The 144,179-nt window shown below is 41.0% G+C and overlaps 1 protein-coding gene across 1 annotated transcript; it reads left to right on the top strand.

Annotated features, from left to right (window-relative positions):
- The first annotated feature begins 27,970 nt into the window (after positions 1-27,970).
- On the top strand, positions 27,971-117,799 carry fut8b (fucosyltransferase 8b (alpha (1,6) fucosyltransferase)). Its single transcript, XM_085247407.1, has 10 exons — positions 27,971-28,168; positions 74,488-75,086; positions 83,638-83,756; positions 84,738-84,900; positions 90,305-90,419; positions 96,771-97,008; positions 103,739-103,985; positions 112,000-112,176; positions 112,335-112,485; positions 116,049-117,799. Exons 2-10 carry the CDS (start codon positions 74,884-74,886, stop codon positions 116,385-116,387), a joined length of 1,752 nt encoding a protein of 583 aa, XP_085103533.1. The 5' UTR covers positions 27,971-28,168; positions 74,488-74,883; the 3' UTR covers positions 116,388-117,799.
- The last annotated feature ends 26,380 nt before the right edge of the window (positions 117,800-144,179 follow it).

Here is a 144,179-nt window from a genome sequence, read left to right as displayed (position 1 = left end):
GCGTGTCATCGCTGATCATGTTAATATATGCAGATGAGACTGTGCATATGAATCAAGTGTTTCCCCTTGGTGGAAGGTCTAAACACAGCTGACCAGGCATTCACCTTAACTGCTCCGTGACACCAGCTGCAAAATGTTGAATGAGAAGCAACTCGAAGGAGTAAACAAGTAGGCAGCCCTCAGAGGAGACAGAGAGTAGCTGTACATAGAAATACATAAAAACACATGAAAAAGAACAGGCTTCAAACACACACACAACAAAAGGGAACAGTCTGACGTGATTAGTGCATTTATTTCAAACGAAAAAAACAACAACCTCTCATTGACTCGTTGTGCTCATTCTGCTGAGAATCTCACTTCCTCAATAACTAAAGTCGTGTTGAAGCATGGCAGTAAAAGTAATTTAGGAGTCAAAAATTGGAGCTAAACTATTTATAGCTGAGGTGTGAGTAAACAGTATGCAAGTGCAGGTTACAATCACAACTTGAATACATCATTTTTATTTCCTCAGTATATCTCAGTGCCGCAGTTTAGTGTGTGTATTTACAACCCTTCGTCTCATGTCATATTTCACCAACGCAGCTTTTACCTAAAAATATGAGCATAATATAATCTCCTGGTGAAAAAAAAACAACAAAAAACCCCAAGATTTTACCTTTTATGCAGCACTGACTAAATCTCAGTAGGCATTCGTGTTTGTGTGAGAGTCGGAGGCCTTTAATGAGTGTGTCTGTGCAGAAGAGGATGTGTTAAAGTGAGTAGAACTATAAGTGTGTGTGTGTGTGTGTGTGTGTGTGTGTGTGTGTGTGTGTGTGTGTGTGTGTGTGTGTGTGTGTGTGTGTGTGTGTCAGAGGGAAAGATAGAGCAAGTGAAGGATTGCTTATTTTTTTTATTTTCTGTGAGAAAGTGCAGTTGTGGAGAAGTGTGCTTCTGTGTATGTGTGCAAAAGATAGAGAGACATGCTTTCAGGATTTTGTTTAGGGATTGTCACTGTGGATGTCAGTGCGTACGTGAGTGTGTGACAGAAAGAGGGATTACAGTATGTCTATGTGGGTGTATGTTTTTCTGTATGTGTCTGATTGTGAGAGAGTAAGAACAGTATGCATTCTTGTTTTTTTATGGGTCTCTAGAAATATATTGGCCTAAAATAAGTCTGTTTTCAGGATCTGACGCTCCTACTATGCTTGTGCATAAGCTGTGTATATTGGATGCATGCGACAGAGGATCCATAAACTGCCGGTCGCTGAGTTGGAGGCCTGCCCGGGAGCCTCTGCTTACCTTCTCTCAGGTGATTTAGGAATCTATCGATTTCATAGTCCTGCTTTGTTTTTCCGCTTTTTCATAAATAGCAGATCAAACTCGTGATCGCCCCTCTTTGTTTTGTTCTCTTTCTCCTGTGGGCTATTTTCGCTGACATTTCCACCACTATCCATGGTGCAGGGAAATCATTTCATTTTTCTGCACCTCTGCAGGCAATCCCAGGCAAAAACAGTGAGGATGATGACGAATATCCTGGGATCAATAAATAACGGTGCATAAGAAGTGTGTGATTAGCTCAGTATCATGGTGAAGTTAAAAGAAATAGTAAAACCACTACTGATGTTGTTAATGCAGTGGAATTAAATTCATAACTTTTTAAATAATACCAGGTTTAAGTGCTCAATTCAACCAAATTACAGGAAAAGGGTTGTCTTGGTTACCTGTAATGGTAAGATGAAGTGATGTGAAAATGGCTCTGATTTAGGTATCCACCTCCGGTGGAGGTGGGTGAGTTTTTTGTGGTGTTCATAGTATTAAGACATCAACAGCACTGCCTCACTGTGTCGCGTAACTGAAATCTCTAAGACAAATATCTCAACAGTTGAAAAATAAGATTAATATGACATTAATCAAAGTGCATGGGTGGTTTGGAGCACTTCTCAAAAGTTTGTGTGCACAGAGCTGCAAAATTTCACTGCTTTGCACTGTGACGAACACTCACAAGTTTGTCTGGAGCTTTCAGACAGCAGTAGGCTTTTCTATTTTTAGCATGTCTTTTAAGCTATGCAGAGAAAAAATTAATAGCATTAAATTACAGTCATAAAAGAAAGTTTTCAAATGTACACATTAATAACATGTAAGGGTGTACTTTCAAAAATACAGCCTTATTGTTTCTATAGGAATTCCAACTTTTAACCATCATCATGGACGGGTGGTGATCTGGTCTAAACAACCTGGGCAAATTCCAGTCATTAAGTCAACCATGAACTCCTTATACACCAAAGTATACAGTCCTCTGGAGTCAAACGTGAGCATTTAAAAGTTGGACAAAACTGAGTCATCCAATAGGACATTGATCTCAAGCACAGCAGCAAATCTACAGAATGGCTGAAAAAGAAAAGAATGACAGCGTGCTGCAAAGTGTTGCCGTCAGACTCCAGTCATGAACCCAACTGAAATGCTGTGGACTGAAGCAACGTTGTAAAGAAGAGTGGGCTAAAATCCCTCCACGACGATGGATGTGAGAAACTGATAAGATCATACAGAAACTTATTACTTCATGATAATGTTACTCATAGTGCTTCTACAAGCTATTCAATCATGGGCTGTACTTAGTTTTTCACAGGACTGCATGGAGTCCTGTGAAAAGTTTTTTTCAGAGGACTGTGTGTACTATCAACCTCATTCATCCATCCTGTGTCAAACGAAATGGGATGTTCAAATGACATCTCTGTCTTAAACAGACAGAGTAAAAGTGCCTAAATACAGCAGCCAATGGCGATGAAGCAATAAGGATTATGGGGAAAAGATAAACAACGTAAATGTTGACTGATGTTAACAAATGGAGTGGAGAGTTAGTCCAGACAGGGTAGTGATTATGTGCCTACATTAGCTGATTGTTTCATTCAGACTTCCAAATTGCTGGTTCATCCATCGCCTGTTTAGATACGGGCTGACTCGTCAGGTCAAGTCACATTCACGCATGTTTGTGGGGCTCAAATTTTAATCTTCTTAGCGCTTTTCAACGCCGCTCTTCTAATAGGCTCACGGTAATGCTCCGGGTCTTCCACCCCTGCACCCTCCTCCACATGTTTCCTGTTTATGTTGGAAATCTAATGCATTTATCGAGAGGCGGTTTGCTCGCGCCTGAATTCTTTTTGCTATTACAGATTTGTTAAGAATGGTGCCTTTTCCTTTAAATCTAAATGTTGAATCATTTGCTATAAAAGGTCAACCACTGTTCAATCATTTCCTTGGCTGAACAATGGCTGTGATAAAGTCAGTAATATTAATAACAAATAGTTTAATGATGATGATCATGAGGAAAAAATGGTGACAGTGTAATAATTATGATGTCATAGGAGAGGTACGAGCTTTTATGATGATGATAATGATGGTAGGAATTATCATTACGAGGCTGATATTAACGATGACAAATAAGGTGATGATGAGAGAGGTAATACGCTTTTTAAAAATAACTGCTTCAGATAGGAGTTATTTCGAGGAGTCAAATATTTGTCTTACTGATACAGGTTTATTTCTCACCTTGGTATTTTGGGGATTTGTTTCAAGCGTGACTGCAGAAAGGTGAAAAGAGAAAGTCTGCCTCCTTCTTTGATGTCTTTAAAGCTTTTAGGCATGTCAGTAGGGAACAGTGTGGACTGTCGTGGTCCAGGATGAGGATCTTGGTTGGACTGTCTTCTCTGTGTTCAGGTCAGGTTTGGTTCCTCGCTCCAGGCAGGGTCAGGCCTTGAATCCCACTAAACTCACCTGCTCTTCTTTAGCCGGCAATCATGGACCTGTTTCGATTACAGTATCTTGTTTCCTTGTGTATTAATCACGCAGTGTCTCTGTCGCCAGGTCCTCTTGGTCTTGAGCGAGAATTTATGACTGTTTGTTACTCACCTGGCCTCCCAACACTAGTCCCGTTTTTCTCACGAAAGCCTCTGGGATTGTGCCTCCCCTGCCTCACTCATTTCCAGACCTCAGAAAGGATATCAGAACGGGCAAGGAACTCAGAACCTACAAGCCTCTGCGACCCTCACATGACCACCCCACCCTTGGGAACTTGTCCCCCACCTCTCTAATTAAACTCACTTTTGCATTATCTCCAAACAAAGTGGTGGTTACTCTGGACAGTAACCACCAGCTTCTAAAAGCCTCTAACTAGCTGCTCTCCTCTCTTCTAGAAAGCTGTTTCCAGTGACAACCGCTCCCAGTGTCCCCCCCCCCCCTTAAATCCCAGTTAATGTAAATAAAAGCAGACCTGAAACTGTCAGTTCCTGTCTGCACCTCCATTTGAGTCAGAAACCCTCTTAATGGTCTAGCTAGCCCATTTTTACCTTTATATATTTCATATACATGAGGGTTTTCTTGCCCATATAACACATAATGCAATGGAGCACACATTTATAACCTCATTAGACTGTTCTGAGTGGGGAAAACAGTGTATATTTCTGACAGTAAGGCTGTAAACAAACCTCCTTGCTGATTTATGGGATGCGCCCTCTTGTGACACCAACATTATAGGAGCAACAGAGCTCCACTGAACTTCAATCAGTGATTTCTTGTGGTGCAATCAGATTAAACCCAGCAGATAACAGCACAACCCCGAAGTCATGAATTATCAGCTAGCTAGCAAGCTTGGTTCACAAGGGATCCACAGAGTGAATCCACACGGGTGTTTTTGAAACTTTTTTGTTTATGTGTTTGTTTGATTCACAACACATAAATGCCTATATACACTCTTAAGCCTGTCCAAGACTTTATTATTTATTACAGTTGCCAATTTAACATTTATATAATAGTTATGACCTTCAGTAATATTTTAATATTTCAATCTCTTTGTTCAAAGTCAAATGAATTAATATGCACAATATTGTCAGCCTCATCTTTTCCTTTTGCAGATACAGTGGATCCAGTCAAACATCACAATACAAAGGATTAAATGCTTTTTCAACATTTCAGAATTAAATTAAAATGTCAATAAAAGAAAGGCAATATATAGATGTTCTGCTACAGATTCCAACATGTTAGTCTAAGAAACCCGTCTTTTACCTAAAACTCTGCAAATGTCTGGCTAGGGAAGGAAGCAACGCTGTTCTATTTGCTAAGATGAACAGCAGACCTCTGGAGTCAGAGAGTCAATAAATATCTGAAAATGACTCGGTTCTGTAATGTGTGCTCCAGCATCATGGAAAGCGAGCTCTAACTTGTTATTGATGCAGCGAATGGCGTTCAGGTTAGGGTTGATCTTTCACGTAGGAGAGTGGCTGCACCATCACTTGCAAAACCAACAAGCCGTGCACATAACATTTATTCAGAGCTGCCCAGCATATCAAGCCTTTTTAACTCGACTGCACAGATAGCAGCCCCAGTCCAAATGCAAAGTTGCAGATTTCTCCCCTTTGTCGGCAGTTCTGATGTAGGCAATCGGCACGTGTTTGAGACTCAGTAATGTTTTGTGAGGCTCAGGTAAAATATGCAGATCCAGTGCTATGAATGCATTTCATGTATTCTTTTATTTTATATAGTTATCACAGCAAAAAAGCACTACTTGGTGGCATAACGAAAATTTAAAGTGGAATGGGATCTGAGATACAAAAAAGAATTCAACAGAGGCATGTAGACTATAGGAGGGGAAATCCCAGCAAATCCATGGTATCTGCTAATAAATCCATCCATCCTGTCCTGCTTATCCAACTCAGTCAATGCCAGCTGTCACAGTTCATGAAGTAGAGTACACCCTGGACACTTCATCAGTTGTTGCAGGGTTAACAAAGAGAGACAGAACCGTTTACGCTCATATTTGCAACTACGGCTGTTTTAGATTCACTAATTAACCTAACATGCATGTCTTTGGGAGGAAGCCAGAGTACCTGGAAAGCACACAGGCTTGCCACACAGAGGGACGTCAGCCAGGCTTAACCCAAGATCTTCATGCCGCCCTCGCTGCAAAAAAAACAACAACAACAAAAAAACCCGTGTAAATAAAAGACTAAAATTTCAATCTTCAAAACTGGAGCACAGACTTAGGCGGGCTGTTAGGGAAATTAACCGCCACTTGATTGAAGCAGAGTCTTCTAAGCATTGTTATCTGTGAAAATACTTTGAATTGTCTCAACGTGTTTTATTGTTTTCGGTAACTACCCCAAAACATTTTCACATTTGTATTTGAGCTCCAAAATATTGCGGGACTTGATTCTATAATTATTAGACGTCCATGCTTTGTCTTTATAATAATGATAACAAATTAGTTACTGCTGAGGAAGAGACTGGTGAGTGGATATAAATGATATAATGGCTAATATGATAATGATTGTGCTAATGATGAGAATGACATGACAAATGAAATGCTAAAGAGTAAAGACAGCAGCACTAATGAGGGCAAAATGAGAGGGAATAGAAGCTAGTGGCAGGTTTGCACCAACTAAGCCAACAAGTAAGCTCAGGCCTGTCTTCATATCAGGGGAAACAGCAGTGAAAAACTGCTCCCCATCGTGAAACAAACAATAAAGAGAGCTGGAAAGCAACCATAGCAACCATTTATCTCAATGTAATATCACTGGGTCCAAATTAGTTATAAAGCTTCAATTCATACTTGCATTTAGCTAATTTCCCACTGAATTATCATCCCCCTTTATCTCAAAAATGGCATCCCAATTTGTCTCTCTTTTTAGGGGATTCATTGGGATTTTGAAGCAGGCCCTATCCCTTGCGGATATGCATCTCCAAGAACACAGATGCTGTGTTGTTTGCTTTGCTGAGAGCCTCAAACTCCCCACAGATGCGCTCATTTCCCTGGGCAAAGGGAAATGACATGCCTCTGTGCAGAATTTGGACATATTCCCACTAATGATATAGAAATACTTGGCTAAGCAATTCTGCTGAGGACAGTTCCTGTCTCATTTGGGCAAGAGTCTTGTTTATATGTACGCAGCTCTACTCAGAACTGTGCTCTTATGTCACTTTGAAGTAACAGTGGTAATTAGGCTGCAGACTGAAAAAAAGGGCCGCGTGTTGTGTGATCCACCGAATGAAGTCTTAAGCGCATATGCAAAATGTGGGCAAGAAAAAACACGTCAAATTGGAAGAATAACTGTGCCCAGTGCAACCCATATGCCACTGATTGTGGTTTCTCCAATTGTCTTGTGTAATTATTTAGCAGGAGAACCGCAGAGATCCGCTGACCACAACCTTGCTCTGGGACACGCTGCCAGCAGAATAATAATAAAGCACAAGAAGAAAATTGAGGCCACTCTCTCCAGTCTCAGGTCTTTCATTCGACATGAGTCAGACAGCAGAATGTGTTTGTATCATTTTGTGAAACCTAAATTAAATCTAAGTAGATGAGAGCAGGCCCCCAATCCTCTGAGGACTTTGTTTCTGTGTGAAAGAAGGAAGCAGGAGCAGAATTTAATATGGCTGAAACTAGCATTTGTGTTGGCAGTGTTGATTGTATGAGAGAGTGGTTTAAAAAAAAAAAGCCAGGCCAAACTGAACCACTGGAATAAGCTCTGGGGATAAGTTGAAGGATTAAGGGGGGGAAAGGAAGACCGGGGCAACGGGAAAGAAGTTTCAAAAACGAGAGAAAGTGTCTACAGCAATGAGAGGGGGGGGGGGGGGGATGAAGATGAAGTGAGGCAGAGAGAAAAAATGAAACTGTCTAGAATGTGTTGAGACAGAGGATGAATGTTTGAGGCTATAGCTTTTAAAAACTCCAATAAAGTCAGCTGGCTCCTGGCTGCATTGGAAAATGGAAAAAGTAGGCTTTGAGTGGCGAGTCCAGGGGCCAGTGGAGCGAGGAGGGGCCCGGTGAGGCCAAGCAGCCGGGCAGCCTTCCTTTGTGAGCGAGAACTCATTTACAATGGTTAAGGCAGGGTGAGCTGCACTTAGATAGGCCAAAAAGAACTGCAGCTTTCATCTGCAGTCTTCAACAGAACTCCGATCCATCATGTGTTTGTAATGAAACACTAGATAGTTACAGCATTTGTTAATCATGTTCCTAAGACATGAATGCAGGAACACTTTGCACTGTGCCTTTGCCTTCCACTGCATGACTTATATCCAGCACAAAGCTTTGCTTTAAACCAGCATGGGGTGAAGTTGTGGAGGAAATGAGCCTGCTGGGCAATGATATGACTAAGAAGCTGCTCTGCTCACAGTAAACACCAACACCGTCTGGCCGGGCTGCAGTAATGACTGAAGAACCCTGCTGTGCCCTGACAGCCTGCTCCTCTCCACCTTCAATATTAATATCTTTTCTTAAAGTCAGGCAAAAAAAACCCCAAAACACATCTGGCAATATGTTTTTGTTGTTGACCACAAAAGGTGAAATCTTGTTTTTAAGTCGTTCCCACAAACATCTCTCGAAGAAATGGTTTTTGGAGGACTAAACGTATTTAGTTCTTTTTGGTAAATTGTTTCAGCTAAACAGAAAGAGTTGAGCTCACGAACAGATGATTTTATCAAAGTGAAAATGAACAACTGCAAACACCTCTAAAGCTTATTAATTAAAATCTTTACCCTGCACAAATTGAATCGTGAAAAGGACACTTTGTGTTTCAGCAAAGGAATTTGCTGTAACAACTTTTTGGCAGATAATGTCCTGATGCAATTATTGTGCTCAGCATCCCAAAGCTTTGTCATTGCTTTGATATTGCTCGTTTTGGTACCAATATGCCTGCACAAACAAAAGTAAAAAAATGCATGCGGTCTTTGTTTCTAGGGTCTTTAGGCATTTATTATATTACATTTGTAGCCAATTTATATTATAGTTAATCTTCTACATTTTGTAATATTTAATTATCATTTGTGTTCCCTGTCTGTGGTTGTCTGGTTTCCCTGAGAGACCAGAGTGAGCCTTGTTCTCCCCAGTTAGTCAGTTAGTCCTGCCAAGTTTGTACATCCTAAGTCTGGGTCTCTGTCTAAGTGTTGTGCTTCCTGTTTTACTTTGATAGTCTCTCGTCTTGTGTGCATTTTGTTCAGTTTTGCTTCCCTTGGTTTATTAGTTGGATTCTGTTCAGCCGTGTTCCCCGGGTATCTCCACTCTCCCCTCATCTCATGAGTGTATTTAAGTCTTCAGTTTCCATTTGTTAATTATCACATCATTGTCAATCCTCCCTTTGTGTTCTGTGTATAGCAGTGAAGCCGCCTTTTTGAGTTTATCATCAGTCTCCAGAGTCCTGCATTTGGGTCCACTCCCAGCATTGTGACAGTATCCTACATCATTACACCACTTCATGTTTTTAATATAGTCATTATAATATGAACATACTGGATTTAACCATCAGAACTTGTAACACTGGGGATTACATTCAGGTCAGCTCTGTTTTGCATTGTGTCACTGCTGCATCACTATCTATCGTCATGCTATTACTTTATACTCTTTTGTTGACTTTTATACTGGGTGCAGCATCGCCCAGAGGCTTTGCTGTGAAAGTGGTTCTGCCGTTCATGTATTCCTGAAAGGTATTAACCATCTGTGGTTTAATTCCAGTTCTTTAATGGGGTCTTCACTCTGAACAATGGCTGCTAGCACCAGGACACAAAAAACCGCAAGCAGCCAGAAACAGCTGGTCTCCATGGCCCTGACACGTTGCAGCATTTTTAAATACGTGCACATCAGCAGTGATGTAGCCTTCAGTGTAGCATTAGAGTCAACACATGTGGGCATGTTATGTGAAAGCTCTAACCACTTGATTAAAAAATATTGCTCAAAGAAAGCAGAATTGTTCAATGAAATTCAGTTGTTTTTATACAGCACAAAATCACAACAATCACCTCAAGGCTCTTTATATCGTTATATAAAACCCTACAATAATACAAGTTTTCAGCCTAATCTTAAAAGTAGAGAGGGTGTCTGCCTCCCAAATCTAAACTGGGAGCTGTTTTCACAGATGACAGGCTGAAGCCTCCACTTCTCATTCTACTTTTAAATATCCTAGTAACCACGAATAAGCCTGCAGTCTGAGAATAAAGTGCTCTGTCGGGGTCATATGGTATTAATTGTTAAGCTTTACATCTTTAAAATACAAAGTCGATCCACAACATTAGAAACATCGAGAGGTAAAGTGAATTTTTAGTATCCACTGGAAAATACTGCGAAGTGAAAACCAAAGGAGAGAAAAGGTTTTTTTGTGGACTCTGAATCAAAACCCAAAAAACACATTCAGTGTGTGGCTCGGAAAAAAAAGTCACTTGAATAAACCAAGGGTGAGCTGCAGCAGAGGTGACCACAGGTGAGGTTTAGTTCACTAAACAGGAGCAGGTTTCTGTCAAAGAGAAAGACTTATGTTGAGAATTTATTTTGCTTTTGAGGCAGCGAGAAGGCTGACTGGTCAGGAATTTTCCAAGAAGAAAACAGTAGAGGGTGGGCAGACCGGTGAGTGTCTGGAGGTAAGTGAATTCACAACTGCTCTTTCTGCAGGAGAGAATCAGCTCAGAATTTGAGAAGCTATTTGCACAGGAAGAGTCCTTCAGGTGACGCAGCAGGTTGCTGAGAGGCAGAGAGAAACACAAGGAGCTTTTAACCATCATAAGAGACGCTGATTACCACAACCACTTTCAACAACAAGCTTGAGCTGGTCCTTAAGTACTGGTGAGTGATGAACAAATGAGGAACAGGTGTCTCCACCAACAAGTGGGAAACCAGTAGGTGGAGTCCAGGGCAGAGCCTGTCTATCTCCATGTGAAAGCAGGGAAAAGGCAAAATCCCCAGACCATAACAGTTTAATGGAAAGTATGTTTCTGAAAACTGCTCAGTAATGACTTCAGGAACACAGCAAAACCCTTAAACTCCTATTCCAACCAAGGTTATGCAGCATACACTGGCAAAAGCCTCCACATGGGCTTCACCTTGCAACCAATAGGATCCAAGTGTCCACTGCCAGTGTCCTTGGACACCGCCTTAGGTGATTTATAAATGTCAATGGATTGTGACCTGGTCAACATAAGAATTTTCAATATATATATATATATATGTTTTTAGATATAAAAACGTGAAGGTATTGAGTATTAGATGACCAAAAAGCAGATGTATTTTCAGGATTTCATTCATCTTGCGGTCCGTCACTTTCATGTTGCAATTCATTACAGGGCCCCATCCACCTGTTAGGAAGCAGCTTTGTGCCTCAAATGTGTCGGGTATGTGCATAAAAAGCATTTGGCTATATTCAGAAGCAACTCCCTTGGGAGGAAAAGCATCCATTTTAGGGACAAGAACACAGTATTATCAAGGCCAAAAAGTATTTCCTGAAGGTATAATCAACGTTTGAATATATTTAGCAAAGAAGCAAACGTGTATTCTATTGCTCCACTTTTCCCCTACTTGGAAAGAGCTGAAAAGTTTGTAAGTGAAAACACAAGAGAGGTATTTCTCTGTCACAGCTGTCCAAATATTTCTTCCACGGTCTTGTCTTCTTGGCAACACGGCCTTCTCACCCTGATCTGCAAATATAGAGCAGGACAGGCTTCATTGGAGAAACTGCATTTCCTGGCAGTGCAGTGCAGACAAGAGTGAAAAGGTGCTGCATCCACAGAGAGGGCGTGAGTCAATGGATTTGTCTGAAATTAAGAGCCCGTGGCCAACGAGAGATGGGGCTCACCTCGACGTCATACATAAATCCCAACTGCTCTCATTATTAAGCGAATTCATCTTGTCAGAAGCCGAGACGTGGCTCAATTTAGGCTCCAGATTGCCATCCAGCTTTATTGAGTGGTGTCTCTCCCAAGTCAGAGGGAAGAGACGCCCTTGCCAAACAAAGTTGGGGTGATGACGTCCTCCGTCGACATCTTTACAACTTCATCTTTCACTGACTTTGCATACGCTTGCACTACGTGTTCTCACATTGTGCTGAGTCACAGTGATTTGGTACAAGGGGTTTGTTTTTTTTCTCTGTTAGGTTAGAACAGTGTGCATGTTTGTAAATGTGTGGGATTGCTCAAAATGTCAATTTGTAATGTGAGGTTTTGGTTTTGTTCTTTGCCACCGATGTGACCTATTTTATATCACTGTTGCTAACTTTCTCTGAAAGCACCGAAATCAAACTCAAAACACACACCTGTCTCTGTGTTGGTGTATTTCTGTGGGCGGTTTGTCATTATTTTGCAGTCTCTTTTACATAGCATAACAGTGGGAATGAAGCCCCAACTCCAGTCCTGCTGGTTAGCAGACTGAAGCCAGCATGGTCACTGTTGCATCCATGCTTGTCACTCTGGGTGTGTTATCATTAACAGAAGACAGATAGCAGAGAGGAAAGAAACAGGAGGCCACTCGACGATCGATGTGGCAGGTCTCTCTCTTTTCGTCTTTTGCCCTCTCATTGTCAGTCTGAAAGCGAAAGGACTGTTTTTCTTCGGCATCTTAGGGTTCGGTTTGTTTTAAGAGGGCTGAATGTTCTGTTTGATAAGCTGGGGGAATGAATTCCTGGTGAGTGGGTTAATCTTGGGTCTGTGTACTCCACAGGAAGAAAATCAATTGGGGTTTTACTTATTTATTTATTTTTAATCTGTGTTCACGCTCAGCTGGAAATTTGGTTAACTTGTGGAAATAAGGTGTGGAGTTTTTATCACAATGAATTTTGTAGCCAGGTTTGTAGGAATGGTTTCTGCCTGTCTAGTCTGGAGTGTGGAATGATGTAAAGGCATTTTAATGATATTTTCTGTACTGTGAGAGCAGATGGCATCTTTAAATTAGCCTGTGGATTTTTGTGTCTTGTAAACAAACAGTTATATGTAGTCAGTTTTTTCTCATCACAATACATCATGCTGTTTTTGTTTGTTTTAGGTTGGTAGATAATGTATGTTTCCTGGCACATCGTGTTGTTCATTAGACCATCGGTGTGGAGGAATGAGGACGTGTTTACTTTCAATTTCAAGTATATTGATTGTGATGTTGTTTGAGATATTAGCTGAACATGCAGCTTAAGCCTTACTAATAAGGTGTTTTTCCATAAAGCCATTGTGAAATCCATGAGTTTAACTCAGAATTAGACTCTGAAATAGGTCCAGGAGCTATTTCAAGATGTTATTCAACTCCTTGCCTATATGGCAAAAAGAAACTTCCAGGTAAATATGAAGCTTTTACTTTGTCACTTGGTAAAGTGAAGTATTTTCTTACTGCAGGGCATCAAATAAGCCAGTGGTCCTGCAGACAAATGGACTCGATGCCTTACCTTACAGGTTAGGCCAGTAATAAATACCCTGGCCTACCACTTGCAATATCAATCTAGCTACGAGCACATTCACATGAAAGGTGTGGCGTTGGCAATATATATGACCAGTCAAAGACAACAGGCAACAGAGCAGCTGATCTTAAAAAGGAAGATAAAAGATGATATTTGAAAAATATTAAGAGGTTAACGACACGAAACGGCAACACAGAGCGTAGATAAATCAGTGCTGAGTGTGTGAGAGCTCACAGTATTTAAAGCACTGTATGAATGTGTGTGGTCAAAAAGACTGTAAAAGAGCTACCATATTAATAAAGTCTAACCTATTTGAAGCCAGGAAAGAAAGCTGATTATGTAGGTTAACAAAACTCATAACATGACTAGTGAAGGATTTGATGATGATGTGGTTTCATTTAATGAGAATTAGAGAATTTTACGATTGCTATTCCGTGAAGTTAATGTTTATATGTCCGTTTTATTCCTTCAGCTTCAGCCACAGAGGTGTTTTACACAGTGAGAATAAAGAAATGGAAAAACTGAATTCAAATGTAGACTTAGCTCCTTTGTTTTAAGGTGCACAGGTACAAATAGGTGCTATATTTTAGGATCATATATGAATGCTTATAGAAAAATAACATTTTTGGAACTCGAAAGAATCAAGGAATAAAGTTGCATCTAAGAATCAGTATTTATTAATGATGCTTATCAGGGAAACAGTACATGTGCACAGAGCTACGAGGCAACTTCCAGGAAAGCTGACGTCATTTTCGGTAGAATTGATTGGTCAGTAGATGATGATTTCATACCTCAAACATAACCTACTTTAAATCAGCTTAGGTCTGCAGCGTAAGTTAGCATAGCAACATACCCTTTAGCCACACCAGAAGCTTGGTTTTTAATTTAACTGCAAACTGCGATCAAGTGAGTTGACAAACCTGAAAATCTCGAACAACAATTACGGCTTCTCTCTTGCTCTCACCTTAATGTTTTCTTTAACACCTTTTATGCAATATTACTATCATTTTTATTATCTCACTTCACCCGTCTCATCTTTTGTGGCGTGTGTGTACCATAAGCACAGGAATGTGTGACATATCTACATCAGATCAGGCATGGAAAAAGCCAAAGTCCACATTAGGAGATTTGGAGTGCTGATGGAGTAAATCACATGTTTGTTAGCCAGCATAATGTGGTTTATTTCACCCATCGTCAGTAACTTTTTTTTTTCTCCACTAAATAATTAACTGTTGTTAATTAATTTTGGTTAAATATGCATCTTCACAATATTAACTTTATAAAAAAAAAACACTATGTAAATTTTTAAATGTGACGCCAAGGGGTTCTTTACAAGCATGCATATGTAATGAGTTGGAAGCGAAAGTCCCGTCTCACTGCTGCCGTAACCTTGTGCATGATGGCACTCATGCAAAGCACAACTTCTTGCTATCTGTGAGATGGAAGATATGGCCAACATGGGAATGAGAACAGGCACTGTGTTTTTCATTTCTTATTTAGAGTTTGCTTCCTGTGGTTTCATGGTATTGGTATACTGTGAGGCCAAAAAAAGGCTGGTTTTGTGTTTTTTAAATGTGACATTTCTCTTTACAAAAGGTGGTAAATACTGTTAGAAACGTTGCCTGTATTTGAGCTGTATTAAGCAACAGATCATCATTTACCCTTTAAAAAATTTAAAAGCTATATATATTGTAGATTTTTCAATAGCATTGACAAAGTTAACAATATTTTTACTGCTGGTGAACAAGCTTTACTCTGCATAGTAATGTTAGAACCCTTGTCTAATTTCCAAAGAAAATATTGAATTTCTAGCACTGGAAAAGCAATTTTATCTAACAACGTGGCCACCTGCTTTGGCGTGATCGCCTGGTAGCAGGCACAGCAAACTCAAGCTGCTTTGAGCAATGTTCATCAACAAGATTGGTCCACAAGAGGCCACAGTCAAAAATGGTACTTAAAACCTGAGTGCATACCATAAAATGAGCCTGTCTACATGTAGAGGCAGCTTCTTGTTAAGTTTGATTTATAGAAATAGCATGAAATTTATGTTAAACCAACACCATGATCCGTGATGTAGACTGGCTTTTAACTTCCAAGGAAAGTAACTACACAACTGTGATAGATCCACCACTAATATGCCCAAAAAAGCAACAGGATAATCCTTAAATTAAATAAAATGAAATAGGCCATTGTATCATGTTGGTCACAATATTGGCAATATCCTTCTAGTATATTGCCAATATGTAGTACTGTGTGAAACGTTTTTAAAGTGGTGAGCAATAGTTCTCCAGGCTCTCTGAAGATCTTTCAAAGTTTCTTTGGGCATTGGCTGCTTTTTCACTTTTCCTTGTTTGGTGGTTAAGACATTAAATACTGACTTATAGCGGAATTGAATGAAGAATAAAAAAGGCACTTAACCTAAGGCACCAGTGGTTGTGTCCACACATACCAATCAATTTTGTTAGGAACATATTTTGGGTTGTATCTAAGGGCACTTTGTTAGCCTGTTGCTAAAACACAGTATTTCTTTAGTTTTATAAAGTATAAAATAGTATTTTTTTTATACCCGTTAGTAAACAAGATGATTTCCAAAGCAATACTTGCCAAAAACATGTCACATTTCAGCATGCCATGTCATGTGTCCTTATAAAAATTAATGTAAACTGGAGAAATAGAGAACAAAAGAAGTGTCAGGACCAAAAACCATCGACAGCAGATAAACATCTTTTCAAAATTGATGGAATTACAAGCATAGGAAAGTACCAGATTTTGATCCATTAAATACCATCTGGAGAGCATTTAATTGACAATGGCTTCATTTTTCAGCATGACAATAATCCTAAACACTGCCAATACAGTAAAAGCGTCCCTGGACAGAAAAACACAAAATGGAAAACCATCAGGCTGTCACATGTTGGCTGTGAAGCAGACAGGTGGGACACAAACCTGGACTCAGCAAACAGAAGGTGAATTTAAATCGCAGCTTTATTGCTGATAACAGATTGAATTAATTAATGATCAAACATGGCAAGTAGAAACTGGGTGGTTGGGAGATTAAGACTAGGAAAGGAACATATGGATGGACAAGTACACAACAAATGACGAAGACAAAACAAGGAATAGAAAGAGATGCAGACAATATATACACACACAGGAGGCGATAGGAAAGTGGAGACGCCCACACACCCCACACAGCAGGGGCAAATCAGGAGTAATGAGGCATGGGAAACAAAACTGAACATAATGCACAAGAAACCATAAACAAGCCACCATAATAAATCAGGAAGCATTAACACTGGGACAGAGACAAAAACACACAAACTTGACATAGACAAAAGGTAGACAAACATAAAGACAAGACTGACATGGGAGACGTAACACAAACGCAGACTAGACACAGAAAAATCTCGAATAACTACAAACTATAACTATCAATACTGAATATGAAAAAACACACAACCCGAACAAATGTAATTTTAGATCAACTCAAAACCGGTTCAAGTCAAACAGAGAATATAATATAACAGAAACTGGAAATCCAAAAGTGAAAACGTTGGGTCCAAAACCCAGGATCATGACACAGGCATGGATTGGTCTCCCTAGAGTTCAGATCTCAACATTGCTGAAGCACTGTGGACTCAGCTCGACAGAGAACAGAACGAAAGACAGCCAAGATTCAAAGAAGAGCTTGGATTGTACTTCAAGGGGCCTGGAGAATTATTGCTAAAGACTAAAAAAAGTTTTGCTAACACTGTTCAGGCTGAGTTGAAAAAGAAAAGTGGGAATACAAAATCTTGACTTTCATGCTGTACAACATCTTTTCTCGCCTTATATATCATACTTGTGTGTCAATAAATTGTGTAACCTATTTCCCATTTTCCTAGCAAAATATAAAGGTGGCTTCAGACTTTTACTCACTACTGTATGTCATTTCCGTATTTTCATAGCTGTGACGATCCCTGTACAAACTCAATTTGTTGGAGTCTTTTCTCTTTCTCGCACTGCATTTCAGAAAAAGTGACTTGTTGTTCAAGATCTATTAACTCCAAGTCCAACATGATCACCTCAGTTTCGGTTGTGATTTCAGAGCAATGCAGACGCACTGATGCACAAATATAAATGGGAATAAAACATCACCAAAATAAGCCAAAAAAGGAAGTTGTTTGGTTAATAACTGTCATTAATTCCCCTATTTTTCTCTCTGTAATTTACAGATATTATCACATTGTGATCTAATTACATCAGTCTTTTATTTATCTGTTGTGCTTCTTTTGTAGCGCTTTCACTCTCTCCACTTCATTTGGTGGGTTTGTGCCCATCTAGAAAGTTTATCAGACACTCAAAAGAAGTCTTTTTTTATTCATAACTCTCCTTAATTATTTCCCACCTTTTTTATAAAAAGCATTTAGCGTGACATGAAAATAAAATACATGCTCTCTCCTTCTGTGTGCTTTGGAATTCATTCATACGGTCTGCAAAGGCATTATACATTAAATGCTGATACCTGATACACACACACACACACACGATGCACACAACACACACTGTATCTCTCCAACCATTCACTGCCTGTGCATCTCCCATTTACAGCAAGAGATCTTCCAGATAACCCACTATCTCACAAATTAGAATAGTCACTCAGCCAGCTCCTCTTCAGCACATTCCTTAACCGCAGCAGATTTGTGACAGTCTCCACCACCAGGATTCAATTTAACTCTCCACTTGACATGCTGAGTATGAGATGGTGCTTTAGAACAATCTTTCTTGCGGAGGTGACAAGGATTTTCCACCGAGGCAAGTTTCACTGCTGACTATGGTGCATGATTTGGAAATGCCCTTATGTGCAGAGCTTGACCTTGCGTGCTTGTTTTACAATGCAGTCAAATGGGTGGCATTTTCAAACTGAGTGTAGCTACTGATGAGTTACATAGTTGCACAGCTTTACTCCCTCATTAAGTCTAAATGTCAGGCACTGCCACAGATGGAGTCATTTAACCTAGCTTGTGACAGTAAACACAGCTACTGCTATCAACCAAGAAGCGGTGCAGGTACAACAATTTGGGAGCAGATGTCAGCCTCCCTTTCAGTACAGCGCTCTTAAAATCACATATCATAAACCTTGAACCTTCTCAGCATAGTCGAATACACTGAAAGTTCTTGACCTCAGCGTGCTGTGAAGCAGTCTTTGCTCTGCGGTGCAAAAAAATGTGACTCAATGGCTTTTACGGGAAATAAAGGTATGAATCACACAAGAGAGATGGAATTAAAAATGCTGGGAAGGGTGCATTGAATATGAACAAATGCTGGGAACTCGCCAGACAGCAGAATTAATGAACCTTTAGGAATGAGTGGTAAAATAACTGACAGGCTAAACTTCAAATATACATTATATTGTGCACCTTATTGCTTTGAGGGCAAAGAAATGCTTTGTTTCCAGTTGAGGTTTTAGCCATTACCACTTGATACAATACACTTTTATGGTAGTTTTTATTATTTCATTTAAAACCTTAAAGTTGCTCATCAAAATTTACCCGACACAAACATGTTGTTTATTACCTTGTTTTTTCCTAGCAATGCATCCCAAAAGCTGGAGATATAAGTGATATAAAACAGACAATTAACAAATCCACACATTTGAGAAGCTGGAAGCAGCTTTTGATGCTCTTAAATTAATCTGTTATCAGAACTCTTGTTGTGTTGTTGTATTGTTCATTCCTAATCAGTTAATTGTTTTGGCACTATTTTCATCAGTGCTTTTATGTTCTAGCTCCACACCTTGTCAAACAAACACTGTCAATTCCAATGGTTAAATAATTTCCTTGTTTATTGTGTATGGTTAAAAGACTGGTTAATTAAGTGATTATTTTAACAATGCATTAAGCAGTTTGGTAAGTTTCCAAGCAAAGATGCCAGACATCCCCTAGTCTCAGTATGTAAGATATGAGCTTTATGCATATTAATATAGAGGAGCAAATTAAATCTGCAGGCAAGTTCAGGCTAAATTTACACTGTGTTATTTGCGCGTAACATGTCTGACTCTCCTCGTGTCATAACACATTCTCTCAGTTTGGCAGTCTGTTTAAGCTGCAAACATCCAGTCTTCTCCTCATATTATGTCTCAGTCACGCTAGAGTAAAAATAGGACGGCAATCTCTTTGCAACTATGAAAAATGAAAAAAACAAAAGACGGGTGGTTACATTGAATTTTTTGCACATTCAGCCACCAACTACAAGTCATTGCAGTGACCGGCTGGTCACATAGATGGCAAAATAGTCTGAAGGTTGCAAATTTTCGCCTAATTTATAAGCACGGACAGACTACTAACACACTACAGCCAGTCTGTACCGATCTGCAGTCCATGTATTCACAATGAGAGACTCGACTCAGCTGGTTGTTTTTTGCCTATATAACAGCGAGGATGCCAAGCACCTATGTCACTTTGCAGTTAAATTGCCATCCAGCAGCAACTATATGACTCATTGTGAAGGAATTTCTGAATTTCCATCTCAAATCTGAGCTTCTAGTTAGACTGTTTCATACATACTTCTGTGTATGTATGTTACAATAAATTTGCAACAAGCTTTGATAGATTTCATGATCTATCAGTTAACTGCTGAATTATCACAAGCGGACTGGATGAAAGTGGCAACTTGACCCCATTCGATCACCATTTTATCGCCATCTCTTGCAACAAAGTCTGTTTGAAGACAGAAGCTGACTGTGAGTGATCACAGACCTGTTCCCCATTCTTGAAGCAACCATTTCAAAAGCAATGAGATCACAGAGCATACTGCGCACAGTCACAGTAATTATGGTCATGACATGTCAGTGCTACTTTTTCTTTCTGCTGCCATCTGCTGATTCTCTTCCACCAACCCAACATCCACCTGTAGGCTCCACCGTAAAATGTTTTGTCGTTCCCATTTTTTATTCTCCCTGGTTTGGCTGTACAGACAAAAATGAACTAATTTAACAATAATAATAATAATAAATAACACATGATAGCATTTTTCTGTATTTATTATATAAATCTGTTCGTTTAAGTCAGATTTTTCATGTTTGATCTTTTTTTAAAAACTATCTTCATTATCTTTCTATCTTCATTCATTTATAAGCTGCCATCGATATGCCATCATTCCAACATGATTTAAAAAGATGATGACATTAATGACAGAGGTGACAGTAGAAACTGAGCTGCCTTATCACAGCACAGCTTCCTCTCAAGTGAGGAGGCTTCAGTGACACCTGCTGGTGTACTGACACAAGAGATCCCACAAGAGCGCTCCAGAGCTTTCTCAATTTGACCAGCAGAAAAGTGCCACATTATTTCTTTTGTGAGTTTAATCACCAGCTGTATTTACATACCCCAGGAGTAAGCACTGACGAGGTGACATTGAGCAGAAGCATAAACGCCTGAGAACCGAAGAATAAACAACGAATGTCACAGCTTATAATCCCGACACAGAGCTAAATACAATATTTAAATAAAATGACAAAAATCAAATGCCCATAATGTAGACATGTTGGATTTACTGAGAGGACAATGAATGAACTGACACTCATGAGAAATAAGACATGAGAAATTATGAGACATCGCCATCTAGTGTTTAAATTAAAATGATAATTTAAAGGTAAAATATTTATTTTCTTACCAGTTACTTGCTGCATTTTAAAGTAGTTTGTTCATTAAACTCCCCACAATTCCCTAACCTAATATACAAGATAAAAATCAGAAGATTTACTTTTATGAGCATGATGTTTGTTTTGTATCTTGTACATTTATAACCTGTGCAACATGTTAGTACCTGTGTCTTTATTTTTATTTTTCATTCAAGGTAGTATCATTTATTACCATATAATTACAAGAAATTATACAACCTGCATTAAGAATTTAAAGCAGCTTAGAAGGACTTAAATCTAGGACCTCCTGAGGACTTCCTGTTCATGTCAAGTTTAGTAGTCTACCAATAATATAATTTATTAAAATTTAAAAATGTGTCCTGTAGTTCATTTATTATTTGAGATATATTTATTTTCATTTTCCCCCAGGCTTATGTAACCCTTGTATTCAAGAGCTGGAATTTCATTTTTATGCACAAAACACTCAACCAATCTCAAATGACCTTACCTTTTGAATTAATAACTAAAATTGTCTTTTGTTGTAGCAAAAACTCAAAAAATTGCAAAATATTTGCTTTCAAAGAGAAGCCTAAACTCAAAGAAGGGGGAAAAAAATCAATGTAAGCAAACTGCCAAATGAAACTGTTGAAATTTTGCATTACCGTTGAATCTGTTTTACTAATAACCTGCTTTGTTTCCCTATTGTAAACTGCACTTTGAAAATTCTCAAACTAGTAAATTAGACAGCTCATTTAACTGTAGACCCCCAAGGATCATGCTGCATTTAATGCATTTATACCATGCAATGTGCCATGAAATTTTTTGACGAGCACAAAATGTACCTTGCTGCCCCAGGTGCAATGTGCTGCACAAAATAAATAAGGTGAAATGAAGTGATACAGCGTAAGAGGTGTATGAATAGCAGAGTAATTAATGATGCTTAGAGAAAAGCCCCTTTGTGACAGCGGGGAGTCCGGTGTGTGTGCAGTAAAAAAAACCATTTCATTAAATAAACTCTTTGGGTTTGTGTCTGACTTTATAATGTAAACTAATAAAAATAAACTTTACATATATTTTAAAAAGCCCAGCAGACCAACATCAGTTCTGTAAATCTTGTACATCGCAGCAATGCCCAACACGTTCAGTGTAAAGAGAATGCAACATCTCTAATGCTTGTCAAATTTATGACCTCGTTGAATGTATGCAGTATATAATGACATCGGCTAAACCTCACACAAATTGTTGTTAGTCAATAAAAATAATTATTCCATCTGCAGTAATTTATTTTTGGTACCGTGGCTCTGCTACACATGAAGAACGAGCACACCTCGCTGCCCATCCATGCACATAAATTAAAAGCCTAATAGAAATGAGCAGCAAGATGTGTCTGCATCACATAAAAGCAGCAATCAGTGACAACAGATATGACAGTAGTAGTTAGGTCTGACAGCACTATAAAGAGAAAATAGGGTTACATTTGGCTCCTAATACCTTTTGGGGTTAAGAGTCAAGCTAAAGTTTAAGTGTCCTGTATGAGATTTGGTAATTGGGTGTGTAGATTGATATCAGCTGATATATCCCGACTGGGCTGATTCTGCACTGACGTTTCTGAACAAGTGCTGGAAGTAACGGCGAACCAGCGATGGTCTTAATCTAGTTGAATCACCGTTATCATCATTTTAAAAACTGCTTAAACCTGTAAAAGTCACCATCAAGTTGTAAGAATCAATACCTGCGCTATCTGTAGATTAATGAGTGCAGTTATAGCATATTGTGCGTTAATGTTATCCTTTGTTCACCCATTTCCTATTACAACACTCTGAAAGCTGTGACAAAGCTCTTAGCGTAAATGTGACTTCTTCTTTTTTTAATAGACAAGGAATATTTTCATTCTCTCTACAATAAATCAAATGACAAGAAGTTCCAGCAAAACACAATATAAGCATTTCATCCTCATACAGTCCCAAAAGAGTTAAAACATTAGTGTGTTACACGCAGGCAGAGCTGCACTCATAAACATCTGAGTGTCAATACAGCGCCTAATTAGCAGCGGTGGAAAATGAAAGCAGGCGGAGGCTCACGCTGCACACATCAGTAAATCAATCAGTATGAATCTGCTCAGTTTGCATAAATGTAAACAAACGCTTCTTCTTCTTTTTTTTTCATCTAAATCAATCAGTTCCCCACCTATGAAAAACAAATGTTATTATGCTCATTAAACCATCATTCACCCATGAAATATATAAGGGGTTCTCCCTTTAACCTTAACACTGGAGTTTTGGGCCCTTGCCCCCACTACCATCCTTTACTATTCCAGGGCACTGAGTAGGTATTTCAGTATTAATTAATTATGTCCTTCGGCTGAATGTCCCAGCAAATAAAAATACTCAGGGGAGCAAAAGTTATGCAATCTTAATGAGCAAGCAATTTGAATCTTAAGAACTGCTGTCTCTAACAGAATCAGCATTACAGCTATCATCAATATCAGCTCCAGATCCATATCTGTACTCTTTATGTGTGCCCAGGATCACCATTCCCAACATCTTTATTAGTTTTTTTTTAATGCTGATGTCCGTTTTTTCATTTTCTTCTGTTTTAAGTTGGGACAGGTGCTTTTTCTTCTTTCAAATTTCAAATGTGTTGCTCCTGTACTCTGATTACCCCATTTTTAAATATAAATACACATATCACAGATATTTCCGTGACACCTAAGCTCAATCTTCAGCAAACCTTCCTATGAAGTTGACGTCATTAAAAGCAGGCTAGACACTCCACACAGGTAAACAAGTCATAATAACGTTTTTGTTAGAGATGAAAATGTATTCTCTGCCAACATTTGATGCTGGAGGAGTTTTATCAGTTTTCACTTCACTCCATTTACAATTATTAAAACTTTTGACTTGTAATTTCCTGCAACTCAACCCTTTGTTATACAATAAATTCTTCTTGTTTTAAATACAGTACAGTGTTAGATCCTTAGAGGCCTCAGTCAGCTTAAACATTTCCTACTATGTTTACATTTGGTAAGTGCTCACTTACCAGCAGGTTACTCAGTAGCTTAGTTGCTATTTTAAGTAAAGCCAAACAAGGGAAGTCTCTCACTTTTGCAATTGTTTAGCGATGCCGGTAACATACAGAAGTGTCATCATCTATAGGCACTGCAAGTGTCTATTAGTTGTAATGTAACTCTGTAACTCTATAGGGCAGGGTTTCAAATTATCCCGTGCCTCTTTACCAGTGCCTTTAGGAACACTATTGAAATTAATAACATTAAAAACAACTTTTATTTCCAAGTTTCCCATGTGATATAAACCCAGGTGGGATCATTTTCTAAATCCAAGGAATGGAAGTCATAATATATTTTCTAATATATTATATCTGATGCTATTACTCCAAGTGTTCTGCATTGGAACAATTCCCAACTCTCTGCACGTGAATTGCACTGTGTAGATGTTTACACTCACAATATCTTGTTTCATTAATCATGTCACTTGGGGGAAAGAGGGTGTTACCATCCCCAATGCCCTCATCAAAAACAAAGCTCTCCAGACAGAAGTGAAGCAGGTGTTTTCTATTCATGTCATGAATATGAGCTCTTTGACTGTTCACCACCAGGACACCCATTAAATATCCAATATGTCATCATTAAAATGTTGTAAATGTCACCCATTCATAAAAATGTTTTGTTGCACCGAATACATTTTGGAAAGTGTCACGGCAGTGCTTCTCTTCCAAAGTGTTACAAATTCATATGATAATGATATTCTAATGATACTCTAATGAGCTTTTAATTAGTCTGCTCCATTTTGTTTCTGTTTTGTAGTATCAGATGGATTTCATGGCCTGAAGAATGATGCGTGCCAAGCCTGCATAAAGATTTTTTTTTTTTAATCCAATAACTTTTAATTTCATGTGTTGTAAACATAAGGCAGCACTTGTGCTTTATTTCCCACTGCTGCCTTCAAACTCAGGTTTTACCTTTAGGTGATCAGAGCTCATGTGTTTTACTATAGGAACTCTGTATCTCAATCTGAAAAGGTCAGCACACACCGAAAGAAAGAAGAAAAAAAGGTCAGGAGGGATCGACCTGCCTTTGGTCTGTAGAACGGTGCTGAATATGGCATCAACAGCCCTCTGTTGCTGGAGGTAGGGTGAGTGTGTGCGTGTTTTTGATATACTCATAGTATGTTATGGGGCATTCAAATGTTATCATTGTGGTGACCATTCTCCTCTTTTTCAATAACAACAAATAAATATATAAATAAAAGCCTTCATTGAAATGAATCCATCAGTATAGGTATGAAGATTTTGTTAAGGGTGATAGTAAACTTCAGTTGGGGTGGATAATGATTAGGATTAGTCATGTAGTTATGGTTAGGTTGGTCGTCATTCCGAAGCCTATGAAGTCATAAAAATATAGTGTGCATGTGTGTGTGTGTGTTTGTGTGCCAGTTTTGAGCCTGGATGATGAAGCAAAAATGAAACATCTTCTTAGTCACACCTTTCTAATTAAAATACTGCCTACAGTAGCAAGAAAATGCCTGCTTTATCTGCTCATTTCTCTACAATACTAAAAAGTTGCCTTTGCACCACATGATGGCGCTGTGGCATCAGCTTTATGACTCAGACCACTCAAGCAAATTTGTAGGTGGGGGTTGTATTTGTGCTTTAACCCGTTCGACTGCCACTACGTGACGGTTTACGGGCAAGACTGGGCTTGCTCCTGGAGGAGAGAGACCTCTCAGAGGCACGACAGATATTTTTCAAAGATGGATGGAAAAGCAGCAACAAAATAAAAAGCCTCTGGGCATTAAGAATTTGATTTCCTGGCTTATTTCTCAAGTGAAACTGAAACCAGTGGGTAGAAAAACATCTGTGTAGTAGTTCATAGAGAATAGTACAGATGGAATACGTCTTTAAGGGGCATCCATACACTTCCTTTTTCTTTTTTTTCAGCTATTGCTTGGCACTATTTCAAGCCAAGCGAGGTTAATTTAGAGAGATACAGCAAAGGCGTACTTACATTTATGACAGACAGTATGTTTTTTTGTTGCATCAGCTCCAAGTTGATGATCCTCTGTGCATAACGTTAGCAAGCTGCAATTAAAAATGAATATACTGTGACCATGACTGTGAATTAATAAATAAATAGGTCTTGGCACGGACAGCTGAGGGTGATCATGCACAACCTTCGCAGGAGTGGTTTACAGCCGGGTGACTGATGACTTGTGCAGAAGCAGAGTCCACTCAAGAATGCTGTTACCGAATGCAAAATGAATGAGCTTTGCAACAACATCACAGAGCTGCATTACATAAAAATCCTGTGCATGACACTTTGCTACACCTTTATGTTGTACTGTTGTAGGCCCCCAAAAACAACAGATGTTCTGACTGCTCAGTGGCCATCTAACCTTAAGAAGCGTTTTATTTATGAAATTTAGGTCATAGCCACGTAGCAAATTACATACATCCAGTTTCCTAACCAGAGTCAAGGTGGGAATATTTTAGCTGTTGCGGAATAAGAGACAGGGTACAACCTATACAAGTCACCACTCCATCACGGGGCTCTAACACAGAGAAATAACCAATTTAGAATCAACTATTATCCTAACAGTCTTATCTCTGGACTGTGGGAGGAAGCTCAGGTACCCAGAGAGAGCACATGTGGGCACAGGTCAGTGGTTTCAAACTCAGGTCTCTTTTGCTGTGAGGTGACAGTCCTAATCACTTTATAAAAACGTCTTTGGGTTTATTAATATCTCACAATCTTTTGTATTTAAGGTCAACACACACACACGTTGTGGCTAAAACTTCGTAAATGTTTTTTTAAAGCATTACCCAGACTGTAAAATACTTTAGAGGCAAGTCCTTGCCTGTGTATTGTGCAGTTCTTCGAGTTTTCATTTTGGTAGATGGATGTAAAATATTAATAACACAATTTGGAAAATCTGCGTCAGCGAACTACCGTAAAAACATGACTCACTCTAATGTGAATTCCTGTCATCCCTTTACCTGGTGGAAAAATGTGGGGTAGTTTCCTTCTTCTGTCTACACATACTCCCAACTGCATTTACTGTGTAAAGCAAGACAGAAATGTTGGATATTAAAGCTATTTGTCTTATCGCTCAGTTTAGACATACGGTTATTATGAGGGCAGAGAATATGCCAAGAGTAATGCAAGAGGCTGTAACAGATAAGTGATGGCGAGTGAGAGCTGATGACCTAATACTGTGCACGGTGTCTCTATTCTGCACTGTACCAGTCACAAGGTCGAGTACCACGCTTACGGGGGAGTCGTGCCCTCCATTGGCCGGTGACACCGGGTCTGTCAGTCTGTGAGCTCCCATGCAATTCACCAATCCAACGCGGGTGTGCGCACTGCCGCTTTCAAGTCAACGATTCCCATCAGAGTCTGCATCACTGAGAACGACGCGCAATCAGGAAATTAGACCTACGCGCCTTCAAAATAAATGAAACAATATGGTTTGCAAATGAACTTCGCACTGGCACAGAGCCAGTAAAGTGCTTCTGTATCACCGCCGGATATACTATAAAAAGAGGAAACACAATTCAAAATAAGGAAGAAACAAGACAAAATGAGGTTCTTCTGTACCCAGCAGGTTGATTCTGTTCATCTGGACGTAGCGTTTTCAATGGGAGAAACGTTTCGTCACTCATCCAGGTGACTTCTTCTGTCTTAGATCATTTACTTACCTGGATGGTTGAGCATGCGTCAAGACATCAAGACAAGGTTCTTCTGTTTCACAATAAAACGAAATAACTCGGATTAACTAACCTGAGAAAATCAGCAACCGTAGGGGTATTTGAGATGTCTTAGTCCTTTCCAAAACAGAAATAATAAATAACTTTTCTTTTGTTTTATTTGCCAGGCCAGACAATACACTGAACACAGGTTAAAACAACACAGTTGAACACACTGTGGTGTTTGGAAATGTGCAATGAATTTGCATCTGTTTACATGTTTGTTTTATGATGTATTTGTTGTATTTTTAAGTAAAAATACATAATAAGAATAAATAATATATTTAGTTCCAACCCTAAAGTATATATAACTCCAGCTCCACTTTAAGCTACTGCACCTGAAGCGCGCGCATTCTTTACTTTGAAATTATCTCACCGGATGTGGAGTCTCATCCCCCTCCCCATTCTCCGATCTCTGTTGACACCGGCCATTCAGCAGATCCCCACAGAGCAGCCTCGACTGCCGGATTCACAGACCCCAGCTCCCCTCAGTTCCTGTTTCCGCCGCAGCCGTCCTACTCAGTTTTGTGGAGCAACACGTCTCGGCTGTCTGCTGCTTCAGGACCCAGCCTCCGCAGCTCGGGTCGGGTGCCTCTGGAAGCCGGCGTATCAAGTCAAGGTAGGTAGCGGATCACGCTGCTCGCATGGCGGAAATGTTGAAGCAGCAGAGGCAGTGCTCAGCCCGTTACATCCCGGCCTGTTGACTGCGTCGCTGGTTAGATCAAACAGCGGTCACGGTAGGAAGCGATTTCAGGTCCCGTTACATCCGCGCTTTTTACTCTCCATCAGGGGGTCTCTCTTGTTGACACCTGGCTGCTTTACATACCCACAAACTGCCTTGCGACCCCCCCCCCCCCCCCCAGGTTTATTTTTTTGTTTTGTTTTTTTTTTACCGCTCGTTCGCGTTGAGAAGAGCAAGTGCTCGGAACAAATTGGTTTACAGTGTGACCGCGTCAGGACCCGGGTAGTTAGTGTGAAAGCGCCTTTTAAGACCCAATAATCACCTGAATGAACGTGCAGCGGGTTAATTTTTGACATCAACCGTGCTAGAAATGTGTAGCCTATATGCTAGCCGCTTTTCTATGTGTCGTTAAATAAGGATGCAATGCTTTTGACCTCCAGTCTCGCGCACACAACGTGTTAAGAAAGACACATGACACCGGCGTGTGTGTTTGACAAGTGTCTGCCTCCCTTCCTTTGCTGTGTTGTATTTATGCGTGGCGGCCAGACAAAGCAACTGCCTGTGTGTAAGCCTCAGTGCACAACTGCTAGTATCTGGAATCGCTTTGTATCACCAGAGCCAGGCGTGCGTTTGTTTTCGATATCTGGAGGTATGGGTAGTGTTTGCTGAGGCCTCTGATATGGGGTTTTTGAGAAATAAAAACTGCTCAGTTAAGTTCATGCTGCATCGCGTCAGGTAGGTCAGAGGGGGTGAGCTCTGCTCCCCATCTCCACTCGCACGCGTGCACGTTCCGATAAAGCTGGCGATGCTGTGCACGGCATCGCCCACACGCACGGAGGAAGTATGTGTTTTGTGTGTGGTGTAGTTCCACTGATAAGAATCTGGACCGTCAGGGCTGGTAAGGCCTGAGGTTCAGCTCCCAGCAGGAGCACCCATTAGAAGATGTATTCCTTCATTGTGAGGACCACCAAATAGCTCGTGATAAATGTACAACTTAGGCAGCAAAAGCTCTTGGTATATGAATGGCTGTAATACTGCGATGATGTCAGAGCTCTAGCTAAAATCAAAGCATGTCAGAAAGAAGCATAGTGAAAGGCTCTTGTTTAATTGTGTTCCATAAGACAGATTATAAGTGCGGTATCTTATTTCTTTTTCATAAAAATCGATTTGTAAAGGATGGCTCTCTTTCTTTTTTTTCTTTTTTTTTGCTTGACTTTATTATTTCATATCACTTAATGTCTGGAGCAGATATTACAAGACATATCTCATCTCCATGAAGCACACAAGTGATTTTTCTTTCTTCAATGGCATATGGCCCGACTATAATTTATTAGTCTGTAATGTTGTATAGTGCCACAATCATCCCCAGAGTGTTGATCCATTTGCTGCCCATATCCCTTGTGCTCCCATTTGAATTATATTTGCTGACAAGGGAGAAATGCAACACCTATGGACAACTAATTCATCATTAATGTTATCTAATAAAGTCAGCCTTGGTAACTGGAAGCAGATTGATTGAGTTAGTAGCCCTAATCCATTCATGAATAAGTAAACAGCTGTATATATTGCTGGGACAGCAGTCTATGCCACGGCAGGGGAGCTCGGTCTTGGATTCCAGTGGCAGCCACTGTGCTGCTTCAGATAGACGCGTGGTTATATTTGAGTTGCTTTAAACTGTCAGGGGGCAATTATTTTACATAAAAGCAACTGTGACTCACGCTTTGGCAACAATTTGCTTTGATCTGGGCTTTGCCATTTGAGGAATGAATGGGCATAGCCATGGGTGGACCCATTTATACCAGCCAAGTATTAATAATTTCATTAGAGTAGTTCATTCGCGGGTGTCTTATTTGGGTGAAGCGCTTAGATCAAGCAGTAGTGATAACGCTCACATGCAGTTACCCTGAAAATTTACTTGGCATGTTTGAACTTTTTTTTTGTAAAATGCCACCCCTGATTGTGTTCCTTCTGTTTGTTGGGTTTATTAGAATAGACACATATTACATTTGCAGCTATGTAGCTGCTGGCACGCATGATACTGCATCTATAATGCAGGAGAATGTGCTTTCCAGAGAAGTACACTTCAGCTGATCCATTCCCCCCCCATTCCCCTTTTGTTTCCCTGCCTCTGTCTCTGCCCTTTGCGCTTCCACCTTCAGTGCCTCATGCCGCTGTCTGTCTTCATTTTTTTTGACTAATGACTTCATTAAACATATTACTGTTGCTCTGGCAAAGAGGTTGGATGCGGGGCGATGAGCAAAAATGGGCGGCGACTCATTTAATAGGTGTATTTAACGTGTGCACGTTTGTCACGTGGCGAGCACCGTTCCTCTGTTTGGCTTAGCGCAGCGAGTCCCTGCCAAGTGGTGTTTTTATTTAAAATAGGATTTGTTTTTCATTTCAATTCTTTCTGCAGCACCAGCCTGTCACCTGCACAGCAAGCGCCTCTGTTTGCATGAAAAGCCATTCTAATTTCAAGCATCACAGTGTTTTGGCTTAGTGTACAGTTTGTGTGTGTATAATGCTTGATGTTGGCTTCGGGGTGCTGTGTATACATCCCCTTTCTCCCCCTGTTGTCCCAGGTATATCCTTTTTTTTTTCTTTTTCCCCTCTCTAAAATTGTCAGACGGATGAGAAGGCTGAATTGTGCTGTGGAGGAAACAAACAGCACATTTTGAAGACATGCTCCCAGTTTTGGGGCTTAATGCTATAAACACAAAGAACAACTGAAGTGAAGAGGCTATGCAAGACATGGCAGTGCTTGTAGGGAGATGCAGTAACAATGTTACCAAAAGAGGCTCATCCGCAAGCATTGATTTGTTGGTATTGTTAATCTCTGTGCTGGGTATTCGAATTCCAGACAATGTACTGTAAATAGAGCAGAGGCCATTGAAAAGACGCTTTTGCTTTTGTTGTCCCTGCTTTTGGGAAGAAAAAGGCGGAAATGATTATGTATGGAAACATGGACACATACCCATTTTTGAGCCGTATTATCAGGAGCTCGGTCTGTAAAGATAGAAGAGATAAAGAATAGCTGGTTCATGAATGCGGTTCAGTGAGCAATTGCTGTATGACTAGTGCTGGCATTTGGCTGGCATTTTTCATATTAGAGGGGTTGTTTGGGGTTTGTTTTATCTCTCTTTTGCCCTCTAGGATTTGAAAACGTCCTTATGGAGATGAGAAAATAATCACTAACATATTAAGATGTTAATGAGTTTGTTGGGACTGTGTTTTGTGGGTTTGGCTAGGATCTGTAGAAGAAACGAGCTGAGCAGCATTCAGGTATTGTACTTTTTGTGCACCTGCAGAATGCAGCATTTCTAAAGGGCAAAATCGGTAGGAAAAAGACCTTTCTGCATCACTCTTCTCCTGCTGTCATCCTGCTGGAGGGCCATTATTATCCGTATTGTAAGACAGAGTGACTGTCTAGTGATTGCATGAGCCAATCACAAGGCGAGTATAGGGCAGGTTTCCATGGTGAAAAGCGGGCTGGCCCGTGAGGTTGCTGAAGCTCAGCTTGAGTAGGCTAGCCTAATCCAGGCTGATAGCATTCTCCGCCAGCAGAAGAAGAAAAAGGGCCCTGGAAGGCCTGCCCTGCTGTCTGCCTGTCTAAATGTCTTGTTGTTTGTCTTCCCATCTTTACTCGCTTGAATATCTAAGGACAGGATAGAAGAAGAAGTTTGGAATAGGAATTCAGTCAGACAGGCGCAATAGGAGCTTGAGCCGATAGCCATGTGCCATCAGATTTGATTTGTGTAGGGAGTGGAGATGGATCACATGTCTTTGCTACATCTATCTCGGGTGGGGTTGGAGGATGTTAGAACATGCACTGGGGTTGAGGGATAGCTCTGAGTGTACCCTGTTCCTGTTACTTTTGTTGTGACCAGTCAGACATTCGGACCAGGGCTCCCCCTAGAAGAGTATGCTGCCCCCTCTCTGTTTGGCCCTGCAGGGAGGCTGCCCAGCCTGCAGTTCACCCGCATCACTGAGAATGTGTACTTGTGCGTGCACACTCCCTTGTGTAGGCTTGCTTTTGCTTTTTCTTGGGGAGTTATTGCTGCAGCAGTCTGAGGTGGGAAGTGGGTCTTACGACATTTCTTCTCGGCTCATTGGAGCCATCCATAAATAGGCATGTACCCATCCACTTGCAGCTTTTAAATTTCCTCCTTCCCCTGTTTCTTCTGCTTTTCAGTAGGAGGCACTTAAGTCCCCCTTGCTGCACACTCTCCCACGTGCCTTTGCATTAATTTATGTCTTTCTATGTAATATATGTATGTATTCTAGTTTTGTATCTTTGTGTAAGCATCACACGAAGACAAGTAGAATGCAAGCGGTGCCTTTTCTGCTTGTGGAACTGAATTCATATGGGTATGAGACACAGTGGGAATTTTTAGCTCATCACAAGTTGCTCAGGGATTCACTGTGGGACACAGACAGCTGAAACCACCCATCTACCCACAAAACCCCTGATGCTCAGTGCCCATGGCCCATCAAACAGCCTTGTTAACCCCTCTGAGTCCACAGCTCAGGCCAGGATCAGCACAGGCATGGAGGGCTGGAGGGATTCAGAGATGCTAAAAATTCTTTGCCATCTGACAAGTTTACTGTGCTGTGTTGTTTTTATGGACCCTACACTGTCTAAGTTAAAACAAGATCTAAAATTAACAGACTCTAAGGAATGTTTTGAGCACAGGAGATTCCAGAAAGTACAAGTCGTCACTAGTGTCATCCAAGGCTGAACGGGACAGATATTTTGGAGTAAAGAAGAGGCAGATGGGTATGGATGGAAAATTAGGAGGGAAGAGAGTCTCAGTAACTGGGGCAGCTGTGTAGCTTGAAGCACAAATGCTCAGATTGCCCACCTCACCCCTGCTTTAAAAAAACAGAGTCAGAGAGCCAGATGCTGGACATTAGGATCACAGTGACAATAATTCGCATTCATTCGAACACAGAATGCACAGGCCCTCCACAACACACACACACACACACACACGCGCGCGCACACACACACACAGGGTAGAAAAGAACACGACTATGAGCTCATCTGACAGAATGGGTGCATTTCCCACACTTGGGTAAAAAGGTTGTGTGACAGGCGTGCACGGGGGTTGTGGATATTATTCTGTTTTCAGCATCAAACGAAAATTCCCAGCAGCACACAAGGACTGCTGAATGTCCTCCATTTAGCCAGTGGTATCCAATGGTACTAGCCAGTATTGGATGGCCTGCATGTGACCTCTATGCAGGTCCGGAGAGGGTTCAACCCCAGGCTCCTGTGAAAGTGGGACCTGGACTGTGATGAAAGGTGTGCATTATCGTTCTCCCAGGCAGGGGGCCTATTTGTGTCACTGTTGCCAGTTCTGCTTCCTGAAGGGTTTATTTGCCTTGATGGGGAGAGTGTTTGGGGATTTTTGCAGTCGCACTATTGATCCTTAAGGGAGAAATTCATCTCTGTAACCTCCATTGAGAGGTCAGAATGCAGGGTCAGCCACACTGTGTGGCCATTGTAGCTTGAAGAGATGCCGTGTTTAGCACCGAGCCCCCCAATGTGTGTGCCAAGTTCACAAGAGGTGGTTAATGTGAATCTGTCCATCTCTATATTTGTCACAGAGTTCACTATGAGTGTGTGTGACATTTGCTGCGTGTGTTACTGATGGTTGTCGGTGTAGGGCGGCGGCTGAGAGGATTGAGTGGGATCGTAGAGGATTGGCCTGATTGGATTTCCGTTGTAGGAGGCTTGTCACCTGGCACAGCATGGCGCTCTGGAAGACAGCAGGGTAGCAATCAGACAGCAGTCACACTGTGAATATACAGCAAAATTTGCATTCAGGCATTGCGGACCCAAGCATTCACCGTAAAAAAGAAAATATTAGATTGCACTTTCTCTGTACCGTAAATGATGACTCACAGATTTATTCATTTATTTATTTATTTTAACCAGCTTCAAGAGACCTGCATACAATGCAGTTAAAAGATATTTGGTGTTTTCTGAGTAATATTGGTTAGTTTAGAGCTGATTGTAATTTTTAGGTAGTATTCAGTACACCAAGTATGCACTCGGTATGTTAAAGTTAAATTGAAAAGGCTAAAACGATGGGGCATTTCTATATTACGATCGTTAGTCTGTATTTTTCAAACTAGTGATGATATAGTCATCCCATACTGACGAACCGATACACCAAAAAAGATCCTAAAAGCTCAGATATGCCCACTCTGTTTCCCTCCTAAATATGAACTGTCTGTTTCCCTAAGCTGAATAAAACAGCTTGCTCCATTGAGCTTGTCGAGCCTTTTTACTGGGGGTTGTTGAAAAGCACTCTGGGAAATATAGGAAATCGCTAACTGAAGTAGAATTAGATGTGGAAAGCTGAAGGAAAGTGGGCACAACAAAATAGTAATTATAAAAATCACAGAATAACTCCTGGAATGCATTGTTCATCACATATTGATGGTTTTCAGTGCTGTGAGAGCATCTTATAAAATATATTTTTTTGTTGTTTTCTCAAAGCTCTCTTTTAGTGCTTTCCTTTAGTGGATTTAATTGAAGACACCAGCCAAAAGTCAGATGGCATTTTTCTTTTTTTAAACAAAGAAGGACTTGAATCTTAACTAGAGAACAGCAAAAGGTGCGTTCATCTGTAATCATTAACATACTTTAACCAATTAAGTCCTTAAACCTAATATATTAAGGTCTGTCTAACAGATTCAAATTGAAGTGGATATAAGCAGCCGTCTCCTAGTTCAGTTTCTATGTATAAAGCCCATCTTGGAAGCGTCTTTCTGCTTTTACGTTCAAACGAGCGGCATTGTTGTTTCCTTGGATTTAAACTTGTACAAAGTGCAAATTTTATTAAAATTTTAAACACAGCTAGATTGAATTTGTTGGAATTCAAACACTGTCTGCTCATCCTCCACAACTATGTATCTGGTAGATAACATCACATCAACAAACACAGCCCAGATCGGTGTGCTGTCCGTTTTTTTTCTCTTTAATTTTGTCTGTCTGCTACTCTCATAAATCTGATCTTTGGAAGGACTGCAAGATGTCAGCAAATTATCCTAAAGCACTGCAGTCCTGGTGTTCCTCAAAGACAGTAACTCAGTATTGATTGTGGTGGACAGAAGTTTTTTTTGGGTTAATTTTCCAGATAAAGAGAAATGTTTGCTCATTCCGCAAACTGGGGTCTCTCAGAAGAGATTACAGCGTGTTCCTCACGATGATTATACCTGTGCAGCGTGCTCGCCCAAAGACAAAAGAGAGCAACACTGCAAAATGGGGACAACAGCGCGTTTGACGCATACTGCAGTTGCGATGCATTTGCAGAATGGATTCAAGGTTTTATTAGTTAGCTTAATAGATGTAACTTGAAACATTTCCAGGAGCTTTTGCTTTTGGTATATAGTTGAAATGTGTCTCATGGGACCTCCTTGATGTCCAGTCTCATGCTGGTTAATGGTATTTCTGGGTATTAAGGAGTACTGTGTGCCAGAGAAGTCTCACTTCCAATCTTTCATTTATTGATTGAGTTATAAAATTAATTTGTAATGCTCATGTTGCAGGCTTTGCATTAGAGCAGTGTCAGGATGAATTTCCAGTCCAAGTATAGTGCAGATGCCAGTTGTTTGTGGGTTGCAGTACAAAAAATGAGTGTGTGTGTTTATTCCCAAGACATCATTTACATCAAGTTGTCCATCCATCAAATAGGAGCAAATTGATTTTTTTTCTTTTTCTCAGTTCCACATCACTCTTAAAATATATAATTGGAGAAGTGAAAAAGATGTTCTTTTGCAAACGGTAACCGCAACTGTACAAATGAATCAAGCTGTACTTTTGGTACAAAGCAGTGTCTGAGGGGTTTACATGCGTCTTTTTTTTGCATGTACTGACATCTTTCCTGTAAGGTTACTCCTTCACAGTTGCTTCACAAAATAATGTTTTAGGAACAAACATCTTCCTGTGTTATTTGTTGTTGAGCGTAGTGTAGAAGTCTGCTGCAGCAGAGCGCACTTTCTTTTCTGTTACTCAGGTACAACTTGAACTAGTGGCTGCTACAGTGCAAGGTTAAGTGTTCTCTGGTGTTTCTGTAACATCAACCAGACTTCTATATATTAGCAGTTTGCTTGGAGGAAGAAACCAGCCTGAGACTAAAGGTTTTGATGTGGAGAAGTGTGTTGGAAGCTCATTTTATTTCTGATAGCCGGAAAGAAAAGAGGAACAAAGCAAACATTTTCATTTTCTCTCTCATCATGTATCTTTGTCCCAGCTTTGGTTCCTACTTGCTTTAATTTCTGATTTATTTATTTTTTTAGTTCTTGTTGGAGAGGAGGATGTTATTTCTCAAAAAAAAAGAAAGAAAGAAAAAACTCCCAACAAAAAAAACACTGCAGCTGTAACATCTTGCTCTGTTTGTTTACCCGGGAAAGACTGTGAATCCTGCGGGACCTATTCTCCAGATCCAGCACCTGTGCTTTAGCTCTGAGTCAGGTTCATAGGCCACCTTTGCTTTCCCACATCAGCACTTTTCTTTTAAATTTTGTATCTTGCTGTCTCTGCAAGATCGTTGATGCCACTGAGTTCTCCTCTGTGTTTGTGAGAGTGGCAGCACTGGCATTCACCTATGGCAAAGCCCCTTAGTAAACCAGCATGAGACCATTTGCATCTGACATTCTTGTCATGTTGCCCTAGAGGTGTTGCATCATATAGCCTCACCTCCTACTCTTCCCATCTTTATGTGCTGTCGCTGTACCATCCCCACCACAACCCCACTGCTCCTCAGTGCCAGAGCTATCAGTGCAGTGGACTTTAAAGGGCCTGCTTGGCAGACCCATTTCTCAGTTTTAGCTGTGGTCTGGGAGAGTAATAACAACGTGCCAGTCAGATATAAGAGCCCCTAATGGGGACTCAGTGAGATGACACAGCAGTCCAAGGCCTATTATGCAGTTGGATCTGTATAGGACAGATGGGGAGAGAAGACAAAAGAGAGCAAGTGACCGACTGGATCAAAAAAGGCAAAACTTGAAACATTCCTCATAGAAACGGCAGGAAAGTGGAGCACAAGACCAAATAGACAGGATGGAGGTATTCTGAAATAGTGGGGATGCATTCTGTTTGTCTACGTCGGTGGCCCAGAGCTAGTTTTGACGAGGATCGAGGAGACACTCGTGTGATGCCAACCACATGACCAGATTTTCAAATATGCATCTGTGAAAAAGCTGAGTGACGAGCTGCTCCAGAAACAGAAAACAGCCTCTCCCAGCCTGATTTTCTTTCTGTCTTTTTTTTAAACTTTACTTTGATCTTGTTACAACAGCAAAGAATTGAAGTTGGCACATCAACTCAGTGAGGAGCTTTTCAACACCTAGCAAGGGCTTTGCCTCCTCACTTTGATTTGTGGAGTAAATGAAGGATTTTCATAGATGAATCAAGTGTTATGGTTGTCCTCCAACTTTTGATGTTTAAATAAAACTGAAAACAGTTGCAGCCACCCGAACGGCGGATGAATGAAGAGAGCCGCAACCCCGGACGCCCTTTTATTTTTCGCCACTCCACTTGCACTGCACAGAGCGTGTACTCGAGAGTCATAGTGTTACCCTATAGTTGTGTCCTTGATTCGAGAGGTGATTTACATATCCCCTCTTGAACTACTTGTCCTAGTGAACGAGCAGGTCTTTACAGCGTGAACAGGGACAAGCCCGACGAAGGTCAAGCTGTAAAGGTCAAAGTTCATCTGTAAGCTACCCCATCAATCGAAAGCTGACCCATCCACTCGACTGAAATAACAAAAGACCTCATGCACTCTGTCTCTTGTTCCTTCATGGCAGCATCATCCGCCTTACTCACTTTTTGCTCTCCTCTGGCAATTGGCGCCCTAATTGAGGCACTCTTGAGCCATGTTTATCACCGTGGCAACGTTGCCCTGCAGATAATCATTGTCTTGTGGATTAGCATAACAACAGAGAAGAGGCTTTTGCTTTAATTCCTCTAACACTGGACCAAGCTCCTTTGTGTCGGCTCACCTGCCAGGCTTGTCTTAACTGGGATTAGAATCATAGGCCCTCACATTGCGCTCATAGTTATTTGAACTCTCTCAGCGCCTTTGGATGTTTCTTACAGAAATGATTTTTACCTAATCATTTTTGACCATTTCAAAGTTGGGAGGAAAAATGTGAATCTCCATCATCTATTCAAGTACTCGGGTCCATTAACTAGGCTTCATCCTGCCCTGCTCTCCTAGGATGTGAGTTATTAAGATTATCTATTTATAGCAAGAGAAAGGAAAACACAACCGCTAGCTTTGTCCAAGCAGCTTGTAGAGTATTGTTTGTCCAAAATGGATTTAATGCTGTTCTTGGGTCTTAGGTTTTGAAGATAAATCGATATGTTTTCAGATAAGATAAAGGATGAAACAATGCAGTTTATAGCTACAGTACGTGCAAAAATATTGAGCCTCCTGTCATTTTTTTTATATTTTACTATGGAATTGGTGCCTAAACATTCTTGGGCAAGCTTTTTTCTTCCAGGCTTCGCATGACTCTTCCCCTACATATTGATAACAACTTCCATCCATCCATCTTCATCCGCTTTATCCGAGGCCGGGTCGCGGGGGCAGCAGCCTAAGCAAAGAGGCCCAGACCTCCCTCTCCCCAGCCACCTCCTCCAGCTTATCCGGGGGAATACCAAGGCGTTCCCAGGCCAGCCGAGAGATATAATCTCTCCAGCGTGTCCTGGGTCTGCCCCGGGGCCTCCTCCTCCTCCCCCTTGATAACAACTGGAACAAAAAAATTTAAATTTACATTCATCCCTCAATTGACGCAGATTTTCATTCCAGTTGTAGAATAGTTTCTTTAAATCTACCCTGCACCCTCCTTTCTCAGGAGGTTCAGCGGTGAATCAACGCAAGGCCCAGATGCATCTCTGTGGTGCTGTGTCAGGTGTAGTTCTTAAAGAAATGACTTTCAAATACTGTTTACGTGATGTAGGCATGCTACTTCTTCTTTTTGTCCTGCTACCTCAAATTTTGTAAAGGGTACACTGCACACCATTTCAAGTTTTCAGCTAACAGCTCGTTGCGACAGACTGCTAGTAACAAAGTGTCTAAAGAAATCATCAATTCTCTTGCTAAGTTAATCTTTATCCCCTGAGTTGGGCGCCTTGCTGCTGTGCTTTAGTGTTTATTAAGTTAGTGTTAAGTGGCTGAACAAAAGGGGGGGCAACATTCTTTTGAACATGGTCACGTATATGGACTGAATTGAAAATGAGTGAAAAAACGGCCCATGTCATCCTCCTCATTAGAAGTATTAAGAAATGAGGGCCAGTGCAAGATTTTTGCACAGTACTGTATACAATTTGATATCACATTAAATAAAGTTTCCTAATCTCTTTTCTGATGTGTCAATGCTTGTAACTTTCAGGCAGCCCTGCCCCTACACTTGCTCTGCACCTCCAACTCACTCACAAATAACTCATTGCTCAAGTTGATGCTCTGTCTTCCTTTGACCCATTTTTCAAAAAAAACCAAAACTCTTATCTACCGATTGTTTCCTTAACCAATTATTCTTAAAATGCACCTCCTTCTGCTCGCTCCAGAAATAAATTGTGTGTGAAAGCACGTGGTTCAATATGCTTCAAACGAACTAGTTAATATTTGCCCTGCCAACAATTTAAAAGTGTTTAGACCTTTCAGAGGTGCGAAAAAAGTTGGTACAGAGACTAAATTTCAAACTCTTTGTACTTTTAAAATCTTTGGATACCTCACCAGTGTTTTTTTTTTTTTTTGTTTTTTTTTTAAATGCCTGTCTACATGAAGGGAGCGTGCTATTCAAATGCTCAGTTTGTTTCAGAATGTTACAAAAATTGTTGGAGGTGATGGCTGTTTCAATTCCTGCTCGAGCACGCTGACAGTTTTAATCTTTGTTGGAAGTCGTAACCTAGCAGACACCAAAGTCTAACCTGCAAATGTGAAAAAATATTCAAACTAATTCAAATTACACCCATGTAACATTAATATAACATTCAAAATGGCATGCAGAAATGCCTGGCTGGATTTGTGAGAAGTGAGTCACAGCTGGGAGAAAGTGGGCGGCTAGTGGCAAGTGTAGGGAGAGGAGGCAGGCATGTAACAGGAGCACGCTATGATGTCCTTTCCTAATCTGCCGGTGCACTGCAGAAGGGGCTCCCATGGGAGATTGGGTGTAACCACTTGTCTGTGCCTGCTGGCAGAGGGGAGCTGGGAGAGAGGCGGAGGAGTGAAGGGGAGAGGAAAGACATATGGGGGAGCGGGGGCAGCCGCTGACCTCGTAAGCGCACGAGATTAGGAAGAATAATAAAAAGAGGTCTTTGCAGTGCTTCACTAATACGCGTGGTAATTTAAAGACACTCCGAAAAGAAATGTCAGCGATGTGTGGGTGGACACATTTAATGTGTGCGTATGAGTGAGAGCGAGAGAGATGGAGAGAATGATGTACACGCAACAATCCCCATGGAGGATTCCTGTGGTAAACCATTCTCAGCGTCTCAAGCAAACAAATGGTGAGCCGTGCAAAAATAATTTCAGGCCCTCTCAAAAAGATGACCACACCATGAAAAGGAAGCTCCTTTTTACGATTAGCAGGACTCTATATGCTTTTGCCACACACACACACACACACACACCCTTCTTTGTCCTTTTTATTTTGTGGGATGCTGGTTTCACACGTTTCCTGCGGCTGAAACGATCTAAGTGTGTTATCCCTTTGCCAAGCTTTCCCCCATTCTGATTAGCTGGTTCTTAAACCCAGGAGCCAACAGTGTTTAATTCAGTTTAACTTTCACTTGGCAAGACCATGGCAACATAACATAGCCAGTAGCTCTGCATAACATTTCTCATATTAAATCTGACGAAGTTTTGCGACCATTCTTTGACCCATTTTTTTCCTAAATAATCTAAATAATGATTAACACTCCTGGCTCGTTGTGTTCACCTGCAACATAGAGCTGAGCAGTGGGGGAGGGCGAGTGGTATGAGGTAGGCTGCTGGAGGAGGTGACATCTGTGACCCAGAACAACAGTGGTGGATGCTGGACACATGCTCCTTCCTCAAAGGCTACTGGCACCCTTTCTGCCTCATTGGGCTCATGCCCACAAACACACACACCACATTTTTAAATACATCAGAATGAAGCCACTGTACATTCAGTTACTGTGAAGTGAAATTGATTCAACTTACCTTTAGGATATAAAGACTGTTTAAAATATTTCCCCCATACACAATCATTTTGCCCGTTACACTGTATAGATTTTCTTCTTCATTTGAGACTGTTAACCTACAGTCAACGAGCTGCCGGCAGTAACTTTGCAGAGCTGATACTAGCTCAGTTTTTCCTAAACTCAAATGGAAAACCCATCTGAGGAATGACTGCTGCTCCACTTTCTTCATTATTATAACAGCAGAGACACACACACACACACACACACACACACACACACACACACAAAATGTACTACTGCACATGTGCATTCCAAATTTAGAACTTTCTCTTGCTTCAAAAAGTGAAAATCAGATGATTGATCGTGCTTGCGGAGTTATTAACCCATTATATTTACAAAGCCATTAGCTGCCTGATAATTGAACTGTTAATTAAAGAAAAGGCCTTAGTTCCCCCCTACTGAGTCTCGCTGAGATGAAGACTATTGCATACAGTAAAGTCCACATAAGCCACACATACACACACACTTGTCATTACTAATGCTGAAATCTCAGAATAAGTCAAAAGTGTTATTCTTTAATTTTCTTTTTTAAACACAGCTCTACACCTCCGTGTTGCCCTTTCCGTCTTCCAAACTCTCTAGAGGGAGTGTGTTTCTCCTCCTGGTTTCTTTTTGCATTCTGATAAAGCAAACGCTCCCTCTGATGTGCTTTATCTCCTCTCATCTCCTGCAGTAAAAGACTGTCTCTGTTTGTTTTATACTTCCTGCCAGCTCTTTCTTTTTACTTTTTTTTTTTTTTTTTTAAAGCCTTCTCATCTCAGGCGACACCCAGTGCTTCATCCCAGCGCACAATGGATCAAAATTGTCAGAATAACTAAATGGTGTGCTGACCTACCTCCCGACCCTTGCTGTTTATCAAATTCTATCATATACTGTAGCTGGATACCCTCTACCCCCACCCCCCTCCATCCGCAGCCTCCCATTCTGTGAAAGGTATAGATTTGTTGCTCCACATCTCTGGCAGTGCAGTGCTCTGTTTGCTTACTGCCGTTGACATAGTGTGTGTCCAGTGCAGTCTACGCTTGGCTGCATCAGGGTAATGCTGCTGGCTAGCACAGATCCAGCAAACAAACAACATATATTATATTGGAGGCAGAGAAAGAGGACGTATATAGCCAAGGGGGCCACAGTGTGGATGTTTTGTATGCATACTAGTGTTTTTTTTTTTTTTTTCGTCCATGATTGTGTTAGTTTGTGCATTGACCTACTATGGTGGCTACACTGCAAGAAGCACTAGACCCAGACTGTGTCAGACCTGCTCTAACCAGGCTTAAGGCAGTGGTGTAATGGCATCAGTCAAACTTGCCAGAAGGAGAAGCAGGGGACCAGTGCACAGCGGGCAAATTTGTGTACACTCACAGCATGCAGCTTTGCATTGCTTGTTCATGTGCGGTCTAAAGCATTGGTCAACATAACTCTGGGAAACTGGAAAAAGAGAGGTTTAAATCGTCAACTGATTAAGCTGAATAAGAATTAAAATAACAGTTTTGTAAGCTTTCAGTTTAAATCTTTGAGTTTTGGAATGTAAGTCTGTCCAAATAAAAAAAAAAGAACAAATAAACTAAAGGCTCTAAACTGGAGCTATGAGATATTTCATTGTTTAGGAACATCTTTTTCCAGCTCTACTACACTAATGGAAACAGGTCAAGTCAGGCACACAGTTAAAACACAGTTGGGTAAAAGAACAGCGGAATGAATCACTATATGAGGGGATGCTGAAAAGGTGAGGATACCCTTTTATCAAGCTAATGCCGTAAATGATACGCTTTGAAAAAGCTGACTACTGGATGCTGGAAAGACGATGAAAACGCTGGAGCTGTAAGCCTCTCTGCAAACGGGACCTATTATGTTCATAACTTTATTCCTGGGCCCTGTAAGAGTAGCTTTGCGGTTTAAAAGTAATCCTTATTTACCTCATGCAGGGTCTTTGTGCAGCCCCTCAGTTAATCCACTTCCTGGACAAAGCTGTTTCAGCTTCCTTCCTGCTCCCATTAAGGCTGATTGGCTTTCCTTTGCAACCAGAAGATTTAAGTAATGGGTAGGTGGTGCTCCTGTACGTTCAGTCTCTGCTCATGCACATCGTATAAAGCCAAGAGTTGTAAACAAATAAATAAAGAAAAAGCATAACAGCTCCTCTTTTTATAGAGCTGCATCTTAACCTTAGAGACAACCAGTTAAATGAAGGTGTAATTAATGTTTCTAAGTCAGTCAAATAAAGGATAAATGCAAATAAGTTAATAAATAACTGCTAATGTGAAATTTGAGTAAATCTGAGATGCCCCATCAGGATTACACAGTCAGCAGTCGTTTAGTGAAGACTTGTTTGCAAAGGACTTGCTCCAGGCAGTCTTCCTGCCCGTCCACACTGAACTCCAGTGCCACCACGGAGCTTTGTTTTCTTTCTCTAGCCTTAAAATGTCTCTTTGTGTCTTTGAGAAAGCACTGAAATTAATTTTACAGTAGGTTTACCACTGGCTTTAGAGGCAGTTGGCTCTGCCTGAGAGGGGCCACTGCCCTAGAATAAAGGTGGTGAAGGATTGTAGCTGGTTTTCTGTTCACTTCCCTTTTTCCGTAAAGCATTGATTTCATTTAATTCCGTGGCCATGAGTTTAAAAACGTTGCTTTTTTTTGGTTTGTTTGTTTCTCGCTGTGGATTTTTCTGTCTCCTGCTACATTAATATTTTCATTTCATGTCTTTCATCATATTTGTCAGCCTCTTCATAATTTTCTGTGGCATGTGAATGCAAAAGGCTCAGGTCATGTGATTAATATCAAAGGACCAGCAGTTCTGTTAAGGGATGCCCCTGTCAATATGCTCTGACACACTTACAATATCTCATTTTCTCTCCATCTGTCCCCCTGCGCTTCCTTTATTTCTCACGGCCCGTTATATAAACACGGGTTGCTGACAGATATGTAGAGTCACACAAACTCATCATGGCCTCCTGATAACTGTAACGTTGCTTGTACTCGATCCGTCTCTTTCTCTCTTTCCGCACACATGAAGGCAGACACTGGCATGAGCTCAGGTGTGGATATGAGGTGACAGTCTGCGCTCCCTGTCAGATCCTGAGCTCCCACCAACTTTCCAGCTGGCCATTGGAGTCGGCTCCACGCCTTCTGCTCACATGACACTCCCCGTGTCCTTCCAGCCCCTGCTCCCTTTAGCAAAGTACAAAATTGCAAATGAAGAGAAAAATGTTTTGCACACAATCTTGTAGCAATTACAGTTTAGGGATTTCTGGCACTTACTTCCAAAGTGAATTGCAAAGTGAAATATACTGAAAAGGTCAAAGCTACAAAACACTTTGTTTCTGTTGAAAAGCTTAATTCTGAGAAAGCCACGAGCCAGAAAACCTTTAAAGTTTATATATGTAAACGAATGACTGTGGATAGGGATAATGTCATTTTGATTTGATAACTTTGATTACTGTGGCCACTATTTACTTAGGGCCATTTCCTTTGTGTGTTTAATTTTAATCCAACTGAAAACCAAATAGATAAATAAATGGGGTGGGTGTGGGTGGGGCTTGCGCCATCTGCTAGAGTTAGACCCACACTAGAGGGTGTTTTTGACCCCATCTCACAAAAGCCACTGGCAGTCCCTGTTGGCTGCAGCCTCCACCAAAGTAAAAAAAAATTGCTGCTGCTGCTGCTTACCATTAAAGATATTTCCACATGAGGAAGGATACATAAACTTTGTTATGACTCTCCATTATTTTGCTTAAGCAGTTTGGGTGAAAACACTGCTGTAAAGTAGAGAGATGTGCTGGATTCAAAACACAAGACAATACAAGAGCATCATTATGTCATTACACAACCTTGTGGTGGGGCAAGCCCAGAAACGCGTAACTTAGCCGGAGGTTTCCTGGTCAGATGGCTAAACCACTTCAACTTCAACTTGATGTTTCGTTATCCTGATTGAGCTTTTCTTCCTTTCTCGTAGGGAGAGCTTTTGGAAGAAGCTCATTTCTGCTGGTCTACAATCTAATGTGGTCATAGGTGAGGGTTGGAACGTAGATCGACCAGTAAATTAATGGCTTTGCTTTAGCTCTTAGCTATCTCATCATCACAGCAGACAGGTGTAGCATCCCTATCACCACTGATGCCTCACCAGTCATTTTGTCAGTCTCTTTTCTATTTATTTTTTATAGTTATAATTACTTAGTCTCATCTTGAATTACTTGAAACAGGTGTGGTGTCTTTTTGGCCTTTTTAGCACATGAAGTCTGGGAAAAGTCTCTGGAGAATCAAGCTGGGACGTTGTCTAAAGTTGGACATCACACTAGGGACCTGGCAGGATAAGGACCATCATGCAATTCAGCATCTGGCAGTTAGACTGGTCAAATCGAAAACTTTAGAGTTTTAAAAATTGCTTGTTTCCTGGTGTTCTGTAAACAAAAGCGTAGTAAACAACCAGCATTTCAAGCTAACTCTTCCTTTTTTCAGTCAAATTCTAGATTTGCATTTTCGCAATAAGGAAGTAAAAAAAACAAAAAACAAACAGAGATAGAGAATCATGTAAATTTGTACAGCAAAAATGGGAAGAATGACTAGCAGGTTCCTGGTGCAGAAGCTTTAGTCATGGGAAAGACCCACCAGGCACTCACTATATTTATCTTGTAGGCGAAAATGAAACAGCTTTTATAAATGGTCCAAAGATTGAATTTGCTGGATATGTCAGCAACACAAAAACAGGAAAAACTGACTTGAATTTTTTTATTTCTTTCTTCTTTTTTTTTTTAAACACAGATCATTAAATTATTCAGTGAAAGTCTGCAGAGGATGTGCGCACTTGTTTTGCAATGCCCTGTTTCACATTCATACAGCAGCTCAGATTCACTGGGGGAGTCCTGCAGGAGAACCACATGTTTGTTTCTTACAGTATGCCACAGCTATGCCCGAGCAGGTTGGATAGTGTGTACTTTACCAGTGGGTACATGTGGGAGTGGGGGGGAGGGTCATTTAGCATCATTGGGGGAACTTCTGGTCATACTGCCATGTGTTTGACTTGTTCCTGGTCTCCATTTATCAACCTTGATTCAAGCCACGTGTTAATCCTTTAATTTGGTTCCCATCATCACACCTTTCTCTCATTATTGCTACAAGCCTCAGCTATTCAAAAGATGTATTCCCATTTGCTCTCCATGCTCAGCAGCACCCCTTTTCATTAACGTGCTTCATTCACTCAACACTGTTCTGTTAATACATTCCTCCTTTCACCCCCCAAGTGAATTCTTTTGTGCTGTGTATTATAAACTCCCAATTTTTTTTAAAAAATCCCCATCATGATCATCTCTCCTGCCGCCCATTCCCCCTGTTCTTTTTCATCCCCTTTTAGTCTTCCTCGCCATGTGCTCTGTGTACCCATCCTCCCACAACCGTCTCCCCCTCTCCTTGCATTTCGCTCTCCCTCCCTGTCTCCGTCCTTACTGCAGGGTTGAATCATCCCCGTTTCTGCTTGCCTTGTCACATTTGGCCCCCGTGCGCGGCTGTCCAGGCCTCATCACACGGCGATGGCTCTAGCTGGGCTGACATCTCGCCGCAGAGCTACAGGCTTCTGATGTCCGTGGCGCTGGCGCTGACCTGTCCCTCACTGCAAAGCACTGACATCATCAAAATTGAGACACGTTTCTGCCCCGGGGTTGTTAATTGCCAAGTATGGTATGAGCATCCATGTCATTTTCAGATTAAAAGACGAAAGAGACATGAGAATTTTTATGTCTTCGTCCTTTTTTTTTTTTCCTCCCCCTTTCTTTTTCTTTTATCAAAGACCTGCACTAACTGGCTGCAGATTTTTAGGCCTTTTCATGTAGTTCGTATCCCGCCGTCTCCTCACTTGGTATTCTTTGGTTGTTGTCGGTTAGAGGGACCACATCAGCACTATTCTCTTCAGAGCTGTCCCTCACAAGAGAGCTAACTCTTCCACGCACACTCGGCTTCAAACGACACACCTCAGATCACACGCGCGCATATGCTCACATGCACTTTGAGCAGCAGAACTTCCGCCCTTGATGTCAAAGTGCATACAAATGGCAGCAGCGGCAGACTCCTCAGTGGAAAATTGAGTCACGGTCCTTCTGCTCGCATACACTGACAGGCAAGCCAAGCAAAAAATGGAATCAAAATGTCACTATATTGGGGAGTGTGTGGGCATGAGCAATGTTTCTGCGTGATTCTGTAATAAGCACATGCAAATCAAATCAAGCCAACCCCAGGCTCATTAAATAAAACATGGGGGTAGGGACAAGTTCCTCCTCGTACTGTAACCTTGCACATTCATAATAAGTGCTCCTCCCTAATGTGAAGTGGATAGATGTTATGCAGGTTGACATCATGTGGCTGTGTGCTTCTTAACTATGTCCTGCTGTTCTGCAGGGTCCTGTAGTATGAGGTCATTGTTCAGATTTGGCTTCTGCAAGACGCGTTTTGATCTGGTACATACTTTCCTTTTGTAGACTGTGCCACCAAATTTATCTGCATCCTAAAATCTGTTGCAGTGAGATAATACTGCAACAGATAATTTCTTTTTAGTTAAAAAAACAGAAATACGTAATAAAGCATGGAGCAAAATAAACCATAAAATGCACCAAAAAAATGTAATTTGACTTATTTAAGGGCTCTTAAATATTAGGCCATTATTTTAGATATTTCATAAATTTAAGGATAAAAACTTGGTTGAGATTGCTCCTCTACTACTGGCTGGGAGTTATTTGTCAGCAAAAGCATTCAAATTGTTATTGTTTCAGTAATTACGGAGGATGCAGCAATCTAACCTTTTTATTCCTTGCACGGTATTAAATTGCTGATGTTATCTTGCAAATGCAGAAAACAAGGGATACCAGCAGAAACTGCTAGCACTGAAAATCACTTGATGGGCCGTTACTGAATAAAACACTAGATTTTACAGTTCAAAAGATGGCCTTTGGCACTTTCTTGTAACCACACAAAAAAAAGAAAAGACTTGCAATGGAAGTGTCGCAATGGCCAAGTCCGAATCTAGACCTCAACCTGTGGTGGGACCTTAAAGAAACCTGTGAATAAACAAATGCCCACAAACCTCAATGAACTGAAGCAGTCTCTCATGCAGCATTTTCAGTTTTTATTCATTTTAGAATTTGAATTCTTCGGTATTTAAAGGTATTGATGTACAACTAAATGCTGATTTTATGTTTTTTTTCCTTTGCAGGCATAAAGCAAAAATCTTGTAAAGCCCACTTATTTTGTGGACCATTTTAAAGTATTACTGCAATATCTGTAATATAGTTCATTTATCAAAATCTGACAGCCTCCTGCAGTATTAGACGTCACTTCTGTCTCTTGATTTGATTTAAGCGCTGCCAGGATAGCTGTAACAAACACTTCTGGGAGATGGGCAGAGAAGCTGCTGGGTGTCAGGATTTGATACCCCCACTGATCTTGGCGATCTCTAGCCAGCGCAGCACGTCATAGGAATGAGAAAAATAAAAGGAAAGGAGAGCCCATTTAGATCTGGCCATGCTGATCCATCCAGAGTGATGGGTGAGGACTGCGGCTGTGACAGACAGTGTTCATTAATGTTCCAGCTTTTGCTGTAGAGTCCAATCAGAGGTCTCCACACACAAGCACTCTCAAAGACTAAACCTCTCTCACATACACATGACCATCCAAGCAATGAGACAGGCGGGGTAAGCGTAGGCACTGATGGCTTCACTGCCTCAATTGATGGGTGCTTAGAGGGGAGTGGAAAAAGGAGAGCAGGAGATGCAGGGCCAGGAACACTGAGCATGAGAGAGATGAAGCGGCGGGTCTGCTCTGTCGATGACTCTCTGATAGCCTGAGATTAACGCCACTTCTGCTCAACATGCAAAACCATTACATTAACCCATATGCTGCCCAGCTGTTTCTAATAACTGCTTTAGCCCTGAAACGCTCTTTGGGTGTCACCAGGTACCCTACAACTCTAATAAAGCTGCCTCACTGCTAGGTGCTGAATTATACTAGTCAAAAGCTGTTAGTCATTTAGCCAATGCTTGTATCCAGAGTGAGTCACAAGGACGGCAACAATGGAATTAGTTTATGGTCATAAATTGCCAGCGGTACAGGGTGCCAATATTGCGTAAATAGCTAGCATAGCTGCGTTGTGGCAGAATGTGATCGTGAAACTACAGTTGCTGCAGTGTGACAGACTTGGCAAGGATCAGAGCAGTGTCTGTCACAGCACCGCGTGTGTTTGTACTGTCATTCAAATGTTTACCTCCCAAATACCCATCTGAAATGTAATCAGCAATGTGTGTATTGATTGTAAGCCTGTTTGGGGGTGTGATTGACTCAAACGCTGGACAAACAGCCAGATTGCCTGCAAGCATTTTCCGTAGATAAAAAGGACAAATGCTGAATGGGTTTGCCTCTCTGTGATCTGTCCTTGACCTACCTAAGCACAGGAGTGTAAAGTAATTATGCTAGTATGTGAGTAAGTATGCTAGGGGTGTTTTGTGAATGGGTTGCTTTATAGAGATAAGTCAATTTTTAGTTTAATTTGAAAGTGTCAGATTCTGCTTAAACATCAGTGTGATGCCATTGCTGTGAAAAAGAACCTTTTTTAAACCATAATTAATGAAAGCATGTCTTGTTTTTTGTTGGTCTGCTCAAATAGATTGGATCTATAGGCAACCAGAGCAAGTTTCCTCTGAACAATAGAAACGATATGAGGAAGAAAACAACTTCCTCATGTGGAATAGAGTTTTTGCAATTCTTACCAACAACCGTATTTAATATGAAGCAGAAGATTACCACTGAAATATATGTGGAAGATTACAAATTGACAAAAGTAATGAGTAATAATCAAAAGTCTCGAGCTTTCCTCAGCTGTAATTTAACAGAAATTGTAACTTTGTAAAAGCCAATGTGTAATTGCCTCAGTAATGATGCACGCATGGAGAAGCGTTTTAAATTGAATTTTTTGAAACATTTTTTAGGAAAGTCTTACACTCTCCAGAGAGCACTTGTCTGTTTCACAATTATTTAACTTATCAAGTAGCTTGTGTCCCAGAAAACGATGCGTTTTTTAAATCAGTCTAATTGTTACGTTGTTAGTATCCTTCATTAATCTCGGTTCGTTAACTAATGCTATGTGTTATATAACTTGGTTTAACTTTGATTTGCTCACATTTTTCCACAGTAAGCGTTCTGCTGTATGACTCTAACCTGAGCGTGCATATCCTGCTTTACTGTGAAAAGTCCTGTGTAATCACATGAGGCAGTGGGAAGCAGACACGAGAGCAATCATTCTCATTAGCGGAACTCATACTTCTGGGTTTGCTCTGTGTGTACAAGTAGTTTTAAGTGTCTGCTGGACACATAACAGCCTACATAGCTTGGAGCGGTTGGGAATGAAAACAGATCAGGTTTTGCTCCATCAGGAGTCGGGTGGTGTAATGAATTCCAGTAGGCTGAGCATGCTAACGAGTTCATTATTCCTGCTTCGTTTAGGGGTAATTAGCATTTTGCATCCAAAGCCATTCAACATTGGCTCGCTCGTGTCGAATTAGGGCAAGTGTGAATTTAGATAAATATTTGCATAAGCGTGATTTCAGTGGTGGCGATTCTTCTGACACATCTAAAACTTTAGGGAGTGAAAAGGATCTCTATCGAGGTTCAGAATCTCTTGATGGGACCATCAACAGAGCATTAATACTAACCTATTTGCCGGCTTCAAACCTGCTTTCTCGCCATCATTTTTTGTTTTCATATTTCTGCATTATCTTAACAAGCAACAAAGCATACAAGCTAGATCAGCTTCCTTTAGTTGTTTGTGTGCGACACTTATTCTCTTATTTCCTTGAGTACGTAGTCATGACGGTGGATGTGCAAATGCATTTATTTCAAACCTCAGAAGTCTCCCGTGCTTCATATTTTTACGGAGGACGTCCAATCAATGTTAGTGAAAAGACAGATTCAAGCACATCCCAGTAGAGACAGATTGATTTTTCTAAAATGTCAGTGATTTACTTTCTCTTACCAAATGTGCAACATTGACAGTTGCATGTGTTTTAGCCCTCATCAGTACATTTTTGTACATTTTTACTCCAACAATTTTGCAGACCCTAGAGGGGTCTAAGGAGCTTGGAAAGAAAAGCGTCCGGCTTGAAGACGTTGCACCTCTCATCCGAGAAGCTTCTTCAGTTCTAAGGTCAAATGGTGGAGAGTCCCAGATTTAAGCCTTATGGGAAGTAAAATGTCTTCAAGCAACTTAAAGAAGTCCAGACGCTTTTCTTTCCAAGATCCTTAAACTACGATGACCTGGATGACTTGAGAACCTTCACAGACAGATCCCAGAGGGCTTTGCCAAAATGTTTGATAGTTTTTCCCCAGCGTTATCCATAAAGGTTCATTATGATTACAATAATATATGTTGTCTTCACTTGAAGTCGCATTACTTTTGTGCGCAAGATTAAAGCAAATAATGTCTCTCCAGCTGTTAACAGATGCAGTACTGCCAAAAAAGGGGGAAAAACTTGTTCACAAAAGTAAAACATCTAAGTTAGTAATTAGTGTGAAATGTATTCACAGGAAGTTTTTTTTTAAATTGCTGCCAACAGCATGAGGCACATCGCTTCTACAATCAGACTCAGATATGGACTGGAAATGATACATTACTACAATGTTTGCTGTGTGCATCAAGTCTCCACCCAGTGGTATTTTTCACAGTGAGCCTTTTGTTGTCTTGAATAAATAGACATATTACTGTGAGTCCAGAGTGCAGCCCACACTGCTGGTTAGCCACAGGCACACGCTCAGTCTTCAAGGGGAAAAACATGTTCATTTGTTGGCTATTTTTTACCTTTAATGGTCTATATTTAGGAAAGATTCTAACAATTTAGAAAAGATCATCAGCGCTATAGAAATAAAGACTTGACAAACTATTTCTTGGAATGCCTGCATGAACAAAAGAAAATCTAGAAGTTAAATCTCGTGAGGTTAGGAGAAGGAAGTGTGTGGCAGTTTGGTAAAATCGTGCATACATGTTACTCATAAGTATGACCTGACACATTGTCACAGTTATAGATACACTTAATCTGACTAAGTGAAGTAAAACACAAAGTGGTATTGTTCACATTTTTATTGGTCATATTGAGTACTCATTGACAATGCAAGATGGAAAAATTGAAAGCTTTCAACATAGTGACTTTTAGAAACTCTCTTATACCCACTTATAAACATTTCTCCCTATAGAAAACCATACATTAATATTTCTGGGATGTATAACATAGCATTTTGGTTAAAGTCAGCAAGATCTCAGTCACGCAGGCCTGGAGACTGGTTGGCAACATCCAGTTGCTAAAGGAAAACCTGTATTTGACGATTGATTGCTGGAGTTTGTTGGCTGTCGCTAGGTGAAATTAGCTTCAACCAGTGCATTGAAAACCTTTTAGCACATTGCTGTAGCCGCCCTTGGTTTGCATGGAAGATATCGACTTGTCTGCAAACACTTACCATTTCCTCTCTGAGCTAAAGTGAAAGTTGAAACTAGAAAAATAATTCAATGGAAACCAGAAACGTGCAGTGTGGAATATTCGCGTTCAATAGTTTAGGTTTCATTTCTCACAATTTAGAAGTAGATTGCAAATGTTTGTAGTCAAGTCAGTGTCTTTGCATCCAATTTCACACTTGTGACTGCAACCACCAACTCACCAACCAGTTGCAGAATACAGAGTTTTCTGGTTTCAGCAAGACCAGTGTTTTGTTGGGAGGAGCACACATCTCATCAGTAATCAGACTTTGTATGAAAAGTTCCAATTTCATCATCTTAATTGAAACAGCTGACTCCAAGAGCAGCCTTTAAAGCGGTTGTTAGAATGGAGGTTAACTCATCATCAGTGATGGCATGTTTACACCGAGCACGTTAAGTTGGTATTAGTGATTTCTTTTTTAACACTTTTCTAATTCTTCCCTGAAACACCCGTGGTGTGTCTGGAGCTGTTTTTAGCTCTGTAGATGTGACGGAGGGTTGTACATTTCTTTTGAAGAGCGTACCACTGCTTGTGCACAACTGGGATTTGTAAACTTCACATCACAAAGATATCTCGCTCTCTCTCTTTTTCTTTCCTCTCAGAAATGTGGAACTTGGAAAGAAATAATAATCTAGCAGATTTCTGCAGGGTGAATATTTAGTTGCTAGGCAACGGTTTTTGGCATTCAACAGGAATCCTCAAGTAAAGGAGATGGTGAAAGAGGCAGGCGGGTTGGGGTGCGTTTGTGGCAAAACAGAAACATGAGTGGATCAAAATAGGTTGTATGAACAAAATGGCAATTTCCCCAGGCTTGAAGTGGCTGTGTTGTTTTGACAAATTGGCCCACATGTAGGACAGTTGTTTACCAAACCAAGGCCATTTGAACAGCATGTCCCACCATTTTTTTGCAGCTACTTTAGACAGCACTTACTCATATCTATATAATTTTAAACAGTGATTTTTATCTTTCTTTTTTGGGGTGGGGGGTATTGTAAAGCTTCTGTGTGTGTGTTTTTTTTGTTTGTTTTTTTCCTAATAAAAAAAAAGGATGTTTTTATTTTTATTTCAGGAACCTTTAACGCACTTCACTAAACTCCTGCAGCAAGCATAACTGTCCATATTCATCTACTCTGGCCACCGTTGTTGCTCTTTCATCTTCTTTGACTTGTTGTAGCCATTATGTGTCTCTCTCTGCCCTCGGGCAACCAGTGAAGAAGTCCATGACATTGATGCAGGATTTTCTTAACATGGTTCCCCATCCAAGCTCATTTTCTTCGTCAAATCGGGAGTTCGGATATTTATAATCTTGGGGCACCAGCTAATGGTATTTGCAGAGTGAAATCAGTTTAGCGCGTGTTTTCTGTAATGGCTTTGACTGCGTGGCATTGCCAGCGGCCGTGTCTTGAATGGTGGAAGGATGGCTCTAATTTGGGCTAATGGGTGACTCAGCCATCATCATCATGTGTCCCTCAGCGGGCTGCAGATGGCTGGTGAGCCATGGGTGCAGCAGAGCCACCCTTGCACATACAGAACAACGCGATACATCAAGCCAGTGACACTTGCAGCTAACTCTGACCTTTGCAGAGCCACATCCACTGAGCGGGGGAAAGATAAAATGAGACTTGCTTGGCTATGGGTGAACAGAACACAGAAGAGGTTAATCAGTCCCCACGCTAATCGTTTAATTTGTCATTAGATTAGATTAAAGCATTGAACCTTCCCTTGAGCAATAATCTTAGTAGATAGCTGCGGTTGTGCATGTATCAAATACCTGGGAAATGATAACGCATTCTGAGCGACTGCTTCTGTTTTGCTCGACCTCAACTTATCTCCGCGTGCAATAGAGACGAGGTGAGCAAATCACAGTGGCAGCTGGAAAGCAAGGTGTTGGCGGGGGGCTGCAGGTTCCTGCTGGGGCTTCTGACTGAGGCCAGGCAGGAGTGCTGCAGTCCCTAGTTACATTTCACAGTATCTGCTAACAAAAACAATTCCAGTAAACATTCACGTACAGCGTTCATATTCGACAGCTCATCGTAATGTTTTGTCTCATATCACCAATGTAGCCATATGCATACTGCCCCACCCCCAGACCTTCCCATCTCCACGTAACCTTGGCAACAGTGTCACATTATTACATTGTAATGATCTCTGTGGAAGAGAAAGGGTAGGTGATGGGAGGTGGTAGCATGTGGAGGTCCCAGCAGTTTACATCTGTATTCAGAAATATAGGTTTGTCCCCACCCCACCCCCACCCCCCACCGAGAAGCATTCCCAGGGGTCAGAGTTCTGGTCTCCAGGCAGCTGTGCTGCGCAGGCCACAGTGTGCAGCCTGCCAAAGATCACCCATGTGATCTGGGTGCATATGGCACATCTGGATTTTGAGGAAGTAACTAGTGGCTGATATGGAACATCTGTGGTTAAGCCACTAAAAGGAATGAGGATGACTAGCTTTTCTGTGCATACTGACTTAAACTGGGAAGTCTAGGGAAATTAACAACTCTGCAAGGCGTTTTAGACTTTATATATGCTAATTAGGTGTGTTATTTTTTTTTAAATGAAAGATTTCAGAAGGCTTTATTTAGGAAACTCATTCACTCCACAAAGTTTCTCTTGAGTAGATGGCAGATGATAGCTCACATGGCAGCGGGCTGCCATATGCCATCTACCGAACATTCACTGCCATAACAGGTGAATGTGAATAAAAAGCCTGTTTGCCATTAATGATGGTCATTGTAATCAAAAAGAGATACAATTTGGAGTATAGACCTATATTGTCCAGGTCATCTGGTCAATTGATTGGTCAGTATGGCCTGCACTGCCCCAAATGTCCTTGTTCTGACAATTACTAGAAACTTCTACAAGAACCTTAATAGAATCAAACTGTTTTTCCCAATCAACATTTACTATACGTTTACGCAGAGCTGGCGCAAACTAATTCATGCCGTGTCATTGTCACAGAACACTGCATTTTGTTCATAAACAATAGGCTAATTTGTCAATTAAGTTCAGCTTACGTGGTTCCAACAACCACAACATGAGCTTGTAAGATCTTGGATATTTTATATGATTGCTCTACTGACAGTTTTACAACATTAAGCACGTTCAGCAACAGTGAATGTGAATATTAGCGGCTCCACCCAGATCAAGCTGGATATGAAGGCTACATCTATAAAAATGGAAAACCAAGACTTTCAAAGGTTGATTCCAACCCTGGTAATTAAAATGATATATAAACAAAGTCATTCTTACCAGCTGCCTTTGTCTTGATGGCTAATCAAGATAAAAGTGTTAAAGACATTCATTTATTTTCTGAGTGATCTTATGCCTCAGTAAAGCTGGAACTCACTACGATGTAGTAACAGTATCTTTTACAAGAGTTTAACTTTAAATATAATAGCAAGTCCTTCATTAAAATGTTGCATAGCCAAACTTCAATGTATCACAGGTGGAGGAAATTGGATCTAATTATTCTTGTTTCTTTTCTGACTCCAGGCAGTTCTCTCTATTGCAATTTTAAATGAAAAGCTACAGATTCAAAGCCAGATTGAAGTATATGTGAATTATTGAACTACAGTTAGCATAATGAATTGTACTTGTATGTAAATTGGTGTGGGTGCACATAATTACATCAACTTGTAAGTTGTAATGCTTTTTAATAAAATAGCCTTGAATATGATGCACATTTTGTGAAGCCCCTTTTGCATTGGCCAAAAAATAAGTTAAAAAAATCTAAAAGTATATTCTTGTTGTTTTAAATAAAGATTAAAACACTTCCAATACTGCATATTCCAGTATAACCCTATCACAAATTACAGCCTGTGAAATTATAATAATAAACTGTAACACGGTTAACAAAAAGTGCCTTAAAGGCTTCACAAAAGTACAATTTGTATTCCAGAACTGTTGCATGGGATTTCATTAGAATTTGCAGATCTCATGGTATATATTTTTTCTTGTTTGGAGACAAGCACCTTCCAAAGAACATAGAACATATTCAGTACAGTGACAGTGTTTCAAGGATTAGTATGGCAAATTTGCATGACTAAGTTAGGTAACATTAGTCGTATTAATTTGAAACGGCGAGGGACTTTCTTGGCTGAGTGAAAATAAGATATTGAGCTGAGTCGATGAAATGTCAACAGAAATGCAGCCAAAGTACAGCCTACATCAGTTTGGACACAAAGCTGAAAATTAATAAAAACAGGTGTCAAACAAGCAGTGGGCTGCGGATTTAGATGTATTTTACAAGCCATTAATAAGCATATTCCACGCCTCCATCGCCCATTACTAAAACTGACTGCCAACTATTAGAAAATGCTGCTTATACCACAAGTTTTTTTGCATTTAATGAAGCCTAATTTGCTCGTGTGCATGGTTGGTATAATTTCTCTCAAAGTCCTGCTTTTCCCAATGACACACACCTCTGTCTCTAAAAGAGTCGCTGGAATCAAATCAAATGAAGTCAAACGCATTTCAAACGCCCCCACCCCTTTTGAGGAACTCCCCATGTCTCTGGCACCAGCGTAAATATGAAAGTGTGTAAACATCCAGCTGAGCGCACGTGAGAGTTACGCAGAGCACATGCACAGACTCGAACGCAAGCATCGCTACATAAAGATAATTCAAAGCAATGGCATGTCACAGGTTGTGTACATAATGTTCCTTCCTCACTCCCCCGGTAGTCCCACAGTGCCTAGTTGAAAGGACCTGTAACCCAGCGTGTACAACTTTTTTCTTTCTCCCCCAGGAGACAGCCTATAATGAGAAGGCACCATTATGGGTCCAGCAGGAGCCCGTGCCTCTGTGCCGCTGCTACTACCACAGTTACCCATGAGGTCTTTTTCTTTGTTAGTTAAGGGAAAGAGCAGCCGCAGACGTCCCCCGCTCTCTGCTTGTTAGCCAGCAGTAATGACTAGGCTGTGGGGAGCCAGGCAACCAGGCCAAGACGCTGGCAGCCCGTTCCCCTCTGCTGGCCCTCAGCTCACCGACAGGAAGGGGAACAGAAGCAGACACCACAGAGGACACACTGGGAGGATCAGATCCGACAGACTGAGGAGGAAAGGAGGAGTGTAGAGGGGAGGAGAGTTCTACCTCCGGACAGACCGAGACCAAACTAGACCATTACCGACACACACACAAGTACGCGGGATCTAACTATCACACTGCCAGTTCATAGACCTGGGATTATATCTGTGCTAGCTGTGCAAGATCAATGTGCACTTTGTACAGAATGTGCCTCGTAGGTTTATGTGATTCTCCAGGATCGTGTATTCACAGAGATATGATTAGAATTTCTAAGCCGTGTGGTTGTTTGAATTGGAGAACTTTGTAATAGGCAACATCTTTGCTCAGGGTTTTCCAGCACAATCAAATAAGATTTGCTTTTATCTCAGATACAAAATACAATAAAAACAAAGTGTGCCTGTGGTGTTTTAGCACATGAAAGCAATTTGAAAATACATTTCACAGTTGAGTTATTTCTGTGATCTTACATGTAGCAGTTTCCACATTTTTATTTATAAATGATCTATACGCAGTCGCATCGCAGCGTGCCGTCGAAGATGGATATCACGTAAGACCGGATCAATAATCCAGAGGGCGAGTCATCTGGATTACAAGGCAATATAGTGGCAGTAACACGGAAAAGACTGTTTGTCACCATGGCCGCTGAAGGTTACCCGGAAAATCAATGTGAATAATCCACATGTATGTCATGTAGCAATAAATATGTGGAGACAATATATATTTTAATGCACTCCAAGGACCTATTAAGAATGAGGGACAGAAGCTGAAGGATTTAAATTCAATTCAAATCAAATCAAATTCAAATTTTATTTGTCACGTACACAGTCATACACAGTACGATATGTAGTGAAATGCTTGGACAACTGCTCGTGACCTAAAGAGAACAAAAAAGGAAAAGGCTATGAATAAGATAGGAAATAAATATGAAAAATTAAAAAGGGTAAATTTAACTAGGAAGGAATAAAATATAAATTAAGGTTAAAAATGAAATAACTGTACAACACAAATTAGAATGAAGGGTAAATTTAACTGGGAAGAATAAGATAAAGATAAATATATAAATTAAAGTTGAAAATAAAATAACTGTACAACAAAATACACAATATAGAACTATATAAGAATGTATGAAGAAATCTAAATATAAATAAATATATACACAATAACAGCAGCTGTACAAGTATTAACCGGAAATGAAGAATATAGTGACCAGTGTTGTGCAAAACCAAAGTCCAGAAAGTCCAGTGTGTGTGTAAGAACCATATGTGTGGGTCAGTACTGTGTGGTGGTGTGATTGAGAGACCGTATCGCCTGCGGGAAGAAGCTCCTCCTCAGTCTCTCTGTGTTGGTCTTCAGATTACCAGTATTTTGGTTCGCAGAGCTGAAGATGAAACCGCTGATGCTGCCTGAGGGGTGGATTAGCTGTTTAGGAAGGATTTTGATGCTCGGCGTCGATAGTTTGCGGCGGGGAAGTAGTGAAAAGCCGGGGCAGGAGATCTTAAAGACGTACACCAGCAAGATGCGTTTTACCACAGAAGATGGCATTTCACCAGTATGTGCCTCAGCTTCGTCTCCATCTCTTTATGTGAACTGCAGATCGAATGCAACATTGTGTAAAGACTCACAAACAACATCTGCAGCAGTGGCAACCGTGCACTCCCTCAGTGCCTCGTTTTCCTGCCAAGACCGCCTTTGTTCCCTCCCATCTGCTCAGGCCATCATCCCTTTCTCTCCCTTCCTTGCTGTTTTCTGTCAGTGCCTTCGGGAAGACCCATCTTTCATGTGAACTGTTGACTTAGCACGGGCTCGGCCAGTCCTGCACCGTGGATTCACTTGAATGGAACTGAGCTGAGCTGACTGCAGTGCTGAAACACAATAGGCAGTGCATTATTGATTGTGTTTGTGATCTAACCTCGGTGCTTGGGAGTACCCCCACCTCCCCCTTTCCCTCCTACTCCTCCCTACCTATGCATAATTTCTGCAGCAAAACAGAATTTTTTCCCTCCCCCCCACTCTAATGAAAACTTGGGTGAACTATAAGAGATTTCCAATAACTCTTGATTCGGCATTTAAGTGCATCTCCTTCTGTTTACCCACTGGTGGAATCTAGCTCTGGGCCTGTCAGAGGTCAGCATGGCAGACGGGGAGAAATGTAGAGAAAGCCTGTACAAGAGCAAAACGGGAGAGCTCTGTTATAAATAGATGTCATCAATCAGGGGAATGTCCTTCATTTGGCATGCGTCAGTCCTGGAGGGAGAAATGCATATTCAGTCTTGAACAATGACTGTCAGTCACACTGCTTTGCCTAGACACATGACAGCTGTGCACAGTAGCTTGTTACACACTCAGGAAATAGGCGCTGCAAGCAAGTAGTGGGGTAAAAGCTCAATCATTCCCCAAGGGAACTAAATAAGCAACAAAATATTATCCTCCCCAGAGGACGATTGATGGACTTTCCTGTTGTCTAGACTCGATTCAGCATTGATGTTTAAGACAGCTGACTCGATGCGCAGGAAAGATTACATATTCTGTGTAATGTTGCCATCATGTCTGATGTGCAACATGGCCGTCTTGTAGAATCCCAGAACGTCACCAAGGAGAACGTGACATTTTCCCTGCGTGTTCTCCCCGACTGATCCTCGCAACTGTAAAGGGTGCGGTATGTTGTTGCCGTGTTATTGAAACAAGGGATGCAGCTGCTCCCAGTTGGATCACAGTGTTCCGCCAGCAGTGGAAGAACTGTTTAGTCTCTCCCTTCACTTCCAGTCACGTTGTGTAAACTCCTGCTCTGGCTTTACGGAGTACTAATAAGGTCTCAGTGGTGCCTTCCCTGGATAGAAAACGCATACTTCGGTTTTTGCAGGAACGCATTCATTAATTTCTTTATTTTCCTGTGGAAGAGACGGTAGTAAGAGTTGAGTTGAACAGTGCAGCGTTAGCACTGCTTGGCACGTCGAGTTGTTTTCACCTGCTGTTAATGTAATCTGAGCAACAGGTTCTGCTTAGTAGAGAGGAGAAAAGTAGTGACTGTTTTCTCAGGACTTGTTAATAGGGGTCATGGTAGACTGCATGCCAGTGTTTCCTTTTAGTATTTAGCAAACAGCATTCCCTAGAGCTGCTTTTTTTTTTTCTTTTTTTTTCAAATGGACTCATGTAACTTTTTTTTATTGTCCTCTGGAGGAACGTAGAGTTGAACCATTTAGGGCCAAGCATGAATAAATACACTGAAAAGGCCTCTGGTTATGAAAGACCACAGAGGGAATGTTTGCTCTGTAGCCTGTAATTGTCAGTTTCATTACACTAACAACCAATTCAGGCAAGTCAAGGCTGAATGTAGTGAATGTGATTAGTGTCTCCACTAAAGCAGAAACACTTCTGTGTGATGATAGGATTGTTTTACTACAATACCAGAATAAACTCCTGTCGAACCAAGCGAAGGAAATCATGCCAGCCGTGCTACCTATAAATCGCACAGACCTTCCACTTATGGTCCACACATGGAAACTGTTACACAGTCTATACATTTAAGTACAAAAGACCTACAAACAACTCACATCAAGTACAAGGAGCATCCGAGCGGAAGCTGATGGGCAAAGCAGACAAACACAGTGCCAGACGTAGAGCCCGAGTGGAAGAGACAGAGGAGAAGTGAGGCGGACGAACGAGTACGGACCCGAAGCAGAAAACGCAACCTGACGGAGACGAGGAGCTCTGTCAATATGGCTTGTGTGGTGACACATGCGTGCCACTGCGGTGAAAGGACACAAAAAAGGCAAGAAGCTTAAAAAAAACATGGAAGCAGAAGGACAGAGTGATGTTAAACATAGGCTGCAACGTGCAAAAATCAGATATTCACTTAAAAAATTGTTCTCCGCGTGTCACAGATTCTACAAATCCCTGCCTAATCAACAGCCGAACTCGTTAATATCCAAAACCTCTCAATCCAAACACTGCTAAGTATTTTCTCGTCATTAAAAGAGGGTAAGAGTACTTTAACATTTTCAAACAACCCTCACCCAAAGCCAAGCAATTAAATGGGAAAACTCAGTGTAAGCTTACCCAAGTCTGCTCCAGGCAGGTCCCGCTTGGTTTGGGTTTAAATGTCAAGCTCTAACAAAAATCTGTGAAGATGAGGAAGAGGAAATGGAGTTAAAAGGAAACCAGCGAACAGAATAAAGCAAAAGGGAGTGAAGCGGGCAGTTGAAAGGGGGACAGTAGCACACCTGCAAAGAAGCAGTCAGGCAGGGGTAAGTCACAAAAACACCCAATCTCAGCTTGTCAATTATTAATTTTGGAGTCTGCTTTAGCATTTATTCATGCTGGCTTCCAGTCCATCACAGGGCCGATCCAGACAGGCCAATTCATGCAGTTGTTGGCAAATTTGAATTTTCATTTCATCTCACATGCGTGTCTTTGGAGAGCAGCAGGCAACCATCGAAGCTGTGAGAAACTCGGAAAGCGAACACGGAGGGTGAAGTCCTGACTATTCAGTTTGAATATCTGACAGATACGGTGTAATAAATTTAGGGAAGGGCGTTTCAATCCTGTCCCTTCCACACAAACACACCCGCAAGCAGAGAGACCTGTTCATGTTCAGTGCTTTTTGTTTTGTTTTGTTTTTCTTCTTTAATAGCATGGTGTTTAGCAACGTATCAGAAATAATTCGAACTTTTTTAAACTCAGAAACAGAACTTTAGAATCGAGAGTGTGTCCTGGATCAAGGTGGTTAGCACCTAATTTCCTAATTAACCTAACTTCACACAGAACACCCAGGACACCAATTTATAGAACCACCTCGTTATTTTTGGGGGTCTGTATATATATTATTTATTTGAAAGTGGTTGGTATCATCTATTTACATTGTTGCCACCTTCTGGCAGTTGTACCACCAGGCACTGGTAAAAACAACAGAAAGAAGAATATTTTAAGACGAGAAATAGTTGCGTGACCCATCCTTTATTAAAATCCATAAATCTCTAATGCAGGACTATTTAAAGTGGATTCCAGTCCAGACTTCATAATAAAGTCTTTTGTTTTAAAGGGAAGACAGGAGACTATAATAAGCTATAAAGTTCTTCTTTTTTTTTTCTAGGCTAAATGCCTGAATTTAAAAGGTAAACTTTGCTATATAAACATGTCACATGTTACTGGTGATATGTCTTTTTTGCATTGTAGAGGATTTAAGGTCAAAGAGCAAAGTAGCTAAGAGGTGAAGACGAGAGGATGGAGGTAATGTAGCGGAGAGCGATGAATCTGTGGGAGCTATGTGTTACTGCTGTTTATAGAACTTCTTCTCTGTATTAGTCAGGACTCGGGCCCCTCGGGGAACATTTTTCATCTCTCCCTCTGTCTTGAGTCTACCACCGCCATCTTTCTTCTGATTACCACCTCCATGGATTCCTCTTTTCGTACCACACTCATTTTTATTTTCCCTCTTTGTCTTTCAATACAACTTTTTTTTTTTTCTTTAAATCTTGGTGTTCTTGCTGTCTGGGCATTCTTGTGCTGTTTACTTTCCCTCTTCTTTATTCTCAGTATTCCTCATCTGTTGTTGCCTAGATCTCGCTGTCTTTTTTTAAATTTATTTTTTATTTTTTTTAGCCAAAGCTCTTCGTTTTCTTGCTTTATCATTCAAGCCTTGGCTTCAGAAAAGGGCACTTTGGCTTGTGGAAGGGGGAACCACATTTGCCCTGAGCCATATATATAATGGGAGTTAACCACTGACTGTAAATTCTGTTGCAGAGGATGAGTGAGGTAGGAAATGTGCAGCGGTTGGGCGCGCTGCTTATTGTGTTGAAAATGTAACTTATCGCACAAGAGACCGCCGAGGACCCTGTTCTCGTCAATCTAGGTTTTTATTGGAAGATTGCAATAGAAGACCAGAACAATTTTTCTCTCCCTCTCCCCCCTGTGGCTGGTGTCCCTTAACCACTGATTTCCAACCTCAAACACCTTCTTCCTCTGTCTGTTCTCGCTGCAGTGACATTTCTTATTTTCTCCCTTTACTTTCTTCCAGGTCTTGTTACGTGGGCTGGTCACACATAAGGTCATTTCATCATGATTTTGTCTTTCTTTTCTTTTTTTCTTCTGGTAGCAGATCAGAAAGACTGTTAAGAGTGTATAACTGAAGTCCTCCTTTTAGAGCACTTTTAAAACACCTTTTTTTCAACTATCAATTTAATTGTGACTTGATGGCAAGTTATAAGAAATGGCCCAGAGTGCGAGCCTGTCCACCCTGTCTCATTCCAAAGGTATGATTGTATTCTGGGAAAAAATCCATATCTGGTAGATACGGACATATCATATTATGCATCGCTGCATATTCCGATGATAAAAATCAGGCAGTTGAGGACAGTGTAACTGTAGCTATGCACTCACTGTCGCTCTCTGTGTCCTCTTTATTCCTCCTTCTCACCTTTCCTCTCTGGCCAAAGATTTTCTTCTATTATCCCCAGTTTTTTGTTTTTTTTTCCCCCCTCCACTCGCCTTTCTCCTGTGTATTCTGCCACTCATTAGACCACTTTGAAGTGACCGAATGAAGGTTGGCACCCTCTATATGGGGTCACTGCAGGCTCAGCCACCCTCCCTCACTGCCCCCATCACTTTAGCTCGTCCCCGGCACCCCAGGCTGTGAAAGGTCAGCCGTCATTGGGACTCATTATGAGTAACAGAAACTAGAACGGACAGTAGCTGTGTGTGTGGGTACCGGCAGCAGTATAGATCATGGTGGAGGTAAAGCACAGACCTTGAGCTTGTGCTTTTTTTGCTGCTCATAAATAATGATGGTCATTATGCAAACCACTTAATTGTGGTATTCATAAAGTAAACAATCCATTTGTAGTTTCCCCTAATAAACACACACACTGAAACTTGATGCCCTTTATGCACCAACCATGATGTATATAGCTGCATGAGTGGCATTGATACTTGCTCTATCCCCGCCTTCTCTCAGACATATTCACAAATGCAATGCTGCAAAGCCAGTTCATCACCCTCACTGAAATGTTGAATTTACAATCATGTCCTTGACCACGTCTGGACCCCGAGATCCACCTTCAGTCGTCAGGAGACAGATTGGGTTGGCAGGCAGAGCACCCGCCCAGTTTCATTTGGGCATAAAACGTCATAAAACACAGGACTGATTGGTGGATTTTTACGGCTAATCATATGTCCCTGTGTCCCAATTAAAAGCCTGTTTGTATAAACCTCTGGCATAAACAAGCCTTAGCCCACCCACACCCCATGAGGGCATGGGGTGTGGGTGTTTGAGAAGTCATGTTTGTGGGTACCTATCTTTTGTCACTATGTGAGCACCTGTGCATGTGTGAATGCGTGTGCTCGTGTATCCTGCTGTCAGCGAATTCTCCATAGAGATAACCTTGAAGGAGAGGCTGTGTGCTGAGCTCTGATACTGAATGCCAAGCTGCAGTGGGCTCAGTGGTTGTGTGGCTAGAACTTCTCTGAGACATTTAGCCACTTCTCTGAGATTTAATCCCAAACTTGCAATGAAGTGGGCTGCCAGAAGTGGTCTTGCTGCCTCCAAGTTATCATCAAAGCCCCTTTCAGACATATGCTGTGTTCCATGTTGGTTTTGTGTCATATAGTGTTTATATCTAAAGGATATATGGTTTGGTTTGGTTTGTAAAAACCTGTTTTAAACCCGTGGACTTAGTAGTTTAGACTTGGAGTCAACTGCCTGAATAAGCACCCTGGACCTAATATCCCATACAAATTTGCAAATTACTGTCAATGTGGCTCAAGTGTGAATGTATGCAGTCACATTTACAACACTCTCAAGAATTGGGCTCTTTCCAGTAACCTGGAAATGTAAAAAAACTAGAATGTTTTTACGCATACGCATCAACCATTAGGGTTTCCATTCTATGCTATTAGCATGCTGTAACTGTAATGAATGAGTTTAACGGTGAGGTGGTGTTTTTTGGATGCTGGCAGTGGGGAACTATAATCACCAACAGGTGTAGCAAGAGCTGTACTTATATATCTCAGCCACTTAGGCAATGTTTTATGGCTTCAGGTCCACCATACATTATTCCTGTGAAGACTTTATTATTTCGTCTTTGTGCTTTCAGCCTTTTTGATTAAACAAATTAAGTTGGTCTGGTTTTAGTAATGCTTGTTATTTGCTTTGTGTTCACAAAGTTTAGACTGAATCTTTGCTCCCGTGAGACCTGTTTAAGAAGATGATACACTATGCGTCACTATAAACTAAAAGTATAAAGCTCCTCAAACTAGACATTAACATATGTTCCAGCAAAAATACTTGGCAACAATAAAGTAAATAATATCCACCCTGTAGCGCAGTTGCTTGCTATGCCCAGTTTGAATTTAAGCCTTGATAATCAGCATCTTGGCCAGCAAAATAACAAACTGGAGAGTGGTAAATGGCAGAAGACAATTTTTTATTTTCTTTTTTTCACCCAGATTTTGTATGGAGTCATTGTATTTGGTGACCCTTGGTTCTATGATGTTACTGTACTGTTATCTCTAAGACATCAGAGATCATAAATCAAACCTGTCATATGATAGGTGGCTGGATAGTAGATGTTATATTGTATTATAAAATTTTATAAAACTAAAATATTAAATTATATGAAATACTTCTTGTTCAGATATTTCAGTATATCTTGATAATCTCCCAAGCACACTTACCAGCTGCTTTATTCAGTCCACCTTGGTGATACTGGGTTGGATCCCCCTATTTGCCTTCAGAACTGCATTAATTCTTCATGGCACAGATTCAACAAGCTGTTGGAAACATTCCTCAGAGATTTTGATACATATTCCCGTGATAGCATCACATAGTTGCCTTAGATTTGTTGGCTTCATATCCATGATACAAATCATCTGTCCCACCACATACCTAAAGTGCACGTTTGCACGGAGATCTGGTGACTGTGGATGCCATTTGAGTACAGGGAACACACTGTCATGTTCAGGAAACCACTTTTAGATGATCCGAGCTTTGTGACATGGAGTGCCGTCTTGCTTAAAGCAGTCATCGCAAGATGGGTACACTGTGGTCATAAGGGGATAGGCATTGTCAACAACAATATTCAGATAGGCTGCGGTGTGTAAACAATGCTCAGTTGGTACCAGAGGGTCCAAAGTGTGCCAAGGACACCAATACACCATCACCTGAACTGTTGATACAAGGCAGACGGGGCAATGTTTTCATGTTTTTACACCAATTTTTGGCCTGAACTTCACAGTAGATATCAAGATTTATCAGACCGCACAATGTTTTTTGGGTTTTTTTGTTTTTGCAATTTTCTGTTGTTAGTGGGACCCGTCAGTTTCCAATTCTTAACTGAAAGGAGTACCACACTGGGTGGTGTGGTCTTCTGCTGTTGGAGCCCATCTGTTTCGGGGTTCAAATTCAGAAATGATCTTCTCCACACCATTGTTGTAATAAGTGGTGCAGCAAGAGCCGCACTTGTATATCTCATCCATTACGGCTTTACTTGCGCAATGTTTTATGACTTCAGGTCCACCATAGATTATTCCTGCGAAGACTTTATTTTGTCGTTGTGCTTTTAGCTTTTTGTTGTAATAAGTGGCTGTATGAGTTACTGTCACCTTCCTATCAATTAGAAAAATCGTGGCCATTTCCTGACTACTGACATCATCCAGAGAACTGCCGCTCATTGGATATCATGTCATTTTCTAACCATTTTCTATTTCTATAGAGCAAAAAAATGTTTTGAAATACTCAGACCACCTGTCTGCCACGCTGAAAATCATATAAATCACCTTTCTTCCCATTCCAATACTTTGTTTGAACTTAAGCAGGTTTTCTTGACCAGATCTACGTGCATAAATGCATTGGTTTGCTGCCAGCACCCCCCCCCCCCTTTTTTTTCTTTTTCTTTTTTAAAGCTACCGTGTTTCCTGCATGCAACTGCAGAAATTAAACTCTGTGTTGAAATGATCTCAGTGTATAATGCATTAGCTATGGGCTTTTCATGTATATAAAATGCATTACATTCATTTGCACATCATGCCCTTTCATCTTGCCAGTTCACCATCTAGCCGTTATTCTCCTCTTTCCCCACGCCAAGCTTTCACCCTGCCTTTTAGCTTAAGTTAATGGACTCCTGCACATTCTGCTTAGAAATGTTGTAAAGTAAACAGCAGCTCATGAAATATTCACCGCTCTCCTCTGTGTGGAGGTGTGTGTCTGCGTGTGCAGTCGGCTGTACTAAGCCGTGCGACTCCCACACACCCACTCAGAGTCACACGCATGCATATGAAACACAAGGGGCACCCCAAAAAGCTAAGGGTGTCTCCGTATCCTGGCTCTGAGCCAGCAGAGAAACGAGTGGGAGCACTATGGCGTTGAATGACTCATACATTTGCTGATATTCATACTGGCGGGGGGAAAAAAAGTCACACTCAAAATTCAATCTCAATATTTAGTTGCAAATGGCTGAAAACAGGAGGACAAACATTTCAGGTTAGGATACTCTATCCAGTCGTTAAGTGATCACGTGACGAATCCTACTTCTGGGCCTAAAGTAGTCTGCGTTTAATATGGCTTTTGTGTTGTTAACATGTTTAATGTTTTTCTTCTATTTAATCTCAAAAAGCTCCTAAAACAGTCAGTGATCACTGTTGACCTCCCTCGGCTTTTATTACCGCTAATCATTTATTTAAGCTCAGTTTTTAAAACCTTAGGATGTAACTACAGCCCAGCCCATGCAGCAGTATATGAATGACTAACCTCGTATTGCGGATGGATTATCTCAGTTGTTCTCCTGGCTGAAGTTTGGTCCTTTTACAGCATCCTGCCATGCGATTACATTTGTTCCTGACCACCAAGAACACTCACGTTAACTTTTATCGAGTGGAAAAAATGTTAGCTTGTTTATATTATGCTAACATAGCTGTGTCGCTAGCGGTCACGTAGCACATCATTATATACCAGCTAGCCAAACTTCAGTAACCCTACAAACATCACTGCTGTTTAGTTTTCTGTCTTCATTTATGCTGGAAGTGATAACAGAGCTGTACCTTTTAATTTGTTTCCAAAACCCCGCAGTCAGGACACGCTATATTGTATTTAGATAGAAGCTAGCGACCTAACTCCCTGCTAACTTCTAACTCCGTTAAATGTCATAAATTCCGTTTTCATGGATGCCTGGATGTTAAACTCAATTGTTACACCTGGTAGAGCAGAACGCTGATCATTTTATTAAAGATGAAAGACTTTAGACAGTTTTTCAACTCTCAGTAATGCCATAGTGATCGTTTGATATATGGACCTGCAGCGGAGTTTAGGCCCAGACGCGGCTAGTGACGTCAGACTTAACAACTGGATTGTATGTTATTCATAATCCTGAACCATGCTATTTCAACTGTTGCTGTTTCATTTTGGATCCTTTTTTAAGTAGGAAGGCACCAGTTTTTAAAATTCTGGCCCGATAATGTTTTTTAAATAACAGTTTGGATGGTAGTTAGAGTTCCTTTTAAATAAGTTTGCATGTTGAATGGAATGGTGGGTGAAGCTCTTGTTACTCTCTCAAGTCTGACATTGAGACACCAAGGGTTTTATCTCCCACTTTGAGAATGAAGAACAAGGGACACAGTCTGTTCTAATGACAGAGCAGGGTTGTGAGCACACTGAATAATTCCTGGATAAGCACCAGCCAAAGATAAATGTCATTGTTTGGCACTGTGATATTAGCAGACATTAATGGTAGTCTGATAAATACCATTCCCTGATTCTTTTACTCATTTTACATTTGATGTATTTATACAATACTTAAAATGTGTCAACCCTACGACTCCACTACATATATCGTCCTTCCCATGTAAACAGGAAGCCTAAGGAATCAAAGGTCGCTGGACTACACCTCAACACCAGCTGACAAAATAATCAGAAAGGCTGCTCTACAGCGTTTGGAAGGAAACCATAAGAAACCAGTGCAGCTTTGTGCTTTTCTTTATTTATTTTTTAAAAGGCTGCTTCTCCAACAACAGCTTGTTCACTTGCTGGAGGATAAATAATGGCTAAAAATTGACGCCAGTGCTGCTACATCTGTGCCGTCCAAACACCAGCAAGAATGCCCCCTGCTTTGTGCTCGTAAGCTGATATGGAGAATCGCGTGTCTCCAACCGGCGATATGCTGGGATGGAAAATTCACAGTTCTGTTGAATACGTTGACAGTATCAGCAGAAAATACATCTTCTTTTCAATCATAGGTCACATTTAGATTCATCTGTCAAAGAGATATTTCTGCATCAGAGCTATGAATGTGTAAATGGCTTTTCCACTTTCATTTTTTTCCCCCCATCGGCATTCTTTCACTGCTGCTCTGCATTTGTTCCTTATCCTCTTCTACCTGTCTGTTTTCTAGACACATGCATCATATCTCCCTGCCACCGCGCTATAAACCACGGCACAAACACAATCTGCTATATGTCCTCCTCAGGGTTGCCCTAGCAACACACACCAATGCATCTCCTCCGCCAACAAAACGATAAGTTACTATCTATAGCCGTATAGGTGACTCTCTTAGAGTTGTCCTCAAAGTAGAGTGGTTGTGTTGGCGTAATAGAAGCCGTCCTTAGCAGAGCCGCATGCATAATTCAGTAGTGGACCTCATCCCGGCGCTTATTGTCTGGAGACCGGAGGCCGTTGATAAGAGATAACCTCTGCTGCAGCCTTAGTCACTCGGAAGAATCACCAGCAGGAGTGAAAACGGGTCAACTCTGCTGACCCCTCGGGCTTCTTTATGTTGCCACAGCACAGTGACATTTTGTGACAGGTCTGACAGTCCACCCTGCAGTGCCACATGTACCACACCAGCCTTGACCGTGAAGGGCATAGTGAGAGAATGATGATGTTTGAAACCCAAGGTCACAAGGAAGATTTGGAGCGTGTAGGTGGCGCAGACCAAGGTTCTGTTTATGAGCAGCACTTATTCCTTCCACTCAAAAAATTGTAGGACTTCACATTCAGGCCGAAGCAGTCACGTATTTCATTTTGTCTGTAGTTGCTAAAACCTGACAACTCGGGGGGGTTCTACTGTACTTGGTGGGATAAGGAGGAGGGGTTTGGGGGAAGGAAGCGGAACAAAGAAGAGGCACGAAATGGCCAACTTCTCTAAAATCTCATTGTCAGCATGTCTGTCAACCAGTCCAGCTTAAAAATGATTGTGCCACAGTGGGGAACTTTCATTTATTTAACTGACTATTATAATTTCCATTATTTATGTACCCCCCATTTGACTCAAGGGCAGATGTGAGAGGTTTGCAAAAATGCAAAAATCTTCAGTGCTTGGCTCGAATCAGCTATATTTCTAGTAACATATTTCACTGACAGATCTTCATCAGTGGAATAAATTATATCAAAAGTATCATAGTAGAAAACATTTTCTCTTTAATCAGGCCACATTCTGCATATTGAATAGATGTCTCCTCATTCATTTAATTAGAAGAGTCATTGTATGTGATTCTCTTTTCCTTTGACATTTCATCACAGCCAAGGCTAAGCTGTAAGGCACAATGAAAAGGATTTGTTAAACCTTCCTCATTCATTTTATGGAGACATTGACAGGATTTGATAATTGTCATAATGTGCAGTTAGTAAAGATGGATTTAATATAAGGAGATAGAATTAACCAATAATCCTTTAGGTTTTCAACCTCTTAATGAGTATTTCTATTTTATGTTGTTTGTTTTGTTTTTTTGGTTTAACTGCAAGTGGTTGATCCAAGGTTGTGTTATTTAACATCTAGACACCTTGTGTTCTCAGTGACATGGCTGATTTTTCTCACTTTCAACATTTAGAGAGCTTAATAACCTCATTGACATACTGAGATCTAGCCCATAAGTGAATGGATATTAGCTCACGAAAAAGTGGAGCTCACACTGAGGTGGGTTGCAAAGCAGCTTGCAGATATGGAGTGAGAGACAAGCTGTTAAATCATGCAGCATATCTGAGATTGCCAAGAAGAATAAATGAGCCATGGGCTGATCTGCCAGTAAAGTGGCTGAGCTTGACTTTGTGGCTTTCCATTACTAACTTTAGTCATTAGTGCAGAAGATTATTGTGCTTGGTTTTCATATATGATATACCGTGTACACTACACGGCCGTGCAGTAGACTGGTGACCCATCAAAGGTGCTCCTTGTCTGTCATCCTATGAGAGAACAAGGACAAGATTCCCTATTTGATCCCAAGAGGAGACAGAAATCCCTTTTGGAGCTGCATCAAGAAAGGCATCCAGTGTGGAAATCCACCAAATCATGTGACAACCCCCTTCTGAATAAGGGGGCAGCCGAAAGTAGCTTAAAGTGATAAAGAGGACTTGCACAGCATAACGTTTTCAGACTTAGTTTTTCTAGTACGAGTGACGATTTAGGGATAGGTCTGTTCCCCATAATTCAACGCGGTATTCTCTTCATTTGCCAGTCCCTGCTGATGAATAACCTTTTCTGTGAAGTCTCCACTTTATATCACACTTTCTCTGTCAAATATTTTTGATGCCTGGCTCAAGCCAGTACTGGTGACCTCTCAGACTTCAGAGGGCTTCATCCAGAGCCACAGAATAGCTTATACAGCTGTTTTTTGAAGTGCTGTTAGTGATTGTCATGAAGATGAATTTAATCATTTTTTTTAAATTTATTGTGTGTGTATATGTGTATTTTGTCCTTTTTTAGCGTTTCATTATCTTGACTGATACCAGTTCACTAGTTGGTGTCCCAGTAAGCCCATTTCCTTATGTTAATTTCCCCAAAGTTCTCTTATTATACCGGTTAAAATATTACTAGCTCAGCTTAACTCTTTTTTTTTTTTTTTTTTTTTTGTATAAGTAGAACCAATAGCTAGAAATTTTATCTCAGAATTTTCTCATATCCGATTTGGCAGCAGTTGCCTGTCTCATCCGGCAGTTTCGCATTTATCAGTTTTAGTCTGCTGCACACGAACCTCATTATATTCCCTCAAACACAGTGACAAGGGTTTATGCAGCCTGGCTTTTAGTAAAGTCCCAGTCGTGCATTAGCTGGTGGAGTGCTATCCTCTCGCACCTCTTATTTTCCATAATAAAACACAGCTCCGCAAATCTGTGTGCCGCATGCATAAAGGAGAGCCACCCTTGTGTCAGCCCAGGTTAGTCACAAAAGGAGCACCGGCAAAGAAGGAATGTCTGCTCAGATTTTAATAATCCCACATCATTTGGTGAGGAATGAAGATGAATTGTTTGCAGCTCGTTGTTTCAGAGATCTCAGCTGTTGCATTCTGGGCAGTTTGCGCCACTGAAGCATGAACAGCTTCTATAGCACTGCAACATGGCACCATTAGTGGCCTACATATCAGCTATGCTGCTATGGCATACATGGTTAGTTACTCTTAACCTACTTCCATGCTGCCAGGCGAACTCCAGCAGGAACGTTTTCTTCTATCTTGAAAAGCTCAGAACAAGAAACACCAGAGACATCGTGACGTTGTCAATCAACCCCATCCCACCAGCTCCGCTCACATAAAGACTAAGATGCTTGGCATTACTCCAGCACACTCAGTACAGTCAGAGATGTTAGCGTACACACACATTCACTTGGATGAACTGTACACGCACGTGTATCTGCCAGTCTTCATCCCATCACAGGACTAGTCTCTGTTGCGTGGCAGGGCTTTGTTGGGGAGTTGACAGCGAAGGTTGCTTCATAAACCCGGCGCGCGTCAATCAAAATCTCCCCCGCTGCTTTGAGAATGAAGGGAAGTGATGATCCAGGGATTTTTTTTTTTTTTTTTTTCTCTGCCCTATTAACTCACTGTATCACCTTGGCAGTGTTGTATTCTGTCACCAAGGCTACCAGGATGGCAGGGGGACACTTGGGAAGAAGAATGGTCAGTCTTCCGCAAAAAAATAAAAAATAATAGTCTTCCACACAAAAATAAATAGTTAAATGTCGGATTTAGTTGTGCTTTAACTAAGATCGAGGAAGAGCGTGTTTGAAGGGCGGTTGTAGGTGAATTAGTGGTTGTGTCCGGTTCGTGAAATAAAAATGTCTTCGCATAGAGGCTTCTGTGTGTCGACTTCGTGCATGTTGAGGAAGTGACTGTTGACAGACTGGAATATGTGTGCGTCCCTGTCCTGCCTCGACAGCAGTGCAGCATAGCTCAGGGATTGCACATCGCTACGTATATGCAAATTGCAGTGTCACACTGATCAATCCTGTAGGCTGCTGAGACAGGGTTATGTCAGGACTAGTCAGCAGCATCTTGGCTGTCTGTCTGCCAGTCTGTTTGTCTGACCTGTTCCACACTGTTTCTGTATTGCACTCTTCTGTTGGATGCTTTGCTCTCCGCTTCTCCTCTTCAGGAATACTTCTGCCAAATTGACCTACTTGGCAAACTATTCAGTGGCTGTAATTTGCTTCTGTTTCCCTATTAAGCACAGAATGTATTTGCAAATCAAAACTTTGTGCAACAAGTTTAACTAAGTCCAGTGTCTTTCTTTTATTCTACAGGATGCAACTTGAATAAAACATATCCTGTGGGAGTGGAAGGACACAGAAAGGTGGTGTTGGACGACCTTGTCAACAGGGATCTGGGTGGAGGAGAGAAGATACCAATCAGGCTGTGAAAACTCAGACTTTTGAGCATATTAGCCAATCATGCTTTAGCACAGAGGAGAGGCTGGTTTATTGGCGGAGAAGCACCCACTGTATTTTTACCAAACACTCCTTGGTCATAAACAGACACATTTCCCATCTGTCATTTCCCATACCTGCCGAGATGTCAATGCCACTGTGGCATTTGTGGTGACAGAGCACAAAGTGCGTGTGCGCATCCGGCTGGGAGGCCGGCGGGTCGGTGGGTGTACAGGCACACCTAGAGGCATTTTTGGGTCGCGTTGCTGAAACATGCGGCCCTGGGCGGGTTCATGGCGTTGGATTACCCTGGTGCTTTTGGCCTGGGGAACACTCCTCTTCTACATTGGTGGTCACTTGGTGAGGGACAGCGAGCATCCGGAGCGGTCCAGCCGGGAGCTCTCCAAGATCTTGGCCAAGTTGGAGCGACTCAAGCAGCAGAACGAGGACCTGCGGCGCATGGCCGAATCGCTCAGGTAAACTGCATGTTTACTTACTCGCATGCTACAATTAACCGTTAATATTTCTTTTCAGTTTAAGTCCCTTTACTTGCACATGAGTACTGGTTGTGTCTTTCTTGATTGAATTATTATCCACCGTCTTCTTTTTCCTTTTCTGAAGATGTTCTGTAGTATCAAAGCAAAGCTAGGGTAGAGTTTGTCATTTTGATCTGTATTTGTAGGTTTTTTTTAAAGTTTTTATTAATATGGATCTATTCCCAGAGTTTTGTTACTACTAAATCTAGAGATCAGATGTATTGCATCTCTTGCTTTGCCTCTTACGTAAACTTTTGAGTTGATAAAAGTTCTGTTGTGCAATGCTTCCTTCCTCCTGTCCAGCAATGAGCACACAGTCTAGATTCCTGGTGGCCCAATCAGTAGTTTTCCAAATGAATGAATGTGGCAATGAAATGATTGTTTCTTAACAATTTATGGAACTTTAAGCAGCATCTGTCTAAATCGGCATCTTGCGTCTGGCTTAAAGTTAAAATGCTTGAGTTGGGTTTTATCAGCTGATCAGTTTCAAAGCTCATCACGGGTGTTGCAGATGCTGCCTGTGACAGACAGATGGATGGTCTGTCGCACACCTCAGCAGATTTTGTTGTGTCATTTTGGAAGACAATAGCACATTGTACGAGCCCATTAACCACACAGCGTCTTTCGCACATTCACTCTATGTGTAATAGAGAGACAGATGGTTCTGCTCTTATCGCCGCATGCCGCCGATGTTTCTATGCACACATAAAGTCTGCGCCTGTGCATGGGTGCCTGTGACTGCGCATGCATGTGGGCGGGAAGTGGTAGCGCGATCCAGTGTGTGCCATATTAATAGGGAACTTCAGATGTTGCCATTGCTGCTCCTCTGTGATATTCCGATTCACTTTGATGCGGGGCCCTCATCGGTGTACACAAACACACGCGTGCACATTGCTTCAGACAGCTGGTCCCTGATTAAATCCCTTGCTTTTGTAATTATTCAAAATTGGCTTTAAAACAAAGGTGGAATTCATGGCATAAAAAACAAGTGCAGCTTTCAGTCGGCCAGTGTCCAGATGGGTCCCCGGCACACTGCACGCTTGTTGCTTGTTATTGAGTTCGGTTGTTGATCTGGGACTGAGGCCTCCGCAGTTGTTTACTGGGGCACTGCTACAGGGCCTTCACAAGTCCCTCTAAGCTTCTGCTAAGTATCCAGCACAGCAAGCCAAAAGCGGGCAACGGGCTTTCTGAGGTCAAGCTTTATGAGCTATCGACAGTAACAGCGGTTGGTTTGTCTTGTTCACGTCGTTGTCTCTTTGTGCATGTGTGTGCTTGTGTGCGTCTGCGTAATAGTCAGATACAGGTCCAAGAGAGAACTCCAGCACCTCACCCCGCCGTCTCTCTCTTATCCCTATATGAGAGCTCTAATAGACGCAAAAAGGCTGTTAGTGAGCTGCCCGTCATCCCTGCCACAGCCTCTTACTTCTCTGTTCATTGCCTCCTCTTGTTCCTCGTTTCACTCCTCCTTCACCTACAACCCTCCCTCCTCGTCCTCCTTCTCCTCTGCCTCATTCTCCTACCAAACTGCTGACAGGGGTATGGCACGGAGCCAGACTCTATCCCGCAGGTTGTCACAGAATGACTGACTATGTAACAAGTCACTAGCTCACTGATCGACTAGCGGAACGCGTGCCTAACCCAATTCGCAGTTTTACATGTTCTGCAGATTTGGTCCGAGAACATGAATCTCTGAATCTTGTACAAGAACCTGAGCCAATCCTTTTAAAGTACCTAATTATCACATTAGTGCGCTCATTTTTCACGAGTGGCCTCAAACCCATAAAACCGGCGTTATTGCACATTTTGCTGAATAGAAACCCACTGCACTGACACTGATGTATAGTTCAGAGTAGAATTTAACTCGGTTACTGTCATCGCACCGCAGCAGAACTTGATAGATGTGTTATGTATTATTGTGGTGCATTAATTATATACCTGAAGGGATCTTGTTTACATTGTCTCATTCTCTTTGTAATAGAGAGTGAAGCGGCAGCAGTTTGCACGGGATATTGATTTTCTTGATCACAAATTAGGAAAGTCGCTGAGATGACAAAAAATGCTCAGTTCTACAACCTTTTCTCTGCACGCTTTTTACAAAGTTTTGCTGAACTCTTCATTTCTGAAATGGAATTGTCATATAAAATTAATCAATCAGCACTTAGGTTCAAATTAGTATCACCTGGCTGGCCTACCGATCGAGTACAGCAATTCGGTTATTCAGGCCACTCCTGTGCAATTTGAGTGACAGGCAGCGTGCCAGCCTACCAATCACCCAGTAGCATTAATGAGAGGTGAGCACGAGGTCAAGTTGCTCGGTCTGTCTGGCTCCACCCTCTCTGCAGCTGCTTGTCACCTCAGGCGTGAAGCCAGTGCTCCTCTGGAGACGGTGACACGCGCCAGCCCGATGGTCTGACATCGGAGAGAACGAGGAGCGAGAGTGACAGCTGGGCTGAGCGATGAGGACCTGATCAATTCCCCCAGGCATGCCAGCAGAGGGAGGGAGGGGACAATGCAGAGAAGGAGAAGAGGATGGAAGCATGATGGATGGCGTGAGGACTGCGCTAAGTAAAGAGCAGCAAGGAAGAAATGAAAAATGAGGACAGAGGGGATGAGAAGGGTTGCCGAGACCACAGTCATTGCCTTAATCTGCTTTAAATGTTATTTCAGCCTACCCCAGTGCTAACAGGCTGAGATATACAATCAAATACTAGACGCTAAAACGGGCAGTTCTCTAAATTTATCTTCGATAAACAGTTCAGTGTTTCAGGTGACCCAGTGCATGTAGTGTCCATGATTCAAAGCAGATACAAGAAATTATTTGCATACACAACAACATGTGGCCCTGATCTAGGACAGAAAAGGGCACGATTTAGACAAATTGTCTTTACAAGGTTCGGTAAAATTGTCTTTTAATGGTATAGGCCATTGGCCATTAGACCTCAATTACTTGCCTTCTGCGTGTCCTTGTTTGTTGTTTAGCTTCTGGCTACATTAGGTTGTAAAATCTACACAGTGCTTTTTTGCATACATTTGCCTCATGTCGCTACCTTTTATGTTAAATAGAAATTTGATCTCTAGAACAGATATCTTTTCTGTGAGGCTACTGTTCTCTCGTGTGAAAAGGGACAGTAAGAAGATCTACCTATGCTGTGATTTAAGAGTTTAAGAGTGCAAGCGCACCGAGCAGACGCTGCTGCCGTTTACAGACCTGAACTCCCATCGACCCGGCCGTCGCTCAGGCCCAGCGAGAGATGGTCTACTACCATAGACACTAGCTCCATTGTTGAAGCTGTCTGGGGTCTGGACATCTCTGTCAAGTAGGACTCAGAGCAGAGCTGGCTCGCCCTGGATATGCTGAGGCGTTGAAGCATGCGAGGCAAAAATGCACCATTCAGAATCAGTTTACTTGGATGAACAGTGACTCAGTGGATGCAGCAAAGGAAGGAGGCAGGAAATGTAACTAATATGCCACGGGGTTGAAATATATTATGCAAAATTGCAAAACATCTACGCATATAACGTCAGCAAATAATACTGTAAATGGTGATGGCATTTATCTGTTTTTAAAAACAAATGTTGAACACTGGTCGCAGTTTTCATGGTAAGAACAGGCTTTTCCACCAATTTGTAGTATGCACTACGCTTGTATTGTTGTCGTTTATTAGCTTGACTTATTAGAGTCAAGTGACTTAAGATGTTTGAATTCCCAGGAAAGTCTGGAACATGTCAGTCGAGCCTTAAAAGCTTGTGATAATTGAGATGTATATAAGCAAGGAAAATCGTGTTCGTCTTTACATCCCTAAACCATCGAGATTTCTTCATCTCTCTATCCATATGCATGGCATTTCTTGGTTAGCATATTGGTTGACTTAAAAAGTAAACCTCAGGATTATTTAATTTTACTGCTCTACCCGTGTCTGATAACCCTGTGAACTCCATGGTTACCAAGTGCAGGAGGCGGTGGAGCGATAGCTATGGCAACAGTTCACAGATAAACTGGGTTGGAAGAAAGTGGGTTGATTGTTCAACCTCACCTGCTTTCCAGTTCAGTACTCAGAAATTGCAGGGCAGATCAACCCCTGCTTTCACAGCTTTGTCTTTAATTCCTCTGCTGTTTCCCCTCTACTTCACATACCACCTCCCCTGACTCAGTTTTTTCTCTCCTGCTACTTCTCCTGTATTGTTTGATTAAGATGCTGTTGAATCCAGCTGCTTTGTCTAGTCTCTATTTTAGATCCTCAAGAGATTCTTTTTTTTTTTCCTGCATACAGAATTTTGGTTGGAGATACTTATGTTGAATCCACACTGTAGCGCTGTTAAAAATCCACTCATTGAGGCATTTAATATATGGAACATGAATTAAGGTTTTGCAGAATATATGACGTTAATTTGTTCATCAGTTTGGACATGTGACAATTAAATGGTAAATGGCCTGTATTTGTATAACGCTTTACTAGTCCCTAAGGACCCCAAAGCGCTTTACACATGCAGTCATCCACCCATTCACACACACATTCACACACTGGTGATGGCAGCTACATTGTAGCCACAGCCACACTGGGGCGCACTGACAGACGCGAGGCTGCCGGACACTGGCGCCACCAGGCCCTCTGACCACCACCAGTAGGCAACGGGTGAAGTGTCTTGCCCAACGACACAACGACCGAGACTGTCCAAGCCGGGGCTCGAACCGGCAACCTTCCAATTACAAGGCGAACTCCCAAATCTTGAGCCATAATCGCCCACGATTATGATAACAATGTGGGATCAAGTGAATAAAACCCGAGTCACATAGGCCTAGAGACCAGGCAATCACTGGTTAGGACACAAAAATGAGGATTACCCGAGTTGTTGTGAGTGGTTGCTGGAGAGTGATGGAAGCTTTCTACAGACCAGTTGACCAAGTGGGGCACAGACCGAAAACATGTTTCAAAAGGTGGTAAATTTTCATTAAAGGCAGTTTGTATTGCACTTTTTTTTTTTCAAGTCTTACTACTGCTGGGTTAGCAGTTAGTATGTATATGCAGAAAACATGGTTAAATACAGGCAACAGTGGAAGTCTTCCAGCAAATAAAACAAACACTAGGAGGTTTTTGGTGCAGCACCTTTTTGTAATAAATTTTACCCAGTGAGATCCGACAATCTCCAGGAACCACTGCCAACCAGTCAGGAAGTACATTTTCTTCCCTAGCAACTGGTAATGTAGTATGGGGGACAACTCCAATGTGCACATGATATCATGTGAGAAACCTCAATTCCTTTGGGTCCAAGTGCATCAATTCTGCTTGACCTGTAGAAGTTTATTTGTTTAATGTGATTTGATTAATTATGTAAGGTTTATAAGTTAGTAAACACTTTTAAATTACTTCATTAATTTAATTAAGGGGATTGAACTATTCTCAAAACCGAATTGGTGGCAAATGGTGGTCTAATACATTTTATCGTATTTTTTCCCCTTTAATTTGTCACATATAGGTCGACTGTCTTTACTACATGTGTAGGCAGTAAAGACAAAGTCTTCCACTTCAAGCTTAGATCGGTGGTGGGAATTCAAATGCACTTTGAGATTTTTTGGGGGGGGGATTTTACATTTTTGATCTCAACAGATGTCTGACTGTTGTTTTTATGTTTTTTTTTAATAATGGAAGTTAATAGTTTTTAGTCTAGATTGGCTCAATATTTATCGTAGATTTTGAGCTCTGTGAAAGAGAAATAGCTAAAGATTTGATATGTTGGGAGCATTTTGTTGAATTCTACATAAAGGGCAGCAGAATGAACTTTTGATAATAAATAAGTTGCAAAAGAAATACTTGCATAAAAAGACATCTATATTTGTAATGGGACATAAAAACCCCACTGACTGCACTACTGCAATGTAACCCTGCCTCTTTTCATCCCCTGCAGATGCCAAAAACTTTTCAGGTTACATAGATCGCCTCGTCTTCTGTTTTTTGTGTCCGTGTGCTTTGTCAAAGAACAAAGGAAATGATGTCACTTTGTAATTGTCCTACTTCCTGTACAATGGAGTAACTACTGGATTAAGGCCTTTAGGGACGGCTTTTCTGAACAGAGTTAGCTGTGAAAAAAGATACTACAGCTGATATTTGGTTTGAAAATGCACCTGGGTCCTTTTTAAAAAAAGATCTGTGTCAGGAAGCTGTAACGGGACACATCATAGATTTCACGGAGAAAAGAAGCCCTGATTTAAGGAATGCATATAAATATCCGTGGTGCCACAATGTTATGCAGAGGTTTAGCATTCCATGATGCAGTTACGTAATGTAGATGTCAAATAACCTCTCTTTTCTCTTCAGTTTCCATGGCTTTGAAGCACAATGCTCAGTTAGTGCTCAGTGAAGTGGGAGGCCAGGGCTTCTGGGGAATGAGGGGGAAGTTGTGTGGCAAGAAAGGCTACTGCAACTTTAAAAGTCTCATCTTTATGCCTGCCAGCGACTGATGTTCCTTATTTATGGAGCAAATTGAGTTTGCATGCCTTGATGACTCATTAACATGGCCTTTGCAGCACTTCACTAATGCCCCTGTGCATTTGGACATATTCAGTTTTTAATGAGTTTATGTAGAGAAATTGATTTTGTATAATGTCAGTGGCATTTTTTTTTCTTTTGGCTAATTTGAACTCTGTTGTCAGAGTGCTCATTTGTATTTTTATTACATGCATGTAATTCATATTCATATAGAAAGTCAAAGTTTTGTATTATTTGTGTTTGTCGGTTGTATAAATACATGCCAAAGGACTAATGCCTGTCTTTTAAGTAGATCCGACTACTCTGAGTGTCGCCGGGGCGGCATCTTGCCATGACGCCAACGCAGATTTCGAAAACAGTACCAGCATCACAGTCGTGCCTGGTAACAAAAGGGCCGCCATAGTCTCCGGAGCACTAATGTAGCACATGATAGATGCTGTAATCAGAGGGAATTCCCACTGCGTCTGCCGATAAACAGTCAAAGTACAGTAACTAATTGTAAATAATCAATTTAGTGCTCTAGTATAGCTTTTATGTAGCTGTGGTTTTTCTGAAATGGTAACTTAGTGTCATCTTTGTATGCTATGATCCTGCCACTAAATCAAATTTGTATCCATTAAGGAGTTAAAACGTTAGCCTATGGAGGTATTGCATTACAAACTCAATGCATTTGCCATTCTTGTAGTAAAAGGAGAACCGTGTTCTAGCTTAAGAGTTGCTTTTATTTGTTTCTGTCTTCTACATTATTTGATTAAATGTAACACATGGCATTTCACCATCATTTGCCTTTCACTTCAGAGACTGCTCAGTGGATTCTTGGGATATTTTTGTAAAACTGTAGAGTAGGAGACAGGTCGGCCTTAACAAACACGGAGAGTGATTCAGTGCCCTGTGCATAATCTTGAGCTCTGAATAAATAAATCAGGACAGGGCTCTGGAACGCTGCGCTGTGGTGTTTTTAGTAAATGAAATGGAATTTTCAGTGGCGAACACTGCGAGATGCCAGCTTTCGTGGCTTAGTTTTGAAAGCAGCTTTTAAGTCAGAAGAGATATGGTTCACTAACCAGTGCATGATGGAAGATAAACATTTTCACTGATTCATCAGAATACTCAGCTACATTGTTAGACTGTTAAAAAGTCAGTTTGGTGGTAATCGAGTTTGTGTTCCAGCGACTTTTACATCAAGTTAGCCTTGCACTACATGTGATTTACCTGTTTTCAATAAAGATGCAAAGACATATCTGCAAAAATCTGACATTTTGATAGATTTTTGACTTGGGTGGGGAAAACAACATGACATTGATGTGTGCAAAGGATTTTTATCTGTCGTCAAACGTCAGTTTTGCTCTGGCTAAATGTTCAAGCATTGTGTGACAAAGAGCTCAGAGACTCTCTAATATATTAAAGTATTTCTGTATGTGCATCTGCTTGTCACCACAACACTTTTACGGTTTGCCTCCAACTGATTACTGCTTAAGATATAAATGGGTAAAACACCAAATTAGAGGTTGTTTGGATTAGAGTTTGATTTTGAGGTTCTCCTGCCTGCTGCATATGTCAGTTTTAAAGATGTTGGAGAATTTTTTTTCTTCCTTGTTATGATTTGGAAAATATATTTGCAATTTTAGAATTAGGAAAATGTTCCATTTGTTTCCCTCAAACTAAATTTGTAATAAACATTTTTTTTAAAACCCAACAAAGAATCAAAAGTCATATATTGGCTGTTAGCCCATTAAAATCACTGTAAATTTAAAACTCATGGCTTTATTTTGTCTATTCTAAATAAGCAATTTAAAGACTTAAAAGTGCACAACATATACATCGTGTGACCCTTCATTATTGAGATGAGAAAAATGAATTTATTGCAGTGTCTCCTTTATTTACCTATTTAATTTTACATTTGCAGCACAGCTTATCTGCAGAGATGGATGTTTTTGCTCTTTTCTCTTACTAGTGATGTGCATGTTCCCAAATTCATCTGTTATATCTCCTATTGTGTCCGTCAGGATACCAGAGGGTCAAGCCGATGCCGGGTCCTTGGCAGCAGGAAGGCTGCGCTCCCTGGAGGACCAACTAACCAGAGCCAAACAGAAGATCCACAGCTTCCAGAAACTTACTGGAGATGGTAAGCAGAGTAGAGTTACCTAAAAGGTTGCAGGGAAGAATTTGGCACAGAGCTTACAAATATGAGGAAAAAAAAATTGATTTTCAAGGTGTGGGCTGTCTATGAGCTTTGAGTCTATGACTCCTATGAGCTTTTTCCTGCAGCGAGAATCTGAGTCTAGTCTGGCGTTAAGCCTGCTCTAGCTCTGGAGCAATAATGGCAAAGCCACATGATGAGATGGACAGGGCTATGTGTGTATTTGCCACCCTAAGCATGGTCAGAGGGGCAGGTAAGCTGTCAGGTGAGCAAAGAAATGTGTGAATGAAATGGAAGCAGTGTGGATGTACCATTGGCAAGAGTGAAAGGTGAGGGGAAAAAAGAGAAAAGGGGGGGGGAAAGACATGCGAGCTTGGAGGGCAGAGCAGGGTCAGTCTCTCCATCTTGCCGCAGGGGGAGGAAAAAGCTAAAAATACCCTTCAGCTTTTTTCCACAAGGGAGGCACTAAAGAGAAAAGAGAATATGTGAGAAACAAGGGAAAAAAATAAGAGCTTTTCCCTCTTCACCAACTCCTTCCCCTGCTTGAGGCTGTTCTTTCCTTCCCTCGATTTTTTTTCTTCTGTTTTTCTCCACAAAAATGAGAGCAGGCAGCTGTGTTATCCATGTAGGTTACTCCACATTGTTTGGCTCGGGAGGGGTATAGAGATCCTCCCTGTGTTCGAAAAACACAAGAGCGCCATCGCAAGCAGGAGGGAAAAAGTGATCAAGTTGTTAATAATGAGGTCAAAAAAACACCCAGAGACAGAGTATGAAAGAAGAAGACTCTAATGGTTATGTTCCCAGACCTTGCTTTGTGCTTGTAGGTTATTTACGCTCTCATAATATAATGCTCAGATATTCTGAAAGTCCTCCTGGCACCTTGTTTCTTCTAGCTGAGTAACTCAATAGTTCTACGCCTGTGCCTAAAATGTCACAGAAGCTGAGTGTCTTTGTTGGTCCTTGTAGGTCCCGGGCCCACTCAGGAGGAGCTGCGGCGGAGGGTGGAGAATGGGGTTAAGGAGTTCTGGTACTTTGTCCGCAGCGAGGTGAAGAAACTGGCCAATGTTGAGCCCAGCGAGAGGCAGAAGTACGCTGACACACTCCTGCAGGACCTGGGACACCAGGAGAGGTGGGCTGCTTGGAAAAAATGGGAAACACTCGCAGTGAAACCAGTGATAAATAAAAAAAAATAATCATGTTTTGTTTTTATGTCTTTGATTTAGTGTCGCCATCTTAATAAGGTGCAGGCCTGGCTAATGGCTCCTTTCTGTGTGGAAGGCTTTATGAAGTCTGCAAAGATTTCATCTTGTGTTAAAATCTGGGTGATTGTGGTTGCTTATGTGGTTTGGAAATATTAATATATGCACATAAATGCTATCTGTTGGTTTGCTTTCTCTGTTTTTCGGAGCAAAATTGCAGCAGGTTCGGTCGAGGAAAAGCATTCTACATCCTGAAAATAATATACTTTGTTTTGTAGGGTCTAAAAGCATTTAAAAATCCCTCACCTATCAAACTATTAGCTACTCAGACTTTTTAGTCATGTAAGAGGCCCCAACACTGGACAGTCCACAGAACTACAGCACAAGCCTGGTAATTTTCCATTTAAAACGCCTTTCAAATCAGGAAACAAAAATACATAAACCACCTGTAAATGTTCAACATTTGCAGTTAACATACAGGAGTTGGCGCAGTATCCCACTCGAAAAAAAAAAAGTCCCTGCGAAAGCGCATGTAATTCCACCCTTACACCGCCCCCGGGATAAAAGCATATAAATGTGCTGACAATTATATGTATTTTTGCAGCAGAAGGGTCAATAATGCTGCCGTTTGGGACGTTAATGACAATCTGCGGGGGAATTAGTTTCATGGTCCCTGTGGTTAGTGCTCCAGGCCAGTAAGGACAAGTGATGAAATCTATAAGTTCATTATGCCACAGAGAATGGAGCTGTTAAAAATCCCAACTCGACATCCAATGCTTGGTTAAATAAGTTTATCTGTTTGTTGCTAAATTAATCAGAAGTGTTTCATATTTCACAAAGTAGTTTATAAGTTTAAAAACTAGGGTATCGCATCGAAAGCAGTATTGAAAAATTAAAAACGGCTCTGAGCCCTATTAATATGTAAGGTGTTTTTCAGAGCCTCTCCGTTCTTTTGGTTAGGATTTTAAAGTAACAGTAAGTAACACCCACGCACAGCTTATCATACGTGTGTCCAAGTGTAAAGAAAAGGGCTTGCACAACTGTCAGTCATGGCTACTTTTGATCAATTCTAACTTTTTTGTCACCTTTAGGACTAAATAATTATTAAGGTACCAGTTAGTTATTTAGGCAAACAGGTTTTTAAAGAGACACTGTAGGAACTTGGATTATAGATGTGACTAGTGCTAATGCCATCTGTAATAAATGGGATAAAATCCTGATAGTCTTGAAAGCAGTGCTACGATAGCTGCTGAGTAATAAAGGGCAAAGGTCATGGACACACTTTCTGTCATTTGGATTGCAGCTTTGCAGAGAAAAGCCGGGTGTCACTTTGCCAAGTGGCTCCATTGTAATCCCAATGAAGTGGCTTATAAAACCCATTGTCTTAGTCATTGCTGCCTAAGAAGCTTTCCACAGACTGATTCCACCGCCTAATACACAGGCAGACATGAGCACACGGTCACAGACTTTCACACGCATTCGCTTTCTATCTAACGTCCCTCCCTCCTCCCCTTCTCGCTGCAAAGATGGAGCAGAGGTGGAAAGAGCAGGGAAATGTTTGACTTAAATAAATCCTTGTTTAAATTCTGCTCAGCAAGGTTGAAAGGTCATTGCCTTGAAAATTTCCAAGGCAAAAAATGCAGCACGCTTAAAAAAAAGCACTGAAAGTGCTGAAAATGATCACTGCATTATAGAGGGCTTTTAATTTGACTAAGTTTTACAGGTAGCTCATAAAGAACTGTCATAAAACAACAGGTCAAAGTTTGAATCTTTGACATCTGGGCATATTGGGACCTGATGAATGTAAAAACAAAGATTTACGAGATTTTATTTTTATTTTTTTACCTGATTTTTGTTTCTAAGAAAAATGAGAGTCACATATGAGGATATTCATTTAAAATTTCAATAGAACCTTAGCAGTATAATGTCCTCGTAAGTGGATATCAGGCTATTGTTGAGCAAAATTGAGTATTTTGGTCTAAATAACCCAAAATGTGATGTCCACATATGTGGACGGTAGGTCCTAGGAGGTTAAAGGCGATCATGTGATATTGACCAAATCTCCAGAAAAAAGACTCTATTTTTCTAACACCAATAATCTAGTTGATCAGACTGATTTGCATACTGTAGAAAGCACCCAGAGAAGGAAATGTGTAATTTGGACTACAGAACATCTGGCAATTTTTATGACTTCTGTTGAGATAATTACTACATGTCTGAAAGATGGAGGGATTTGTAAGTTATATTCAACAGTGCTACAAACATATCCGCTGGGTAGCCTAAACTCATATAACTGCGCTTCTAGAGAATGAAAGCCTCACTGAAAGCCTGTAACTGAAACTAGAATAAATTCACAGAGTAGAGCACAGCAATTAAAAAAATATTTAGATGATAAAAAAGAACCTCTTGTCTTTCCTCCCTTTTGCACATAATCTGTCTCAACTGACTCGGTGATATTTATGCTTTAATCTGAAACCTGTAATTGCTCTGCAGTCGGTGCTGAGAAAAGTTGTGCAGCTGCAGCCTTTGGCGCTTCACTTTCGGCCAATCAAAGGCTGCGGCAAAGCTCACGAGCTTCAGATATCCATAAGACCCCACACGCTTAGCCACACACAATGCAGTGCATATGCTAGGTTTCATATCAGCGCGGTGTTCTCCTGCCTTGCTGCCAAATCCCTCAGGGCTTGTCTGTGGATTCCTTCTTGTTAGGTTTTTGCAACGGGCCAGTTTGCGTTTCCTTTGCACAGAGGGTTGGTTATGGCTCCCCTGTGCACTACAGGAGGAGACATCCATTTACACGCTGTGGTTCCAGCTTCAAAATGGGACAGTGACTAATGATGCTGTCTTCGTTAGCTTTAACAAGTAAGACGCCATTCGCTGTGCCGCACTGTTAAAAAGGGGCCATGGTACGGTTTTGTGTCGCACACATTTAGAATGCATTTTCAGACATATATGTTGTGGAAAGGAGACACGTAAGCTTTCTCAGATTAATTATGAAATAATACTTTTCAGGTTTCTCCTCTGCAGGGTTTTGGATTGTCAAGTAGACATATTATTAACTTTTCAGCATATTCAGCTGCCTCTCTAGTCAGTTTCTCGTCCTTTGGCTTAACACCAACTCAACTTCCTTAGCTGCATGTGAACCTCTTTTCTGCAGCAGAATTCTTAAAGAGGCGCTCCTGCTCGCAACAGACCCCCAAAACAGAAGAAGTGCTACTGTCGCAAGGCCCATGTCTATACAGTGGATGTGGCACACACCCAGTGGCAGGATGAAATTCTGCATGCTGATTCACTGTTGCAGCTCATTTGGGTCTCTTAACGGAACTGATCTGTTGATAATTTGACATGTACGTCCCCTGCTGTAACACTTTAAAAAGTTTCCTGGAAAAAAAAAACTCTATAGCAACCTGGACAGGAAGCCACCCAATAGGAAAAATACAAGATGGGAACGGGTGGGGTAAACTGGAGTGAGCAGATTATTTACTAGTAAATGGAGATGCTTTTGTTTAAAAAAAGAAAAGAAAAAAAGATAAGAAAATGGTGAGTTAAAATACCCGGGTGGTCTACCTACACCTAACTGAAGTTTATGTTGAAGAAACACTGCGTTACTTTCATCTTCCCTGCGTGTCCTTGTATGCACTGCTGATTATACGTTAAAGAACTCTCAGTCACACAGGATGTGACTGATTTGGGTCAAACAAATGACTAATAAATTATGTGTGTCTGCGCGTGTGCGTTTGTGTGTTTGTGTGTGTGAGAGAGATGCTTTTGCATTTGCCCTTAGCTGCATATATCTCAGTTCTCGTGTAACTTTGGAAGTGGATGGTCACGATATTAAGCGGCATGTGACACATACACAAATTTGCTGCCAGCAGCATGCAGATGGCCAGCTTAATCCAAAAAGCAGCTAAACAACCAGAAAGACACTGTTGTCAGTCAGCATTAGAATTTATTTCCTGTTAATATAAAAGACTATTCAGACTTTGTAATGCTTTACTCGCACAATATACTCTTGTCTGGTTGATTTTCTTATCCAAGTGTTTCACAGGTAAGGTGTATACCATTATAACATTGGGGAAACTGTTATGCTACAGGGAGAGGAAACATTTCCTTTTATTGAGGACAGTTTATGTCCAGGAAAGTGCAGATAGAGATTAGAATAAAAATTGATTACATATTATGTAAGAACTCCTTTCGAATCATTTCATCATGTAGATGAAAGATAAAAGGAGCCGGCCGAGGTGGTTCGAGGATCTGATGGGGATACCTTCTAGGCGCCTCCTGGGCATGGTGTTGCTGGGATGTCCTACTAAGAGGAGGCCCTGGGGCAGACCCAGGACATGCTGGAGAGTTTATATCTCTCAGCTGGCCTCGGCGTTCCCTTGGATGAGCTGGAGGAGGTGGCTGGGGTGAGGGAGGTCTGAGCTTGTCTGTTTACACTGCTACCCCCACAGCCCTTCTCCATATGAGTGCAGATTGATGTTGCACATTTAATACTGCCCACATATCAAAAATAGAAGTGGGCAATATGGTTATGGACTAAATATGTAATTTTTTTGATATTTTTATATCTTGATATCAGTGGCAATAAATTCTATTAATTTGTGAATTACAGCCAACCAGCGGTAACAAAGCCTATAGCTTTGTTTCTGTATTTCACACAGAACTATAACCTGTGAATCCTGATTGATCGTGGGCCAGATGAGCCACTAGTCATTAAGGTTCTAATTATTTTACATTGTAATCTCTATTTCCAGTACAATTCATATTAAGCAATGTTCATATTACCAACAAATTGACTTTTTATGTCCTTAATTAATATTAGCCTGTGACTGGATACGTTTCACACACCCTGAAAGGCTCATGCTTTGCACAGCGAAAGATGATTAACTTGTTGACCTGTTAAGGACATAAGGTTGTGTGTTTTATTATCTTTGAGAATGTACACATATTACCAAGGAGTACCTAATATAAGTGCGCTAATTGCATTTAAAAGCTCTGTGCCAGATGTTGACACTGTTAATGAGAGCAAAAGAGTGTCTGTTCTAAATACGGGGGGGGTTCAACTGCAGTCAGATTATTAAGTACAAGCCTCTCAGAGATGTACTTTTGCTTTTTGGGTAGGAACTGTGGGCGTTTGGCACTAAAAGCAATGCTCATAGATGTGAAGTGCAGTGATTTGCAGATGCACTGCTTTTAATCTGATGTTACTGGCAATGCTCGCATCTAGAAAAGGTGTTTTTTTTCTGGGGGGGTGTGTGTACAGACCTAACAAATTACACATGCCTGGCAGACTTCTCGAGCGATAAATTTTTGAAATTTGTGTGTCTGCAGGTCCATCATGACAGACTTGTACTACCTCAGCCAGGCAGATGGAATTGGTGAATGGAGAATGAAGGAGGCTAAAGACCTGTCGGATCTGGTCCAAAACAGAATCACCTATCTACAGGTATCCACAGACACAGCAGCTGCTGAGCCAACTGGACTGTACCATTTCACACACAAACATACACAAAGGTGTCGGAGACATAACTATGCTGTGAGCATCGATGCAAATATTTTCTTCACACAAATAAATGCACATATGCATAAACCAGAAATATCTTTCACACTTGCTCGTCTGATTTGCACCGTCCATATCTGTCAACATCAGTTTGCACAACTAGAAGGTGAGTGGTACCATAGCAGACGGTTTCAGCAGTTACATTTGACAAGCTTGTTGTTTGTCAGCAGTTTAGTGTCACCTACGCACATGCGGCAAAGCACAGAAACGCAAAGTGACAGATCAGCACATGTGGATATGCGAAAATGTAAAGAAATCTCAATGCACTACAGTAACAGACACAAATGCACACACTCACCAAGAGTCACAGAGATGCACATACACTTACAGGCCAGTGCATCCACAACTCAAGACCCGGGATGCATTCACTCGCTTCAGCTGCCCTGCTCCCCTTCTCCAGCTCTGGTGCTGCAGGGTTCCCGGGCGGGGCGTTGTGGTGCGGCACCATGCCCTGCAGCATTAATGAGCCGGTGTGTTTGACGAAGAGGACCCAGTCAGTCTGGCTGGGTGGAGACAGCACCACTAACAGCTGCTGTCACCACTGCTGAGGGATCACACCGCTCTACCAGCTGCCATCACTAATTCATCACACACGCATACACACATTCGTGTACAGATGGATTCATCCGCACCTATGCGGGCAACTGGCGCACATTCACACAACCTCAGCTTTACATATGCACACGCTCATACCCGAAGAGTGTGTGCACGTGAGTTTGTGCGTGTGTCTCTTTCAACATCCCTTATGCATACTCACACATATATACATACTCACACAGACGGACTCCTCCCTCCTGTCCTCCTGTCCTCCTGTCTCTGCCACTCGCACCAGCCTCTCCTTTCATTCCCGGTTTAACTAACTCCATTTCTCCGTCTGCTCCATCTGTCCACTCGCAACATCGAGGCTCACTTCTTCAGATGGCGCTCTGTTGGACAAGCCTTTCATCTATTTTTGCACTATGAGCCTTTGCGTAGTGGTGTTAAAAGCTAATGAACAAAATCATGTTTTTGATCTTTGGTGCTTTTGCACACCATTTCCCAGAGACCACTTATCACTATAAATCTGTCCAGTGCTTGGCATGGCGTGCTTGTGTGCTTATAATCACAATCACCCTAGCCAGCTCTACAAAGCTTTATTGCATCTTTCAGCTGATTTGTTTTGCTTTTATTTGTGCAATTTTGGCCCCAGCAGGCAGCTGTTTTGATTCAAAGAGCTACTGTACAAGCTGAGTAAAAACTGGAGCTTTGGCAGCTCTGTGGTTGTGTTCACCTGTTACAGCTTTAAGATAGTTGTCCAGATAGAATTGATCACCTATGCCCCTCAGTGCCAGAGATCCAATCAGAGTAATGTTTACTAATCACTTGGAGTAAGGCATAAATCAAGTGCTCATGTCAATGCCAAAGAAGGAAAGCAGATCGTGTACCTGTTAGTAACACATCTAGAGACATGAAGAGTGCGAGCATTCATCCCATCACACTGTTAACGCTGAAGAATCAAAAGACAGTCTTGATCTATGATTGAATGGTGTTTTCTATGGTGTTAGCTTTTGTCTGTTGTGCTTACATGTACCCTTGTGCGTAGGTATAGAGTTTAAATCCCATTAACAAAAAGGAGACTTCTCGTGTAACTGGAAAAACAATTCAATAGAAAACCAATTGCAGAATGCAAAACGTTTTGCCGTTGCTTCCAACAAAGAAACTCTTATCAGGAAAAACAAAATGTGAAATAATTTCATAAAATGATCCATGAATGAATAAAGGAAACGACACATGCTAAAACCTTTTAAAAAGTTCTTCCTGCATCGGATTTTCTAATAATGATATTAGATTTAGTTTTTTTCTGAAGGTGAAGCTCGTGCAGCCATTGTAGATGTTCATGCTAATTAACCAGTCCCTCTAAATGACACGCGATTGCACCTTCATGTGTAAAATATGTCACAGCCTGTCAGCAAGAGGTGTTTTTCCTAAAAAGGCATCCGTGAGGAAAATGCAGAAGCTTTAATGAGCTGAATATATTATGCAGTTTATTGCTGAAACATCAACATATTATTGTAAGTCTCCTGCCAGCAAAGCGCAGCAACACCGATTTTACTTCAAACGTGCCGGAGTCTTACTTTAGAGGGGGTCTATTATGCTCATTTACAGCGTCGTATATTCTACTTTTGGACTATACTACAGTAACTTCACACGATTCACAGTTCAAACTAATACTGATATATAACTGCTCATCTTACAGTGCTCTGTTTGAAATGAGCTGTTTTCACTCTTTTGTCTTTCCCTTTAAGTTCTGGGCCTTACTCTACGATGCTCGTTCAAGGATATCTTTCCATTATCTGCATTCGTTTACTCTAACATTGTCGATCTGTTTAAATGATCACACAAAGGTTGTTATCTACTAAGTTAACCTGCATTCACACAAAAGGGCTGGTGTTGGCAGCATCTGACGAATCCTAAAGTGGCGTTTCACAGATCACATGACTCTTCTTCCACGAAAATGATCACTATGAGCCCCTACAACAGAAACATTATCAAATGTATAGAGAACTTAGAAAATGCAACTTTAAAATGAAACACTGTTGAAAAAAGGACACATATTGATCGTTAATGATTAATTTTAGCGCATTAAACAGGTAAAATAAACATTTTAATTCCAGTTGATTGTTTTATCACAGATCGTGTTCTAAGTGCTGCTATTTATTTTCTAAGGTGACAGCTGCACCTTAAAACTCTGAAACTTTAAACAGGATCCATTTAAACATTAAAGTTTACTAACTAATAAACAAGAAGTTGAAATCGCTTCAATTTGATTCGGATCCAAGAGAAATTAATTTTGTCCCAGCCGGTGTGAAACTGAATCTCAGAACATAACCTGCTCCTACTGTTCAGGCACAGACGTCTGAGGGATCTTCCAGGAGTTGTGACGCTATTTTCTGGAGAACTGATTTATCAGTAGGTAGTGATTTTATACCTGTTGATCTCTAAACTGGATCTTAACCTGCTCCAGCACAGGTTAGGTTCACAGCATAAGTTACCATGGTGATTTAGAGATCTTGCCTGGATAAGCCAAAATCCTGCTTTGTAGTGTAGGCCTCTCATTGGTTGCCTGTTGTAAACAGAACATTCACAGCCAGAGCCTGAGATGACAGTATTAAGCATGCCCCCTCTCTATGACATCACTCAGATCCAAGAGGAGAAAAATTGCTTGAAATCAAACATTTAGAACAGTCTTAAGTCTTGGTTTTTATTCATACGTGCACTGATCTCATGTTTTTTTTTTTACATCTAATATAATCATCCAGTGTGGTAAGATAAATGCGTATGACAAAAATAGGAAAACACAAAAGGAGCCCTTTGAACAACTTGTCACGATTTCAGCATCACAGTGGATAATTACCTAAGCTCGGCATACTTCTGTCTCAAATTCAGTGGTCCTCAGCCATAGTCCCTAAATAAACAATATCTCCGTGGTCTCTCTAGTGCAAATCGCTCTGCAGCTGATGCTGTGTTTCACACTCAAAAAAAGAACAATTTAAAGAGCCACTTAACCTACAGTACAAAGCGCTACTCGAAGGCTGCCTTTGTGCATGCATCGGCCGTCATTATCCTTGAACCACGTCTCTTAAGCGCTGCAGTCATTCCTGCTACACCATTACCGCCCTGGCATCCAACGGTGGCCTCCACGCCGTGAGATTCATTCTACAGAATGATCTCATGCACGTACTGTGACTCGGGGGCCAGGTTTGACACTGAAAACAAGCTCAGGATGCCACTGTAGATTATTAGTTCAGTAAGTTAGCCTACACCTATGGGGGTAGTAGCGGCAGCCTGTAACTCGAAGGGAAATACCTGTGTGGCTTGTTCTGTCACCTCTATGGCTGCTGTAGCCTGTTCATGTTATTGAGCAGCAGCGGTGGTAATCAGTTTTCTTCACATAAAGGATCCTCTCTTCTTTCCTTTTTTTCCTTTTCCTTTTTTTATTGCCTCTTGTCCTCTTTTTACATTCATCACCACATTTTTTTTTTAATGCTTTCATCCCTTTTCCTCGCCGCTTCCCTCTCCTTCCCTCCTCCTCCACCCTCTCTTCCTTTTCCTCTCCTGCTAGTGTATGATAGGCAGCGTTAGCCGGTGGGTGCCGGGCGGCCTGATTACTGTGAACCATCCACAGCTGCAGCAGCCTAATGAGGAAAACACTCCCATCAGCCGGTAATTGCTGTTTAGGAAGCTGGTTGGCATGAGCGTTGTGGAGTCGCTCAGACCGGCTGCTGAGCGAATCGCTACCCGCCCGGCAACTCATCGACAGCACAGCATGTGTCACTCTCTTCTGGTTTCCAATTTTTTTATTTATTTTTTTTAATGTTAAAAAAAAGAGAGAAATCCTTGTTTCTTTCCCCAGCGCCTCTCATTTGGTATTCTCCCCCTCAGACTTTGTATGATATTGAAGCTAATGTTCAAGAAGAGGAATGAGACTGAAGTAGTGGGGAAGATGGGGGATTAGAGGGAGTGGAAAGGGGAACAAGCAGGAGGGAGGTTGCAAGAAATAAAGCGCTATAGAGTGGTAAAAGGAGTGATTGTAAAGGTGAAACATTGAGAATGCAGCAAAAGAAAGGGGCTGTGAACCGTGAAGGCATGAGCGAAAGTAAATGATGAGGCTTTCAACAGTCTACATTTTTACTTACTGTCAACAAATCACAGGAAAAGAGCTCATCTGACAGATTGTCATCTTTATAGGCTCAATAATTTCTTGAAACAGGTGGTAAACTGCAGTTTAATTGTCATCAAGTGTTATATATTTATACATGGTATATAATACTGGGAGCTATACTTTGCTTAATGTTGATATGCACTAGTAAATATGTATGAAACTGAAAATGTTCTACAGTCTCTATTTTTACAATAATGAAGACAACAGTTTCACACATTTTTAGGGCCATAATTTGTTGGATTAAGGTTTTGGTAGTAATCAATATGTGATTGAAGTAGATATACTTAAAGAGATTTAACGAAAAGGATTTGGATGCACTTTGGGGGGAATTACAGCCATTTTTGTGCACAGTCCTCTATTGTCAGATGCTCAAAATTAGTTGAACAGACTATTATCATCTAAAATATAAGGATTGTTTTTAATTACTAAGATGAAAGTCTTTCCCATCAGTGGCTGCTTGTAGTCTAGAATTCATAGACCTCTTCAAATGCTCTTTTTTTCTCCCTTGAAATGCTCTTCCGGGCCTTTATCAAAGCCACCTTTAGTTGCTATTTCTGTAGGCCTCTCTACATTCGTTTTTGTAACTAATGACTGAAAGGATGCTATGCTGGGTTGAGATCATGCATGAGACTTGGCCATTAAAGAATATTTAAATTTTAGTTAAAACTGAGCAGAGAGTATAGATCTGTACATTTCACAATTCATCCCAGTGTTTCTACCAGCATTCATATCATAAATAAAACGGCAGTGACCCAGATCCACTGCCAACCACACATGCCTATTCCATAACACTGCCTCCCTCATGTCTGACAGATACAGTAGTAAAGAAACTGTTCTTCGGGAAATAATCCTATTAATTTAATAATAATAATAATGGATTGCATTTATATAGCGCTTTTCGGGACCCTCAAAGTGCTTTACAATACCATTATTCATTCACTCTCACATTCATACACTGGTGAAGGCAAGCCACAGTTAGCCACAGCTGCCCTGGGGCAGACTGACAGAGGCGAGGCTGCCATATCGCGCCATCGGCCCCTCTGGCCATCACCAGTAGGCGGTAGGTGAAGTGTCTTGCCCAAGGACACAACGACCGAGGCTGTCCGAACCGGCAACCTTCTGATTACAAGACGAACACAAACAGTTGTCTAAGCATTTCACTGCATGTCGTACTGTGTATGTGACAAACAAAATTTGAATTTGAATTTAAATTTGAAAAATCACTATAATTCTTAAGCACTGTAACACTGTAGAAGTATAGAATGTATATCCTTTAACAATAGAAGGTATGAGACTAAAAAGGAGAGGGGGAGGAGGCAAAATTAATTTAAAGAGTAGAGAAAAATAGCATGTACAGCAGGAAAGGCAACCTGGGAGTAAGCAGGCATCGTGAAATTAGAGTGGTGTATTAGATAAGAAAAGGACACAAAACAATATCAGCTATTTGATATTAAAAGTCACAGAGTAGGTCTTTGAGAGATACAAGGTGGAGGTCAAGCAATAAAAAATGTTGAACCAGTCTTTCCTTCTCCCAGAACCCCCCAGACTGCAGTAAGGCGAGAAAGCTGGTGTGTAACATCAATAAGGGCTGTGGTTACGGCTGCCAGCTCCACCATGTCGTCTACTGCTTCATGATCGCTTATGGCACCCAGCGCACGCTCATTCTGGAGTCTCACAACTGGCGCTATGCTCCCGGCGGCTGGGAAACAGTCTTTCTGCCCGTCAGTAACACCTGCACTGACCGCTCTGGGGCCACCACTGGACACTGGTCAGGTGAGTACACACAAAATTAACAGCACAACAATGAATTACAGACAGTGAAAGCCTCAGAGATGCCAGTTGTGACTAGTTACGCGCTGATTTCATGACGATCCCACCTAAAACAGGCTTTGCCAGACCTTTTCTTTCATGCTGTTACAGCGAAAGCAAAGTGTGAATTGCCTGGCTAAGCATTACTATGCAATTCTTGTTAAAACGTTTTGGCAGCCGGTGTAGCAGCACGTTAATGTTCATAGATTTTATAGCCAAAAAGGAAAAAAATCATTTTCTGTATGCACCTTACTCCTCTGACCTACAGTAATTTTATATGTGCAAAAGTCTCTGATAGAGCCTAGAGGCTGATATTGAAGGGAAAATTCTGATTCACGATTTCCTGCACATCCTGTAGGTTTCATCACAGACCGAGCATAAATAAACTGCATCAATTAGAGCTAATTTATGGAATCCTAGGTTAAGAGGACTGTTGTCATTTTTCTGTTGTAGCCCCAGGCTGTGGCAGAGACTGACTGAAGGGTCTTATATTCCCATACAGCTTCACTATTGCATCATTTTCCTGTCAAAAATCTATTTTGACACCAAGTTAATTTTCAGCTGAATGTAAAAATGCTTTTTTACACGTATGTTAGTGAAAATAAACAGGATCTCTTTCATTTATAAACAGTCCATGGACCATTTTTCATCAAAGTAGGATTGTTATTCCATCTGCAGTACTTTACATTTAGCACCATTGCTCTGTTCTGGTACACCTGTTCTGGCGGATATGTGCTGACTGGTGCTAGGGCTGTGTGCCTGGGGGACCTGAAATAGCACATATTCCAGGTGAGCTCTGTCCATAGTACATGTGGAAGGATATTGGCTGACTGCCATAGTTGGCTCATCTTGCCTGAACTAATTCTATGCTTGATTTTTTTTTTTTATATTTTGAAGACATTTTACGTATATGCCAGGGGACACTTAAAGGGAATATAAATATTCATGCATGTTTGGGGCATAGCTTTAAACCCGAGTCTCTTATTTCATATTTCACATTTGTATTTTTCGCAACAGTAGAAATGCCCATACCAGCACAGCTTTAGGCATTTGCCAAAGGAATAGTCTGGCAGCAAAACCAGTGTCGTACTCATCACCTTCAGATTTACATACAGACAATGCTAGTATGGCTGTTGATTCATGGTGTTGTTATTTTTGCGTGACATTAGAATTCTGCACACTTCCAGTTCATTGTGAACACAGTTGAAGCAAAAGTTAGTTCGTATGTACAGCTGATACCAGAATACCTTAGGCCAAAGATTGATGGGGCTGTTGGGAGGAAAAAGATCTCCCTACTAATGCACAGGCAGCAGAATCATTTATAAATGAATTCAACCGTTTTATAAAGTGCAATTTTAATATGACTGAGTCCCACAGTATATGTTTGTTTTTCCACTTCTAAGCTGACATTACCGGAGCATATGTAAAAGGAGCTCAGTTATGACTTAGAAGTGTTACTATGAGACTGTACCTGCCTCCCTCTTTATCACGTTATCTTCCACTGCCTCCTCGTTCTCGTCGCCATGTCCTTTCAGCTCTTCATTTTTCTCCTATCGCATTATTTTACTTGTGCTCTCCTGGGCTCTCCCTTCTTATCTCCTGCTCTCCCTCTGCCTTCCCTCTCTTATTCTCCTGCCTTTCATGTGTCCTTTTCCACTTTTTAATGTATTTCGTAGGAGTTTGTCTTGCAAACAGTCTCCTATAGATCCATATATGCCATCTGGCAGCGCACATCAGCAGGCAGCTCCCTCCAAATGTCACTACCCTCCTTAGGCCTTTTAGCATTCTGAATTGTTGTCCTTATAAAAGCCTGCAATTTGCAGAGGCAGTAGTTTCTGATAATCAAGCCAGCTAACTAGCTGGGCATAGCTAATGTAATCCTGTTGGGTACTTGGCTACGCCTGTGGTCATGCCTGTTTTGTTAACAGTGCAAGCAAGTACTTTCCTTGGGGCACTAGACCACAAAGGGATGCTAAAGCCTTGGATTAATAAGTAGATATACATTGAATATCTCGCTAATTAAGTGGAGTGTTTGCCCATGCCAGTGCAATTACAGTGTTTAATGTAGTGAATACTGATCTCTTCAGAACTTGTAGTAGTGCCAATACAAGCTGAATTCCCAGATGGTAGTGAGCGCTCCCTTTTGAGGACACTTTATTTTCTACTTTTGTTTCTCTCAAATTCTCCTCTTCAAAATGTTCTTTATCATTTGGTTGTGAATGTCACCACTTGTTTGTGTTTACATTCATGTAGAAACATGCTTTGGGTTGTCCTGTACTGAGTTATGCCTTTGTATTGTTTCTGTTTATGTGGCAAAATTGACTTTTCTGGTATATTGTGTAGCAGCCCTTCACGATTCCAATTTCCTTATATATCTATACATGGTTCTCCCACTTTCTGTTAAGTGTTTTCCCCCAGGACGTGAGACATTTATAGACCTAGAGAGGATCTATGGTTTATGCGTATGTGACAGGGTGTTTCTATCAGGAAAACATAATGCTTGCGGGAAACATCAAAGATAGCAACGAAGTCATTATGGGACCCGCTGATTTTCTTTCTGCAAATGGGAAACAAAAAACAAAACATTACAAGACGATCCACCCTGAAATAATCAGGACATACAGGGTTGCCTTCTATGGTTTGTTCTACAGCTGAAAAAAAAGAAGGATAGGCTCTTTTTTTGCTTCTCATCCGTAAACACTCTGCATACTCTTTCACGTGATTCAGTTTATTTTGAAAGGTCTCAACAGGATCTTGAGCTTTATTCTGAAAGGTTTATGTAGAAATTAAACAAGCGGACACGCGATGGTTTTACCGTCGTTGTTGCTAACGACAACATATAAAAAAACAGGCTCTTGTCTGTCCGTAGTGTGGTTATATTAAATATTTGAGAAAGAGAGAACTTTAAGAAATTAATATAGCCACTACAGTGACCATCAAAACGATGAAAAAGTGTGTGTGTGTGTGTGTGTGTGTGTGTGTGTGTGCGCGTGTGTGTGCTAACTATATATCTCATTATATCGAACAGCCCTAATATAAAATATAACAATTTTTAAGGATTGGGGTAGTGATCAATATACAGTATTAGTATTTTCTAGTCTCTTTTCTCTGTTGGTTTTGGACTCATCCAAGTGACCTCTCACTTGGATGAGTGACGAAACGTTTCTCCCACTGAAAATGCTACATCCCGATGAACAGAATCAACTTTTGGACAGTTAATATAAACATAATTTACACCAGATAGGACCTTTAACTACAGAAAAAGACTATATGGATAGAACCATAAACCCATTCAGTGAAGCTTCTGGCACACAGTTGTTGTGCTGATGTTAATGCCAGAGGAGGTTTGGAAAACACTGCGCTTTTTGAGTCAACAGAGTGTTAACAACTATGATACACCAGGCAACCACCGCTCTGTAGCTTTACGTGGTGTGCTACTTTGTGACTGAGTTGCTGCCGTTCTTAAACACTTAAACTTTGCAAGAAATGGCAAAAAATAATGCATTTCCATATCTACCCCTGCTGACTGTTTATTCCACTCGTTCGTGTTGCTCTTCTGCCACAACTTTTGTTTTCAGTGGACAGCTGGAGAGCTTAACACCGTCACTCATCTGGTATAACAGACTAAAGTCTCGACGCATAGAGAGGAAACCAGGCTTCTTTTGGAACAATGCTTCGTTGATCAAAGAGCTAATTTGCCAAAGAGAGAATATTCCTTTGAGGTTCTTTGTAGAGATATCACTACCTTATGTGCAAGTCTGAGAGCAGCAGGAGAAACATAATGTTCCCTGCCATGGATAGTTTATGAACTTGGAGATCTCTTGTTCCAGTCTAAGTCTCAAATGTATTATGAATGGAGAGGCTCCATATTTTGAGTCTAGATGGTGTCACTCACAGCTCAACAGTTTCTTAGCCATGTTAATCTCATAAAATATTCATTAGGCTCTGTATACATCAGCGACTTAAGTTTAGGAATTCTGTGTCAGTGCAGGCCCATGTGCTCTAAGTGATGATGTATACAGGAAATGAATGTAGGGGTTTTGGAGTTGAGATACAATTTAGAGTAGCTTTGTGGTCTAATTAAGTAGCTGTGGGAGGAAGACATACTGCATATCTGTACATTTGTGCCAAGAAGTGAAGGCCTCGAAATATGCTCATTCCCCCTTATGTGAATCGTGCCAATTCTGTTATATAAGCAAAGACAGACTTGGGAATATTTTTTCTTTTCAATATTTAATGCTTGCAACCAATTTATATTCAGTTCATGCTCCTGCATGCGCGCACACACACAAATTGAAGCCTCTGTTGCTGCCCTTGTTTTTAACATGTTTTTTATGTACCCTTTCTGTGAAAGGCCATTTTTAATGACTCATTATGCCATTTATCTTGAAGTGTGCTATGGAAGCAGCGTTTGCAGCTGTACTAGGGGCTGTCTGTGGCAGTTACAAAAGCCACTTAAGTTTGACAGAACACAGGCCTCAAACTTGTTTTTACCTAAATCCGGGGTTTACGCGCAAACTCTGCTCAGGCTTTAAGACTGAAAGAGAGTGGAGGTTGTGTCTGCCAGCCATATCCCTTCTGGTGAGATGAGATTAGCTGGAGCTCTTTGTCTGTGTTTTTGGGTGTGAATACATATTTCCCTTTTTATTTGGGTCTCCATTAGTTATCATTGTCAAACCAAACCTTGTTCCACTGTTCAGAAGCTTCTGTACACGTGCACGCTCATGTGTCCATGTTCCCACTGGCATTTTTGTGACTGGGTGCATCCATGTTTGCATGCTTGTGTGCATTTCCCACTTTTGTTCACACATGCAGGTGTGTGTCATGCACCTGCAAGTGTCTTTGTGTAGAGGCAGTTGGCCTTGAAGGCTAGGGGAGGTCTGGCAGTGCTCAGGGGCTCTTTATTTCCCAAAGAGGTGACCTTCATAATCAGCCGTGCTCAACCCTTCTGCTCAGGGCTTCTTCCAAGAAGGACTTAGCCTAAGGGTGCCACACCACCAGCCACCCCTTCAACCTCTCTCCCCAAACCCTCAAATCCAAATCTTTGCCTCAGCCCTCTGGCCCTCTACAACCTTGACAGAAAGGAGCTTGACTTGGCCTTTCAGCAAGGAGAGGTGAACAATAGCTGTCAGTCATCAAAGCTGGACACACTACGGTTGAGGATTTGGACTGATAGTGGAACCAGGATAGGAATTAATATAGAAACTATGACACTCTATCATACTGTATATAGAGTGAGCGTTTAAGTTGACAAAAAAAAGTCTGAAAGGAATGCTGATTGTTTTGTATCTGCATCATTTACATCTTTCATTTGGCTTGAAAAGCTTTTATTTCCAAGAGTTTTTAGAAAAGCTGGTTATAGTCATGTGCACAGAGACTTCCTTCAGTCTCTACTGCTGTTTGCTATTTCAAGTTGCTTTGTTTCACTCGTTATTCTGCAGTGAGCAGCGTTTGGCGCTTTAGACAGATCAGCAAGATTGAGTTTCTCTGCCATAACTCTTTAAGTAACAGCCAGAGGATCACCTGCACACACTTTTCTGTGTTAACATATGGGTAGGAATGGTCTTTAAACCAACTACCCAGTGCTTTCACTGTCAGCCTCACTAATTTAACATGGAATATATAATGAGCGATGGAACCATTGCAGGACAACTAATTATAGCAGAACATGCTGACATCTGTAAGCATTACAACTGCACTCTTAGAGCTTACCTGACACGTCCACGCCAGGCGCTACACTGCAAACTCAACAGTTCCTGTAACGATTTCAGATGGAATACTATTGTGTGTCAGTAGAAACATTTTTATTGTGAAATATTTTTTCCAGGCATATCATATGCATCTGTACCCCTCTCACCTGTTTTTTGTTTCAGGTATTGAAATCTTAGCATTGCTGCTTGATCAGTCTGTTAAAAGTGATGGTAGTGGGTAGTAACAGGTTGACCACAGTTTACCTTTAGAACTAGCTTAATTCTTTGTGGAAACATTTAGAGGCGATTGATCCATACTGACATGATAGCATCACACTGCTGCACATCCATGATGTGAATCTCCTAAGATGCAGCAGAGACATTTGCAGTTGTGACCTTGAGCATTAGCTTTGGTTATTGTGGTAGTCTGCACTCTGACCTAGTCCTACACGTAAACCCTGGCTAGTAAAAGCCTGTCCAAACTTTTAACAAGAAAGTGAACAGAGTGCACATTCTGACGTGACTTGTTGGAATGAAATAAGTGTCATGTGAGACCTAGTTTTTAATTGACTGCCTGTTTTTATTTTAGGCCATATGGTTTTCCTCCAGATTTCATATACTGTTTTCTTACCTTAATTGGTCAGTTTCTCAATCTAACCTCTGTTTGATCCAAAGCCTTTCAAGGGAAATTAATTAATTTGTATTTGCATAGCCCAATGTCACAAATTTTCCACAGAGGGCTTTGCAAATTATTCCGCATTTCTTCTATGCTTTAACCCCTGATTAGAATAATTGGGGGAAGAACTCGCCTGTAAGAGTTTGAATAGTGAGGGAAAAACTCAAGTATTTATTTAATGCTCTTCTTCTTTCTTCCAGTGTAAAGGGAATATCTTTTGGTTTTCAGTTGGTATTCAGGCAACATGCTGGGGGGTTTTTTGCCTTTGAGAAACTGTGACAAAGCCCTTGAAGTTTTAAAGCTACCTCCTCTGCTCTGATCCATGTAGGTGAGGCCCATGATAAGGACGTCCAAGTTGTGGAGCTGCCCATAGTGGACAGTCTCCACCCTCGCCCTCCATACCTGCCCCTTGCGATCCCCGAGGACCTGGCCCCACGCTTGCAGCGTCTGCATGGCGACCCGTCCGTATGGTGGGTGTCCCAGTTTGTCAAGTACCTGGTGCGTCCTCAGGCGTGGCTTGAGAAGGAGATCCAGCAGACCACTGCCAAGCTGGGCTTCAAACACCCCATAATTGGGTAAATATGTCCAGCTTTCTTGTCTGTATGTGCACGTTACTTTGCCGCTAAGTAATAATGGCTTTTTTTCTCTATAGCATTGCTCTACAGTAAACGAAATGAGAGAAAACAAAGACATAGCTGTGAGAGCTGTGGTGGAATACAAACACTGCTTTGGGTGAGGTTAATATGAGGTTAATAGAATAGTATTAAAATTAACTTAATTTGATAATCGTGTTTTGTTTGCTTATTTTTATTTATTTATTTTCTCTTACCTTCACCCTTAGAATGCTTTCGCTTTTTCCATTACCACACCGTCAATACTCAGACATCTTATATTCATGCAAATCAGCCTATTTAAAGAAATGTCATCACTCAGTACCCATCACTGAGTGTTTTTCTAATAGCAGTCGCATGCTATACCGGAGTGTCTCATTTTTATTGTAATGGCCCTATTACTAAATCCATGGAGAATACTGATTTGATATTTTGACTTATAAATATAAATAAATGCTAAAGGTGTGTGTGATTTCAGAATCAGTCAAACCTGACAAGAAAGCGGTACCTTTACAACGGTATTAAAAACGAGTGGCCTGGCAGCTTTTCTTTTACCTTCATCAGTCCTTGTTACCTAAAGGTTAAGCCTGGCTATTTTTATTTGTTGTTATGCTGAAGGAAGTCGTAAAGAAAAATGAATCTATTCCACTAGCATGTGTTGTATGTAGCTTTCCACAATGAAGTTGAGAAATTATGCTCAAGCATCCTTTTTTATTATTGTTATTATTCTTTTAGCTATTTAAGATGCTGCATTTCAAAGTTTACTGTATGATCATTTGAGTGAAAAATCTTTGCGTTTTGGATTTGGCACATGTAGACGAAGGCCTTCTGTGACTACCTGCTTGTCATGAAATGTTAGCAAACCAAAAAGAGAACTTCTAACAGCTGTTGTCTGACAGCCCTAATGTTTTTTGGGGTAAATTAGTTCGTCCATGTTTGGACATTTGTGTTGTAAACGCGCAAATCAGTCCGTGCGTGATTACATTGCACCGCCCATCAAAAAGTCTGCGCGTGCGCGAACATATTGCCCATCGTCGATTATTGGACTGATGATTGTCGGTTGAAAAATTTGTACATATCGCCCAACCCTAATTCATAATACTGAATACATTACAACTACCTGTTTACTATAAACTATAGTAGCATATGTAACATTCAGGGGAGCTTACAAACAAAATTTGGGAAAATGTTTTTCAGAAGCATTATGATATTCCACAGTTTCTTCTTGGCATCTCCCGGAGCATTGGAGAGCATTGTATGGTTCATATTTCAAAATGGTCATTAGTTATCTTTTACTAGACTTTGGTGCAGCCATTTCAGCTCCTCTCCCTACCGTTAAGACTCCTTTCTTTTGATTGGCTGTCCACTGCAAACAGAAGGTTTGAACGTCAAGTGAGTGGGGCTTAATAATAATAATAATGGATTGGATTTATATAGCGCTTTTCAAGGCACCCAAAGCGCTTTACAATGCCACTATTCATTCACTCACTGGTGGAGGCAAGCTACGGTTGTAGCCACAGCTGCCCTGGGGCAGACTGACAGAAGCGAGGCTGCCATATCGCGCCATCGGCCCCTCTGGCCAACACCAGTAGACGGTAGGGTAAAGTGTCTTGCCCAAGGACACAACGACCAGGACAGAGAGCCTGGGGATCTAACCGGCGACCTTCCGGTTACAGATACGCTTCCCAACCCCCTGAGCCACGGTCGCCCCATGGAAACAGTCATGTGACCTTATTGAGGATATCCTCTATCACTGGCATCATTCGAACCCGGGAGAAGAATAAAAGTACTGAGTATTTGGGGCAGTCGGAAGCCTGACTTTTATCTCACAGGGATTACTTTTACATCCAATGACCTCATTAGTTAAAACCTGTTTAATATGAACATCCGCCACTGTCACAGTACATATACAACAGAAAAATTATCGGTCCTCTTAAAATTTGACATTTACGAGGTTACAAATATTTAAATATTACTTTTTAGGAAACTTGGCATCAGCTGTGCGGATGAGATGAGAGCATCTTTGCCAAATATGTCATCAGCAGGTCTGATTTCAGTCATCGATAATGTGTTCGCTTTTATTCTTAATGCTTAGTGTTGTGCCACCTCCAGAGATTTGGCTCGCAATGCTTGAAAGTGATTTGATACTCCTTATTGTCCAGCGCAGCATTGTTGAAAAGCATTCACAAGTATGACGAGATCCGTTCCCACGAGGGCCACTCCTTTGTGGGAACGCTCACAGTACTGTAAGCCACTTTTGATAGCAGCCTTCTAAGAAATGGGTTAGACATGTAGCTGTTTATTTACTTGTTTACTTTTCTCTGTATCCCTGTCAGGCACTCAGTCAACCAACATCCATGTGCTGTCTGCCAGCTCCTCTTGGCTCATAAATAATTCCTTCCTGCACCACTTCAAACCTGGATCAAATGAGACTTTGCGAATATATCTCGGCAGTTGTTTTAACCCTCTTGGTCTAGAAGTAGGGAGGAGGATTTTTATATATTAGGACAAGACACATAATCACTAGTAAGCTGTCAGTCATCTGAAAGTATGTGAAATGAGTGCCAGGCACTTTGCTGAGATCATCTTGAAATTCTGCTCCATCCCACGAGACTGACTGACTCCGCCTGGTGAAGGAAGTAGTTCAAAATAAAATTAAATTTAAAAAAAAAAAGCTAAGAGATATCTTCTAATATTTTTTGAAGTCAGCCTGCATTAGTTCTGTCATCCTCTTCATAACTCTCACATCCATATGTTCCTAGTCTTTTGTGCCAGCTTCTCGGCCTTCATAACTTCTCTTTTTTCTTCTTTACATTTTGCTGCAAGCGAGCTTCCCAGGTCTCCTCACTTTTCCTGTCCTGCTTTAGTTCTCACTCCGGCTTGTTCCACTCACTCTCTTTCTTCCTCCGACTCTCTGTCCTTATTCTTTGTGGGCTTTTTTTTAACTTCTCTGCCTTTCATCACCCCTGCCACTGTGTCTCATTCTCCCCGTCCTCTTTTAGCCCCCCGCCCCTTCCTTTTTCACTTTTCTTTTTCAAATTCAGTGACTCATCCCAGCGTAGTCAATCTCTATGGGCTCAAAATGTGGTCATAAATATTTTGTACTTGTAATTCAGGATTTGTATGTGTAAAAAAGATTTGTGTGTGCGTAAAAAAGATTTGTGCGTGGACTTAGCCAAAAAAATCACCTGCAAGTTACAAGTACGAATTCTGACCCTATTTTTCTTCCTTTCATCTGATTGGTCAATGTCATGTCAATCACAAATGTAACTGTATTACCCTTCAAGGACCTGCAGTTCAAAAAAGTGCTCCTCCGACAGCCAAACCCATCTGTTCTCTGATTGGATTGTTACATTTGTGATTGACATGACATTGACCAATCAGATGAAAGGAAGAAAAATAGTTTCAAAAGTCCACACACAAATCTTTTTTACGCACACACAAATCTTTTTACACATACAAACCTTTTTTTACGCACACACAAATTCTGTTTACACATACAAAACTGATTAACAAGTACAAAATATTTATGACCACATTTTGAGCCCATAAATCTCTACCATCTTCTCACATCCGCTCATTTATGATTGTTCTTCTGTCTTCATTTGTTCATTCTGCTCCAGGAGTTTTCCCGTTTTTATGCTTCTCCCTCACTTCTTCCTCATGTTCCCAAGGCATAGATCTATACCCACAATTCTCTCATCATTTTCCACACATCTCTATCACAGTTCTTTGTGTTCCCCCCTCCCTACACACGTATATCCCACCCTTTTCTCCCTACATATCGCTGGGGAAAAGGGTTATTGAAATGAGGCGCTGGGTAGAACAAAGTTTTTATTCCTTTTCCCCCCTCTTCCCTTCTCAGCTCTTGATATAGCCACTCCACTGTGTAGTGATGTTACAACAAAGTGCCTGTGTGCTTCTATCAGCACTGTGGGGGAAGGCATTATAAGTGTGTCTGTAGAGTGGGGGGTTGGTGGATGTAAGATGTGAAAGTTGGACTGAAAGGAAAAGGCAAGAGGGCGGCACTGGTGGGAAAGGCTAGGGTTGATGGAGAGAGTACCAAGAGGGGATAGAAAGGCAGCTTGTCCCCAGAGCAACCAGCAACTGCCAGCCGACCTCACGTGCCTCAGCCACCACACCACCACTCATGCCCCGCTGCTCCCTTTGGATGCGAGCTGCAGAAAAGCTGGAAGCCACGGACTAAAAGCAGCAGGTCCGGCCTGCTGCGATTTAATATTAGAGGTACAGAGAGGGGAAAAAAGCAAGTGGGAACACTGCCACTACTGCAGATACAGAGGGGTTCCCAAGTGTTGAATTTACCATGAAGCCTTGTGTCATGTGTATTCTGTTTTTCCTTTTCTTTTTTTTGTAACAGCTTCTATTAGACTGCGCACATTTAAAACCTCTCAGCTCATTGTAAACTCAGGCTAAAATATATCTTTTGGAACAAACATTAAAAAAAAAATCAATAATACAAAAATCTACATGAAAAAAAGCTGCTTCAGATATTTTTCACTGACATTTTTTCTGTCCTTAAAGAGACTCTAGTGTATAAACAGCAGCATATTTTCTTTTTATTCAACTTTTTTAAAGCTTTTTGGTTCCTTTGAAAATTACCTGGATTGTTTTTAATCTATCATCTATTACTCGTGAAGTAGCATCTTTTTTCCCTTTTTTGTGTTGGCGGTAATCTCATAATAGATGACATGCTAACAAGTTTTAAAATGTGCTGATATGAAAAGCAAAACTGTAGTTTCCCGGGCCTTTCATATATATTATACATATCTGAGTTGATCTATTTTCTATATAAGGTCTGGTGTACACTAAAGGAAAGGTATAACCTTTTTTGTTTCATGAGTGCTCACCGAGCGTGATCTGGATCATGATATGACCATCACAGTCACCAAATATTCATCCATTAAAGTCATTTAGGGGTGATATAATGGCACTACCCACACTACCCATCACCAAATTGCCAACAGAGAATATAATTTAGTCTTTCATAGAGGCTTACTGTAGCCCTGACAGCTCATTAGGATACTTGATGATGGCATTATATTTAATTTGTCATAATCTATAATTATGAGCACTGGAGATAAATCTTAATAACAACTTTGACATGTTTTGGTGTCAAAGTACAAGTTGCATCAGCGGTGATTCTACAGCTTTTGTGTATGTAATTATCATATGAGCTGTTTTCTAAAGATTCAAATGTTAATAGCAGCTACAGTTCCAAAGCCCAGCAGCCCAGAGCTCCGGTGGGCAGAGTACTGAGGTCATACTCAAACAAATAATTCATTTTGTCTGTATGCTATTGTCGTAGTCTGCCAGGATCAGCGCTTGCTGCGTCTAGGGTGCGGGTGTATGTTTTTACACCCACCGTGAGAATTAGTCTGCCTTGGCAATATTGTATGAATAGGGAGGAGTGAATTGAATTATTGTGGCAGTTGTGTGGGAGAGCGCTGGTGGGATTGGGGGGGCTAAGAGCAAAGCAGTACCTCACAGCGGCCTCTGCCGCTCTGACAGAGAGAGAGAAAAGAGCGAGATAAAACGAGGGTTTGTGGGAACAAAAAAACGGGAGACATGAAAGAAGAGCAGGAGCAGGAGAGAGGCACCGTAACAAAGGATGGGAAAGCCTGATGTCGAGACCTCTGTCCGATCAGAGACATCGACGCTGAATGAAAGACTCACGGCGCCCATTCACCTGCTGTTCTCACCTCCATTCTGTGGGTTTCATTGCCACGTAAATAAAGGCGAGCAAACTCAATAGTTACTGATTGATCTGTGGCCAGCGGTAGAAATTAGAGACAAAGTGTTTATTCTCTCAACGTCTAACTTTTTCTACTTCTGCTTCATTCTCACAAAAGAGATCAAGGCAACCGTGAGGTCACAGAACTTTTTCAACTCCCAAAGCAGCTGAGAGATCCCGAATAAGTGGAAGTAAAAGACTAATAGGTTTCACCTAGGTGCCTCTGACTGTAGATTTTCCAGTGGAACTGCTTCTTGTCCAGCAGCAGACAGCTGGTTGTACTGGCCAGCTCCCATAGTGGAATTATATTAATGTGGAAAAGGCACACATGTTTGCCCCACCCCCCAAAAAAAGAAGTGAACACTTAAAATGTCTTTTTCTCCAGTCTCATATTTATAAATTTCATTTTCTCCCTGAGGGCAGAAGTCACAATGTAGATATAGCTGGGTAGCTGCGTAAGTGAATAGTTATGGTTGGAATAAAATTGTGTTTCTGCACCCATCAGGTTGACAGATGGTTTTGTGTCCGAGGAGGAGTTCTCATCGTTTGTTCCGTTTTCAAGCTGTGCTCTTTTTGTCAGATGTACAGCAGTGACAGCACTCTCTCTTTGTCCTTTCTTACTGGAAGCGAGGACAAGGATACTTAAAAAAAAGAAAGAAAGGAATAAAAACAGCTGGGTTGGTTATTGCTCTTTCTTTCCATTTTTCTGTCTCGCTACATCCTTTAAACTCCTCTCTTGTCACTGTTGGCCTTTCTTGTTTACTTTGTCTCTATCCTAGCATTTTTTTTGTGGGTGTGCATTTACACTAACAATGGAAAGATTCCCCAAACATGCCGTTAAAGTAAAAGTGCTGTTTCCTTTTTACGTTTGCAGCAGAATAAATGCAGTTGTGAACAAAACATGAATTTACTGTTATTTTGAGATCGGTGTGGATTTAAAACTAGGTTTCGTCAATGACGGTAACACAAAAAAAAGTGTATTTTCTTTTCTCGTCACGACCGTGTGCTTCTTTTCCCCCGACTGTTATTGGCTTCTAACCGTTTTGAAAATAAATCCCTTAACTTTGTCACCTCAGTTAATCTGAATGTTTTCCATTCCTCATTTTTAGGAACTTTGGTCATATCTATTGAACATCCATCAGCATTGCAGTCCTGTGAAAGTTTTCACTGGACTCTATGCAGTCTTTTTCAGCCACTCTGTTGTAGATTTACTCCTGTGCTTGTGATCATTGTCCTGTTGCATGACTCGGGATCGGCCAAGCTTTTGGTGTCATACATGTGGCCTCTTTCACTCTTAAATACTTTGGTAGGAGTTCATGGTCAGTTCAAGGTGCTCCGCTCCTGTGGCTCCAGAACAAACCCAAATCCTCATCCTTCCACCACCATGCATCATTTGTGCTAATGTGCTATATGTCTTTCACTTGACATGGCGCCGTGTTTTATGGCCCAACATCTCCACTTTTATTTGTCTAAAGGACATTTTTCCAGTCTTGTGGTTTGTTCAGATGAAACTTTGCAAATCTAATCTGTGCGTCATGCTCTTTCTTTAGAGAGATAAGGCGTTTTCCTAGAAACCCTTCAAGATGAGCCATACTTGTCTTTTTCTCATATTGTGGTGACAGCTCCACACTAGCAAAATGCCACAACCTGTGCTCTTTATAGAGGCAGCCGCATGTGGTGATGATCAATAAACCAGGTTCATCTGATTATCACACTTGGTTGCTACTTGCACTTGTAATTCCTTTCGGAGTCATAAGAGTTTAGGTTCCCTGAATGTGTTTGAATATAGACGTGTTTTTTCTTTATTTATTTATTTAGTTTTGGGGGGTTTTTGTAAGGCGCAGTAAAAATATTGTGATCAATCGCCGGGATCTTCAAAATACTTCAGCAGTTGCACATGTTCCAGTTATTGTAGATTACATTTTTAGCTTAGTCAACCAGTAACCAGTATTGAAACAAAATATGTTCCTCCGGCAATGTAAGCACAAGAACTAGGCACCGTGTAACGCAATTATGAGTTGCACCATCATAACTGTGTTACGACTGTTTTATGGCCTGGAGAGAAAATGCCGAACGTTTCAACACAGACTTCATTCAAGATATCAGAAAGCCAAGCAAATAACCAGTTTAATGCAATGAAAAACCTTTTGATTAGTCGTAACTTAATGGTGTAAGTTTAACATAGATGACTAATTTGTTGCCCTATCTGTGTCTCTCTGTCTCCAGAGTCCATGTGAGGAGGACAGATAAAGTGGGGACTGAGGCAGCCTTCCACCCCATAGAGGAGTACATGCTGCATGTGGAGGAGCAGTTCCAACATCTGGCCAGGCGTGTTCATGTCGACAAGAAACGGGTTTACCTAGCTACCGATGACCCATCTTTGCTGCAAGAAGCTAAGACCAAGTCAGTGTCTAGGAGTGTGTGTGTGTAATCTGTAAGAGTGTTTATGTCCGACTGATGCGTACGTGACAGCGTGTTTTTGTATCTGCCCGTGTTCATTTTGTTTCCTTAGTGTGTATTTGAAGTATTTATTTGTGTTTCCGTGTGCATATCACTTTCAGGTACCCAGACTATGAGTTCATTAGCGATAACTCCATCTCGTGGTCGGCCGGCCTCCACAACCGCTACACCGAGAACTCTCTTAGAGGAGTCATTCTTGACATCCACTTCCTCTCCCAAACCGACTTCTTGGTCTGCACTTTCTCTTCGCAGGTCAGTTCACGCTTTCCAGTTCATTTTTGGAGAGAGCACGAAACGGTGTCTTTGATATGTTTTCACATGAAACTGAAGGTCAGGATGGATTTGATGTTGGGATGAAAGCAGCTCGGAGTAACTCGGAGAGCTGACTGGAATGTTGATGCTTTCAGACACGGAGGCGAGAAAGCAAATACGGTTGATGTGGAGTAAAAATAAACCTTGTAATCTGTCAGGATGTGCTGTTAACTATATTTCAAGTATTCTCAAGCTCACGCATAAAGGTTCTTTTCATAACCTGCGTAAAAGCTGCTTTATTGATAAGACCTGCAGCCTTTCTGTTGTCAGCATCTTATATTTCGCCTTTGTAGTATGCTCGCACACTCTGAGGTGTAGTTTAGCTTTGGCCAAAACAATAACGAGGCATGGACGACACTTTCCCCGCACTATTATGTTGCCTGCGATTTGTTTTGTACACTAACTAAAAAAGTGTTTATACTATATACCCAAGTAGAAGTATATTGATAGTGAATTTGATTTGACTGGCTTATAGCCAGCGCCTTACTTTGTTCTTGGCTAGTGCTGGAATAGTGAAATATATAAAATCAGCACCACTTAGCACAGGGGTGTCAAACTCAGTCACAGAAAATTAATACCTGGATCCAACTCAAACAGCCACACTGTGTTGATATTTATTGAAAAACATACTTGAATTTATTGTGTTTTTTCAGCTGTTCTTCTCCCAAGACTTCTTAGAATTCAGATTTAAGATCTAAACGGCTCTGAGAGAGCAAACAAACAGATGAGATCACATTAAAAATAAAAGATACATAAGTGACATTAGTTTTTGTGTCTTACTTTCTTTAAAGTCTGAGTCATTTCTAAAGAAATCATTTTCTCACAGCTTGTCGGCGGAGCTGGGGCATCGTTTTGGCGATAAAACGTGGGAACTGCGCAGCGCCCACGTAGCCATACTTTGTCTTGAGTGTTTCACTAAACTGGAGTTTGATCAGTTTGATTTAAATGTTTGTAGGTGCTCTTTCCAGAATGACTTGCTGAGAAAGTGAAACTTACTTTTCTGGGCAAATCTCCACGTGCAAATCTTCATGTACTATGCATGCTCAGTTTTTTTCAGCAAAACGTCCACTTGTAGCAAATGTTGCAGTAGAGACCTGTTTTGTCATTGATTGGCAGCACGCAGGAAGAGACCAGCGTTTCCCGCTTTTCCCACATTTTAAGAGCTCCGACTGCAGCGTACATGTCTATACTCACACCATCCCGCTCCCGAAGCCGGAGGTTTAGCGCTTTGAGATGTTTCATTATGTTGCACAGAAACCCCAACTCACAATGCCACTTTTCATGTCAGAGCTCTGTGGCGTCTCTCCCCTTGCTTTCCATGTACTGACAAATTTCCTCAGACAACTCGAAACATCTGTTCAGCACTTTCCATCGGCTTAGCCATCGCACCTCAGTGTGACGGGGCTTCACGTTGGGAGCTCACCTCCTCCAGAGGTGATGGAAATTAGCGACGATTCAAACCTTTGGCTCATGTAAAGTAAACTGTGGGTGTTGCTGTGCTCATTACATGTTTAGTTTTTAAGAGTTTTACCACACAAACCTTCCTGGTGTGTGACGCAGCGTGCAGTTTTTCTTTCAGCATGCTCACACGGCTGCTCTTCTCTCTGCACATAGCGGGCACTCCTGTCTGCTTAAGCTTCACCTCAAAAACTGCTTGCTTTTTGACTTTGACACATGACATTGCGCACTTTAACCATATTTTGGTTCAAAAACTCAACTTCAGTAAATGCTGCGATGTAGTTATTTCTTCCACCACAGTAAATCTGTTACAGCAGCTTTACTTTGAGATTTGGTTTTTGTCTGCTGTGACACCAGACTATTTATTTCTTTTTCTTTTTTTTGTTTTTAACTCTTCTACCTTCTGGAGTTTCTGCTGTATGTGCACATCCCAGTGCTTGTTTTGGTGCTTCGTTTGCTCATGTCGTCTGATGGTATTTTCTTTCATTTTTCCACATGAGCTCCACACATAAAGGATAAACCTGTTTGTCTTATGTTATTGAGCAGATGCTCTTCCTCCCACCTGTATTTAAAGTCCGGCTTTTGTTCGTTCATTTCTTTAACTCAAAACGACTGGACAATCACAGGACTCTGCGTATGTCAATCAAGAGTCAGGAGGCCATAATTAACATGCCAACATACCAGCTATCGCAATACAGCCTGGGTGTAGTCCAACTGGTGTGCTTGTGCATGAGAGACGCATTATAGCTGGCACTTTATATAACTTAAAGGACCACAGGCCTTGCATTTAGCATGTGGGATTTAGCATTTAGCATACTACATACCATATTATGATGATAGCGTTAGCTTTCCCCATGTAGCATTTACCCTCTGACTGGATTTTTTTTTTTTTTTTTTTAAATCAAAAACATTAACAAATACACATGACTTCATGCTTGGATTGCATGACGTTTTCTACCATATTGGGGATTGAGCACCTCAATATGAACCCACCAGTCACTAGGGAAGATCATGTATTTCCAGACTAACTGACAAATGTATCCTCGAGGTTCTTGGCTGTCACTCGGTGAAGCCGGTCATATTATGGTTGTTTAGTTTTCGTGGAAGCCACTGACTTATTTGCAAACACTTGCTAACTACCAGCCTTTTGACTTTAAACAATGTAACACAAACCAGAAATGTAGCCAGCACATTTTAAAAGGCAAAACTTTTATTTTGAAGGGGAATTTTTCTCCATCTCTGGTTTGGATCATGCTTATCACAATTTCACTGGTGTGTTTGTAGAGAAGTCTGCTTTTTTTCATTCAAACTACAGGCGAGCGTGCAAATCTGCTAGCAAGCAAAGCAATCACGAGGAGGTTTGTGCCAACATGTCAGGGAATACACATTTTTCCATAGCAACCAGTGGTTTCTAGGGAGTTGCTGACTGGTCTCTAGGTCTGTGTAATAGAGGCTTTACCAGGTGATTTCCTAGCATAATACTTGCAAACCAGACTGGGAATTCACATTTTCTGTCATGTAGTGACAGTAATAGAAGGATGTTCGTGGTCCGGGAGTCTATAGTGATTAATGGACTCCACATCAACAAGCTGTCGTTAGCTAGCATTGCTCACTATTGACACCATTGCAGAGCTGAAGCGCCACGGCACTCTGGAGCAAGCATTAAATTCCTGTTCTTTGCTTATCCACAAATTAATGCTCCTTACACTGAGATCAGTCCAAAGTCGGTGAGAGGCACCTGAGAGAGTCGGTACACATTCATAAATGTGCTGTAGGAATAAAAAGTCAAAAGTCAAAAATGTGAGGAAGCTGTCGAATTTATCAGTGTGAAACGCTTTGATAATCAGTCATGTGGTCACCAACAAACACACAGTTCCCATCCATAAGTCACTTACCATGTTCTATGTCTCTTTGGCTAGGACTGAAAATGTATATGTCGAAGTCCCTCTTTGTCTTTCAACACGATTATCACCAAGACGGCTTGAGATCTTGAGCATGTATGGATGTTTCTATAAAAATAACACCTGGCTGTGCTTCTGTTTCAGGTCTGCCGTGTGGCTTATGAGATTATGCAGACACTGCATCCAGACGCCTCCTCCTTCTTCTACTCTCTGGATGACATCTACTACTTCGGAGGTCAAAACGCCCACAATCAGATTGCCGTCTACCCCCACCAGCCCCGCAATAGCGAGGACATTCCCCTGGAGCCCGGCGACGTGATCGGCGTGGCCGGGAACCACTGGGACGGCTACTCCAAAGGCATCAACCGCAAACTGGGCCGCACCGGCCTCTACCCTTCCTACAAGGTCAGAGAGAAAATCGAGACCGTGAAGTACCCGACGTACCCCGAGGCAGACAAACTGCTCAACTCTCAAAATAAGTAAAAGAAGAAATGATCGAAAAAAAATTAAGAGAAGGAGTGAGGAAAAAAAACATGTAGTCTCCGATTCCAGAGAAGGAGGCTGCTTTTTGTACAGAAGAGAGAGGCGTACTTAGTGCGCTAAGCTGAGAAGAAAAGAGGAAGCCTGTACCCAGGGGTGATAGGAATGCGAATGCACTCTGTGTGTTAATGCGTGAGCGTGAATGTGTGTGTATGTGGGAGAGAACGCGTGTGCGCACTTGTGTAAATGCCTGTGCATATGTCAGGTCATGGAAGACTTGCACCCTACCACTACTCCCCCGCCTGACGTTCTGATATCGGGTCCGTAGACATTTAGACGTGAACATTGATTTTAAATAAAGCAAGAAAACAATTAAAAATCTACACAACCGACCGAGCTGTCTCTCTCCCGAGACGGCGCCGGGACTACTGTAGAGTGAGCTTCGAATCAATGACTGAGGAGGAAAAAAATGACAAACTGGAAAAGAAGTGTTTTGATTTTTTTTTTTTTTTTTTTTAATTTAATTCTTTTCAGTGGTTTTGATTCTAATCTTGCCTTTTTTTGTTGTTCGTTTTCTCTTGTTTTTGTTTACTGAATGTACTGGACCCTCTTCTCGCCACGCTCACCGCACCTACACCCCTCTCGATCCCCTTCCTCCTTTACCCCTCTTACTGTGCTTCCTCCATCTCGTCTCTTCACGTGCAATTAATTTTACAATACCATGTTGTGCTTTTATCAAGTGTCTTTTTAAGGTCTTAATTTTGTATGTATGGGGCTTGTGCATTGTATACTGTACTGTGTCCGTGTGTGTGTTGAAAGAGAGGATGAATGGGTGCGATCAAAGTGTGCCTGTGTGTGCTGTTTAAATCTAAGGGGCCATGTCATGACCAGGTGCCTGGTTACTGGTGAGCAGTTTTTGGTTTTTTTTGTTGTTTTTTTTTTATTTCTTCCTTCCCCGAATGAATGTTTGTGCAGTTGAGACTGGCAGCGACAGTGGGGACTGTCCTCATCCCCTCAGAACAACGGGGAACGCCAGTCACTCCGCCGGTAACGAACAATGGTAAGATTATGTGGAGTGTGGTGAACTCACAGTGCACGCGCACAGACACCCACGCAGACACAAGAGCCGTCCCGGGGCTCACCAAACGAAGCACTCCACTGAGATAATGTCCTTCTCGGCATCTTTGCTGTTTCTTCTGTCCATCTGTTTTTCTTTTTGTTTGTCGTTAGTTTTTTAAAATTTTAACATTGCTATTTTAAAATAAATGAGGAAAATATGCCTATGTTGAAAATAATAATGATATGTCATATCAAAATTCCCCATCATGAAGGCTTTTTTGTTTTTCATAACTTATGTTCTTGGGCATTGTCTTTGATAACCACAGATCGAATAAACTTGAGAAACCAACACTGCATTTTTTCCCCCTCTGGTCTGGTTCTGTTCACCATCTGCTCCTCCGTCTCTTAACTCTCAACAAGCGCTTCACTCAATCAGGCTAAACATGCTTCAGCTACACTGCACTCATTACAAGCTGAGAATCGAGGCTTCATATTCTGAAGGGCATCCATCCATTTTTCGAGAGCATAACTCATCGCCCGAAGTTGATCTTTCAGTATCTCCGTTAAAAAATTTTTTTTTAAAAAACAGGAGAACCTTGACTTATCTTATCGGCGCAACTTGTGCTGAACATTGGGGGGGGGGGGGGTCAAGATCGCTGTCTAAGTAAATAAATAAAATCTGGGTAAATTCCCAGATGATTAAACATGCAACTATTTTGCTGGTAATACCTCAAATTAGTGAAGAAAATCAACAGCCTATTTATGCAAGATGATTCATAATTTTATTGAGGGGGTTATATTGGTTGGGTCTGATTATTGGGGGGGTCATAACCCCCCTAACCCCCCTGGAAGTTACGCCCCTGCCAACTCTCAAAGTCAGCGGTCTCCAACCCCCGGGCCTCGGACCGGTACCGGTCCGTGAGAGTTGAGGCTCAGGTGTGAAATGTATGGTTTTCAGGGTTTTTATCGGTTTTCAGCGTTATTTTGTTATCGTTTTTATCGTTCACTCGGTTATCTTGGGTCTTTTCACGTGTCTTATGAATAATTTTTTTTTTTTTCGATACTGGTACTAGTTTTATTTTGTTGTATTTATCCGCGACACCTTAAAGGCCGGTCCGTGAAAATATTGTCGGGCATAAACCGGTCCGTGGTGCAAAAAAGGTTGGGGCCGTTGCCCAAAGTGATATCGTTTTGGAACCCTCAGATTCGAGCCAACTCCTAACTTCAAAAGCAGCAGTAGTTTGTTTTATAAATCATTCAGCAAGAGAGTGAATTTATTTGAGTCATTTCAAAGCAAGAACTCTTTAAATTTGTCTTTTGATTTACATTTCAAACTGAACACCAAGATCACTACCTTCACAACTGAGACATTGCCATCCTTCATTTAAATATAGCTTGTGACAGCTACATGACATTTCTGCCCCAAATGCCAAACAGGTTTCCCTGTGGGCTCACAATGTAGGTACGTCAGCGAGGCATTCATAAACTTCCTGCTCTTGTCTGCTGTCCTATTTCCTACTTCCTGCGTGTCTAAATCGTTTATGATCTTGTTCTCTGTGTCTTATTTATGGGCTGTCTTGTTACTTTCTTACTCAGGGGGCTCTGGGAGTTTCATTACAGATCCCTCTTTAATTTCGACGCTGATCTGCATGCTTCATTGGACACCCATAAGGAAAGCCGTGGTGCTGGTAGAGATGATGAGCTTTTTGGTACGATTGAGGGAGAATAATAGTTTTATTGCTTTTTTTTTCCCCCCCTCCCCCTCCAACGCTTGACAACAATCCACAACCAATTTAGCCCACGTTGACAAGGCGTTCACAATGCACATGCAGTGTGCAGCAGTTCATTGAACATCTCTTTTTCCCTGGAAAAAGAGTCCCTCGTGGGCTTTATATAAACGCAGCTAACTGGAGGGCACTTTAATTAAAATACACTCGTTGCTGTCACAGTGGCCTGTAACAGTTGTTTAAGAGAGACGTTAGTTCAGTTAATTATTCTGTTAATTGGCCACCGCTCCTGATAGAAAGCTTTCAGATTTTGCAGCAGGCAGCTTTCTTTCTCTGCACTTCTGGTGTAATTGTTGCACGGCTCTTTGAAAACACTGCAAGGCCATTTGTGTACCCCCCACATGCAGTTGTGTGTTAAAAGGGAAATTTTCGCAACTGATTACCTCACTCAGTTCCAAATGCATGCGTTTTCTCCACAGTTCCAGCTTTTTTTTTTCTCCCTTAGACTAATAGAGCAATATTCACACAAACATAGAGTTAAAAGACAAACTTCCTGCCAGTCGTAAAGAGACCCCCTATCAATGTGATTACACTGCAACAGATAAAAACCAGAAGCATAGAAAACTGTCCTCACTGACAGCAATTCTGAGTTATGAACAAAACGCTAACCAGAGCGTCCTAATATGTAAGTTTGTAGGTGACTGCATGTACAGTTCACCATAGAAAGAGTTCATGATGTTAAGGTACAGCTCATGGTAATGGCAGTTGTTTAAAAGAACAACTTAAATATCTAAAGTTCATAACAATTCAACCATACCTGGATATTTCACTTTCAGCATGAAAAAGTGAGCACCTAAGTTGGTGGAGGTCAATACCTGCAAATGGAATAACGTTTTCTTTCTGTATATTTCTGTCTGGACCAAAGAAATTGATAAATCAGTCCAACATTATTTAATTATATTTATAGAGCGATAAAACCGAAGCCTCTAAACTGTTCAGTTACACTAGTGTAAAAATAGGTTGTCAGGCTTCTTTAGGAATAACTGGTAATTGCCTGCTCATTCAAGTTGGTTGCCCAGAGGTTGAGGTTGTTACACGCTCCGCTACTGGTTGCAAGGCAATTGCACAGTTCACCTGGTGTGAGGCGACCCGTCTTTAAACCTTAAAACTGACTCCAATCTCTCTTAGACAAACTGACAAAGGTTTGCAAATAATTACCATCTAATTCATGTATGTATTATATTGCCATTATTATTGCCAAGCACCGATGTCATTTTACAGTTAAATTGCTGGTCTGCAGCAGCTACAGGTTTATTAATTGGATGGTTTATCAACCCCACGAGGAAATTATTGTGTTACAACAGCAGGTTTTATAATTGCCAACTTGACCTGATTCAACCGCAGACTGATAGCAGTCGGCCTTGGTGCTTTTTTCCATTTTTATGTCTTCTTGACGCACCAAAATCATTCTGTCTTTGAAGCAACCATTGCAAGTTCATTGCACACGGTTTCAAGAATTTCATCCTTGCCTCGGTCTCCAGTCATCATTTTCTCTTGTGTGACTTTAGCACAAGAGGAAGAGACCATCAACAGAACGAGGCTCAGGAAGGGGAAACCATCTGCCGCAACTTGTTGGGCTGGCGAGAGGAACAAGATGACAGAAGAAGAAGAAAAGACTATAAAGAGAATAGACTTCAGAGAATAGACAAGCATGATCCTTGCCATGCATAAAATCAAGAGGCTAGTGTGTCGAGCATTTAAATCAGACAAGCTCGGACTGGGAAAGCTTCATTTTGGCTCTTGCTGATCTGATCTCAAGGACTTCGCATTGCCCTCTTTCTTACAGTTAAATGACCTGAAGGTGACGATTACTTCAGAGCCAATCTGGTGACTGATAACTCTTGTGATTGTTTCAAAAATGTGAGCCTACCTTTTAAGTTTGTGGGAACAGACTGGGATTTCAATGTGGCCGTGTAACTGATGGAATTCATATTATAGATAAGTGGTTTCCCCATCGCCTTGTGGAATTCTAATCTTGTAAAGGGCAGCTGAATTAATTCTGACTGACTCATGAAAAAAGGGAGAGGGAATGGAAATGATTATTGTAGTCCAGGCTGGCTCCAATCAGTACTCTGTTGGCACAGCAGTAACAAGTGAAGTCTGCCCCACGGTAGCTGGCCCACATCAAAGCTGAGGGAAGGAACTCCAACTAGAAATGGTCAGGTTTTTACAGGGCGAAGACTGTAGGTGACAATCTTTCCCATCATCACTTTAAATCAACTCAGCAATTAGCATGGGTTTGGATTTTATTAGCTCTGTTTTTTTTATTTGTTTTTTAACCCAGCTGTTATCTCACGTCACTATGAAGCTCATCCTATAAAGCTGTTTTTTGGCACGGAGCGGGCTCAGCTAAAGTGGTTAAGAAACACATCATGGCTCAGAGGCACAAAGGCATTTTATTTGGCACATGTGCTGCACTTCGCTATGATCCCTGCTGTGAATGCACTAAATCAGTAGTTTTAATGGAGTGCTGACTCACCGGAGACTATATTATTTGGAAAATAAAAACCACCGCAAACCCTGGCATCTTATTTATATTTATATACAGCACAAATTATAGGTTTTGTTATTTTTGAAATTGTTCTTATAAGATCAGTTTAGCAGGTTCGCTCTCCTTCTGAGGCTGATGTTAGGATAGTAAGAAAGAAATTTGAAAGGATTTATTACTTTGCTTCACTGCTTTAGTTGTGAGAAACACTATCCTTAGACCAGGACAGTCTCAAAAGTTAGACATATTTATTTGTTTTACGTGTTGTTAAGTGAGGCTGTTTTGACATTAACTGATCAGGAATATTGCCTGAATCCACTCCCTAGCGTTGGTGGAGAAAGAAATTAACAGCAGTTGTTGTCGTTGAGTTGGATGGATGCGATGTGAGCTGATGAGCTCACCGGATGCCGGTTCTGAGGAAAACTGAAGATGAATGAGGCAGAGAAGAGTTTCATCAATCTGACACTGAAATGATAGCTGACAGCAGCAGAGAAAGGAATAGTCTTTTAAAGATTTGATTGATTACTCTTAAGTCTCTTCTTGGCCGGGCTTCCCCACCATTACCACCACCACCAAACTGTGTACAGCCTGAAGTCCTCCCACAGGAACCTGCTGGCTGTTTCCCTGTCTGGCTTTAAGACTAAAGTGAGCCAGGTCTTTGACTGATCTGACAGAGGAGCTCGGGCTCATCAAAGCGCTGTTCTTTTAAGTTATCTTTTAAAACTCATTTTTATCCCTTTTCTTATGAGTGACATTTTAATATTTTTTATTTTTTATTTTTCCTCCCTGTATCGCTGTGCTTGTTTGCTCTGAGGGGTATAAAGCGCTGCATAACCCTGAATTCAAAGGTACTATATGAATAAACGTTATTGTTACTATTATTAAAATAAATGGCTCAGAGACAAAGGCAGTGGCAAAATCCATTTGGTTTAACTGAAAGAAACAATGTGTTCGGGCTTTTCAGGAGATGACTTGGAAGCAGGTGTAAATCCATAATGTGAGCATCAGGATTCCTGATTGTGATGCATTGTGCAAGGACAAATATAAATATATATATATATATATATATATATATATATATATATATATATATATATATATATATATTGATATATATGACATTTTCCTGTTGCTCACAATCTTCAACTTTACATATGGTGCACTAAATTTGGTGATACTAGATTTAAAGTACTATACCTGTAAACCTCCATTTCGTATTGAGAGCGGTGTGCTGATTTTTAGTTGAAAATAAAAGCAGAACACTGTTCACAGCAAGTTGTTTCACAAAGAGCACAGCTGGTCTGAGAGCTGGGTTATGCCACAGATAATTGAGCTGCAGTCGCTCGACTCTCTGTTTCTTCCTTTGTTGTAAACCAGTCAAAGCTCTTTGTTATACCAGCCACATGAAGACAGAGTGTGTTATTAGCAATGATGTCATAATAATGCAGAATAATGATGGCTGTGGATCTAATATTGTTATTATCGTGTACAATGGTGTTTTAAAGGATAATTGTGGTTTGCTTCAGCTTCGGTCTTACGATAGTTTATTAGTTTTGATCGTTAACTTCATCGGCGGATTGTTGTAGGTTTAGCTGGGAATGTGTGAAACTCCCTCTGATAGTAAAACACAAGTAAACCCTATCATTACAGAGCTCAGCCTTCAAAATGCTTTGTTTAAGGCTGTTTTTTTTTTTACCACTCTTGGCTCTGGTATTAGTGAGAATAGTTATCCTTAATGTGGTCTTTTCAGCCATAGCTCTCTCCATCAGCCACACCTCCCTTCTGCTCAAACTTTGGGCCAGATTTACTAACACACCCCTCCAGGGCAAACTGGGTTTTGGGCAGAGATGGGCAGTAACGCGTTACTTGTAATGCGTTGCTGTAATCAGATTACTTTTTTCAAGTAACGAGTAAAGTAAGGGATTACTATTGCAAAAACGGTAATTAGATTACCGTTACTTTCCCGTAGGAACGCTGCGTTACTGCGTTACTAAAACCGTGATTTTTTTTTTTTTACGCTTGTAAGCGTCACTGTCATGAGACAGTGACGTAAGCGAGTGCGACGTTCGTGACAACAGCTGTGTGCAGATCAACAATGGATCATATATGGAGTGCGGGAGAGAGTATGAGCGTGCAGCGTTTAAAGCGTGGAAGTACTGACCTTACTTTGAGTTTGATTCCATAAGAAGTGACAAAAACATTAGCGTCCGTTGTGCGTGGGAAGAAAACTTTTTACAGGGGAAAAAAACCCTAAACTTCCAAGCAAGCACCGAGTGCGCAACGACGTAATGGGAAACTCACAGAGAAACTCGCGGATTCTTCAACAGGACTGCTAGTCTTTGATTTTATTTATTTTCTGTTGTGTTTTACTTGCATCTATTTGAAAGAGTGAGCGTAAACACAAAAAATATTTTATTTTATGTGCTGGAATGTGCAGAAAATAGGTTTAAATGTTAAACTAATTTCTTCCAGTCAGAGAATGTTGCATATAATTTAATTTTTGCTTGATGCATAAAGTTAAAAGATTAAAACTAATAAAACAAGTTTTAAAAAGGGACTTTTCCATTTGATTACATTTTGTATGATGCAGAAAAAGTAGAATTGGACTGAAAGATCTATCACTTTATCACCTATTCAGGTTGTAAATGGTGTTTTTAAAAAGTAACTAAGTAACTAATTACTTTTGAAAATAAGCAATCAGTAAAGTAACGGGATTACTCTCTGGTGGAAGTAATCAGTAATTTGGTACTGATTACTTTTTTCAAGTAACTTTACCTACACTGGTTTGGGGGTACAAAAAGTACTGCCTGTATTTTCAAATAGAGCGCAGTGACAAGATTGCGTGGAGGGAAAACTGTAACTGTAACTGACCCTGTTGCATATGCATTTCTGGGAGTTCCTTTCTCAAGGTGTAAAATATAGGTATTTAAATCAGTCAAAGAAAGCAGATGGACTTCTTTTGTTTCATCCGAGAGGCTTCTTCAGTTCTTCGATTACTTAAAATGGGTTACATAATATGCTGAGGTAATGTGTCACAATGGTTTCACCAGAAACACCTTGGCTCATATGATGAGGCACATGATTAATAGTGGGTCAACGACCCTCTTAGGGGGCAACCCTCACTAGGGTTTAAATACCTGAGACTCTCCATCATTTGATTTTTAGAACAGAAGATGAGAGGTGACACGTCTTCACGAAACAAAAGAAGTCCAGTGCGTTTGATACAGTGGTAGCTGCAGAGATTTAAGAGCACATGCTAGAAGAGTGAAATGTTTCTCCACTTGTGTCAATTTATTTGTGGTGCTGGATTAAAACATGATTTTTAAAAAATCTAAAAAAAAGTCTTATTTTTTGTGCTTGCCATTGAAATGAACTGACTGCACCTGTGTTTCAAAAACACTCCCACTTTTGTAAATTACCCGTAAAACTAATCATGCCTGTTAGTGCTGTTTTGAGATTGCCCACGGATGCTATTGTGCCCCATTTTGTAAATCTGGCCCTTTGACTTTATGAAGGGCAATCAATCTGAAAAAAGTAGGGTTAGGGAAGAGAGGGGTAGCTGTAGCTAACATAACGGATTTCATGTAGAGGGTGATTTCATATGAGAGGAATCATGCATTGCTACCCTAGCAGGTCAACAAGAACAATACGGGGCTGGTGTTGAGCATAGCAAGTCTACTTTAAAGCAAAGAGTGAAACTAAATTCTCTGCTCCAAATGTGCTTAACTGCCTACAAACAGCTGTTAACATGAAATGTTAACCATCCATCCATCAATCATCTGCTTATCCTATTCAGAGGAAGGAGATTGAATATCTTGGGCAAAGGATCATGTTGCATATGCAGAAGCCAAAGAAGGATGCATTTAAGGAGGACGTGCAGGGAAGTGGTGTGAAAGAGAAGGATGCAGAGGATAGAGTGAGGTGCAGGCACACTATCCTTTGAGACAACACCTAAAGGGAGCAGCCAAAAGAAGGACATGATCCACTTTGCAGTGTGAAGCCCATCCCAGCTGTCATAGGGCAAGAGGCAGGGTACTCCCAGACAGGTCATCACAGGACAGTTCAGCAGTGTTAGAAAAAATGTAATGCTTTCGTTAATGTTTAGATTAAAAAAAAACCCCCCCCAAAAAACTTAGGCCTACATAAAACCACAGAGAATGTGATACAAGAAAACACTATGATGAGAATTTTAATTGACCTGTTGCTTCGGAATCAAATTGTTTGCAGCAACTTAAATTAGTAGAACGTCTGTGCTGCACTTTTCCTCATTGCTCCCTGTTACACATCCAACAGCAACTTGTACATGTTTAATCACAGGGCCATCAAGGTAATCTAGCAGCACCACCTTTTTCATTTTTCATTAAAATGTTTGTTTGTTTGTTTTTTACTAACTAACAGATGTGGAATAGGAAAAACAAGGCTCTGCTTTAGGTTTTCTTTAATTTTTATTCCGATCTTTTGCTCTTCCTTTTCTCTCATTCTTTAGCATTTGAACTCCGTGTCAGCGCTTGCTTTCTTATCTGAGAGGAGGATAAATAGAGAGAGATCGGCCCTGAACTAAAACTTACTAAAGCGATGCATGTGAACACAAAAAACAGCCTAATGAAAGATCCTTTATCTTTCAGTAATAACACACTCTGTAATTAACTGCCATGGCCGCTGTGCCTGGATTAGACTGGTCAATCTCTTGGCTTGTTCACAGCTTGTAAGTTCAGCTTGAATTCTTGCCATTTTTGGACTTGAAGTATCGCTGACTACAGTGCAAGGGGCTACGGTGTTATCAAAACCAATCGAAGTGATGCTAAATCTGCACCGTATTCAATTTTAAAAAGTAATCTTTTATGCTATATTTCTTCTTGGATAGTGATGTTACATCTGACAGTAAACTAATGGGCAGTGTGTCAGTGGAACGTCTGCTGTACAGCAGAAAGAATAATGTTCCATAGGGGGATAAAAAAGAAAAAAAAAGCCACTATCACATTGTGTGTCCACATGAAGCATCCTGCAGCAGCAGTGGAGAGAAGAGCCCAAATCTCACGGTCCCCGCCCCGCCTCCCCCTGCTGCTGCCTGCGGGGTATAGCCTGCTGTGATGACCATTAGCGTCTGGCTGAGGCTGCAGGAGATAACAGGTGATTTAAGGCCCTGTATCCCAACACAGCCAGAGAGAAATGGCCAGTTGCTGCTTATCTCCCCCTCCGCCATACTCCACCCACTTTTACATTAGGCTCCCCTATTCAAAGCCATCTGTCTTCCCAGTCAGGGTTTGATAAAACCTCCTGCGTACTTCACGAAGGGGGAGGAGCAGGAGGCTGAGGAGACACACGCCGCCACTCCGCCTGCATACTTATAAACACAGCAGTTCAGAGGAACACGGTCGAAGTCGACAACGCCACACTGGCTGAATACTTTATACAAGCTGACTTAGAGCCTGGGGCGACACAGTGGGACTCGACAACAATAGAGGTGCGCGGCACACAAAAGATACTGTACCTGGTTGTAAAAAGAGAGACCTGAGTGTGTAACATCACCCCTGGACTAATTGCAAATCAATGGCCTCGGTAAGATGAATGTGGTAGGGATAATAACTGCCTAGAGCTGCAGTACATCAACCATTCATGAACAGTGGCATACACCCATCACAGCACCGTCAACGAAAGCTGCAAAGATGTTATCATGCCTCAACAGGGAAAAAAAAGAAGCATATGAGCATATATCAGCGATGGCTCTCTATCTCTGAGTAGTGCAGTGACAATGACAGAAATGTCATTTCTTCTGATTGCTCGGAAAGCGCCGCCATGTCTGTGGACTCGTGGTTAAATCTTAATGCCATAACATATTGTTATGCCTCCAGCTGGAAAAGGGATTACTTCATCCCTTTTGGACGTGCATATATGAGTAAATATCCGCTGTCTTTAGGGCACAAAAGAAAAATGTCTGTTGTCTTAAGGAAAGCGCAGAGAAGATCCAGAGAAGATTGGACGTAAACACACAGACAGCTAAATTCAGATGTGAAGCAAGGGTTGTATAATTGCCTAGTGTTTGCTGATTTTCCCACACTGGCGGCTAAGTGGGCAGTGGCTTTCTTCCTCTGGTCTCCACTCTGTAATTATGGTGTCATTGTGTGACAGCAGAATAGCCTTGGCAGCAAGTAAAGGACAGAAAGTCCTCCTGTCGCTGGACAAACTAAGAGAGAGTGGATTTTTTTTTTTTATCATTGTCCATCGACCTTTCTCATCAAGCCTCATTTTCCCTTTCCTGTCCGCTACCTCTCTCCTCCATCTCCCTTCACTTCATCAAAACCCGGTGAGAATTTCAACTTAATGCTTTTGCATGTGTTAAATATATAAGGTTGTCTTCCAGATTATGCCCGAGCCTAGAGTGGATGGCACCACTGGCAGAGGTGGAGTGAGGAAATATACTGTCATCTAGTACACGAGGAGTGAACGACTTCCTTTAAGTCTATTTGACCCCAGCCCTTAAGATGATCAGGCTGAGTAGATGTCAGGGTAGCTGCAGATTAAGAGTCTACAGCCAGTCTGTAATTACGCCGGGGGGGGGATGACACGACACGGTTATTGTGTCAGATTATTGTGTCAGACAATTATGAAGTCATAAATTCTTGACATACCTTTGCCAAGACACATGATAGACTTGTTAGAACTACCCTGTCATTAACACCCTGCATTATGTCATTGGGAATAAGGTACTTGGAACTACTGCGTCTGACAAAACAGCATTATGTTACACCTCGGGATGAAAACACGTTAGTCATGTTGGTATCTTTGGCTTCGCTATGAGCTCTGGACTGCTATTAGCCAGTGTCACAGACGGGCTGTGGAAGTTGACACATGAAGGGGATAAAGGGGGGGGGAGGCAGATAGATTGCTGGGGGTTTTTTGTCCATGTGCTGCTTTGGGATAAAGCACTTGTCATGCCTAACACTCAACTGTCATGCCTGACCGCTTGCATCGTTCAGAGCGGGGTTATTTTGGTGATTATGTCATGTATAGTGCTGTGCAAAAGTTTTGAACCACCTGTAATTTCTTTCTTCTTCTAGGAAAATGGGAAATAGCTGCAGCAGCTTATTGAAACATCCAAACAGTATACAAAAATGAGGTTTGTACAACTCCAACAAGCTTGAACGTCCATATTTGCTATGACCTCCCTTATTCTTCAACTCAGTCTGAACTCTCTTAGACAAGCTTTCTTGCCACATTTTAAGTAGTCTTCAGGAATAGTTTTCCAGGCTCTTTGAAGGACTTTTAAAGCTCTTCTTTGGGTGTTGGCTGCCTTTTCTTTGAATCTGTCAAAATGATCCCACACTGCTTCAGTAATGTTGAGGTCCAGGCTCTGGGGAGGACCTGTTGTACCTCTCCTGACCTCCTCTTTACATACTGACCATGATTTGAACCAAACAGTTCAAATTTGGAATCATCACTCATCATCATCAATCATTACACGTTTTCACTAAGTGATAAGTGGTGTTTTTCATAGGTTCAGCCTAAGAAATGGGAACAAATGATGTGTTTTTGTGACAGGCTGCTAGCAACAAAATCCCGAAAATCAGTTTTTTGCTAAGTTTTCTGTTGTTAATGTTACTTGGCTCAAAAAAACAAACAAATAAAAAGCATTTCCTTAAAAACAGTCAGGTACAAGGACTGAACTGAAAATGAGTGAAAAAGCATCCAGTATTTTAAAATATACATATTTAGATGGCAAGCTTTGTTAGGAGGATGCAGCCACAGACAGAATTGGCAACAAGCAACAAACAGGCACAGATACGGGCTAATCACTGCTAAGTAACTTACAAATAGAATATTCACTTGATTCACTTGAGGCCAGATTACTTGGATGACTGTTATTGTCATCAACTGCAAAGCAAGCCATGTTATTTGTCAGATAATGGCATTAAAATGCCCCTAAAGGCAGAAACACATTTGAGAGATTCAGTTCAGTAACTCAAATTAGCTGAGGTGAACCCTAGGAGACAACTAACAGCCTGTGTCACTACTCTCCTGTCACTCAGAACCACTAATGATGAATAACTTTCAAGATTAACAACATTTTTGCCCGCTAATGTAAAATTCCCACTATTTGTTTTTTAAGCAGGAAGGAAGGATGACTCTGGAATCATATCAGCAAGCATGAAGGTGTGACGTGGATGTGGGCTAAACATTAAAACATTATAACAGGCAGACTGCTGCGACACGCTATATTTAACCATGCTCAGAATTTTAGTGTGCCAACATGCCAGCTTTTGCCAACACAGAGGAAACACCATTAGTGCGTTAAGTGCTGAATATATTAAAAATGTCTTGATTAGTTAGAAGTCGGAAAGCTAAAGTTAATACAGTTCATTTTGATGTCAGCATGAATATTTTTAAGGAGAAGTCACCGCAAGCCTCTGGTCGCTAAGATATTCCGGTGTGGACCAAAGTGGGCAATTGACCACCTGAGACTGCCTCGTCGAGTGTAACGCTACTAGCACATGAAATTTAAAAAGCTTCTGACACTGCAGTAGCCAGGCTACCTCATCCCTTGTACCTGCCTCTGCTTATTTTGGCTGCCTCTCTTCTTATTACTGTACATTTGTCTCTGTCTCAGACAAATAATGCCGAAAAGTAAAATTGCACTGCATGGTGTATGATAATTGAAGTGCACTGAAAAAAAAACCAGAAAGGAAAAAAATGTCCTCCACTGATGGACTACGCTTGTGGCATTTCAGTAGAAATGTAGAAGCATTTGCCAGTTGGCACCCTACCAAGAAAAGACTTCATTCATAAATTTTCACAGCTACAAATTCACTGCCAGGATTCTTTTTAATAGACCCCCCCCCCATCACCATCTCCACGCCCCCCGGAAATCTTTACTGGCCCCAGTTCCAGAAAAGGCTTTAATGTCACTTTATGCATATTTTAATCATGTGTTAATTCTGGCACGTGTATCCAACATCACCCCGCAATTATCCAGTTAATATTACAGGAAGCAGCAGTTAAAGGAGCTTTGGATGAAAGGTACTACCTGTAAGCCTTATTATGAATAAGCCCAAATCTTCCCATCCACATTAGTCATCGGAGTAATTCTGCAGATGATATTTTCTTCATTGCTTACTTTTGTTTCTCTCTTTAAAGGAGAGTGCTTTTAACTATTTACAGGATCTATAACTCTTTGATTCGGGCAGATAGCTAAAAACATCGTATTTGAACGTTTATTTTAAAGCGCAGCATTCTGTTTTGTCTCCACCCTCTCCGTGCCTGTAAAGTTGATTTGTGAGGGTAACACGGGCATGTGGTTCAGGCTTTTGAAGCCTGGCCCGGTGAAGTTTCTATAATTCCAAGCAGTTTATTTCCCCCTGTGCATATGGGTGAATTCATGGCGTTTGGAGGTTCGATTAGACATGCTGTTAGATTACTGCCTCAAGCCCCAGTCTCCCTGTGATGATGGCCTCGCCCTTGACCTGGTACTTTCCTGTGATCCTAGTCCCTGTCATCTTTGGGTACTGCAAGATGCTTCTGCTGTGTGTGTGTGTTATCACATTTGTAGATACGTGTGTGCGCAAGTCAGACATATTTCTGTCTTTCTTTTTCCAGTTTTGATGACCTGGAAAAAATGTCATACTGCCCCTTTTATTGCTGTCGTTTGTGTAACCCACCTGATCCTGCCGAATTGTCTATTGTTAGCCCTGCAGACCGAGCGCTCGGACATATTTCAGTGTGGCCTTGGTGACGCTGGTTCCAAGATCGATGGATGCCTTTTGCTCTCTTTGTAGACACTGTTGAAATTACATGGAGCTTATGACTTCTATTTTCATTCCAACTGTGATGCAAGCTGACTTTTGACCAGCATTACAGCCTGTGGTCAAATTGCATTTCAGAGAGATTGCCACCTCCCAAGCCAAAGCATTCATCAGAAATATTGAGTAATTTTCCTTGTTAGATTCCTGCAATTTCTTTCTAAAATAAGAAATCAGAAATCAAACTTTCTCGCACATGCTGTTCATGCTTTTTTGATTCTGACGGCCCCGTTCAAAGCTGTGAGACCTCGCCCGACGCCCTCTCACAGTGTGAGCGGGTCGAAATTACGAGCAAGTATATATTAGGATTCCTAAGCACGCTGTTCATCAGCTGCACAGTGGGGGTTATTTCATTCCCAAGTTTAGTGGAAAATTCAGGTTATTCATTTCCTCCCAGATGTTTGCCAATTTTCTTAACATCCATAAAATATACTCAGTACCTCGAAGCAAACAAGCCCCCTTGCTAATCATAGGTTACTCACTGAGAGGCTGATTTTAAAGCTGTCAGTTTCCATGCAAGATGACATAATTCTAATGTCACTCAGACAGAGCAGCACACAGCAGAGGTCTAATAGTGTAACAAACTCTATATAGAAAACAGTTACAGTTATAGGTTTGGCTTATTCTCCCTCTTACTTTTCCTCTTATGGGCTATTTACAGCAAAGTTTTCACTTTCAAACTGACTTTCTTTAAGTCTTGTACAATATCCACTTGATTCCTTTTTGCAGATTTCTTTAAATTACACACACACAAGTGATATGGGAGCTTGTAGCAATCAATAAGTAGTCAGACATGATAGTATTTAGAACTTCAAAAACATTTTAATGTTTAATATCGTGCTAAAAATTGGCTAAAATGAAAGAAGCAAAAGAAGCGAATTAGCAGGCATGAGTTTATTACCAGTCGGTCCTCACATGGTCTCAAAGACACTTTGTCAGCACTGCTAGTGTCTCCCAGATATACACGAGGTGTCATTTGGTAAGTGCCATAAACCCAGGGTTATGGCAATAGTGTGGTGAGGTTGTCACTCCTAATTCATCACATATGGGTTGTAAAGGACCCCTTGACATTGCATTCATCACACCAGGTGAGCTTTACTTTTCTCAGAGTTGCACCTACCGACAAGAGTGCTTTCTTAACTCCGGCCCGTGGTCGGTGAAAACGAAAGGTAGAAGTGAGAAAAAGGGAATAATAAAAAAGTAACTAAATACCAAAAATCGTCAGGATCCAAGTCAGTTAAAAAAGCTAAAATGTTTATGGTTGAATATAAATATTTAATGTGAAGTTATGAGCTTGTCTAAAAAGTTTTGTGCCTTTGGCCTTGTACATTTCTACGTGCTGTGGTTGGTATATTTGTGACTACTTTTTAAAAAGCTAATATCTATACCTAGCATATCATAAAAACTCAAAGTTTCAAGGTATGCTAAATAGGCTGGTTATTCACTTCCAGTATTTTTTTGCATGTATTATCTCGAAACCTTTCATGCCAGAACATAGTGTATAAATTTCAGCACTAAGGCTGTTACTACATATTGCACTCAAAAAATGTCTTCTTATGGTCAGTTTCCTCAAACCTTAAATGGAAATAAATGAAAATGAAATGATTTTGTGCGTATGACTTATTTACGATGGTTTAAGAGTGGGAGTTCTGCTAGCGAGGGATTCATCAAGCAGACATGAGTAATTCACGCATCTGTGCTGCTTTGCGCAGAGAGTTCTGTGAACACAGCTTGTGATAGGGAATAGCTCCTTGCATTAAACCTAATGTCCTTGTTATGATGAATAATCAGTATTTACGGGAGAGAGAAATGTTTTCATGGAAGCTACTTTCCCATGAAAGCTGTCCCCAAGAACGCAGAAGGGTCATGGTTGGTCCAACCCATCGTGGTTTTGACATAAATGTTTTTGTGTGTGTGCTTATACATTTTTTCTGCTTTCCTGCTTTATAAGATGGAAAAAAATATGACAGTCTATGACATTGCATGTGCATTGGCTTGTTAAATTGTTAAAGTTTCTGCATGAGACATTGTTTGATATTTAAACTTTGAAAATGTTTAAACTCTTATACATGATTTTATAAGAATTTCTCCAAACTTGACTTATTTAGTATATTTGAGCATTTTGTCACTGTTTCTGTGGGGTTATTAAATACTTGACATGGTGTTTAAGGGTTTAAAAATCACCGCATTTTTCAGCACATAGTTCTTTGGCTTCATTTTAACTATTGCACATCAACAAAAAAAATACTGTGGAACAGATTGTGATGAGTACATACTGTATCTGACAGCCTGAATAATGAGATGCAAAGCAGGCCTGTGTCTTCAGATTGTCACAGGATTAACTTAGCTGAGTTTTTATTCATCCAGGGAATGGTTTTGCTGAGCAGGCGTGTTCCTTTGCATACTTGTTCTTTTTTAGCTCTGTTCTACTTCAGTATTACACAGTAGATTTCCACCAGGGGACTGCCCACTTCAACCACAGTAGTCCGCTGCTAGGTGCTGAGCTTCACTTGGTCAATTTTATGTCAGATTTGTTGCTCAAAAGCACTCGAGTAGCAGCGGGGTAAAGACTTTTGTTGTCTGACAGGTTTTGCCAGGATGTTCTGGGAGAACCAAAATGATTTGTCTAGCCTGTGGGGCAGGACGAGACAGAAAGTAAGCTCCAGCCTCCTTCTAGATTAATAATGCAGTGACACTATTCAGGGTCTCCATGACTAATCCAAAGCCCCTGAGTGCCTCACTGTGGGATGGTACCTTCAAGAAAAGGATTGTCCGCCATGTGGTCTGGGCAACACAAGCTGCTGAGAGTTCATAACGCAGAGCAAAAATCCCAGTTTATCCATCCCAAAAGAGTTTTTGCTCTGTCTGTTCTGTGCCACAGCTGCATAGAAGGGCCGCCACACAAGGGTGTCATGATCAATATTCCTGAGAGTGCCTGCCAAGGCTCCTCTGCGATGAGGTAAAGACAGATCTTATCTACCGTGTGTTTGTGTGTGTGTGTGTGTGTGTGTGTGTTTGAAAGAAGTGTGGATTGCGAGACACAGCGAGGGAGCAAGTGAAAGACAGATGGAGCAAGAGTTAGATGGAGAGAGTTCGACGCTGACTGAACAGCCAGGCTCCATCGGAGATAAATGTAGGGGGATGCACTCTGAATAATTTATACACGCCAAAAATAAAATCAAAAACCTTGTTCTTGCTCCTTACAGATAGATGAGTTGCCTGGGATCCCGGGAGACTTGCAGACAAAGTAGCGAGGGTGGGAAATTGTGCTGGGACACAGCAGCATGCAGGTCTTACCTTTTATCCAGCTGCCATTAGTGCTACATGATTCATAGCAGCTTAATGAGCATTCATATTTCAACGCAGAATGTATTTTTCATTTATTTGGACTAATTTGTATGGATAATAATGCAAAGACAAGGTTGCATAAGCTCAGTTTACTGTTTGTGCTCCAAAAGTCGAGTTACCTTTATTAGCAGAATATACAAAATTACACAAAAGTATGTTTCCAGTCTGTTAGCACTAAACTGAGGCGCAGGCAGTGTACAAAATTTAAATGTCAAAGGAGAACTTGCATTTAAAGTGTGTAATTACTAAGAATCTGTTACAACTATGGCAACGGTATTGTTTTTTGATATTCTTTATTTCATTGCATTAGGTGCAGAGAACAGAGAAAATGAAACAATCAAACTGCTACTCGCTGCAAACCTAAATGAAGAATATTAAATATTAAAAATGCATGTTGTGTATTTGTTTGCAGAGTACATGAATATATCCTTTTAAACTTCAAATGAATCTTGCAATAACTGGGGCTTATTTTTAAGATTTCCAGCCTTGAAAAAATATATATTATATACTATTTATTAATGTTTTTTACCAAATGCAATACAGAGATCAGGTGCACTCAAGGCACAAGGAGGCCCTTAGGCAACTGCAGGTCGCCCAGCACATTTGGACAAGGTGCAAATGGGATGTCTTGACCAACAGACAGCTTGATAGTCTCATGAATTTCTAACCACAGGGTCTGACCTTTTAGGCATGCCTATAGGAAATGGATCAGACTGCTATGATTGCACTCGCACATCCAGTAAGATATTAGTTTGACCTTGCAGAGACATTTGAAAAGTCCTGGAAGTTTCCTCTAGCGTCACAAAAGGGAAAATGTTCCTCTTTTAAACCCTTAAAACATTTCATATATCATTTCACTTTCAAATAAGTGCTGTTGAATCAGTTTCAAAGTAACAGCTATTAGCCACAACATTAAAAATGTCTGAGTAATACCATTTAGTCCCCCCTCCTCGTGCCCCAGAAACATTCCTGTTAAGTCTGAATAAGGACAAAAAGCCACTGAAGATCCATTGCAACAAGTGATGGTCCGTGGATCACGCTTGTTCCAGTACATTCAATTCAGTTTTATTTATATAGCACCAAATCACAACAACCTCTCAAGGAATTTTATCCAGTTGTTTTGATAGAAACCCAATGATCCTTATAAGTGAGCACTTGGCTCCACTGTAAAGAACTCAAGAGTCTCGTTCTCCAGCAGAACTCAGCAGACTTGATTGGGATCTGTGAAGTGTCTTTTATTATGCTCCTTGAACCAGTTTTTGCAGAGTGCATGGGCGCATTATTTTTTTAGCTGAGCCAGGACCGGGGGATTTTCAGAAAACCACTGCATCGTAAGTAGGTGAGCAGTGTGTTTCACGTCATCATTGGTTTTAATGTCATGGCTTGTTGGTGTATATGAGTAACAGACAATGTATAGTACAGACTGCCTGTGTAAGCCCCTTATTTTTCCCATATGGCTTGCTACACAAAATAGCATCATGTACATCATGTAGTTGGATTTTCATTTTTGTTTATGTTCAGATTAAACAGTGTTTGGATGCTTTTAAATTGCAGGCAACTGTGTTTTTCTCACCTTTCAGATGGTGTTATCTCATTTTCCCAGTTTTAATGACCCCTGACCTCAACTTATTATTAGGTAAACAAACCTGAAATGTCTTGATTTCTCAACTACTGAAAAAAAGCAAATAAGAATACATCCCCAAATGTCAAATTATTCCTTTAACAAAGACACTGGGGAACATTTGGGAACATAGGTCTTGTGGCTCTGAAAGGAAAGGTGAGATTGATGTAGATTTAGAACTCCATTTTTCTGGGGTTAAGTAGGCTAAGAGTAAGACCTAGTGAAAAAGAGATGAAAAAAGACAGAAGCCTAGTTCTTACCGCACGGGCGACAAATTCCAACCCCCCCTTTTCCTTTAAAAATGTACTACGGGCATCAGCTGGGGAAGCTCCAGATCCAGGGATTCACTCACTGACAACACAGAAGTCAGCATTTCTTATTGCGCCCTTTAGTCACTCTGTCCAAATTCTGCCAAAAGCCCAGCACAGATCAACCACTAAGTGCCAGTTTTTGTCGAACTGCTAAGGATATCTCTTGTTCCACCATTTCCGCACACAGTGGGCTTTTTTTCTCTAGCAATCTAATAAAACATCTATCAGTGCAAGTTTTACCTGCTGAGTTAGATTTCCAGCAGTACCCACTGTAATTTCTTACACATAATCTAAAGTGAATGAGCTTCCTCTTCCCAGAGCAAAACCATATTTCTACTAAGGTTTATGAGATTTATGTCGGAAATCGTATTTGTTCACATTTTATTTTATTTTCAATATTTCTCCTGCTTTCTACATCCCAATTGCAAAAACCTAGAATTCAACACATATATCAGACATGAATTTGAAGCACTGTAAACACAGCGGCGATGTGTAAAGAAGTGTTTTTCAGCCAATGCTCGGATCTTTAAAGTTTTACTTTAACTGATCACATTAAATTGTTTCCATATGGCAGCATCCCATTTGGTATAATTTCCCTTTTGAAATACACAGTTGGCGTCTTCCCTCACTGTCACGCTCTGTGATGGTCTATTTATAAACCTTTGGAGAAGTAAAAGTCATCCTGCCACTTGCAAATTAAATGTTTTGAATATGATTTAAGTCTATGTGGGGAATATTGATGGAGGCTTTCTTGTAAGGCAGCATATTTTAGAGAACTGCTCTTACAATAAATTATAAATTCTTGAACTCCAGCTCTACTTAGAAATCTATCAAGTGCAACATTTATGAGCAGAAATAATATTAGTGTGAAACAAATTTGCACGCATAGTCAATAATCATGCAACATTGCCATAAGGCAGTAGTTTAGTTCCAAGGAAAGTGCAACTTCTATTCCCCACATTTAAATGTTTTTCACTGAGTTTTTTTTCTCTCTCTTTTAAAAGCCCATATAGTCAAAAAGCAGGTGCATGTCACCCTTACCCACCACACAAGTTTCAACATACTGCACATATATTCAAGCCAACAAAGTCTACACCAGTTGAAATCCTACTTTCAGTAACACAGGTTACCTCCTTTGTGCACTAAGTACTATTATGAGCCAGTTAATAATTGCTCTGCTTGAATGTGGCTAACTTCGTGGGCAATTAATAAATTATCTTTATGGAACGCAGTCAGTATCCATATCTTGGTTCTGCACATGCATTTCTGGTGCCTGAAGATTGGTTGCAATTTAGATGCATTTTGCTGCCTCAGACAGAAACACAATAAGTGACGAATGGATAAAAATGAAAAAATATATGTTAAAAAAAAACCTGTCCTTTCCATAATTCAGGCCACAGATCCATCCACTCCACCAAGTTGACTAATTGTAACATGGAAGAACAGTTACTTGACTGGAAAAGAAAAGGTCCAATGAGACACAGGACGACTAACAATTAACCAACCACTGTCATGGGTGGGATCAACGCTGTTGTCAAGCTGTGCTCCATGACAGGGACGCTTTAAAAAGCTGGTGCTTGCTGACTTTTAGCTCCCCTGAGGCACTGCTGCTGAACATCAAATAGAAGAACATGCTGGCTTTACTAAGGCTAAACCAGTAGCCGTCTGTGCATTACTGATGACTTTACGTATTCATGTGGATGTGGTTAGCAAGGGAAAATATGTCCATTCTCACATACTTGACTTATATATATATATATATCTATATATATATATATCTATATCTATATATATATATCTATATATATATATATTATGGCATGCCCTTTAGGAAAATATTATATATATATTCCAACCAAAGTCTGAATATATAGAATGAAACTTGAATATATAGAATGAAGCTTGAATATATAGAATGAAACTTGAATATATAGGATGAAACTTGAATATATAGAATGAAGCTTGAATATATAGAATGAAACTTGAATATATAGAATGAAGCTTGAATATATAGAATGAAACTTGAATATATAGAATGAAACTTGAATATATAGAATGAAACTTGAATATATAGGATGAAACTTGAATATATAGAATGATCTTTTGAATATATAGAATGAAACTTGAATATATAGGATGAAACTTGAATATATAGAATGAAACTTGAATATATAGGATGAAACTTGAATATATAGGATGAAACTTGAATATATAGGATGAAACTTGAATATATATAGAATGATCTTTTGAATATATAGAATGAAGCTTGAATATATAAAATGATCTTCTGAATATATAGAATGAAACTTGACGTCACGGAGGCGCTTGCGCCATCTAGTGTTTTCCTTGTTTGTACCTGCGAGGAATGGCACTATGAGCCAGTCCGCACGGAATTTTGTGGCTCAAATTCTAAGTAATGAGGAGCTAATTAACACCCTGGCAAATGCATGTTCTGGGCAACCTAATATTTGTACTAGTGTACCGCATCGTACTACTGATGAAGAAATTTATTCACTTTTTCGTCGTGGAAGACCAAATGCAGTGAACCTCTCCGGTCAGATAACCCCTGGTTATCCAGCTAACGTTACTGCGGTCAAGTGAGCCCTCACTTACGAAGTCGCAGTCAAGCTAGCCGCCCCGCCAGCCGCACCTAAAATGTTGTTGCACTACTCTTACGCATATTACGGTATAGGTGCCGACTGGCTTAGAAACGCAGTGTTTTCTGTCCTGACACTATTTTACTTCACAATCCACTCCCAGTTTTGGTTAATCTCCACTTTCACCCCTGTGATCCACAGCCCAAATTACTGTATGATTCAGAGAAAATTAACAATAAAATTTACCCAATTTACTCAACTATACTTTTAATGTCCTCATCTTTGAGCTCAGATTACAGGAAAACTGAAAGAGGTGACGCAGATATCTCACTGGATTCTGACTCTGGGTGACCCCCACTCTGCATGCTGTGATCCATAGCAAAAATTACTGTACAGTTTTTGAGAAAATTGATAGTAAAATCTTCCCATTTTGCTTTACTGTACTCTACATATTGACATCTTTGAGCTCAGATTACAGGAAAACTATAAGAGGTGACGCAGATATTTCACTGGTTTCTGAATCTAGGCTGTCGCCACTCTTCACCCTGTCATCCACAGCCAAAATTACTGTACAGTTTTTGAGAAAATTCATGGTAAAATCTTCCCAATTTTCTTTACTGTACTCTACATATTGACATCTTTGAGCTCCGATTACAGGAAAACTGTAAGAGGTGACGCAGATATTTCACTGGATTATGAATCTAGGCCATCTCCACTCTTCACCCTGTGATCCACAGCCAAAATTACTGTACGGATTTTGAGAAAATTGATAGTAAACTTTGCACAATTTACTCTACTGTACTCTATATATTCTCATCTTTGAGCTTAGATTACAGGAAAACTGTAAGAGGTGACGCAGATATCTCACTGGATTATGACTCTGGGTGACCCCCACTCTGCACCCTGTGATCCACAGCCAAAATTACTGTACGGATTTCTGATAAAATTAAATCCTATTCCATTACCAAACAAAATGAGTTCATTGAAGTATTTGCTTAGCTACAAGAAATGTCTTTCCACACACAATTTAAATTTTTCAAAATGTCATTCACACACCACCTCAAGTATCAACTTCAGTTTTAGACATTATTTATTCAGTGCTTAATCACAACAATAGTCAACTTAAGGCACTTACATAATAAGTTAAACCTTACAATAATACATACAGAGAAAAACCCAACAATCATATGACCCCCTATGAGCAACAGTGGGAAGGAAAAACTCCCTTTTAACAGGAAGAAACCTCCGGCAGAACCAGGCTCAGGGAGGGGCGGCCATCTGCCTCAACCGGTCAGGGTGAGAAATTACATTTCTCAGATTACTGATTTCTCATATTACTACTACACAGTTTAGATACACTCAACAAAAATATAAACGCAACACCTTTGTTACTGCTCCCATTCCCCATGGGATGGACGTAGAGACCGAAAATTCATTCCAGATACACAATATAACCATCCCTCCCAAACAGTGGTCACAAATCAGTCCAAATGTGTGGTAGTGGGCACATCTGCCATATTGAGATAATCCATCCCACCTCACAGGTGTGCCACATCAGGATGCTGATCTGACATCATGAGTAGTGCACAGGTGTACCTCAGACTGCCCACAACAAAAGGCCACCCTGGAATGTGCAGTTTTTTGCGCTATTGGGGGTCTGGGGACCCAGAACCGGTCAATATCTGGTGTGACCACCATTTGCCTCATGCAGTGCAACACATCGTCGCATGGAGTCTATCAGATTGTCAATTGTGGCCTGTGGAATGTTGGTCCACTCCACTTCAATGGCTGTGCGAGGTTGTTGGATATTCGTGGGAACTGGTACACGCTGTCGTATACGCCGGTCAAGCACATCCCGAACATGCTCAATGGGTGACATGTCCGGTGAGTATGCTGGCCATGCAAGAACTGGGACATTCTCAGCTGCCATCTGCCCTGAACAATGTGAACCATGATTCATCCGTGAAGCGCACACCTCTCCAACGAGCCAGACGCCATCGAATGTGAGCATTTTCCCACACAAGTCTGTTACGGCGACGAGCTGGAGTCAGGTCAAGACCCCGATGAGGACGACGGGCATGCAGTTGAGCGTCCCTGAGACGGTTTCTGACAGTTTGTGCAGAAATTGTTTGGTTGTGCAAACCAATTGTTCCAGCAGCTGTCTGGGTGGCTGGTCTCAGACGATCTTCGAGGTGAACCTGCTGGATGTGGAGGTCCTGGGCTGGTGTGGTTACACGAGGTCTGCGGTTGTGAGGCCGGTTGGATGTGCTGCCATATTCTCTGAAACGCCTGTGGAGACGGCTTATGGTTGAGAAATGAACATTCAATGCACGGGCGACAGATCAGGTTGACATTCCTGCTGTCAGCATGCCAATTGCACGCTCCCTCATTGCTTGTGGCATCTGTGGCATTTTGCTGTGAGACAAAACTGCACATTCCAGGGTGGCCTTTTGTTGTGGGCAGTCTGAGGTACACCTGTGCACTACTCATGATGTCAGATCAGCATCCTGATGTGGCACACCTGTGAGGTGGGATGGATTATCTCAATATGGCAGATGTGCCCACTACCACACATTTGGACTGATTTGTGACCACTGTTTGGGAGGGATGGTTATATTGTGTATCTGGAATGAATTTTCGGTCTCTACGTCCATCCCATGGGGAATGGGAGCAGTAACAAAGGTGTTGCGTTTATATTTTTGTTGAGTGTATCTAAACTGTGTAGTAGTAATATGAGAAATCAGTAATCTGAGAAATGTAATTTCTCACCCTGACCGGTTGAGGCAGATGGCCGCCCCTCCCTGAGCCTGGTTCTGCCGGAGGTTTCTTCCTGTTAAAAGGGAGTTTTTCCTTCCCACTGTTGCTCATAGGGGGTCATATGATTGTTGGGTTTTTCTCTGTATGTATTATTGTAAGGTTTAACTTATTATGTAAGTGCCTTAAGTTGACTATTGTTGTGATTAAGCACTGAATAAATAATGTCTAAAACTGAAGTTGATACTTGAGGTGGTGTGTGAATGACATTTTGAAAAATTTAAATTGTGTGTGGAAAGACATTTCTTGTAGCTAAGCAAATACTTCAATGAACTCATTTTGTTTGGTAATGGAATAGGATTTAATTTTATCAGAAATCCGTACAGTAATTTTGGCTGTGGATCACAGGGTGCAGAGTGGGGGTCACCCAGAGTCATAATCCAGTGAAATATCTGCGTCACCTCTTACAGTTTTCCTGTAATCTAAGCTCAAAGATGAGAATATATAGAGTACAGTAGAGTAAATTGTGCAAAGTTTACTATCAATTTTCTCAAAATCCGTACAGTAATTTTGGCTGTGGATCACAGGGTGAAGAGTGGAGATGGCCTAGATTCATAATCCAGTGAAATATCTGCGTCACCTCTTACAGTTTTCCTGTAATCGGAGCTCAAAGATGTCAATATGTAGAGTACAGTAAAGAAAATTGGGAAGATTTTACCATGAATTTTCTCAAAAACTGTACAGTAATTTTGGCTGTGGATGACAGGGTGAAGAGTGGCGACAGCCTAGATTCAGAAACCAGTGAAATATCTGCGTCACCTCTTATAGTTTTCCTGTAATCTGAGCTCAAAGATGTCAATATGTAGAGTACAGTAAAGCAAAATGGGAAGATTTTACTATCAATTTTCTCAAAAACTGTACAGTAATTTTTGCTATGGATCACAGCATGCAGAGTGGGGGTCACCCAGAGTCAGAATCCAGTGAGATATCTGCGTCACCTCTTTCAGTTTTCCTGTAATCTGAGCTCAAAGATGAGGACATTAAAAGTATAGTTGAGTAAATTGGGTAAATTTTATTGTTAATTTTCTCTGAATCATACAGTAATTTGGGCTGTGGATCACAGGGGTGAAAGTGGAGATTAACCAAAACTGGGAGTGGATTGTGAAGTAAAATAGTGTCAGGACAGAAAACACTGCGTTTCTAAGCCAGTCGGCACCTATACCGTAATATGCGTAAGAGTAGTGCAACAACATTTTAGGTGCGGCTGGCGGGGCGGCTAGCTTGACTGCGACTTCGTAAGTGAGGGCTCACTTGACCGCAGTAACGTTAGCTGGATAACCAGGGGTTATCTGACCGGAGAGGTTCACTGCATTTGGTCTTCCACGACGAAAAAGTGAATAAATTTCTTCATCAGTAGTACGATGCGGTACACTAGTACAAATATTAGGTTGCCCAGAACATGCATTTGCCAGGGTGTTAATTAGCTCCTCATTACTTAGAATTTGAGCCACAAAATTCCGTGCGGACTGGCTCATAGTGCCATTCCTCGCAGGTACAAACAAGGAAAACACTAGATGGCGCAAGCGCCTCCGTGACGTCAAGTTTCATTCTATATATTCAGAAGATCATTTTATATATTCAAGCTTCATTCTATATATTCAAAAGATCATTCTATATATATTCAAGTTTCATCCTATATATTCAAGTTTCATTCTATATATTCAAGTTTCATTCTATATATTCAAGTTTCATTCTATATATTCAAGTTTCATTCTATATATTCAAAAGATCATTCTATATATTCAAGTTTCATTCTATATATTCAAGCTTCATTCTATATATTCAAAAGATCATTCTATATATTCAAGTTTCATTCTATATATTCAAGCTTCATTCTATATATTCAAGCTTCATTCTATATATTCAAGCTTCATTCTATATATTCAAAAGATCATTCTATATATTCAAGTTTCATTCTATATATTCAAGCTTCATTCTATATATTCAAGTTTCATTCTATATATTCAAGCTTCATT

The sequence above is a fragment of the Mchenga conophoros genome, linkage group LG15 (assembly GCF_057382185.1).
Source record: "Mchenga conophoros isolate Kocher_MC1m ecotype Shallow Benthic linkage group LG15, M_conophoros_male_GT1.1, whole genome shotgun sequence".
Classification (NCBI taxonomy): domain Eukaryota; kingdom Metazoa; phylum Chordata; class Actinopteri; order Cichliformes; family Cichlidae; genus Mchenga; species Mchenga conophoros.
This window is presented reverse-complemented; position numbering and strand designations above follow the sequence as displayed.

Excerpts from the sequence above, each read along its gene's own strand:
- fut8b (XM_085247407.1), top strand. The coding sequence starts at position 74,884 with ATGCGGCCCTGGGCGGGTTCATGGCGTTGGATTACCCTGGTGCTTTTG. Across the intron at positions 83,757-84,737 it reads CCAGAAACTTACTGGAGATG|GTCCCGGGCCCACTCAGGAG; the intron begins GTAAGCAGAGTA and ends TGGTCCTTGTAG. Across the intron at positions 112,486-116,048 it reads TCTGCACTTTCTCTTCGCAG|GTCTGCCGTGTGGCTTATGA; the intron begins GTCAGTTCACGC and ends CTTCTGTTTCAG.